This window comes from Mytilus trossulus, chromosome 14, assembly GCF_036588685.1.
Source record: "Mytilus trossulus isolate FHL-02 chromosome 14, PNRI_Mtr1.1.1.hap1, whole genome shotgun sequence".
NCBI lineage: Eukaryota > Metazoa > Mollusca > Bivalvia > Mytilida > Mytilidae > Mytilus > Mytilus trossulus.
This window is the reverse complement of record NC_086386.1, coordinates 57,627,015-57,771,193: the sequence shown is the minus strand read 5'-3', so window position 1 is coordinate 57,771,193 and position 144,179 is coordinate 57,627,015. Positions and strand designations below refer to the sequence as shown.

Here is a 144,179-nt window from a genome sequence, read left to right as displayed (position 1 = left end):
GGATTGGGCGGAAGTGCAAACAACCCTGATCATTGACAAGACACAAAGTGAAAGTAGACTAAAAGCCAATATTGGTTGAAATTAAAAAAAAAAACACACTTCCACTTGGTAAGTTATGAAGTCAGGTATATATGGTTACTAAATTTTTTCTAACAACCCCTTGCGATCATTTATATCAGCTGAAATCAGGTATATGATCTCTTGATCACGAGTCGGTTTCGTTTTGAAAATAAACTTTTTATGGTATTTATTTTTTTATTTCATCTGTAGAGTTGTACCCTTGTCACTGAAATAAAGTGAAAAATTTCAATATTTTTAATAAAGAAATGGTTTTATTATTGAATTTCTGGTGTTTACACACCTACAATTATATGGACACCTGTTCATGCTATCACTATCAGCAATATACAAATATATTTCCCTATCATCTCAAAACTTACTATAACCAATGGCAAAGAAGAAGAAACAACTAAGCAGGTTTGGATTGCCTTCTGGCAGACATAGTTCCACAAGAAAGAGTGTAAGCTTGTTTAGTGGACGTCAGAAAAGTGAGTTTGAGTGCCACCTAAATGTACAAGAGGATTTTAAGATAAAACTTATTAGAAAGTTGAGGTCAATAAAGCGAAATAAAGCAAAAAGAATAAATCTGTGGCACAAGTGTTCTAAGAAGAACTACTATATTTACCGTAGTAAAGAAGGAAAGTTTCAGAAGCATAAAATTACAAATATTACTGCATCTGGATACAGATTAATAAACTTAAAATCAATGCAAGAGCATTTCACAGAAATTACTACCCACACCATATTTTGCGAAGCAGCCAGAACAATTGCCTGTAATGGAGGGAGCGCTATAAATTTGGAATCACAAATTTCAAGCTACGGCTTAGCCTGTATTCTGTCAGCACGTTGTACAGGTTGTCAGAAACAGTTTGTGTTGGAAACTAGTCCAAAATTAAAAACAGAGGGAAGCAACCATTATGACATTAATGTAAGAGCGACATGGGGTTCCCTAACAAGTGGTAATGGACTTGCGCAACTTAATGAGTTAATGTCAACACTGGATTCACCATCTATGACTCAAATTTTTTTTTCAACAATTGAGAATGAAATCAATCATTGGTGGGAGAACATGCTAGAGGAAGATCTCAAATGTGCAATTGAAGAAGAAAAACGCATAGCGATAGAAAATAATAGATTTCATGAAGGTTGGTATATATTGTTTTCTTTTCAATTTAAAAAAAAACATTCCAGTGTGCATGATATAAGAAAAAAATTCTGCATCATGCTTGTACACACCTCTAAATTTTCAGTGGCGGATCCAGGAATTTTCATTAGAGGGGGCCCACTGACTGACCTACGAGGGGGCCCGCTCCAGTCACGCTTCAGTGATTCCCTATATAAGCAACCAAAATTTTTCCCAAAAAGGGCCCCCCCCCCTAAATCCGCCTCTGATTTTTACTATCAAAACATGAAGATTAAAAACATAACATTAAATTATAATGAAATAAGCTAAAATACTGATCACTGGACATTAATCATTCAAAACATTAATGGTCAACAAATTCACTAATAAAATCATCAACTTACATTATGTAGCCAACATATTTGTTATATAACATCCTGTACAAGAGAAGCCTTTTAATAATAAGTTAGTATTCACATACATGTAACCAGCACCTACATGTAATTTTAGGGGCCATTTGCAGACATGGCAGATTGGCCCCCAAAACCTTTGTGATTTTTAACGCTGAATATACATCAAAACATGCTTTGGCAACTAATACATGTATAACTATAGGGAATTGTATGGCCTTATTGAAAGACATTCTTTATTACAAAGCATTTTAACAGGAATGGATTTATTAGGGGATGCAGGGGGGGGGAGGGGGTAGCCCTAGTGCCTTGGACCGCCTTTTCTTTAAAAATAGAAATTTTTAACAACCTTGACTGTAGGTTATGCTCATGTTATTCCTTGCTAACAACTTAACATAGTCAACTATGATTAGTACATTGAAGTCACATGTAATAAATAATCGTAAGCTGGCCATATCCGTTGCAATGTATGATTTTAAGATAAACAATGATATAAATACAACAGGAGAACAATAGAATAACAAAATATCAATATAAAGATACACATGCTCTACACTTCCTAATAGATTTAAAGCTATTGCTACAAGTCAAGAAATTGACAATGAAGGTCACTTGAAAAAAAATGAATGAATGACAAAAGAGATAATTTCAGGTTTGAACCCCCTTTTTTTGGACGATCAATGCATTTGAATGGGGACATGTAATTGGACCGCCCCACCCCCCTTTGTCCTGGGTTAGGAACACTCCCTTTTTATAATGTCTGGATCCGCCCCTGATTCGTGCATTCAGAATAAATATCTCCACCTAAAAAGATATTGAAGGGCTTGTATCCTATCATAATTTTCTTCATATACGGTTCCTGCTCACAAAGAAGCCTTTTTTCAATGTTTATATAATAAACCAAGAGTTCAAAGTCCTTATTTTTTTCAATTTAACAATCGCAAGTTGGTTGCCAGTTATCATGGTTATTGGATATCCATTTCACAGTTCATAGTGGATATCTTTCAAGTGTCGTGAATACAATACTGTTATCTTTTCCATGAATTTGACCTTTAAATTACTGGGTTTGTACTAACAGGACGGGTGCCACATGTGTAGCATTATCACCTTCTATAACACACGGTTTTTGGTTGTATTCATGTTCAATCTTTTGATTAGCTTTTTATGTCTTATTTTGTTTTGTTGTTTTTCTATGGTCTTTGTCTTTTTATTCATGGCTTTGTCACATGCTGTCCCTTCTTTTGATAGTATTCATTGTCAATTTTTCATACTTGTAAATGGCCCAAAAAAAGATTCTATTTATACATGTATACATGATATATATAAAAACTAAAAACATCTCCATACCAATAAAACATGAATATTTTAAAAGCACAAGACAAAGAGGCTGGGTCAAAAATTACTCAAGTCAAAAGAAATAAATATAATGAATATGGCGTGTTCAGAAATTTGTGGTTTAAAAAATTAAAAATAGATCTTATTTTATATTGGTCTTTTAAACAACATGATCATTAAAATTCCTAAATGCAGAAAGCCATTCATTACTTTTATGTTATTATTTTCTGATAATTAATTCTTATCTTCATATAACATACATCTATATGATATAAGGTTTATAAATCTTCTATTTTTAATGTAGTTTTTGAAGGTGTTATATAAATATAAATAGAATTTCAAAATGTAAAATCTTCAATAATGAGCAAAGTTCATTCATCATATTGAAAGTTTTATGATATGTCACGCTACATTGATGGAACTTTATATTAGTAATCAATATTTACAGTCATTATGGATTCTACAAACGATATCTCTTGCCAGTTATCTTAAGAGCCATTTTAAAAACTTCTCTTGTTTAACTGTATTATGTCAACAAATTTAATATGCCATCATGGCAATATATATGCTTTTGATCAAACTGTTTATTTGACCTTTGGTAATTTGTAGGAATTAATGGTGGACATATTTATAGTTGAAATAACTAGTAATTGCATAAGTTTAAGTCTGGTATTTTTTTAATTTTTTTTAGGTGTACCATCAATTAGTGTCATTTGTGATGGGGGGTGGTCTAAACGATCACATAAGCATACCTACAATGCATTAGGGGGAGTTGCAATTATTATTGGAGCGGAAACCAAAAAAAATCTTCATGTGGGAGTCCGGAATAAGTTTTGCTATATATGTAATAGGGCAAAAACTTTGAAACTTGATGTTGAAGAACATGAATGTTTTAAAAACTGGGATAAATCTAGTCAGGCAATGGAGGCAGATATAATTGTGGAAGGCTTTCTTAAAGCAGACAAACATGGAGTAAGATATATGCACTTAATTGGTGATGGTGACTCCTCTGTGTATTCCCAAATACAGCAGAAGGTTCCAGTATGGGGAAAGCATGTTAAAAAAATAGAGTGTGCGAATCACACCTGTAAATGTCTCAGATCAAATTTGGAGAAGCTGGTCGTGGAGACTCCAACTTATAAAGGCAAAGGAAAACTTTGTAAGCGAACAAGAATTAGAATAACAAGTGCTGTTAGATGTGCAATTCGCATGAGATCGAAAGAGAAAGATAAATTAAAGGCTGCAAAACAACTAGAATTTGATATAAGAAACACATTATCACATGTATACGGTGACCATACTAGGTGTAGTGAATTCTGCAAAGCTGGGAAAGCAAGTAAGACAAATGCTGGTCAGCATATAGATTTAGACAATGAAGACACTGATGATAATGTTTTTACTGATCAGGCATCTATGTGGTCAGATGGAACCTCATTAGAGGCACAAGAAGAATCACGGTTTGATTATGATTTATTCCCATCAGACTTGGATAGTGCAATGCGTCAGGACATAGCATTGATATTAAACAACGTGGCTAAGAAAAGCATCAGTTTGATAGGTAACTTTACAACAAACCTTGCCGAATGCTGGATGCATATGAGATCCAAGTTTGATGGGGGTAAAATGTTTAACCATTGCAACCGTGGATCGTGGCATACCAGATGCTATGGTGCAGCACTACGTTTTAACAGGGGTCCGAAATGGTCAACATCTACGTGGCAAGACATCACAAACACAATACCAGGCTACCATTTTGATAAGCTTTTTACTGAACGACAATTAGCTTTAGAAAATAACAACATCATAAAATCAAAACCTGAAATTAAAAGTAGTAGATGGAAGAGAAAAATGGCATCAGTTAAGGAAGGTAACACAAAAAAGGCAAGAATGCATTACGGAAACCAAAGTATACAAGTTGAGGAAGACATAACCAAATCTGAGTTGGAGGAAAAAAAGTCAATATTTATGAAAAACAATTACAATTTAGAATTATTTCATATTAAAGAAATTGAAAAACACACTAAATTACAGCTAACATCTGCTTCATGGATGGATGAGAGGAAGAAACGATTAACTGCATCAAATTTTGGCCTTGTTTACAAAAGAAATCCTAAAATACCTGTAACACCTTTGGTTAACTCATTATTATACAGTACCTTTAAAGGAAACAAAGCCACTAGATTTGGACTTAAAGAGGAAAGGGTGACAATTCAAGAATATGTTCAACAAAAAGCCAAAGAAAAAGTTAAATTAAAAGTAGAAAGCATGGGTCTAGTTGTAGATGATGAGGTTCAATTTTTAGGTGCAAGCCCAGATGGCAAAGTAATTGATCAACATAACAACGAAGGGTTAATTGAAATAAAAAATGTTCTCCACAACAAGGAAATGACCCTATTACAGGCAACATCTTCAATCAAAACATTCTGTCTGGAGAAAAAAAATAATGAGCTGACACTTAAAAAAAATCACAACTATTTTTATCAATGTCAGGGACTGATGAACATTTGTAAATTACCCTGGATTGATTTTATTGTTCGGACCACCAATCCATATGACATTAATATTGAAAGAATATATAGAGACTCAGTTTTGTGGGAGCAGAATTTATTACCAAAATTAAAGGCCTTTTTCTTAAATTCAATGCTACCAGAACTGACTCACCCAAGGAATAAGAAATATCCTGGTATTAGAGAACCTGGTATATGGGTATGCATTTTATAAAATGATGCTTTGCTGTTATCTTTTAAAAAAATAATAACAATTCACACTTCTAAGGTTGCTCAACACTTAATTCAGTTTTGGTTGATTATATTGGCCAATTTGAGAGGATTAATCAGGTTTGTGTAAATTGTTGACATTTTCTAAATTTTATAAAACTCTGGGTCAGACCCAAATGTTTCCCTATAGAATCACCGGTACCCATGCAAACATTGAATTGGTATATTTTCATATATATTGTATATAAGATACATTTAAAAATGTTCACAAGAATATTAAAAAAAACAACAGCTGATATAAATGGTCACAAGTAAAAAAAATCTTTTTTCTGTAGTCAAACAAATGTCAATTATATAATAAAAGGGCAATTCAATATTTGTTCAATTAGAATTATTAAAAAACTATTACATTTAGATAATCAATTTCTTTTAATATTATTTTCATAATTTATTGAACAATAGTATGGACTTTTTTTGACAACACATTATTACATTTAAACACCATTTGTGATGTTTAAGCAATATTTTAAGTCAAGTCTTAATTAATAAATACCTAATTTTGATAAGTTATAATTTACAGATATTTGTATATCTTTACAGTTTCTATTTATAAAGAACTGTGCGTTGCATTTTAATTCTTTATTGTCAGTAGGTTTGTTGTTAGTAGCAGTGTATGCTTTAACTTAAACTGAATGAAATATTTATTGGAGATTTTTTTTTACCTATAGTTATTTTCTTGCAGTATAATGTCAGCATAAAAGGAAGTACACCTGGTCCATCCAGAAAAAAAACCACTTCATGACCATGGTGACACTGATGATGAAAGTACAAAGACAGATTTTAACCCATTGCCACCATTAAAAAGGTACATGTAATTCTGTACATCAAATGAACAGATGATTTAAAGCATTAATATAAAATAAGAAGATGTGGTATGATTTCTAATGAAACCACTATTCCCCATGTTCAATCGAAGGTATAGGTAACCACTGCAACATTGTCCTATACTGTTTAAGTGCTTATTAAAGTGTGGACATAGAAATATGAACGAAATCAATAGAGAAAAATATTTGCCTAAATTATATAAGAAGAGAATTCATAAAAAAAAACATGCATGATAGACATTATAACGGAACCAGTATATATATTTATTCAAGGACGACCCCGATGTGGGAGTAACTAGCTGCATTGAAGACATATTGGTTATCTGTTGTCTGTTCTATGGTTGGGTTGTCTCTTTGACTCATTCCCCATTTACATTCTCAATTTTATTATCCAAGAACAAGCACTATACTACAGGGTTAGGAGTTCGGACAGAGGCATAAAAATGTGGTGTGTGAAAAAAGTTCAAAAGTACTAAACCCTTAACATGCTTACTAAGGGTTTTGAATTAAGTTTTTTATCCTTCATTGATCTTTTGATGTCGTCCCTTACCCCCTCTAAGTCTTGGACAGGGGTGTAACAGCACAACTTAAGGATTAACTATAAAAATCAGTTGAAAAAGACTTATCCAATTGAAAGAAAGGCAGAAAACATTAAACAAAAACAAAGACAGTCTGGGGAGGGTATATATGCATCATATGCAGATCGGAGAGTATTTTCAGTTATAAAAAGCAACTTCAAAACATATATAACAATTAAAAAGTGAATCATGTACCTTCCACTAAAACCCTGTTATGTATTTTGAGATAATTAACAAATTCTATATGTAGCTGTCCCAAGTCAGGAGCCTGTAACTCAGTGATGGTCCTTTGTTGATGTGCTATATATTTCTTTTTTACCAAGTGATAGTGGAGTGATATCTGGTGTTCTTGAAGGGTTAGCAGATCTTGCTATACATGTAAATGTAATGAACAAGTATGCAGGCGCTGCTGAAATGTTTCTAAATAGAAATGGAAAGTTCACAATTGGGAAGCTGAAATCACCTCATTTGTGGTAAAGTTTTGTTATCAAGCGACCTTCATTGTCAACTTACTTGACTGTACATTAAATGCATTAATTTAAAGTAAATATGGTATATATTATATTTTTTTTAGGAACAGAAGAAAGTGCAGTACCATTAAATTTGTAGGAAGAAGAATTGCACATGAATGGATTTTGGAAGACGGGTGTAAAAAATGGTTTAAAGGATTGGTCTTATCAGTTTTAAAGAAGTCAGATGGTGATGTAAATGCAGTGTATGAGATAAAATATGATGGAGAGGATGAAGCTAATGAAGTTGAACACAAGGAGTTGTTAGAAGACTATAGAAACTCATCCTTAAAATTCATAGATATTTAACAGTAAGATGTTTACAGTATTTTTTTTGTAATTGCCTATATTGGATTCATGTGGTACTGATTAGTGTATGAAATATTTTAGTCTACTCAGTAATGCTTTGATTTCATTGTAAAATATTAGGACAGTTACCTGAGGAGATGCAACCTTACTGCAAATGTTGATATAAACACAAAATAATACCCAAACAAAGTTTTCCTGTTATCTGATTATATCTGTGAAAATGTATATAAAATAATTTCAAGAATTAAAAAGTAACTGTTATATTTTTTTTAGATTATACCAATAAAGTATTATAAACTGTTTTATTTTATGTTTATCTGTTTTTTATATCAATTGACTTTTATTCTTACCTTGAAATTTTAAAGAAAAAATTATAAATTAAAGAGAAGATAAGTAACTTCAAATTTGGATATTATTACCTCCCTTTATATATATTTTGTTTTTAAATAGAATACACAAGAACAATGAAAATGATAATTTATGTAGAAAAGAATGTTTTAAATACTAAGATAATAAATGATTTTACTAGAAAGCTTGATTTTTTAGATATTGTGTACTTATTTAATGTGTTTTTAGCTAATTATGATATGTCGATTGGTACATTTATATTTACATGGCACACCATACTTTTTTTTTAAAAAGTAGTTCAAACAAGTTTTTGACCAATTTTTTTTTTGGCAAGCCTTGATTGTTTTGACCAAGTAGTCTCTTATGTTGTAAACCATGTACAATTAAGGTATAGCATGCCCTAGATACAACATTAAGGAACATTTTTATTATTTTTTTACAGGTATTAATGACTCCAGGAATCCAGTGTACTTTTTGTGCTGATGAACATTTGAGTGGTAAAGGAATACAATATATGATATAATACAACTAAAAGGAGAATTCTGTGATAAAGTAGGATATATGACAATTATTTTGATATACAATATGACCATATTTGTTGCTAAGAAGTATTTTTAATATATTTATTTCCATTTGTTAAAATAAGGGTCCACATGAACCTTAATCATGTTCTGCACTCTAATCGTGAATTGTTAAATGTGATGTTTTGAAAATAATTGAAACAAACATATAAAACGCCGTAACTGCCTTATGGTATTTCCTTTTTTTCGTATCATAATGAGGTTTTTCTTAATCATGGTGAAGTTTTTCTTCATCAGGATGAGGTTATTCTTTATTATGATGACGTTTTTCTCTATTATGATGAAGTTTTAATTATTATGATGAGGTGTTTCTTTATTATGATGAGTTTTTTCTCTATTATAATGAGGTTTTTTCTCTATTATGATACGGGTTTTCCCTATTATGATGAGGTTTTTCTCTATAATGATACAATTTTTCTCTATTATGATGAAGTTTTTCTCTATAATGATGAGGTTTTTCTCTTTTATGATGAGGTTTTTCTCTTTTATGATGAGGTTTTTCTCTATTATTATGAGGTATTCTCTATTATGATACGGGTTTTCTCTATAATTATGATGAGGTTTTTCTTTATAATGACGGTTTTCTCTATTAGGATGTTTTTTTTTCTCTAATATGATGAAGATTTTCTCTATTATGACAAGGGTTTTCTCTATTATGTTGAGGGTTTTCTCTATCATGATAAGGGTTTTCTCTATTATATCATTATATCGAGGGTTTTCTGTATTATCATGATGCTTTTCTTTATTACGACGATAGTTTCTTTATTATGATGCGCTTAATACCCAGACAGTTCCCTTATCGTTGAAATCCCCGATTCCATAAAACTCTCCTCCTTGCTGCTACCGAAGTGGTGAAACCTTTCTTTGTTTGATTTTCCCATTAAGCAATATTATAATGATAAATTACATTTGTAGATTAATCAAAAAGCAACGTTCTATATTTGAATAGAATGGGTTCAAGGAAGCAAGCAGTCTTAATGGTCTTAAATGAAACTTTGTATACCAAATTATTGTTATCGATGCAAAGATGCAGTTATTTGTTACAAAAAAGTCCTAACTTAGTATTGTGTTCAAACACCCTTTTAATGTTCGTTATTTCAACATGCTGTGGTTGTATGACCCTGTTTTACTAGCCCCAGAGATTGTGGAGGAACGTTTCCGAGTGTGTTTTGTGCTATTTCTAAAACTTATTATATCATATGGAAGACCTTGGAATTCTCGATCCACTAAGTGAACTGCATTTATTAGCCCTGCACTATATTTACATGGATGACTTTAACAGAAGACTTAATATTTTGACTCAAGCTTGGGCAAGCCATAGAATGAGTACAACAAACTCATCTCCCGTCAATATTTGGATCGCCGGTTAAATAAAAAATCCAATTGGTACACAACTCAGTGAAACAGATTTAGTTGAATTTGGATTAGAGAGAAACATTAATGCAGCTAATCTTATGTTCATGGAAGGCCAATTGTTAAGCCAATGAACATTGCAATTAATGACTAATAAGAGCAGATTACAATAAAATAGGTACCAACTTTGGCATTGATGAATTAGTGAATTGTGTCAAAATCTTTTCTGCACAAACCTGATTGAACTTTCAGTGACTTTTTGTGTACGTGATTATCCATGTTAAAATGTTCATTGTCTATATCTTGACCTGTTTTGTGTTTCAAGTTTTAGTCCTGTTTTTGCTATTCGTAATATAACTCATCTAGTACGCCTGTGTATAGTCGCGCGGAGCATAGTGGGCGACAGAAGTAAGAGGCAGGAGCTGCTTACATTCTGGAGTACCCAAAGCCGTCCAAGTTTTACGGGGTTCGTTTTTTATCCCCACAACAACGTATAGTAACACCTCCATTTGTAAATAACAACTCTCAAATGATATCGGATATGTTCCTAACGTCGTAACTACAAACCCCGTCCCTTTCACGCATTTTACCTACCGAGTAAGACTATTTACCGGATTTGTTATCACATAAGGTAGCACTCCACAGTTAGGTGTGTAGTTTCGCATTTTGGCCCCTGTAGATTTTTCAAATATGAGAGCTAGTGTGCAATAAAATTCATTTTTGGATAGCTGAGTATTAAAATAGCCTTTGTATTGGGTTTATATGAACATTAAGGTTATGTAATGTATGTAATATAGGCTGTTTTCTGTATGACAGTCTGTATTTGCATGTCCCTACCATACATTGGTCCGGCAATTATAGTAATGTTTTTATTCCAACTTTTTATCGCACGAACTTTGTGATTGGATTTTACGAAAAAATGAGGCAAAAGACACCCATTTTTTATTTGATCATTAGAAAGATTTAGGAAAACAGTTTTTAAAAAGGTATCACTCCAAGGCATTGAAAATCTAGTTTGATCCAAATTTTTTGGGGAAATGTGACATGTTCATCCCCCTTTTTGCAATATTTTATGGGAAATAAATGCAGAATGTTGCCATGGATACACATAAAAGGAATTAATTTTCACCATTATAACTTTGAAAATCAAATCTATGGAAGATACTGATTACATACATATGCACATGTACAACACAAACAGTTAGGTTAATGTATTAGAAATCCAGGAATAGGAGATGATAAAACATTTTGCGGCTCATTTTTAATTTTATTTTCTAACTGTGGAGTGCTACCTTATGGCACATCAGAAAGCACAGAAATGCACTTTTTACGATACAAATTACCACAAATCTTTATTCTGTTATGTTCTTGTTTTAGTTCTAAAGGTAAAAAATTTGCTAGAAATGCAATGTATGTTTATTTTATTGTTTACTGTCCTTACCAACCAAATATACACATTTTGACACTTAGACATGTTGCGGTCTTAAATTTGTACTCGATTAGCTTTGCCCTTGTAACCAAAGATTGCGCTTTATATGATATCCTCAGAATGTATCGCGTTATATTTTTGAATGAGAATAAGTCAAATAAACATTTTTAGCAGGATTTTATATCATAACTTGGCATTAATTATATTTAATGATGCCAGTATGGCTAGAAGTTTATATCCTGCTTGAGAGCTTCTAAACCAAGGTTAGGTATGCTATTTACAGCAGAATTGACCTATAAGTACTTTCAAATACCTAAAAATTGTACAATTTGTCCTCTTTGAAGGTAATTTTATGATTTTAAATAAGATAAAGGGAAATTTTTAAGAAATTTACCTCAAAAATGAGACATACTTGAAGTTTTTCACTATGATCCAGCATTTATTTTTAAATCACTTTTTGTCGCGTTTCAACACCAACTGCTAACCTTCATAAAATCTTTATTACTGAACCAATTTTAAAAACTAAGGTACCATTTTCATCGTAACAGTTAGTAGAACACAGAAAATGTAATAAAAATTGAGGCTGGAGGGGAAAAATTATTTTATGGGAAATAAATGCAGAATGTTGCCATGGATACACATAAAAGGAATTGATTTTCACCATTATAACTTTTGAAAATCAAATCTATGGAAGATACTGATTACATACATATGCACATGTACAACACAAACAGTTAGGTTAATGTTTTAGAAATCCAGGAAAAGGAGATGATAAAACATTGTGTGGCTCATTTCTAACTGTTGAGTGCTACCTAAACAACACGACGGGTGCCAAATTAGGAGCAGGATCTGCTTACCTTTCCGTAGCACTTGCAATCACCCCTACTTTTTGGTGGGGTTCGTGTTCTTTATTCGTTGTTTTTCTATGTTTATATGTTATGTGTACTATTGTTTGTCTGGTTTTTTTTTTCATTTTTAGCCATTGTGTTTATTTTTGATTTATGAGTTTGACTGTCCCTCTGGTATCTTTCGTCCCTCTTTTGTAAACACACTAGAAGAACATCCTTTATTGGATTTCAAACAAACTTGATGCAATGAATTTTAATACCAAGATCTTGATGAATGTATAAATGTAATGAAAAAAACCCCACTTACAGTACAACTCTGAATATGACTGTAAATGATTTAAAATAGTATTGTCTTAAGCTTGTCGCATGCACGACTAACATGTTTCAAGCACATTCAAAATCATATAATACCCCTGATTTGTCATGCAAAATATAAATAGTCGATTATTAAAGATAGTATGGTCACTGTGTTTGAGAAGCTGTCCCATTGACAAAAACCAAGATTATCTCTCTCTGTTGATATTTGTATTATTATTACTTTTAAGTCTCTAATAGTTCATATAGATCCATTTTGTTACATCTTATGATCAATTTTATTTGGCCATCGCCAATGGCAGTCAGCAGGGTTAAAGAACAGCAGTTGTTCGACCTGTTAGTCAAATGCGTTTTGTTTAAATATAGTTTTTCACTTTTTTTAGTCTTTTGGAAAATGTTGTTTGTGCTGTATTTAGACCCTTCTACAACGAAATTTGTTTTACATGCACACGCATAATAATTGTGGGTTTTATCCAACGCAATCATAGGTTTGAATTGAACGTAGTTTTCAATTTAGACACTATATATATTGGAGAATGTATCAGTTATAGAATGTGAGGATTGAATTTAAATTAAAAAAATGCTCATATGTTTTTGGAAGAAACATAACGATATATTTGGTATATAAAATAATATCTCAAATATGACTCATTTAGATCATCGCACTTGAAAATGGCAATATTACACATAAACAGCCTTGTTTAGTTTTCCTTAAAGACATTTGGGATTTTGATGACTCAGAACAGCACTGTCGCATTTCGAAATGTGAGACCAAATGCTGCAAAACTTGGGTGAAATTTTAATAACAAATACTGAAATCACTAGCAATTGAACTAAGAAGTCATATTTTACCAGAAGTTACGATGATCTGAACTGTAAATCGATTAATGTCGTCTACGGATTAGAGTGCAACTTTTGCGGATTGATATACTTTGGTGAAACGACAGGAAGGCTAAACAAACGTATTTTCGGTCATAGATCAGAGATTAACCTCAATGCTAACCACATTCTTTACCAGCATTTCAATCAGACCGATCATTTCACCATTTATATGACAGTAAGGCATTATCAAGAAAATATACCATAGTTCTAACAATCCTAATCTTGCAACGCCTCTCCGTAGACAAAAAGAGGACTACTGGATTAGACAATTGGGAACTGCTATACCATATGGTTGCAATGGCAAAATTGATGGTATAGGTACATTGTATCTATCTAGTCCTTCGTTTAGCTCGGTGAATGTGATGAATATTTTCTACTCTACTCCTCGACGTAGACGCAGTCAGGGTCATCGTCATTATAAATCACCTACTCTGTATGATGTCTCAATTAATGTCTCTCTGCCATTTATACAAAAAAAGCCGTTAGGTATTCATCACATTCGCACGAAACTTTATTCATTACCCCTTTCAAAACCTGATTTTCTGTTCATTTTATGTTTGGAAACCAATGTTTATAACCCTCATTCAAACCAATACAGACTTACAGCTATAATGTTGGATATTGCTACTCACAGACTTTTCAAGCCAGTCCGCATTGGAAAAGATGAAAAAGAAAAAAAAAAGATCTTTTCTTAATCTTTCCTTTGCTAACAAAGGTCGCGATGGCGTCAATAACCTTCATCATATATTAGTTCAATCAGAAATACCTCCTTTTTCAAACACTAGTCTGTACAAATCATTTCTTATTCCTATACCAAACCTATTGCAACTAAAATTCACAATTACAAACACGTTTTGCAGGATCTCAGTATTGACGACTTCAAGTCTAAATCTCCGGATTGCACTTGTACTAGTTCCCAAATCACAAATAATCCTGCTGGCCACGCTATTTCCTATGACCTCAACATTGTTAATATCTCTTCCCTACGAAATGTGTTTTCGAAAGGTCTCAAATATCGTCAGCCGACATCCAACAATTAGAAATACAAATTTGGATGGATTCAGTTTAGGATTATGCAAGGCAATGAGCTAAGCGGGATAAGGAAGACGTAGATACTCTTTCCGAATGGATTAATGCAGTGAGGTCATTAATACAAATCAGAATTATGAAACTGAATGGGTCTATTCATGCCCATGCTACGTCAATCTTTAAAGACCGTAATGTTACAAAACACTTATCGTTTTTGTGTGTAAATCTCATTACATTAACTGCTTGACAAACGTATTATGTATTGACAATTCAATTGGAAACCAAACATATACCCTCACGACACTTACCAAAGAGGAAATCCTGGATAATCACAGGTATGTTACATGTAACTTTTAAATTTCAACCAAAGATGACGAACTTGATCTTCCATCATTGTATTGGATACCTTAACTGCATACGTTCTAACAAACAACGGTTTATTGCTTCTTAATTATTAACATATATTTTATCAGCTATCAAAGACGGGATTCAAAGTTATTTTGAAACTTCCTATTTAAGAGGTGGCGTGAATAAGATGTGGATACTTAAAAATTCCAAAGTTCTTTTAAAGTCCATACAATCTAACTCTCTGTCATCTTGTTATAGTATTAAAACATTTGACTTTTCTACATTTTATACAAGTATTCCACATTTAAAACTAAAAGAAATATTGAAAGAGTTGATATTGCTTTGTTTCATAAAAAAGAATGGCCAACGAAGATACAAGTATCTTGTCGTTGAAAGGGATAAATCCTTCTTTGTAAAGGATCACTTTGATTCAAGCACAAAATTCTCTGAAACAGACATTATCGAGAGGCTTGATTTCTTGATTGACAACATATTTGTTACTTTCGGAGGACGTGCTTTTCAACGGACTATCGGCATTCTAATTGGAACCCATTGTGTCACTCTTCTTGCCGACTTGTTTTTTTTTATTGCTATGAGGCTGACTTCATACAGGAACTTCTGAGGAAGAAAGATAAGAAGTTAACAATATCCTTTAACTCTACTTTCCGCCATACAGATGATGTTCTTTCACTAAATAATACAAAATGCGGTGGCTATGTCGAATGCATTTATCCCATTTAACTAGAGATAAAGGATACAATATATACAGTTAAGTCGGCCTCAAATCTTGACTTACATGTAGAAATTTACAATGAAAAGAAAACTTTACGATAAAAGAGATTATTTCAGCTTTCCAATTGTGAACTTTCCATTTCTAAGTAGCAACATTCCAGCAGCACCTGCATACGGTGTTTATATCTCCCAATTGATACGATATTCCCGTGCTTGCATTTCCTATCATCAATTTCTTGATAGAGGGTTGTTGCTCACAAGGACATTTTTAAATGAAGAGTTCCAAGTGGTGATGGTGAAATCATCCCTTCGTAAGTATTACGGACGCCATCATTAGTTGGTTGACCGTTACGGAATAGCCGTTTCCCAAAAAATATCGGATATGTTCCTTACGTCGTAACTTAAATCCATTTCCCTTTCATGAATGTGACCTACCGAATTAGACTATTTACCGAATTTGTTACCTCATAAACAACACGACGGGCGGCACATGTGGAGTAGAATCTGCTAACCCTTCCGGAGCACCTGTGATCACCCCTAGTTTCAAGTTGCTTATTCTTTGGTTTTCTATGTTGTGTCATGTGTACTATTGTTTGTCTGTTTGTAATTTTCATTTTTAGCCATGGCTTTGTCAGTTTATTTTCAATTTATGAGTTTGACTGTCCCTCTTGTATATTTCGTCTCTCTTTTAGTCATAATCACAATATTTTTTTTCAATTTAAAAACATCTAAAATCTGATTGAATGATAAAAAGTATCTTGTAGTCTATAAAACAAACTACTATTTCTCCTAACCAATATAGATATTTCTAAATATTCCACAATCGAAAGCAAACAAAATGGTTACCACAATATACGTACTTGGGTAAGATCATAGGTTCTTTATAAAAACAAGAATATGTGGTAAGAGTGACAATGAACGCATATCCATTTAAATGCGAGAAGAAGTTATATGTATGTATGCTTTTTTTTAAAGTCTCCCGAAACGAATATTTTTAAACGCTTTTGAAAAAGAAAACAAATCACAATCATGTATCCGTAGTACGCGAATGCCCTACTCTTACTTTCATTGTCTATGTTTAGTTGACCGTTAAATTGTGATAAAAAATCATATTATATGGAACATGTTTACGAAGTTTCAAATTGATTGGAAATCAACTTCATCAAAAACTACCTTGACAAAAAAATTTAACCTAAATCCGGGCGGACGGACAAACGAACGAATGGACGGACAGACCAGAAAACATAATGCTTTCTTCTATCGTAGGTGGGGCATACAAAATATTGGTCACTTTGTTAATTCTAAAATTGGAGTTCGTGCAAACATTTTGAATTTTTGAAGATTATTCATGATATATTTTTGTGAATATTAAGAAAGGTAAAGAATATTAAAATAATCTACAAGATATGTTTTGCAGTTTGCTTTTAAGAAAACTAGAAATAGTGTATAAATACAAGTAAAACGAAATATTTCACTGGCATTCCTAAAGACAAATTTAATATTAAGAGTTATACTGATACATTTTTGTACATGGTTATGTTAAAAAATTATTCGAACAAACATTTTATATTTTTTTAAACAATATATCATTAAATACATTGCTTGACTTTCTTTATTAACCATGAGCACTTCAACATAATGGTTACCAATCTGTCTCAGAATTTATTAGGCAAAGAATCAGACCGATTGTATGCTGTCATTATGATTCGATCTGTGTTGCGGGGCCATGAACACTAAATTAAGACATGCTATGCATTTCTGACTGCAAGCGTCCCAAGACTAAAGTGCGTTGCTAAATTTTAAGTCTCCTATTCTTATTGTAACATGCATATTGCAACCTTGGCCAATGTATGTTTAGTTAATAGTAAGCCTATTATTTTTAATAAGTTAGAACATTACCGTTCGTACTTATCGTATATATATATATATAATAAGGTACAATTGTACAGAATATTTTTGATATTTTGACTGACATTCACTTTTTGGAAACATGAATAAGTAACCTTAAGTACATGTAGACAATGGTGTTGTGAAGGGGGATAATCAATTTGAACGGACTAAACATGAAACCATTTTGTGTCTTTACAAAGTATGGCTACTAATATTCCATACATGTCTTATTCGTTGATAATCTGTTTGTGTGTATGTCTAATATTTTTTGGAGTTGTCAGGTGCTGGTGGTTAACTCTTTTTTTTATGTTAAATTTGTCAATTCTTGTAATAATCCTTTCCATGTATCAAAAATCAAAGTAAAGAATATAGTGGTTTTTATTTTTGTGGACACTACGTTCTGTGGTTTGATTATCCTCACGAGATTCATGGAACTGACAATACTTGCAAATAATCCCATTCAGTCATAGAACATCAAATGCATGTTTCTGTAGATACGTGTTACAAAGAAGGCATACTATTATATTTAAAGGCTGTATGTCAATTACCTACTGAGTCAAACAATTTTTGCAACAAACCACGTGCATCGATGACAAATTGATACGCACGTCAGTAATTGTTCGTAGTCAATACATTACTCGCGTGGCTCGAATAATTTTTTTACGCGCTCCTACCATAGGGTCAGTTTTTTAAGTCTACCAGATCTCGGCATACCTTGTCGATATATTTTCGAAAGTCTCAAAACTGTTGGTCTACCACAGTAAAAAAAAATTGTGACGTCGTCAACACTCATTCTTGTATCAATCATTCCAATAGCTCTCTGGCGGTCTTTTTCGGTAAGGCTTGGTCGATGTCTCAAGTTATTTTTCTTAAACCTTTACGTGTTTTTATTACCAATGGTGTGTCTCTGAACGTCAAGGAAATATGATGTTCAAGTTTCGTTTAAAAGTACAAATAAAGGTGGTGAAACGTCAATTACACGTTCAAAACTTAAATTGTGCAAAATCAATCGTTCGAAGTACATGTACGGCTGTTTAGATTTGATGCTAGACCTAACTATTTAATATCGATGATGTTTCAAGATATTTTTTTTCAAAGAAACGAGAGACAAAAATGAAAAAAACTGAACTAAGCTAAACATTTTTTGGCTCAGTATATATGGTGTAAGGAATTAGTGTAAAGGGATTCAGAAATTGACAAGTAATGGTCACCGTATCGTACCGCCTTCAACAATACTTTAAATCCAAACAACACTGTCAGATTTAAAATGACAATTTTAAAACAATTCAAACAAGAAAACTAAAGGCCTGATTAATGCACAAAATGATTAATGGATACAACGACTCAAACTTATTTCTTTTTTTATTTTAAAGAAAAATAACATATTTCACTTGTTAATATTTTCGGTTTGCAAAATGTAAATCATTATGTTTTATGCTTTGTGCTGATATTTTAGTTAGTTCTCAAACAAATTCGATCACCATCGATTGGGGTTTCCACAGGTAATGTACATTTTATTGTGTTGTATATGTCTCCGCCATTTATGATATATTTTATAAAAGGGGTCAGTTTACCAATATTTGATTTTAAAAAAATGCTTCGCATTTCCACCTTTCTAAGCCTTATCCTTATACCGTTGATATGTCAAGTCAATGCACTATTATTGTCTATCCTTTTGTTTCGGAATAAGAACTGGTTTCTATTTATCCATATGGATCGAATACCATATTGTGTACATAGTTTGAATTTTCAAAAAAAATTATATCAATCAGTTTGTAATAAAGCAATACCAAGGTATGTAATCAAGATATAGAAATTCGCTTGTTTTGACGTTTTTTTTTAAAAGAAAGGTTTCTGAAATGCTATTTAATGTATTAACACATGTAACAATTGTACATAAAAATAAAAACACAAACAAAGACTGAGACTTAAAGCATTGCATTATTATATGTTGGCTATTTTTTCTGATCTCTTTTAAAGCTATCAACTATTTTGGATATATCCATGTTGTAGTTTTCCAATCGTTCATCATTTTTCTTAATCGTTATATCTTTGTCAAAGACTTGATACGTTTTAGGTAGAAGTTGTGAAAAAGGACATCCACAATGTAAAGATAGCACTCCTAGTGAGCAAAAATCGTGCACATCAATAATGTATTTCTCTCTAATGTCATCAAATACAGGGCATTTTTTCGACGTATCAAAATCATTCTCATAAAATTTGTAAAAATCTTCCACAATATGTTCAAGTTTATCCCTTATGGCTTCAAACGCTGAGACTGGACTTTCTTTCAAGATTTTTACTCTGTTAAAAACAAGCAGATGTAACTGCGGAGGATGATTCAAACGTCCAAGCCAATCTTGATGCGATTTTTTTAGAATATTTCGTTGCGGATACCTATGGGACCGATATCCATATACATAGTTTAGCATAGTTTCTGTAGCAGACAAAGAGAAATTGTCAGCCGTGAAAGGAACGATAAGACGTTTGGCAGCACTAATTCCCATTTCTGTGAAAATTGAAAAGGAGGTATTCGTGTCGATGAAAACAGCACAGTTAGATGCAGTTTCTGAAATAACATCATCGATCAAATCTTTGATGAAAAATGTAACTCGCTTCCATTCAGTGTTAGACTTTTGTCTTTCGTCTTCCAAACGTTTTGAAAGATCCTCCAGATGGGGAACACCCCGCAAAAGAAAAATATTGTCTTTTACTGGAATTAGAAAGTTTGTAAAACTACTTTTCCTCCCAACAGATTTATTTGGCTGTATTAAAAGCTTCGCCAACAGATAGCCATAAACTGTTTGCTCAAACGCCTCTTCCATAAAAGTCATTTCCGAAATTTTACATCCTTCCTTTATAGACACCTGTATATATGTTGGTTCATTCATTAACATTTCTTTTGTTGACGCCAGTAAAGTTTCCGAAACATTTGCTTGTGGACACAAATCTATCACCACTACCTTATGGTTCTCGTTTTTCTTTGCAAACTCAGCTGATACTTGAAATACCATAGTCGTTTTACCTGTTCCTCCTTTGTTATTCCAAACTAAATCAAAAAACAAACAAAAAAACAACTGTTATTACATTTCGAAATACAAAATACGTTTTAAATTTAGGGTCCGATAATCTGCCTAAATTTCATATATAGAAGTAAAACGACAAAATGACAGTGGTCAAATGGAAAAGGAAATAAATAAGGGTACTGAAGTTTTGTCCATGTCCTGATCTCGTTAGACAAATAAGATAGACAAATCAATGTTACAAACAAAAACGTCAAAATAAGAGAGACTGGTTGATTCGACAAGGAAAGAGTTCATGCTATGCATCGATCATTCGCCCTGTAAATTCACAATCTTTCAAATTTCACATGCATCTGGAATAGGACATATTTGGTAACTTTTCATTCTAATGAATATAAATGGAAAATGTCATAACCATTAAAAAAAGAATACAAAGAGTAAGATTATGAACTGTTAAACGCAGACAAGTAAGACATGGAACATATCAGAAAATTATAGTCTCAAGAGAACATATTTTAATTTTTTGCATCAGATTTGGATCAAACAAACGCTCATTGAATCTAGCAAATATTTAAGACACTGGAATAAACCAAAATATAAGTACAAAATATACCAGTCATAATCAATGCAAACGATTAAACATTAGTTATAACATGACATCAAACCAAACATTGTATCTCTTAGCGAAATGTCGGTAAAAGATGCATGTTTCGGTCATTAAAATATTTTTAAATCATAAGCTTGATTACGAGTACATGGACGCCTCTTCTTTATATTTGTATTATTTTTTTTTCATTTTTTTTAGATACATATTCTGTGAAAAATATCGTGTCTTTTTCTAAAATGATGAAAACTCGATTTAAACGATTGCTCACTAATTACTTGTAATTAGGAATCTTATTAGTAAATAAGAAGTTCCAATTCTGTTTACAAAAATCAGCATGCGCCTTTCTTATGTCTTTTTTTAATCATTTTTTTTTTGGATTTCGAATAGAAATGTACAATAATCCGAAATTTCAATCAAATCGCCGCCCTATTATGTCTAATGTTCCTCTATTTGTTTTTTGTGATCATTGTCATACTCACTCGACTCGCTTGCGGAAGAAAAATATAGTGTCTAATGTTCCTAGCAGCAGCTTATCATTACATATACAGGCGCTCTAGTACAATGTACGTGTCGACAAATTAATTAACTTGTAGTTAATAAAAGTAATTCACTTATTGTTGTGGCCTGTTATGTATGTCTTGTTTTGGTAGATATTTCGTGTAACACGGACACTTTCCATGCACCTGAAAATTTCCGTATTGTCAAATTCTATAACATTTGCTTAGAAGGGTATCAGTGCTTACAACCATCAAATAACATCGTGATATATTATAGAACGGATATTTTGACCCCTTTTAAGACAAACACGTATATATCCTTGGCGTTCAAGTATTTGGCTTTCCTGTGGACGATTTCTAAGAAAAACGCTTCGTAATCATATCATTTTAAAAGAAAAATTATTTTCAATTTTTATATAGGAACATATTTTGAGACTCAACCATGCATTGTTACAGTACGTGTCAACAATTAAGACATTTCTTTACCTTAATGCTAAGGATATATACGAAACCGCTATAAAAGCAACATTTATAAATTAGTCATCAATTCATTTGATGTGTTTGAGGTTTTGATTCTGCCATTTGCTTATGGACATTCCGTTTAGAATTTTCCTCGGAGTTCGATTTTTTTTTTTCTTAAGTTTCTTCAATTCGCAATCATGATGATAATTAATGAGTTTTCATAAAACTTGAAATTAAAGGAAATGTATGGCGCTTTTTGTGCTAATTTTTTTCAAAAACCCTGTTGAAAAGGGCATTAATGTGCCACAGATATATGCAAACTTTAGATAAACGATAATGAGAACAAATCAATTTAAAAGTAGTAAAATGCTACAACTTAAAAACATGTATAACGAACCCACGCTCGTAATATGTGTAAATGCACTGTCCATACAATTACAATCGCTAAAAAAGGGTATTGATTACACTAAATGATTAAATAAGGTGGTGACTATAAATTTACAAAAGACACCATTACATGGAGTCAGATGTTGAGTTAAACTTAACTTTATATAATACATGTAATACTCTTGCCAAATTTCTGAATACTCTTAGATAATGTTCAGATGTTTGTGGGGTTCGTGATGCTTATCTGGTATAGTTTACCCAGTTTCTCTTTGCCTTTTCATTTTGAACATAAATTAAGTATCGTCAGCCTCTATTTTATTAGTTAGCTTATATTACTTGTAAGTTAAAGACGTTACTTGACGTGATTAAATATTTTATTTTGCAGTATTTGAGGAACAAAAGTTCGGTACCTATCTGGAAACACATGTTTTATCAAATAATCAGTATTCTTGGTAAATATGTCAACTTGATACAGTGACCCAAATACAATTACTCGAGAAATTCGTGCACTAGACAAACTTGTTGACAGAATCAACAATTTTCCATTCATAGAACTTAATTAAAATATTGAAAGAACTTTTCTTGTAACAACAAATAATGCGTCTTTCAACAGGACTGCTGTACGAAAAAGAAAAACTTAAAGACTTTTAAATGTCTATGTTAACATCCGACAACGAGGTACATACTCCTGGCTTTTGTATCTAGTTTAACAGAATATACATTATAAGAGCCTTTGAACAAATTATTGGGGTGTTAGTCAAGAATAAAATAGTATCAATGTTGCTTATTCACCGACAGCATATCTAGCTTTCATGGAAATACTTGAAATTTTAACACCGCTGATAACGGAAAAAGAGATAGTTTTATAGAAATTACCAAATATGATCTTGTAAAATGAGAAATAAAATTTACTAACCAACATAGCTGTGCACGTGATCCTCCATTCTTGTTTATAGCTGAAAAATAAGATTAAATCTAGGAGTTTAAAGATAGATACAGGTAACTTAGAAATTTTAGAAATGATATCAATAAGACATGTTCAGGTTCATTTTTATTGACTTGATATTTAAAAATAAAGAGACAAATCAAGAAGGATTTTGTTGTATGTGTCATGAATATTTGTTGAACACATGATTACCATGACATTATGCTATCATGAACTATTTTTATTGACATATGACAAATACAGTAGTTTTGTCAACCTTGAAAGCCCTACGCATACGATAATGTGTTTTGCTCTTCCGTTTTATATCCCAAATATAAAAACAATTCTTGTATTATTTCGGGCCTGAATATAATACGTGAAACAAGATAGAATTATTATTCATGAAAGATATGAGAAGATGTCACCTTGTTGTTGATAAGGACAATAACATAATTTCGCAAGATTTTCATTTTATGAAATTTAATACTGAAATAATAATTAAAATGAACTGATTCTTTTTGAATTATATTACCTTATTTGGACGCTTAGCCAACATGCACTTGTGCTTTACTGTCCTAAATCAAGTTTGCCGGGTAGTATTGATAAGGTTGGCGTAACATGGAATTTAAATACATCTTCGACAAGATACGATATATGTAATGCCATTTTTTAAATCCTATAGGGTCTGCGACAAAGTATAATCTTACCTCCTACATATACATTTCTATACATATACAGGCATATGCTTGGTTAAAAGTACGTTTAAGAAGTTTAAAATTGTCCCTTTATATTCCCATCGTAACATTCGCACTTGTATATATTTAATAAGGTGAGCCAATTACAGAGATACTGGTATGTATAGCTTGTTGTTCGGTGTGAGCCAAGGCTCCGTGTTGAAGGCCGTACATTGACCAATAATGTTTTGGTTTTTTTTAAATTGTTATTTGGATGGAGATTTGTCTCATTGGTACTAACAACACATCTTCCTATATCTATATGTGAATTAGTAATATGTTTAAAAATACTTACTTAAATGCAACAAACGTATGTATTTATCTGATCCGCATTCGCAAGTTTGTATTGTTGAATTTCAGACAAACTACTGTTTATATTTATAAATGTTATCTTGTGAGAGTCAGTCTCCTATGTAATCAGTATCTATTACATATATCACGCGACTATCAAACTTGCTCTTTCAGGTTCATTTTATATGACATAATATTTTAAAATAAACACACAAATTGAGAAGGTTTTTGTTGTCTCTGATTTTAATAATAAAAAAAACAACTATAAGTCACCGTACGATTTTAAGCAAATATCATCTGTGAAATGCTTTCCTTGCGAGGTTGTTATAGACCATATATTTGACAGATATTTGATATGATGATTGATTCATGTTCATAATATATGTATGAAAACGGGAGGCCAACGATATCAGAGGAATATTCAATTTATAAGCTGTAAATAAACTGACAACGCCATGGCTCAAATAGAAAAAAAACAAACAGACAAAAAAGTACAAAACACACAACATAGAAAACTCTAGACTGAGCAACACGTACTTCACCAAAAACTCATACATTTTGTAACCTCGCAGTGATCCAAGTCGAAACGGTGGTTTCCATGTAATGCCACATGGTATTTCTTCTTATGCATTTGTGTACGTTTTTTTCCCTTAAACAACAGATTCAAGCTTCCTTCTGATAGTTCTATATTAACTATCCGCAAAATACAATCGCTACTCTTTCAAACATTAATCAATTAATTATTACCAATCTGAAGGAGCATATATTGGCGACATAATATGGCTGTAAAACAAATAATGCATCCTCACAACCTAGTAGGCAATACGTTTATCACTTTTAATTTTCAAATCATGTTTATCTATTTTAGTTTTTGAACCGGATTTGTTTTCTCTCAATCGATTTATGACTTTCGAATAGCGGTATACTATTGTTGCCTTTATATAACAAAGACAGTAATAAAGATTAAAGTCATTTGAAACGAGTGACTGGTGAAAAATAATGTTTATTCAATTATTTAACCAATGCTTGTGTATATCATAAACTTAGTTTTCTGTGCACGATTTTATAAAAAAAATTCGCATCCGTCAAAAAACAATTATCTCGGTCTGTTATGGTGTAAAATATGGCAGCTAATTAATTTTCGTGTTTTAAAGCAGTAGTTTACCGATTGTCATATTTATGGTAAACAATCAACAAAGGAGCGGGTATATTGAACACATGTATTACACGAACAATAAGATAATAGTTTATTTAAATGAAGGACCCAAACGTATTGTGATCATGAATGCGTACGAGAAAGGTCACACTGAGTTCACTGTGTACGGAAAACATATCGGAGGAGTTGTTTACTGAAAACAAAAAAATAAAAAAGGAAATGTCTTAATAATTTGAAAAAAATATAGAATGTTACTGAGAAAAAAGAATTTGTATATAAGGTTTATAAAAAAAAAACTATCCATTTAGTATCAAAAAAATATGCATAATTCTTTTTTTAACTTTATGTTTCATAACACTTTAATAAACACTTGCAATTTTTATCTTTATATATGTACATAAGGTTTATAATAAAAACTGCCCATTTAGTATCAAAAACATATGCATAATTCTTTTTTTAAACTTTTTTTTTAAGTTTCATATGACTTTAAGACTTTAATAAACACTTGCAATTTTTATCTTTATATATGATTCGAATACATATCCATCGCAAGTAAGTATATTTATTTCTCAGTCTAGCCCCGGGTTGAAACTCAACGTACTTATCATATTAGTGTCAGTGCACGTGGTAATCAGTATTTATCATATATCACGCGACTAATCTATCTAATGTTGTTTATAAAGGTCAAATATTGTATTGCCTTGCACTTTTCAGATTATAAGTTCTGATATAATATCGTAAAATAAACATAGAAAGTTCATGTCATTACGTGTTATCCTACAATGGGGTGTTTAATTATACATAACAGTACAACAGATATCGGTAGCCTGTATTTGTTTTTATACAGATATCGTAGTCGCATTTCAATGACATTATTCGTAAACAACTTTATGCTTAAAAAGAAACATGAGCATGGTTTAACATAAGAAATTTTTAGTGCCTTTTATAGCGTTCTTTCGGTATTAGACAAGGCTCTTTGCTGCAGGCCGTGCTTAGGTTTTATTTTTAAAAAGTAAGCCATCGTTTGAGAGTTGTCTCGTTTGAACTCATTCCAAACCTTATTACATCTATGAACAGCAGAATTAACTTCTTTTTCTACGGCGCAAATCTTCCAATCAAACACTTGACTGTGTACATGATGTGTAAAGTATAATAGAAACTCTTGGTTTTTGACCTCAAATCAATCATGCAAAAATGTCAATAGTAAAAAGTGATTTTGTCTTTACTCTGACTCTTGATTTTTTTAATGTCAGAATTAGTTGTTATGTTATAATATATAACTATCAACCTTCAGCGATGTATTAGTGTTGACCATGCAAGATTCCTTTTGGCTTACATGTCATTGGCAGATTGTGTGATTTTTTTTTAAATAAGATTAAGCTTCAAGGGTAGAAAAATAAAAGCTTAGATGTCTTAATATCGACAGTAAACGCAATGAATTTCAGTTGCTCTAACTTACAAAGCAAACACAATATGCAGACTAAATTGAAGGGTCAAAACTGATTATTGACTATGATGATGCATGAAACTCGCATTACACCTGTATCTGAGCCTCTTGTACATACAGATAATATCTAAACACATAGGCTGTTATTGTCTTTCGTGCATTTGATTGAAGTACTATATATGAAGGATTCTCATTTTGGATTAGGGAGAGTACTTGTTTCTAATTTATTTATAAAATGATAACGTATTATTGTAATCCACTGCTTCTTATTAACAAATGTAAAACCAACATTTTTTTTTAAATTTTAAATAAGAGTTATAACTGTTAATAACAAATTCCGCAATCAGATGACTTTTGTGTAAATGTTGGTTTTACATGTAATAAATTATCTGTTTCAACTCCTAAAATTTTGTACATCAATATTTAAGGAATATAAATTAGAGTTTGATGTTGACTAATGTATTTTGAACAATTATTGAAACATTATTGATAATAAACGTTTTCTTAAATCTTAAAAATTACAGATAGTTGTCCTATAGAGATGTATGGCATAACGATTTACAATTCTTTCTCTTTTTTATGTTCATCAATTTAAATGTAGAGTCGAAATTGGGAATGTGTTAAGGAGACAACAACCCGACTAAAGAGCGGAAACAGCCGAGGGTCACCAATGAGTCTTCAATACAACAAGAATATCACGCACCCGGAGGCGTGCTCCAGCTGGCCCCTAAATAAACATATATACTAGGAATATGATGTACAGTAGTTGTCGTTTGATTATGTAGCTTAAACGTGTTACTCGTTTCTCGTTTTTTATATAGATAAGACCGTTGGTTTTCTCGTTTGAATGGTTTTACACTAGTAATTTTGGGGCCCTTTATTGCTTGTTGTTTGGTATGAGCCAAGGCTCCGTGTTGAAGGCCGTACATTGACCTATAATTATATTCTTTTGTATAATTGTTATTTGGATGGAGAAATATTTCATTGGCACTCACATCACATCTTCCTATATCTAGTTCAGTGACAATGGACGCCATACTAAACCCCGAAATTCATATAAGAAATCCTACAAGACTAATTAAGCCGGTCTCCTGACTTGGAGCCAATAGCTTGTGTAGTTCACATTAATGTATTCATGCATACAGGTATTTTAATATTATATGTGTCAAACTTTTTTGTAGTTAAACTCTTAAAGGTAAAATAATATATCGATTTCAAAGCCCTGACAGTTTCAATACCTAGCTCAAAGAAGAACAGAAGAACGATTTCGAGAGGAGTATACACGACAACTTGTTCCAATCTTTTTGGATGTAAAATGCTAATGATGAAACACAAATCAAATTCGATAAAGGTTTCTATTAAAGAGCAATGCTTAAAGTTATTTTTAAAATTGTAATATATTTCATGTTTTTATCACTGTTTATGTTATACTTAGGTACTGCTTGACCAATTTTTTTTTCAGATTTGAAGAGTTAGACAATAACTGTAAACGAAACGCGCGTCTAGCGTACTACATAATAATCCTGGCACCTTTGATAACTATTTACACCACTGGGTCGATGCCACTGCTGCTTGACGTTTCGTCCCTGAGGGTATCACCAGCCTAGTAGTCAACATTTCGGTGTTGATATGACTATCAATAATGTGGTAATTTTTATAAATTTCCTATTTACAAAACTTTAAATTTCTCGAAAAACTAAGGATTTTCTTATCCCAGGTATTGATTACCTTAGTCGTATTTGGCACAGCTTTTTGGAATTATGGATCCTCAATGCTCTTCAACTTTGTACTTGTTTTGCTTGATAAATATTTTGATTTGAGCGTCACTGATGAGTCTTATGTAGACGAAACGCGCGTCTGGCGCACTTAATTATAATTCTGGTACCTTTGATAATTATTGGACTATATGATACAGGTTAAGTTCTGTTTTGATTTTAACCGTTCCAGAGTTGTGCCCTTCGCCAACTTTTAAAATGTATTTCTTTGTTTTAAAGATGATTCATATACCTTTTTAATATATGTTTTCAAATTTGAAGCAATGTCTTTGGCTATTAAACAGTTGGTTACGTTCGGTGGTTCTTACTTTGAAGCGTTCCATGGATGGTCTTGACTTTCAAAATTGGGAACGGACATCAAGACGGGGTTTAAAAACGTCTCCCATTCATATATTGATATATGCAAAAAGCCCCAACCCCTTATATATGTCATTAAAAATCGCACGCATTAATGTTTTTATTTCCAAGCTATCATGACACCTTTCTTTAATGAGATTCAATCATTATTATGTGATACATATTATGAGATAGAAGTATTCAGCTTCTACAGACCTCTGAATAGAAGAATAAAGTGTATGACCCATTGAAATATAAGTGTTTATTCATTGATATATTTTCGTTATGACGTTGTAACACATATATTCTTTGAAATTGATTGATATTGTATATTTCTTAACTACTTAAGGTACTAACAGTCTACATATATATTTATACATTTGTGCCAGTGAATTATCGGATTGATCCAATCTTGATAATTAAATTATCGAACTTTTACGTCCAAGTCTTGGTGTCTAATTCTTTTTTAATAACCTTTAACATGTTTTATCATATACTTATAGAAAATAAGGGTAAAATCGACCCCATGATAAAAAGAAGTTTTTCATATATTTATTCATCTAATTCGAAGAATTGCTTTAGCAGTGTGATATGTCTTTTTGTTATCAACTGCTTTCGGTTTATAAATATCAACTGCTTCCGTTTTATATCAACTGCTTTCGGTTATTATCGCATGAGTTTCTGTATGCCAATGTAATGAACGCCAGTAACATAATATGTACTAGTATTTATTTATTTATCCTGCAATCAGTCTTCTATTGTACACATAACAGGTTTACAAATAAATGTTTTGCTTTATTTGTAAATGTACAAATAAAGTCTCCTGTTATCCCGCTTCAATGTTGAGCACGGGGTAATGGGGATTTTTCTTTTTGTGAACCAGTTCATTTTGTGTGTCCTCATCGCAGTCCGCGTTTAAATTGTCGATTTCTTTTAAACATTAGAGATATGATTTACATTCGACAACGAAAGTTTCGAGTGTTGGGTGTAAATTTCAAGATAAAAACAATATATGTACATTGTCGGAAAATATAAAATTTATTTGTACTCGCTACAAAACAGGAGAAAAGCCCGGCGGAGCCTTGCTTTTCGTCCTGTTGCTAAAGCTCATACAAATCAATTTTATATTTTCCGACAAGGTACATATATTGTTTATAGTTTAATTAATTTTTCTCAATTCATATCAACACCTGTTTTGTTGAACTGAATGATGCAATTTAGATTTATTTTTATTTATCCTTATCTTTGGGGCAAAATCGTACTCCATTTTAGGATTGACAATGTTACCGGCTTGTTGTATAAATTTGTAGTATTTCATTTAGCTCTCATTTCAGATAATTATATTGGTAATAGAAAGAAGAAAGATACCAGAGGGACAACATCATGGTTAAAAAGGACAAAGAAAGGCAATGGTACTCAAAACACCACATAACAAACTAAAGACTAAGCGACATGAACCCCACCAAACAATAGGGATATCAGGTGCTCCAGTCGTAACTTTTTTGCCAATTCTTTCAATTGGTGGATTTATAAAGGAGATAAACGACAGTATCTGATTAATATTTTTAAATTTAAACATTAAAGCATGTACAAATATTATAACACTTAAAACATATCTAATCATAACAACTTGACTTTATGGTTATAATCTTTCGTTATATTTGCAAACAAACATCACAATATCTAACTACAAATGAACAATAACTAATTTTTAGCATCTATATTGGTGTAACATGTTTATCCAGATATTTCCTTAATATGAGCTATACAACTATATAGGAACGAAAATACAAAATTTGACAAATACCAAAACCGTGTTTAGATTGTCATAGGTTGCACACTTTGTAAATACAGCTGTTTCTCAAACCACGCTAATGAGGGTAGGTTGAAAATACGCTTTAAAAATAACGAAATTATCCATTTAATGATATTGGCGACTCTATCACAAGCTGACCGTTGTGAAATATCTGCGTTAAGGAATACGAAAAATATGTTCCAACCATCGCACTCCGTTTCCCTAAATGTGACCTACTGATTAAGACTTACACTGGATGCGTACTATCATGAACACCATCACGGTTGTCACATGTAGATTAAGATCTGCTTATATAGAAAAGAAGATGTGGTATGAATGCCAAGAAGATAACTGTCCACAAGAGACCAAAATGACACAGACATTAACAACTATATGTCATCCTACGGTTTTTAGCAATTAGCAAAGCCCATACCGCATAGTGAGCTATAAAAGGCCCCGATATGACAATGTAAAACAGTTCAAACGCGAAAACCAACGGCCTTATTTATATTTATAAAAAAAAACCACAAATAACCAAAAAAAATGATCGAAAAACAAAAATGAAACACAGTAACACGTGGTTAAACACGTTAGTGGGATTCCAACCCTCCCCTACCCTGGGACAGTGGTATAACACTACAACATCAGAACGAACTATAAAAATCAGTTGAAAGAGGATGATCAGATTGACAATTCTTTTGTGGATAGTTGTCTCATTGGCAATCATACCACATCTTCTTTTTTATAAATATGCAAAAAGTGGGTGTGGCTTTTACACTTCTACTTGTACTTGTACATCCCAACAACAAAAAGACACAATGAACGGATCTGCCTTTATTATATTCTGTTATTTGTGCCTTGATCTTTGTTGTTTTTTATTGCCATGACGTTGTTAGATTATTTTCGACTTTAGAGGTTGAGTGTCCCTTTGTTATCTTTCGCATCTAATTAACGACAAAAAATATTAGTTTCTGATTGTGAAATTTCAATTTCTATGTATCAACATTCAATCAATAGTGTCTACTTATGTATATCACAGAATGTAGTCTCTAGTATTTCAGAGATTGAAATTCCTATCATAGTTTATTTTGACATTTTTCAGACGCAATCACAAGTTGGTTGACTTTTATATAATATCTGTTTGTCAGATGACAAAGACTATGGTGTTATCATTGTAACCACAATAATGTCATCTTTTCCTCGAATGTGATTTACCGAGGTAGAATTATCACCGAAAGGTACAGATATGGGCAAAACGAGTTGTGTTTAACTAACTACTAGTTATATTTGGCTTTTTGTATCTCTTCAATGAAATGAGAAATATGTAAATATTTGTTTAAGATATGTTGGTACAAATGATCTCTTTTATAAAGTTACCTCGTATACAAGTGGGCTGAAAGACACCGCTTTGGTACAGTACAGTGCAATGTTCATATTTTCATCATTTAAGCTTAAACCCGTCTTTATATGCGTGTAATATTTTTCACTTGACGACACACACCCGCTTATCAACATTATTGTTGTTGTTTATATGTATTTAACGTTATTGTTATCAGTATTATCAAATAAAAAAGTCTATATTTCTTTTCAATACTTGCAAATAATGCCGGCAAATATTGCTTATTTAGAGTATTGAATCAGTCCATTATTAAACAAGTCGAGTATGCAAAAGATATGCTACAAGTCTTTCTTAAATGTTTTCTCAAGCATATTCCAAGAAAAACCTCAAAAAAGATGAATAGGAAGCTTGTCTTCGGCCATGTCTTTGGTTATCTCTTCATTCAATGTATCGCTGGAGTTAGTGTACGTCGATTAAACTTGTCTCTGAAATTCTTTTTTTTAGGGGGTTCAGCCCTATTTTAGCCGAATATCTTTAGTTACATAACATTTTTCGATTCTTCACTGCTGTCTTTTAAGTTTCTTACTCCTTTTTGTCTAATCTCCGGGGTTGACCACAAGAAATATTTTTAACTGTAAAATCAAAAGTAATATAAAATGAAGTTAAAATGAATATGAGTTCCTGCACTATATTCTAACCGTTTTGTAAAGCATCAAGAAGTTTCTTAATCAAAATTAAATAACAACTATGATTTTTAGTTAAAATCAAATCTGCATTGTAGAATGCTTGTTACTTACAGATCCGAAATTATGCATGTTGTTTTAGTACAAGAATAATAGACCTACGTTCCCTGGATGATGTCAACATTAATCAGATAGACTTGAACAAAATCACTATTCTAATTTAAATTGTATTTGTGTTGCATCAACCACTTTCTATTTTCAATAATTGACTATGTTCCCTAAATTGTAGGTTACCAAAAAAAACAGAACCAGTTCCGGTACAATCCCTATTCTGATTGTGATTCATTATTCTACTTTTCATAGCAATATATTGGTCTACGCTCCCTTAATGGAGCGGTATGAAATTATTAAATATAGGAAAGTTCCCTATTCCTATTGGTATTTATTCCACTAAATAGGTATTAAGTGACAATAATGGTCTACGCTCCCAAATACGACATTATCAACATTACAATAATCTGATCTGGTCAAAATACCTATTCTGATTAAAATATAGTTGATTGTTTTCTCCGTCTCGTGAAAACAATCAACCATTTCAAACTTTCAACTTGACTCTTTTAGTAGATTGCTCTAAACAGCTAAAACCAGTCTGCGTAGAAGAAGAATTTTAACATCCGTTTCTCTTTCAAAACGGAGTAATCATGTAACATGTCCGATTTTGACAGAAAAGGACTACCTTTCCTCGCACCATACAAACTGTTTGGAAATGGCGTTTACACAAAAGTTGACTTATAGGTTGCCGTTGTAACAGACTTGAAACGCGCATATCTCAAACTTTTGCGTTGGGTTATGACGGTATTAATTCTACATGTTCTATCGTTAATTATTTCTTAATACCGAAAAAAGTGTAATTCTAAGACAAACAATCCCTAGCTAGAATTATTTATAAGCTACTGAGCAACTAGAATAACGCTGATTTGAATCAAAGTTTATATGAAGTGGTAGATGTTTTAATTTAAACAACTCAATTTTCCAACCAGTGAATATATGTGTTATCAGTAAGCAAAAGGGTGTACAGATCCGAAATATGCGATTGGATCCGCATTTCGAGGAACAATAAATAAAATATGTGTAACAGTTCAGTTGGTAGGTAAAAATCTGATTCCGTTACCACATAAATCAATGTAACCGGTAAATGTTGATTCTATAAACAACAAATTAACATGTGAGGTTGTATAGCGAACATAATTCGTTTAAATAAAAAACACAAAGACATACTTATTAGTAGTTACTGTAGCTAACAGATATTCAAATATAATAGATCGACAAAGAAGAAAAATTAAGCTATAAAAAAAGTAAAACAGATATAATACTGAACTCCAAGTAAAACTTTTCACGGAAAGTCCTTTGTTAATTGGCAAAATCAAAAGCGGAAACACATCAAAAGAATGGACAACAACTGTCATATTCCTGACTCTGGATCAAACAAAAAACTGGGGAATCACACGAAAACCTAAAGAAGACAGGCCTTGTATTCCAATAGACCACTTTCAAGTTACGTCCTTTACCGGACAAGTATGCAGGCGTTTATTCCATATGTACTTTGTCAGTATTCCCTAATGACAGCAGTGAGAATTGTCAATTATAAGAATTTAATTTTCCGACTAATTCGTGTAACATAGCAATCATATTTTTTCAACCACTGGCTCAACATTTGAACGGAATTGACGATGCCTCTCAACGCACGACTGATATTAACCCAAACCAAAGATTTTGACGGAAATGCATAGATCTCGAAAGTTGTCTATAGTTTCGGGTACGACAATCATACTCCGACTTAGAACTGTAAGTACTAATATTGGTATTTCTAGCTAATTGTGTACCCCGAGTATTTTGTAAAGTTGAATGACTGACAGGTCATATGCATGAACAGATTACGCTTCTCCTGCTAAGTATGCATTATTAGTTACACATAGTGTGTTAGTGACCTAATACGATATATACGGGTCAGTAAATTTCATATGGGGCGAGAGCGAAATTTATTTTACCGACTATCTTTATTTGTTGAATTTAGACGAGTTGTCTCATTTGCAATCCTACCACATCTTCTTATATTTATATTAAAGCGCTCAATTTTAAGAACCTACTTCCATTGGTTTGCACAAAAAACTAAATATCAACAATAACAATTTAATATTAAAAAACCTTTATATTACAATGTAAAACAGAACTTTCAATACATTTAAATAATCAAATAGTGCCAAAGTCTTTAATCCACTACTAATCGTGTAATGAAATAAGCCCCGCCTCCATACTAACCTAATATGGATTGTAAACGGTCTTCAAGCTGTTGCTTTCAACAAATCATATTCCTAGAAATGTATTGGAGGTAAAATAATGACCAATATGCAAATCCAGACTCAAAATTGTAGAATCGGGTGTAAAATAAGCTTGAAATCAGTTGAAAAGAGTGTCTTTCATCATATATGTTAGTTTGTGAAAAAATTTGTAAGGGTTCCGCGGAACCCAGTGTCTCGCCTACTTTTGCTGTTAATCGCAGGCTCAACAAAAATGAGGAAAAAAATAAATAAAAGTATTCCTCTTGATACTATCTTATGATTGTAAGAAGCTTCTGTCCAAGTTTGGTAAAAATCTAGGATAGCTAATGAATCTAATAAATGTTTTGAAAACTTTAACTGCAGACTGTATGCAATGTTAACTAGAAGAAAATCCATTTTAAAGTAAAATACAGAAAAAATGGAGTTATCTTTTTACAAAATTTACTTCTGGATACTATCTTATGATCATAAACAAGCTTCTGTCCAAGTTTGGTACAAACCAAGGATAGTTTAAGAAAGTAATTAAAATTCTAAAAACTTTAACCACACTTAGTTTTTTTCTGCGGGGAAACATTACATTAACTCTGTCACTCTGTCACAGAGTTAATGTTATGTTTCCCCGCAGAAAAAAACTAAGTCCATTTAAAAGTAAAATACGGAAAAAATGGATTAATTTTTTTACAAAACTTACTTCTTGATACTATCTTATGATCATAAACAAGCTTCTGTTCAAGTTTGGTACAAACCAAGGATAGTTTAAGAAAGTTATTAAAATTTTAAAAACTTTAACCACAGAGTGAATGTAATGTTTCCCCGCAGAAAAAAACTAAGTCCATTTATAAGTAAAATACAGAAAAAATGGAATTCTATTTTTACAAAATTTACTTCTTGATACTATCTTATGATCATAAACAAGCTTCTGTCCAAGTTTGGTAGAAATCCAGTAAAGTTTAAGAAAGTTATTAAACTTTCAAAAACTTTAACCACAGAGTGAATATTTGTGGACGCCGCCGACGACGACGACGGAAAGTAGGATCGCTTAGTCTCGCTTTTTCGACTAAGGTCGAAGGCTCGACAAAAATCATTCGTAAACCAGACACACATTTCCAATCTTAAAGTAACCACAGTAACCAGTCGATGATGTAAAAAGCGATAGATTAAATGTCATTTTTTAAAACAATTTTGTATTAATTATAAGTTCGTGGAAAATACAGTATCTTATATTGACTTGTGAAAATTGGGAAATCGATTTGATGGCATGTAATTTCAATCTACAAACACAGTTTACATTAGAAAAGGCGGTTCGATTCAATCGAAAAACTCAACCGTTATTGTACACTAGGTAGTGTTCATCTCCCCCTACAAAATATCTGAATTAATAAGGGACAACGAATAAAAAATCGTAGCGAACATTTAATCATTTCATACTACCACACCAGGCTCTGAGATCTTCACGTCCTTCTTATTTCACAGTCTTTTAATGTAACTTAAGCATCAATTTATCTTTGAAATTATACTATTAAAGACAATAGGATAATAACCGAATGTTTTTTTTAGTTTTTTCGAGTAAATTTGCCATGTGTTTTTCGAGTGTTACCTTGTGTTTTAGGGTAAATATGATGAAAATGTAAACAAAAACTAACAAAGACGAGAGGTTCCTGACTTGGGAAAGGGCCAATTATGCGACAGGGTTATATATGTTTTGTGAGACCTCGATCATTACCCAATTACTCTAGCCAATTTGAAATAAACAAACACACAGAAATACGCAATGTGGAACTCAATTTGAAACAAGTCCTAGTCGGATATAATAAGTGTAAACAGAAGAAACAAAGCTACAATGAAAATGATAATCATAATTAATCAAATGACTACTTACAGTAACTAACATGGCAGTTACAGGCCTCAATTAAATTGATCGAAAGATTATGTCTTCGTCTTATGAAAATCGAGCACAATCCCTCTAAATATGGGTTTAGTATCATGCCGTTATAAACTATAAGAGAAGAAAATGACCGATTGCATGGCAATAATTGGTTTTAGAGTATTAGAGAAAACATATCTTCCTACATAGGGTTCTGATACTAATGACTGCTTTGTTCATATACAATCATAATAATTTATTCCCAAACATATTTAAAAACTTGTATATTAACATTTTGTTTTCATATACTATCGTTACTTTAAAAGCTACCTGGAAAAACATCTTTAAAAAACATCGTTAAAAAAAATACCTTAGGTCAAACAAAATTTTCTAATCAAAATGTAAAAAGCAAAAATCCAACGTGCACCAAGGAATAACAAGTTGCTATTTTCATTTATAGGGAAATCATCATGTGTGTACGAATACTACCGTTGAAAGTTCTCAATACTTATACAGCTAACAAACATTAAGATAATCATGACAAATATTATAACATTTATTTATTTATTCATTCATATTTAACATGACTTGTGTAAAATACAGTAATAATAATAATTGATAACGCATATGGTTTGGTTTTACAAAACTAAAAAAACATCTTTTCCAGTATTTTGAAAATGTCTATGTAATATTTAGATATTTTACCACTAGAAATGTTTACTTTACTTCCATAGACGAGGTGATCACCGCTTTTTACTTTTGACATGGGACATCCAGAATGTAAAGAAACTATTCCCGTTGAGTGGAAATCGTGTAGATCAACAATATATTTCTTTTTGATTATATCAGCATTCAATGATTCAGACACAGACCAAAAAACCTGTCTTGCTTTTTGGTCATCAGAATAGTATTTTAATACTTGTATTAAAATATATACAAGCTTATCTCTGATTGCATCAAATGCAGAAGCAGGTCCGGACTCATAAAAAGTAACTCTGTTGAAAACAAAGCAAAGTAACTTTGAACGTTCTACCTTATTTTTTTGTGTTAACCAGAAGTACTGAGATTCTTTGAAGCTCTCTAATCGTTTATCATCATCGGACTTATATCCATATACCATGCAAAGCACATTTTCTATGGCAGACAACGAAAAGTCGTCAGCTGTGAACGGAACTATAAGTTGTTTTGCGGCACTAATCGCCATTTCTGTGTAAATAGAAAAGTTAGGATTCGTATCAATGACAAAAGTATACTCCAAACTAGGATCAACATTTATACCGTCGACATTTATACCGTCGATGAAATCTTTGATGAAAAGGGTAACTCTTTTCCATGGATTATCGCCGTTGCGAGTTGGAGATAATTGCCTTTCTTGTTCAAGCCTTTTTAAAAGAACATCAAGATAGCGATCACCACACAAAAGATAAACATTTTCAGGAATCTTCTCGTTAAAATCGTGTACCTTCATCAAAAACTTCATGCAATCGAAGTTCCTCACGTCTTTTCTATCAAGCATCGCCAAAAGGTAACCAGCAACTGTCTGCTCGTATTCATTTCCTGAAGATAATTGTACCATCCTCTTGGAGGCTTTCGAAACAGCGACTGTTCCTGGTTCTGACCTTGATGCATTTTCGTCGGTCTTTGTGAGCAAAGCTTGAGAAACATTTGCATTTGGACACAAATCAATTACCACTACACGCAAGGCAAGCGTCTTCGTTAGACGTAAATGTGCATACTCAGTTGCCATTTGGAATGCTAAAGTGGTTTTGCCTGTTCCTCCTTTGCTGCTATAAACTACAAAAAAAATACAATTAAATATACATAAAGAGCTCATTAAAAGGCCTGTTTTAGCCCATGACAATTACATTTTTCGACGAAATATACAAACCATAGACGATTGCTGACTATTTAATGTAACAAACACTTACTTCATTACTAACGACATATATATATTGTGTTAAAGTTGTAAATTTGTACAGGATTTTTGTAAAAATTATCAGTATTTTGACACACACCTTCTTTTACCAGGTGTCACAAGTTTATCTTCCAGAATTATCCAGTTCAAAGTTTTACTCACAAATTTAGAAACTTCAACTTAACATCAATAACTGTCCTCTAAGTCATTAAACTACAAATAAAAACACACGAATGGTTTAGAATATATTTTTATTTTTTATTTATACCAAATTTTATGTCCACAAAATATATTTTAGTGTTTTTATATAAACTGTGTGTCAACTATGTGCAAGAATGTAGCATTTAGTTGTGGAAAAAAAACCAGTAACAAGCTTAACCAAAGACACTGTGCTTATTTTATATAATTATGTAAAGAAATTCACAAAATACTGATAACTTAAACAAAAATATTGTACAAATTATAATGTGTACAAGATTACAATTCGTAACACAAAATATATAACTGTTGACATAGACACTTGGTCTTTCTTTTAACACAAAATTGGAGCTTAATATTGTTTTAAAAGATAGAACAACATGCACAAGTTGAACTGTTTCTACATCGCTAAAACGTAATTTATTATGTTTTTTTCTCTTTCACAATAATGTAAATATCGGTTATGGTGCACATATTTCAAACTGTTGGTTGTGCGAAATAGTCCTATTTTGTAAGGATCCTACAAAACAAAATTAGCACATTTTTGTATTTTAACACATGGCATTTGTATACTCTCTTTGTTCTTACTGTGTTCTGAATTATGCACAGCTAATGTGTGCATTAACTACCTCAGATATACAGCACAGTTCAAATGTATTCTAACCTTTAGGGGCGGTTCCTGGATTTTGAAAGGGGTGTTATTCTAAAATAAATTAAAAGAAAATATCATCAAGTGTAACGAGACCAAAACATTTTTACTTGACGATTATATGCTTAAACATGATGCGTGGTCAAATCTACGAGTGGACGACCTATTCACCCCCACCCCGAATCCGCAATCTGTCTTGAAGCTACGAAAAAGTTGATTAAAATATATCCGAGTGTAGCGAGACTAAAAACAATTTTGACGATTGTATACTATGGTGTGCATTAACTACCTCAGATATACTGCACAGTCCAAATGTATTCTTACCTTTAGGGGCGGTTCCTGGATTTTGAAAGGAGTGCTATTTAAAAAAAAAATATATATATATCCGAGTGTAGCGAGACTAAAAACAATTTTAACAATTGTATGCTAAAACCTGATATGTTGTTCAATCCAAGGGTGGATGACCTATTCGCCCCCCCCCCCCCCCATCCCATCCCCCCCCCCCCCCCCAATCCGCCATCTGTCTTGCAGTTACGACAAAGTTGATTAACATCGTAGTTTTAAAATAGGAAAAAAGAAAGGTTTCAGATACATTGTATTTCTCATTTCTTTATTCGTCTAAACTTGGACATAAAATATTTTATTTTATTTTGTGTATACAATGTAAATCTTAAATCAGTGTTTTAGAGTTTGAACAGATAAATACGATTTTTTTGTCATTTCTGCCAAAATAGAAATGAATTTAAGAATATCAAAATGAATGAAATCTGATTTGGATTAATTAGTTAACTCAATGGAATTTATTTCGACTTTGTGAATATTTATTCCTTTAAAACTACTATTTTGGGCTCGAATTTAATGAGAATCATGTTTAAATTGTGTCATACAGGGGGGGGGGGGGGGGTTAGCTACAGATCATGCATTCTTCGGTTAGATGGGCATGTCTTCAAAAATTAATACATAAGAAAGAAGAACTATAGGGAGTTAGGGGAGTAAAAGATTGGAAAGAGAAACGTTTTTTTCTGTTTCTGTTCTATTTAACATTCTAAATTAAGGTACTAACATCTTCCTCGGTTCGTCTTTTCTAAGCATGAGGAAATTAGACAATTAATATATATCCAATAACCCATCCAGTTATGATTTTTCAAACACCGATTTGAAAGTACACAGTATGTCTAAGTCTGAATCGTCACTAATTAAATAAAAATTGTGAGTAAATTTCAAAGAAACGATAAAAAAATATATACCATTATCATGATCATATCGCAATTCTTCAAATAATGTAACAATTTAAGAAGAAGCAAATGAAAAGTTAATTATTTAAAACTAACCATCCTTTTTCTACATAAATACGTTTTTCCCCAATTTCTGTATCCTATATGAAACTTTCCTAGGAGCCGTGGGTTGCGGAATATCGTCCGCATATTTCTAAAACCTTCACGTAAATATTGATGGCGTCATGTGTCAAAACAGTAACGGTTATTGACCAATCAAATTGGTATACACACAATGGTTATGATTTAATCTGCACGGATCGAGTGACCCTTTAACCCGAACTGAGTTACTCCTTCGTCGTTCGGATTTATTTGGGTCATCCGAGTCGTGCAGATTAAATTATATAGACCGACTTGCTCGGTCAATAACTATAACCAAAAAAAAACTTCATATTGAAATTTGAAGATAAAATACTAGAATATAGCTTTTATAAAAAAAACAAAAAAAAAACTTAAAAATCAGGACCATGTGACTCTGTTTTCCTGCTACAATACGCAATAAATAAAATCCTATTTTTTTGGGCCGAAAATATGGAGGTTTTTGGTGTAAAAAAAAGTGAAAAATATTATATAAACAATCTATAACATTTCAGGGACTGAACTTTCGGCTTTCCCTTAACGCCATTTGCGAGTGTGGTCTTAAGAAATGTCGATAGTCCGTCGGAATGGGACGATAAACGACTGACCGATGTTAAGAGAGAGACATATTTCTTGCACGTAAAAGACAGCCTTGTAGATTTCATAAAAGAGAAGTATTCTGGATCACATTCGCAATTATATTTACTATAAAGTCTATTGAATTTTCCGACATTCATATTTTCCGGAAATAATCTGGACTTATCCGTATTTTCACTACCGTTTACTTTCTCTTCCGCGCCTGTCTATTGCAAATGGATGCCACGACAAAACTGCTCCTGTGGATATTGTGACAAATCACCGTCAAGTATGTTTCAAATCGATTTTAAACTGTTAAATAACCTACAAGAACTCGTTAATATATATAAACCAATGCGAACACTCAGATCAGAAAATGCCATGATATTAACCACACCACGTGTGAGAACAAAAACATATGGGGAGAGAAAACTCATTTATTTAGACATGCTTTTTCATAGTTCTTAAAATATTTTATATCACTGTAATTTTTGTAGTTTTAAGCAAATATTTTTTGAATCTTTTAAGCAAATATATTATTTTTTTTGAATTTTTAAGCAAATATTTATTTATTTTTATTTTTAAGAAATTTTGTTTTTCTTTTTTTAATTTTTAAGCAAATATTTTTAACTTATTTTTATTTATACGGGTTCAATGTCTCCTTTATTTTAAATTTGATTGTTGATCAGTAAACTTAATAGTATAGTTTTATCTGCCATTTATTTTAGATTTGTTTGTTTTTTAGGATCTCATAAAATGGGCTTTCACATTTTATTGTTAATACTTGTATAAAAAATAACGCAAACTATAAATCATTTCCCATGTTCCGACGACGAGTTATTGTAAGAACATGGTACCTTGTTTACATTTCTAAAAATAAACTGGTTTGGGAAATCCCCAAATGCGGGTAACGCATTCTGTGCACATTTATTTTTATAAATATTTGGCATCTTCTTCTTATACAAAAATTAATAAAACAAAATGTATTTATTTCAATTACCCAATTTAAAAATCTTAAAGTTTTCATATACCGCAGAAAATAATAATGTAGATCCGCAGGACGCTTGTACCAATATCAAACCCATATCATTCAATGAACCGGCTTAGTGCCGGCTCATAATAAAGGTACATTGTCTGAGATATCTCTTAGCAAAGTTGAACCAGATAAAAAAATCAAAAAATGCTACTTAACTGGGTCAATATTCCAAATGTACTTCAAACTGAGGAGCACAACTGTAAATATAAACTTAAACATGTATGCAAGATATTGGCCGTTGTTCTATTTGAAGTAACTGACTTAGTTTTACCATTTGTGTTTGAAAGTGCAAAAGACTATACATTAATGTCTGCAACGAACTAATTTTCCAAAGAATTTATCTGTATGGGATATAGAACATAAATTTAACTTTCTGAAGACACATCACATGGGGCCTCTCAAAGGTTCTGAATTTGTGACAAAAAATTAAAAAAAAAATAATTTTCTACCCTGAACATTTGACCACATCTATGACAATGTTTTAGCTTGGAAAGGGTTCTCCTACATAATATCCAAATCTAAAGCTAGTAATGTCCCAAACCTTAAATGAGTCGCACATATTTACCCAATTTGTACAAATAAACATAAAAAGATGATAAAATGCATATTTTTCATAATTTAAAATTGCCATCGAACAAAATTGCATTCTTCCCTAAAAAAAAATTGTACATTTAATTACAGATCGGAACCAATTATTTTCTGAGTTGTTTTAACAATCCATGATGTCGGAGGTCTGTCCTAAATCGATATTATCATGTAAATGTGCCTTGGTTATAATCGCCGGCCAATTATTAACTTTACACACTGTGTAAAATAACTGATATACAATTACACACTTTTTGTATGGGTAAGGTATATTTGAAACGTGGATGTCTTTTGAGTGTTTGATGTTAAATTTAAATGAATCAGATATGTCAAACAATAAAATATACGAAATCAATTTTACTGAAAAGAAGTTAAAAACATGTCAAGTAAAACCCTGAGAAGGAATCAGAGATAATCCATAAAAAAATATATTTCTTTATTAAAAGATTTCAATTAATATTTTATTGTGTGTCTATGTTGTAATGTGTTTCTACTGTTTAAGGTTAGGGTGAATGTTGGCACCTGTTGAACGTTTAAACTCACTGCATTTGTTTGCACCTGTCCTTAGTTGTTCAATGGTTGTCATTTGTTGATGCGGTTCATACATGATTCTCTTTTCTTGTTTTTGTATAGATTGGATAATTGGTTTTGCTGATTGAATGTTTTTTACACGTCTAGTGATTGTTTGGGCCCTTTACTAGGGTCCGTGTTGAAGGCCGTACGTTGACCTATATCGATTTACTTTTTACAAATTGTGACTTGGATGGAGAGTCGTCTCATTGACACTCATACCACATATTCTTATATCTATGATTACAAAATTTCCTAAAAGCAGATTCAAATAAATAATTCGTTTTCTTTATCGAAGTACTGACTACTAGGCTTGTGATACCTTCGGTTCTTCACAAGGTATATAAACGTTGATGGAGTAAAAACGTTGACAGTTGACAGATAATAAAAATGATAAAGATTGGATGGAAAATATCTTGGTCAAGTATATTCCATTTAATAAATTAATGACTGTTGAGGTTAGACTGTCAAGTGCGAATTGACTATAGAGACCTGGTGGATAACTTTATCATTTATCAACAAAAAGCTTGGAAAAAAAAGAGAGAGAAGAGTATTTATGACAATTAGAAAACTATGGAGTTATAATTCGGCTACAATGTGTAAAAATTTGAACTTTTTAAAGTGTTATAGAACTCAACTGGACCCAAATAGTAAAAATCAAATTAGAACAGAACATTACCTAAATAAAGAGAATGAACCAAGGCGAATTTTCAAACTCAAAAGTTGGACGGATCTGGACAACAGCACGGCTAAAAACGAAAAACAACGGAAAGAAAAACCAAGATTAAATCATTTTAAAGATATTAAAAAAAAAATTAAAAATTGTTTCCCCCGCGAATTAAATATATGAAACATTTTAGATTCGTTTTCTGCAACCACTCAAGTGTATTTTCAAAAACGAACCATTCGAACGTTATTGTTCATAGGACATTGGTACGAAAGTGAGTTGTGTATTATATGATATGCATTCAATATCTTAAAAGATTAAGGAACTTGTTACACGTTTGCCAACGTTACATTGGTTACATGCGAGAATAATTTAGCGGAAACTGATAAAGGAAAAGTTGTATTGAAAACAAATATATCTTTAAGGTTACAAGAAGAAAAAAGAATGAGAGTTTTAATATTAAACATTTAAATTATGATAATGTTCTCTCATGGTCATTTATTTATATATACCGCTTTTTTAGATTCAAACCTACATTTATCGTTCCGATATATGCAAAAAAACACGTAAAAAATGAGATTAATTTTCTGATTCCATCTTATACAATGTAGACGGAGTGTAAACTCAAAAACGACTAATGTAAAAGGTAGGCTTAACTTAACTTTTAAATTTAGGCTTGCCTTCTTTGCTTCAAGGCTTTTTGTCACATTAGAGCTATCCCTTCTTGTTTAATCAATACATTAATTAAGTCATTGAAGGCAGCAACATTGATAATTCTTTAAATTTAATCACACGTATCTAGTAAATACTTTAGTTCTGCAACAACTCTAAAAGTCGTCCTGCTTATGTGTTATACCTTTAAATCAAGCGTACTTTTTGTGAGTTCACATACGAATATTTCGCCAAACAAAAAGGAATAACCACAATAACGGAAAAGTTTCGATGTTAAAATTAGTTCACAAGTGCATACTAAACTGGCGATCTTATAGATTTTTGAAAGAAGTGATTGTTACTTACTCACGTAACTGTCTTTCTCCATATTCGTTTTTTTACTGGAATCTTACAATCGTAAACAAAATGTATAAAGACTGCCTGAAATATACAAGAACAACGGAATTTACAGTTATTCAGTATAAATTATCAGATTTCTAATTCAGTTTTTTTTCTATTTTTTTTATCTCATTACAAGCTATAAGACTTTATTGCTGCATTTCAGTTGAATAAAACTTATAAAGCTGTAAATTAAAAACTGATCAGGGGGAAGACCTGGCATTTCGGTCATAAAAATATATTCAAAATATTCAAAACTCCGAGAAAATTAAAAACAGAAAGTCCCTACTCAAATGGCCTATTCCTAACTTGGTACAGGCATTCTCCTCTGTAGAAAATGGTTCATTAAATCTGGTGTTATATTTAGATAAACCTCTTACTTTTATGACAGTCAAATTACATTATATCGACAACTACGTGTGAACAAAACAGACATAATACTAGGTTAATATGTCAAAAATTGGGGTAAAGCAGTTACTTTACTCAGTATTTCGAGTACAAAATATGTGTCGAAACACCAAGTATTTTCATTGGTTGATTTCTGAATCTAAGTACGGTAAATCGGAGATAACTCTTACCAGGAAAATTTTGGTAAAAGGATTTTAGTCAATTCTGATGTCAGATAGTAGTTTAATTATCTGATCCTAAAAATATGTGTTTTTCATATAATTTTTGCTGAAAAAAGGGATGGAAGAAAGGTTAAAATGTAACCATAAGTACATACTTGTCTCCTTTTTAGCTCACCTGGCCCGAAGGGCCAAGTGAGCTTTTCCCATCACTTTGCGTCCGTCGTCCGTCGTCCGTCGTCTGTCGTCGTCCGTCGTCGTCCGTCGTCTGTCGTCGTCCGTCGTCGTCCGTCGTCGTTAACTTTTACAAAAATCTTCTCCTCTGAAACTACTGGACCAAATTTAACCAAACTTGGCCACAATCATCATTTGGGTATCTAGTTTAAAAATTGTGTCCGGTGACCGGCCAAATCAACCAAGATGGCCGCCGTGGCTAAAAATAGAACATAGGGGTAAAATGCAGTTTTTGGCTTATAACTCAAAAACCAAAGCATTAAGAGCAAATCTGACTGGTATTAAATTGTTCATCAGGTAAAGATCTATCTGCCCTGAAATTTTCAGATAAAGTGGACAACCCATTGTTGGGTTGCTGCCCCTGAATTAGTAATTTTGAGGAAATTTTGCTGTTTTTGGTTATTATCTTGAATATTATTATAGATAGAGATAAACTATAAACAGCAATAATGTTCAGCAAAGTAAGATTTACAAATAAGTCAACATGACCGAAATGGTCAGTTGACCCATTTAGGAGTTATTGCCCTTTATAGTCAATTTTTTACCATTTTTCGTAAATCTTAGTTATGTTTTACAAAAATCTTCTCCTCTGAAACTGCTGGGCCAAATTTAACCAAACTTGGCCAAAATCATCATTGGGGTATCTTGTTTGAAAATTGTGTCCGGTGACCCGCCCTACCAACCAAGATGGCCGCCATGGCTAAAAATAGAACATAGGGGGGAAATGCAGTTTTTGGCTTATAACTCAAAAACCAAAGCATTTAGAGCAAATCTGACATGTGTCAAATTGTTGATCAGGTCATGATCTATCTTCCCTGAAATTTTCAGACGAATCGGACAACCTGTTGTTGAGTTGCTGCCCCTGAATTGGTTATTTTAAGGAAATTTTGCAGATTTTGGTTATTATCTTGAATATTATTATAGATAGAGATAAACTGTAGACAGCATTAATGTTCAGCAAAGTAAGATTTACAAATAAGTCAAAATGACCGAAATGGTCAGTTGACCCGTTTAGGAGTTATTGCCCTTTATAGTCAATGTTTAACCATTTTTCATAAATCTTAGTAATCTTTTACAAAAATCTTCTCTGAAACAACTGGGCCAAATTTAACCAATCTTGGCCACAACTATCATTGAGGTATTTAGGTTAAAAAATGTTTTGCGTGACTGCTAACCAACCAAGATGGCTGCCACAGCTAAAAAAAAGAACATAGGGGTAAATGCAGTTTTTGGCTTATAACTCATAAACCAAAGCATTTAGAGCAAATCTGACTCTGTATTAAATTGTTCATCAGGTAAAGATCTATCTGCCCTGAAATTTTCAGATGAATTGGACAACCCATTGTTGGGTTGCTGCCCCTGAATTAGTAATTTTGAGGAAATTTTGCTGTTTTTGGTTATTATCTTGAATATTATTATAGATAGAGATAAACTGTAAACAGCAATAATGTTCAGCAAAGTAAGATTTACAAATAAGTCAACATGACCGAAATGGTCAGTTGACCCGTTTAGGAGTTATTGCCCTTTATAGTCAATTTTTAACCATTTTTCGTAAATCTAAGTAATGTTTTACAAAAATCTTCTCCTCTGAAATTACTGGGCCAAGTTAATTATAGGTAGAGATAATTGTAAGCAGCCAGAATGTTCAGTAAATTAAGATGTACAAACACATCACCATCACCAAAACACAATTTTGTCATGAATCAATCTGCGTCCTTTGTTTAATATTCTCATAGACCAAGGTGAGCGACACAGCTAGGCTCTTTAGAGCCTCTAGTTTAAAGTTCTAGTAATTTGTAAAAGAAAATAATACAAACATGGCTACTTATATTAGGCTTGCGGTTTATAATAAGTCATTTCTGGTTTACCTTTATGCTAGGTCATATATATGTATCCAATGTAAAAGGCAAATCAAAACCTAGGTCTTCATCACTATATATGGTAAATGAGCTATACCGCCATACCGCTTATCTAAAAAGAAAAAGGAGAAAAAAATCCTTTCATCCAAAATGTTTGTAGTGTGGCATGACGAAACTGAAAATTATGTTGAATTATTTTTTTGAGATATTTTGCGATTTCTGAAATTAAGTGATTACAAACTAAAATAAAAATTTTGAACATTACCTTGACCTTTGAACAAGACCTCATTCTCTTTTAACTGATCAAAGGAAATCAAATCAAAAGTCTTTTAAATTCGTTTTCAAACTACAAATACATTTCACTTATGTCACATACAGGGGGTGAAATAACTCTCATAAAGAATTTATAGAGCACGTCGGTCTAGGTTGAAAAAACAACATCCTGATGATAAAACAAGCAATTTGGAAAAAAATAAATGTGTGGGTTACTTCTACGGTGCGAAGTATTATAAATAACAAAAACCACAGGGTTTAGGGAGATAACTCTAACAAGGAAAAGTATGTCATATATCCAATGACGTCATTGTTGGACATCTAACGTCAGAGACGTCGAGTTGTTGTATTTTCTGGCACACAAAATGCAACCTTGAAAAACAACTGGCAGCAAGAGGGTTAAGCGGTATGAGTTTCAAAAGCGTGTAAGCTGTTGATATCTTATACTAATACTAAATATATATGCGATATCTTGATAAACAACCAAACAGCGAAAAAAATGTTAAGGCTGAAGAAAGAAGCAGCAAAAACCTAATATTCTCTGAATGTCTATCCAACGTAAATAAACATATCGGCAAGAAATAATTTACTTCAAATACAATTCGTGTGTAATGATAATTTTCATTGAATGTTGACAAATAGTTTGGTGGCATTCGTGTTGCTAAGTCTTTAGTTTTCTATGTTGTGTCTTCTGTATTAATGTTTGTCTTTTTTTATTTTTAGCCATGGCGTTGTTTATATATTTTTAATCTATGAGTTTCACTATTCGTCTAGTAAATTTCGTACCACTTTTGTATTTATTTCTTAAATTCCTTCTGTTAGTTGAACTAAATGTACATAATAATAGGGTATCAAACAATGTCATTTATTATAAAAGCAAACTAGATTGTATCTTTTGTCCTTTTTATGAATACTATGCCGACTCTAAACCACTTGCTCTAAACGAAGCGTACTTATTATTTATTATCCCGCAAAGTGCCTCAAATAGTTTTACGTGAAAAGGGAATTAACCCATATTTATATTACAATAACACCAGAAATTCTATCGATAAAAAGACGACATTATCATGATTATTAAATCCATGCAATATGTAGAGTAATACTATAGTGTTCTCCACTCCGTATTTGACGACGAAATTGAAATAAAATATTAAATGAAATTTATTTTAAACAGCGGTATTAAACTGGTGAAGACAAGTAAGAAGACATTTCTACGAAGCGCTGATTTCATATTTGTTTATGATGATCTGAATCTACGGAGAAAAACATTTCATTTAGTGCTTGTGTGTTACGTCGTGAACTTTCACGGCTTTGTTTCTTCTCCTTTTCTTAGACGAAACATTCTATCTTTACCATGATCGCGCCTTGCACATGTAGAACAGATCAACATATAAATCCTACATGATTTTACATGTTTACGAAGAAAATATTCTAGATTTTGGAAAAGTATGAATTCCCCAATTATTTTTAGAAATAACATTTATCTTTGCAAATAAACCTTAAAAAATGTGGTTAATATCAATAATTTCCTACCCCTTTTTCTACACTTTTACACGAGATCCTTACAAAATTAGATTCCTGGTTAATTTCTGCATTTGAGTCTGAATTTTTGTCGTCTTTTTACCTTTCTATTAATAGCGCGAGGAACCTAAAGGGTTTGCATTTGTCTGTTTTCGATAGCTGAAAATTGACGTTTACGGCAACTCTTATCATAGTTCAAGCTTAAATATCCACTTTAAAATATAAGATTATTGCTGAAATTAAGCGCAGATAACGTAGTTGTCTCAAGCTTTTTTTTTAAACAGCGAGCTTAAATTGTTTTGTTTGCAGTTACAAAAACGTTGCAAATGCAAAAATGCTTTGCGACACATAATAGTTTTTTAACATGACGTTCCAACAGAGTTCCTAACTAAATGTATATAATAGCAAATTATTCTCTTCGTAACAACTGACAAATCCTTTACTTAAATTTTTATTTTAATTTGCTTGGTTGCACATGTTGCAGTAAAATGGCAAAGTATTTAAAACACACACCAAGTGGATATTTGATAGATTTGAAAATCACTTTCAGCTACTTAAACATGTTAGGATTGTGCCTGATATTCATATGATGAAGACATAATTTTTCAATCAGTTTAATTAAATTCTGGAGCTGGCATGCCAGTTAACTGCTAGTAGTCTGATGTTATTTATGTATTATTGTCATTTTGTTTATTTTCTTTGATTACATCTTCTGACATCTTCTTGAACTGAATTTTAATGTGCTATTGTTTTGCGTTTACTTTTCTGCATTGGCTAGAGGGATAGGGGGAGGGTTGAGATCTCACAAACATGTTTAACCCCGCCGCATTTTGCGCCTGTCCCAAGTCAGTAGCCTCTGGCCTTTGTTAGTCTTGTATTATTTTAACTTTAAGTTTTTTGTGTACAATCTGGAGTTTCCTTATCACTGAACTAGTATATATTTGTTTAGGGGCCAGCTGAAGGGCGCCTCCGGGTTCGGGAATTTCTCATTGCATTGAAGACCTGTTGGTGACCTTCTGCTGTTGTCTGCTCTGTGGTCGGGTTGTTGTCTTTTTGGCACATTCCCCATTTCCATTCTGAATTTCACCTATAAAAACTCCTGAGATCGTTTACGTTGAAAGTAAATTTATCTTTATTATGATTTTTTTTCTAAATGATGAAAACTTTAAATATAATAATCAAAATAAAGTAAAAAAATACAAATAATTGTTTAAAAACAATTGTTATCTGTCTTTCCCCTCCAAAACATGATTGATTAATTGATAGATGGACGGACGGCCGGATGGATGGATGGATGGATGGATGGATGGATGGATGGATGGACGGACGGATGGATGGATGGAGAGAGGAACGGATGAATGGATGGAAGGATGAATGGATAGATAGATGGATGGATGGACGGACGGACGGACGGACAGACGGACGGATGGATGGATGGACGAACGGACGGATGGATGGATGGATGCTTGGATGGATGGATGTACGGACGGCCGGATGGATGGATGGATGGATGGATTGATTTAGTGGGGGATATTATGGACATAATTGTGCAAATCGTGATACAAGCATGAAATTTGGTATAAAGGTTAACTAAATGATACTTATAAAAAAATCCGCTGCTGGCCAGAAAAAATAATCATTTTTTCAAGATGGCCACCACACATTTGAAAATGGCGTCATAACAAATTAGCCAATATTTGTTAATCCTTTGAAAGGTGTGTTATATGTAAAATCCATTGTTAGATTTGATAAAAAGAAAATGACAGTTCATAAATAACGACTAGACAATACATTAATGTAACTTAAGGTGACTTCCGGTTTTAAAATGTCGGCTAACGAGTAAAAAATTTCGTTTTTTTTACTTTCAAGCAATTTTACAAGGGATTTTAATCCTTAAAAGATGTGTTATGTATAATTCAATGTAAGATATTATAAAACGTTTAAAACAGCTCCTTAGTACGACAAAACAACACATAACTGAAGAAAAATAGTGGTTTCCGGTTCCAAATTAGATGCAAATACGTAAAAAAAAAATTAATAATTTTCATCAACTTTACAAGTAATAACACAAGCATGAAATACAAGCATGAAATTTGGTATACAGGTGGACTTAACGATAATTCAAAGAAATCAGGTCCTGGCCATCAAAAATTTCCAATTTTCAAGATGGCCACCTTTCATTTTGCAAATGGCGTCATATCCAGTTGTAAATCTTTGAAAGTTGTGTTATAGGTATAATCCAATGTAAGGTTTTATTAAGCGTAAATTATAGTTCCTCAAGTACGGAAAAACAACACATAAATGACAAAAAAGAGTGATTTTCGGTTTCAAAATAGCGGCAAAATTTTTGAAAATGTATTTTTTTTATAGTTTACATCAACTTAACAAGTGATATCACATTCTTTGTTAAGATTAAATGCCTAGTTTTGTTAGAAAGACAGGTTCGTTATCTTAAAATTATCGGACAGTAGCCAATAACAAAACTCGTACAAGGAAGGACAGAACGGTAGCATTTACAGTCACCAACACAACTGGATTTTTCGCCTCCTCATTTCAATAGTTCCCGACAGGAAGATGCAACTTTAACGGTAGCCGAAGAAGTCCTCGATTTTTTTCTTTCATCCAACCCCAGTGTTCATGAATTGGTACATAAATCAGGCTGAGCCCAAACTTATCCTCCTTGATACGCTGCTCTTTGGATGTGTTCCGAAAAAAACCCTCTTGTAGGCGGAACTACATAACAATGCCGCTGCTTACTGGGTAAAAATTGACATCGTGCCTCGTTAACAGCAAATAGTGATGTTGTTCTGTCATACATGATGCAAACAAATGCTTTTTTTATGTATGTGTTTTTATACTTCAGCAAAAAAATAAGTACGTCCCTTACTTGTTGAAATACTTCCTATTTCATCCAAACTGACCTATTCCCTTAGTGTCACATGCACTGAATGTATGAATGAAAAGAAGAGTACACGAGGACCAAACGCATTTGAGATATCACGTACAGGAAGCCATCAAAAGTCTTCATTCCTGTCAAAACCTATTCACAGTTTGTTCCACCATATTTTTGGAGTGCTGCAATCCTTAATACTACTATATAAATAAAGGCAACAGTAGTATACCGCTGTTCAAAATCTGTGTCGGTGCTACCTTAAATTACCGTCCTACAACAATTTTCATAATCAGGCCGAACATGGACAAGCATTCGTATATCTGCTTCTCCATGCTTACAAGGAGTAGCTGGAAAATATCTTTATCAGTCTCTACAGAAGCATTTCTGTTGGCAAGACACTTGAAAAATTTCGTTTCGTTGTCATCTTCATAGAAAAAACTACTCCAGAACCCAACTTTTGTCTTCTCACATCTAGCCTTTCAATGCTTCATTTAGTAAATCTAACACAGTATCTACTCTTGAATACTTATCGATGCAATATTTTATTGAAGGCCGTATAACACAATTGCAAACTCATCCAATATTGATGCCCTACAAGGTGGCCTGGATTTAACCATTGCTGCTCTATCAACGATAAATGCGTCAGAATTTGGATCTGCAAATTACAAAATGTTTCAAGTTTATCCATTTGCACCGATTTAATACCACTGTTTAAAATGACATCCGAAGACAAAAACGGAGGAGCAGTTTGTCTTTATGGATTAAGAAATATTCCAAATCAATTTGTCCACTGCGAAAAAAAAAGTCTAGAAACGATATCTAAGAGCTCTAACTTTCTTTTTAAAAAAACGTTTACAGTTTTATTTTAAAGACATAATAGGAGTTGTTCTTTTTAATCTGGTTATAATAAACCGGTTCTCCTACGTTTTGTATTTGCTTCAAACGATCTTCAAATTATTTGCCTTTGATCTTTTTAAAGAAACCCTTGTGTGTTCATTAAGTCGTTCATCTATTATAGAATGCTTCAAACCACTAGATCTTGCAAATTTATCTGATAGTCTACTGACTTCTGGTCTAGCTACCATCAATACGTTTAAATGAGGTCTTCGGTTAAACCTATGTCAACAAATCGCACTTTACAATTGCATTATTCTGTTTTTGTCTGATCAATTGTGTTATAAGAAAATATTTTCTGGTCTTACGTACAGTAAAATTATCATTTTCAAAATCAATTGCCACCTGTGGGTGACTTACGAGAAGGGAAGTCATATCTCGGAGAAGGTCGGTCGCGATCGAGAATATGTTACACGACCAAGACCTAAATGAATACAGTATCATGCTTTATATGGACTGTTTGTACAAAGTCTGACTCATGAAATAAGCATACTACTAAATTCACAAGAAGTTCTTATTTTATAATTGAACGCCAGGAATTGAACTGTGGTAGAGATGACTATATTTTCTTACGCCAATCTATCAAATCATTGAACGTCACAGAGTCATGACATGATTATAATTTCTGTGTTAAGCTTTCTTGAGCCGATATGTACCTTTCAAGCTAAAACACATAGAGTTATCTGATGCGCGTGTCTAGTCCTTGGTACATTTGAACATAGATACAAGAATATACCGTTCTAGGTATTACAATAATGGTTTTAGTGAGAACACATGATACATGTTTCCATCTACCTTCACGTAATATATCACCCAGAATTTTATAACTAGTCATTTCAATGTGAAATCCACCTTACATGACGATAAACTTATCTTCTCTGTACAAATCAGGCAATTCCACTGAATATCCATTACCAAAAGGGGCTGATCTGCCGTTACTATTGATGTTTTTCTCGTTTTAACCACATTTTCCGTCTTATCAATCAAATACCTGATCATTGCAAATGAATTGGCTTGTTTTTAAACAGTGGCATCATAGATTTTACACTTACTTGCTTTTTAGAGTAATGAGATGAACTACGATTTATACCACATGTACCAGTTTGCCCTGGTAGTGCAAACAAAAAACTCATTATGTCTATAAATAGTTTGCGCATGCGCAAAGTTGTTAAATCATGTGTGTCACAACCTTGAAAAATGTTATCAAACCAAATCATAATATCATTGAAAATCCCAAATCACATATTTTATAGTAAATAGTTAAAATATTTTTAATGAATTTTGTTACATTTTCGCGCATGCGCAAACCCTGTATGTGTCAAATACTCATGTCTAGTGAATTATTCACAGGTAAAGAAGGTAGCTACCAAACATGACAGCTGTTTTTTCACTAAAAGATGGTGAACGAAAAGTTTTCCAGAAAAGATCAGTAACTTCAAACTGAAAAAGGAGCCATTTTAGAAAACGGCGGTGGCCATCTTGCAAAAATGATTTTTATTAATGGCCAGCAGTTGTTTCTTTAAAAGTATATAATAATGATGCTTTGTGGTAATTTTCATGCTTGTATCATCATTTGCACAATTCCCTCGATTTTGCCTGCTAATAACTTCCACTAATTGATTTATTGATTGATTGGCTAATTACACACGTGAGATACGGTCGCTTGAAACAAGCGAATACGAATCAAATGAGATCTAGGTTCCGTATTTAACACAAGGAACCGAAACATGCATGTACTGATTGGTTGGTTGGTTGGGAGGTAGGTAGGTAGATAGGTAGGTAGGTTGGTTGGTTGGTTGGTTGGTTGGTTAAACACATGGGGCCGAGTCACTAGGACTACGCGAAAAAGGAATTGAGAGTTAAGTACCCGTGTTTAAACACTTGATACCTAGGCTCTAGCTTTAGGAATACGCGAAAAGGGAATTGAGAGCCTAAATATAGACTCAAACATGTTTGCAAGATATTGGGCATGGTTCTATTTCAAGTAACTGACTAGGTTTAACCATTCATGTTTGAAAGTGCAAAAGACTGTACAATAAAAATGTCAAAATGTTTGAGGTATTTAATGTCTGCAACGAGCTAAATTTCTAAAGAATTTATCTGTATGGAATATAGCATAAATTATTTACTTTCTGAAGACACATCACATGGGGCCTCTCACAAAGGTTCTGAATTTGAGAGATAAAAAATAAACTGATTTTCTACTTTGAACATTTGACCACATCTATGACAATGTTTAAGCTTGGAAAAGAGTTTTCTTACATATCAAAATCTACGATAGGACAAAGGAGGAGGACAATAGGGGCTCCGTTAACAACACCTCGATTTTCGTAAAAACAGTTAACAAAAATGCAAAAATGCTGATAACAGTTAACAAATTGGGTTGAAAACAGTTAAAAGCTTTAATTTTGTTAACACAAAAAGGTATTGCCCCCCCATTCCTCACAAAGGAACGGAAAAAAGGCTAGTTAATATGTCCTTAACCTAAAATGAGTCACACATCTTTACCAAATTTGTACAATTAGACATAAAAAGATCAAATGCATATTTTTCATAATTTAAAATTGCCATCGTAATAAATTGCATTCCTCCCTAAGAAGAGATTCAAATAAATAATTCCTATTTTTTGTCGAAGTACTGACTACTTGCTAGTATAGACTTATGATACGATAAATTCATAAAGCTGAAAATTTAAAACTGATCAGTAGGGAGACCTGGTATTTTGATCATACAGATATATAAAAAAAAATCCGAGAAAAATAAAATCAGAAAGTCCCTTCTCAAATGGCATATTCCTGACTTAGTACAGGCATTCTCCTCAGTTAAAAATGTTTGGTTAAATCTGGTTTTATAGCTAGCTAAACATCTCACTTTTATAACAGTCAAATAAAAGTTTATTATGTTGACAACTATGTGTTAACAAAACAAAACAGACATAATTCTAGATAAAAATATAAAACAATTTGGGTTCAGTAGTTAACATTATTGTGTTACTATACACCGTATTTCGAGTACAAAATATGTGTCAAAACAACAAAACAAGTAGTTTGATTGGTTGATATCTGAATCTGAGTATTGTAATTATACTCGAAAGAATTCTGACCTGTAGGCCTTAACCTAGCACTCATAACAGTTGAGTACGATAAGCACGAGATTCTGAAGCAATAACAAGGTAATTCGGAGATAATTCTTACTTGAAAAAGTATTTAGACAGCAAAATATTCAAAATGTCGATTCTAATGTCAGCTAGTACAATATAGTTTATGCTGATCCTAAAATATGTGTTTTTATTTACTTTAAAAAATTGTTGAAAAGAAGGGATGGAAGTAAGGTTAAAATGTAACCGGAAGTGCATACTTGTCTCCCATTTTATAAAGTTATAATAATTTGTCCATGAAAATAATTCAAAAATGACTAACAAATCAAAAGAACCTAGGTCTGCACTATATATGGTTAGTGAGCTATATCGCCGTGCAGCTTATCTTAAATGTAAGACGAAATTTCGACGTACCCTTTCAGCCAAAATGTTTTTTGGTGTGACATGTCGCAACTAACAATTCTGTTGAATTATAAAACTTATTGTTTGCAAACTACAAAAACTTATAGATCGTTATAGATATTTCATATCTTTTGGATAGTTTAACGGTGTTTCGTGACTTATACCACATCTTTTGCCTTAACTTCACGAGACCGAAGGCCGAGTGTTGTTGCCGAGAGGTTTCAACAAAAACTATGCTATAATTTACCAAACATCGCAAAACAATCCAAAAATATGAAATATCTTTTTTAACCTACTGCAACATTAAGTAAAAATATTTTCTTGGTTTTGGGTCATTCAAACCCCGCCCACTTTTTACAAATCACGTGCACGGACTTCATAAAAGGCACGAATATCAGACAAGATTATTCGACAGTAATGGAGCGTCAAATATCGTGTTCAATGAAATACGAGAATACAGAAAGAATACTATGATCGTTATATGCGTGCGATGAAGAATAAGACATTACCCTGACACAAATATGTGAAGATTTGAATATATTTTCAGGATGGATTAGAGAGAAGTGGTAATTTTTTCTGGAGAAGTTGACTTTAATTCACCGTATCGGTTGCGCTTTTTTGTGTGTCTGTTTTCAATGGCACATATATACATATATCATATTACAGACTTTCACAGATTAAAGCAAACGGGAAAATTATTTCACAAGGACAGATTATACCCCATTAAATTTATATCAAAAGCGTCAACCATAATTGGTATTTTTATTTTTTACTAGATTAAGAAAATGCTTCGTAAATTGGCCGAAAATTTACGCTTCGTTTGGGGTAACTCGACCCTACCTTATTATGAGGGTCTTCCGTGACATTTTTTTAAGTAAGAAAACTCATGTCGAGTTGTCAGCTGCAGTCTAATCTTATTCATTTCCAACCTACATTCACATTTTTAACATGTCGCCCTAAACATACTTTTTATTGAGCTAATAGTAAATGTGATTAATTTAACCTTCAGAATAAAATCTATTTTTGTTTTCCAGGCTTGAAGTTTCGTGTATAGAGGGAAGAAAAGACATAAAAGATGTCAAAAGTTGACAATTGACAAGAAACTTGTAAAGCAGTAAGGACGCATGTCGGGAGAAGAAATTGAATATTGCCAACAAAGCCGATGTTGAGTTAGAAAACAGCTTTTACTGAAAAGGCTCTATTTAGGGCCAAACAGATATTTCAAAAAGAATTGTTCTGACATCATAAAACTATGGTATATATGTGGTCAAGGTCAATTTTGAATAGCAATGTTGCTAAAATTAAACCGTTTCGGTCTAGATAAAAACAAAAAATCGGTTACTTCTACGGTGGCGAAGTATTATAGATAACAAGAACCACCGGCTTTGGGGACAAGGAAAAGTATTCGATAAAGCGTTGTGAGTTTCAAAAGCGTATAAACTGTTGATGTTATATACATATTGTCTAAGCTACATCTTGCGAAACAACCTAACATCAAACGAAGAAAATTAGGCAGAAAAAAAGTAAGTAAAAATCAATTGTTCTCTGAATGTCTTTCCACCTATCAGTCAAACTATATCATATATTCATCACTATAAAGCAAACAAAAAATACATCAGGAGAAATAACTTTTATATATGGAACTCTCTATCGCCGCGGCCAAAATTGAACAAATCACCCTTAGGATGTAACGAGCAATAGATTAACAATGTATACGGAGGAGATACACACTCAAAGAAACTAGTGTGCTGGTACATAACTCTTACGAAGAAAGGTATTCGGTTAAGCAGGATTATTTTCAAAGGCCCATAAATTGTGCGATATCATAAACAAACATATACTAGTAAGCGACTTCTTGCGAATCAAAATATAAAAGAAATTTAAGTGGTGGAAGAAGAAAAAATATCATTATCATGTCTTTCCACAGAAATTTGGAAAAACCTAATATTCAGAACACAATCAAAAGGTCTTTCCACGGAACAAAAGACCTAATTATATTAAAGTGTTAATATGTTTCAATGATATTAACCCATGCTATTGTGATATCGTGACACCAAATGGAAAGTGGAAAGGTAACACATGGCCAGCGAAAGCTCTTTTTTGAGAGCCCAGGTGGTCGTGTGGTCTAGCGGGACGGCTGCAGTGCAGGCGATTTGGTGTCACGATATCACAGTAGCATGGGTTCGAATCCCGGCGAGGGAAGAACAAAAAATTTGCGAAAGCAAATTTACAGATCTAACATTGTTGGGTTGATGTTTAGACGAGTTGTATATACATTATGTACACAGCCATGTATCACCATCATTGATGGCGATCCGATGGATACATCTGTTGTAGGGTTGTCACTGACTCAGACGTACTTATATATATATATATATATATATATATATACGAGTCTAAATTGAAAACTACGTTCAAACCTATGATTGGGTTGGATAAAAACCCAATTTTTATACGTGTGCATGTAAAACAAGTTTCGTTGTAGAAGGGTCTAAAAACAGCACAAACAACAATTTCCAAAAGACCAAAAAAGTGAAAATGTATATTTAAACAAAACGCATTTGACTAACAGGTCGAACAACTGATGTTCTTTAACCCTGCTGACTGCCATTGGCGATTGTCAAATAAAATTGATCACAAGATGTAACAAAATGGATCTTAATATAAATTTAATACTAAACAGAAAAAAGTTTAACTTGTGGCCACGATGTTATGCCACAAACATACGGTGTCAATATTTTTTTAGTACACCAGATCCGGATTTCGACAATAAATGTCTCTTCAGTGATGTTAGGGATCGAAACGGTATTTGGAAGGCCATATAAAAAGTACCCTCATTTTTAGGAAAAGTATCCTCATTTTTAGATAAACTCTTGAATTTTAAGAGTCAATATAGGATGAACGGATCATATAAACCGGAGGGAAAATATGATACAAGCCCAAACGAAAAAATATAAACGAGTCTAAATTAAAAACTACGTTCAAACCTATGATTGCGTTGGATAAAACCCGCAATTTTTATACGTGTGCATGTAAAACAAGTTTCGTTGTAGAAGGGTCTAAAAACAGCACAAACAACAATTTCCAAAAGACCAAAAAAGTGAAAATGTATATTTAAACAAAACGCATTTGACTAACAGGTCGAACAACTGATGTTCTTTAACCCTGCTGACTGCCATTGGCGATTGCCAAATAAAATTGATCACAAGATGTAACAAAATGGATCTTAATATAAATTTAATACTAAACAGAAAAAAGTTTAACGTGTGGCCACGATGTTATGCCACAAACATACGGTGTCAATATTTTTTTAGTACACCAGATCCGGATTTCGACAATAAATGTCTCTTCAGTGATGTTAGTGATATATATATACAATTCGTCTAAACATCAACCCAGCAATGTTAGATCTGTACATTTGCTTTCGCAATTTTTTTGTTATTCCCTCGCCGGGATTCGAACCCATGCTACTGTGATATCGTGACACCAAATCGCCTGCACTGCAACCGTCCCGCTAGATATATATACAAGGTAGTAGTTGAAAGCGAATCTCATGATCACATTTTAAATCGCTTTCAAATATCCGTAAATATCAGTAGAATCCTGCAACCAAATGTCAAACTAGGAACAAGTCTTCTCGATTATCCCACTTTGAAATACTGAAATATCTCGAAATAATCGTTTTACACAGAATAGCATGCAAAAGCTCCGATCAAAAATCAAGTTTTCCCTATAATCAATTAAATCAATTATGCATATTTTCTATAGAACGACATTCTGGTCGATAGCTTAATTTAATTGTATTTGAATCAATATTATCGCCATTGTTTAATTTGTCAACAATATATTCATGTTACAGTGGCAAAAGGTTCATCTAATAATGTTTATATTTTAACACATTGTATATATATGAAATCATGGGAGTCATTAAATTAGTTTATCAGAGTATCTAGATAAATTCATAGCTATCTTTGTAGCACATTTCAGTTTTCCCGATGACGATAAAAGCCGTCAGGAAGCTTAAAAGAGGGATATTTAACTTTCATGGTTGAGGCCAGACACAATTTTAATACAAAGGCAGAAGATACCAAAGAGATATTTAAACTTGTCAGTCGAAAAATGACATCAGATATATATACATTCAATATTGAAGTTTGTTACTTACCATATCAAAAGTATATTTATTTTGAGGATCATTCCAATCAGCTAGCGCTATGAGGTAGTTTTGAAATAAATACTTTTGTGTTGTCATTTTGTTTGTTTTCTGTGTTTGTTTTAATGTAATATATTGTACATAATTGTGAGTGTGTTTGTTTTTGTGTATGTTTTGTCTTAATGAAATATAGTGTACATGTTTGTGGGTGTGGGTGTGGGTGTGAGAGGCAAAAATGCGGCGGGGTTAAACATGTTTCTTTTTATTTCTCTCCCTTTACCTCTAGTCAATGTAGAATAAACAAACGCACAACAATACGAATAGTAAAACTCAGTTACAGAAGTCCGAGTCCGATGTCAGAATAAGTAACAAAAGAAACTAAACAAAATGACAATGATATATAAATTAATAAAGGAGTACTCTCCGTTACTTACATGCCAGCTCCAGACCTCAATTAAACTGGTTGAAAGATTATGTCTTCATCGTATCAATATCAAGCACAATCCCTCCCGTTATGAGTTTAGTATACCATCATACAATATATGAGGAGAACATAACCCTAGTCATACCAACGACTGGTTTTAGAAGAAATATGTTTAATTCTGATGCAAAGACTCTATAAGTGAATCAATATTAAAGCCAACATATGCAATCTTTAATGACCTGACAATGAACAGTTAGCTGATATAATATAGATACAAATGTCCTCAAGAGGAATTGAGGGAATTGTTTGTCTTTCATGTGTACGGAACGCTCAAAGAGCCAGTTTGATATTCAAAATACTACCGGAGACTGCATGATGACAGCAAGATCGCATGTGCCTTCCATGTCAATAAGGTAAGGCTTACACTCACATTAGGAATAGATACAGATCAAATCAAAAAAGATTTCATCTTTGATTTGTAAGGAGTTCTAAAACTGTCACTTTTAAATTTAAAAAAATAGGTATAAACACCCCGTTTGCTTGGGTTAACTATGAATAGATTAAGCTAACATATAATACACATTATGTAGATGCAATTCTTATATCGAAAGATACCTGCATAAAAACATCATTTAATGTTCTTCAATACGATTTTGAAATATATTGACTTGAAGGTAAAATCTCTAACTCGGGATCATTCTACCTCATAAAGTTGAAACATTTTTACTAAACAGTTGCTGGTGCTTATTGACATATGTTGATACCCCACTGTCAGGGTCGGGTCCAGGCAAGGGCGTAATGGGCGTACTATCGTATTCTGCTAATATTGTATTGAATATGGCAATTTATCATTATTTAATGTTTTTTAGCAAAAAATGTCCAAAAAATTTTTCGCCTCGCATCACTCGGCGAAAAATTTGGTTCTATGCCCCCTCTTTCAAATATCCTGGAAACGCCACTGACTTGACAGGTTAAGGGTAGATTGAGCGTTCACAAACATGTGCAACCCCCGCCACTCTCTGTATGTGCCTGTCCAATGTCATGAGTCTGTAATTCCATGGTTATCGTTGGTTTCGATCTGTCATACTATTTTTTTCTTTTTATAAGCACAAATCAGCCCATAACCTTTTTAATTGTTTAACATGTTTTCATTGCGGAGCCTTTTATGGATTTAAGTTATTGGTTTTGCTCATTGTCGAACTCCGTACAGCGACTTACAGTGAGTTGCTTGCATTTTCGTCATTAGGACTCCGATTGATAGTTTTACATGTTTTATTAATGGTAGTAATGCCACATCTCCTTATGTTAAGATCAAGCTACCTGAAGTGTTTGAATTAATTAAATCATTAAGAAATCAATAGAAAAAATGATGGAGTATACATGATTTCTATTAAAATAAAATATTTTATATCATCAATGTATGGTGCTCCTCCCTAATGAGGTTTTCTGAAGGTGAATGTATCGACCTTTACCAAATATTGGTAGACGAGAATTTATTTCATTTTTTTCTCTCTCGTGTGGATGTTAATTGTTTATCAGTCTATTTACTCTTGTGTACATCGTAAAATATTTCAGACATCATCGTAAAGCAAAACAGAAGACACGGTCTGCATTCTTTGTCCGAAAACGTCCCCAACTTCAATTTAAACATGTTGCACACACTTATTAGTCTCCTATTCTTTTTGTCTACTACCTCAATATTGCAACATGCTTATGGTTAGCTAAATAAATCCCGTTTGGCAAGGTTTTTTTTTTTCTTTCCTAGAATTTTAACTAAACAGTTGTACAAATGTACTAATCGTAATTTTCGATTGCTAGGTCTACTGACGTCAGTAACCTCCTGATCCGAAATCAGCATGTAAATATACAATACTAGAACACACCCGTGATATCGCGGGTCTGTGAATGAATTAATGTATATAACTATGCGCAAGCCTTATTTTAGTATTAGTATTGTCATCTGATAAAGTCATGCCGATTATAAGATACACAGTTTCCTCTGCTTTCAGACGGTTTGAACCCGTCGAACTGGAACTTATCAATTATTGGTAATATTAATTATTTGTAAAACAAAAGGTCCTGGAATGGAGTATTTTTTAATCAACAGCATTGTAATATATTAGTTATGAATAAAGTTGAATTCTGTGATTCGCTGTTTTATGTCATGCATGCCCACAAACAAATTGAAAAGTGTACCGATACGCCTTATTTTTAGCCCAAATTTGTTATCTTAGAAAGTCTTACTGATTAAAATACTTCAATAGGTAACAATTTGACAATTTAGTAGTGTCAACCCTGTGATTATGACCCGTGTATATGGCATATTATAATTAATCCCGAATACACCGTTTGGTGGTGCGCCTGTCAGATGCAGAACGTACAGATAAGGTAATAGGTAACAGGTGAATATACTATTGGTATCGGTATCGGACTCGACCCTGAACGTCTTAATTATTGGAAATATTAATTACGTGGAAAACAAAAAGGCCTGGAGTGGTGTAATTTTTAATCTACACCTTGGTACTATATTAGTTAAATATAAAGTTGAATTCTTTGATTCGTAGTTTTTACGTGATGACGGCTGACAAATTGGACCTCGTAATTTTAGTATTATAGACTAGAACACACCCGTGATATCGCGGGTCCGTGACAGAACTAAAGTATATATATAACTATGCGCAAGCCTTATTTTGTCATCTGATAAAGTCATGCCGATTATAAGATTCAAATCTAGCTTTCTGTTTGAACCCGTCGAACTGGAACTTATCAATTATTGATAATATTAATTATTTGGAAAGAAAAGGTCCTGAAATGGAGTATTTTTTATACAACGGCATTGTACTATATTACTTATAAATAAAGTTGAATTATTTGATTCGCTGTTTTACGTCATGCCCGCTATCAAATTGAAAACTGTATCTATACGCCTTATTTTACGTCCAGATTTTTAGTATTCTTCGTATTGTTATCTTAGAAAGTCTTACTGATTAAAATACTACAAAAGGTAACAATTTGATTATTTAGTACTTCAGCCTTGTGATTATGACCCGTGTATATAGCATATTAATCCTAAATACACCGTTTGGTGGTGCGCCCGTCAGATGCGGAACGTACAGATACTAAGGTAATAGGTAACAGGTGAATATATTACTATTGGTATCGGTATCGGAATCGACCCGGAACTTCTTAATTATGGCAATATTAATTACGTGGAAAACAAAAGGGCCTGGAGTAGTGTAATTTTTAATCTACACCTCTGTTCTATATTAGTTATCTATAAAGTTGAATTCTCTGATTCGTCGTTTTTACGTGATGACGGCTGACAAATTGGACCTCGTAATTTTAGTATTATAGATTTGTACGTTGTCGGAAAATATATAACTTATTTGTAAGAGCTTTAGAAACAGGACGAGCAAGTACAAATAAATATGATGTTTTCCGACAATCTACATGTATTGTTTTTATCCTGCAATTTACACCCGACACCTGAAACTTTAGTTGTTAAAATCTATATCATTGTCTAATTTTTCAAAATGGTATAAACGCGGACCGCGAGAAGGACCCCTAAATGAACTGTCACGCATAACGAAATATCCACATTACCGCTTGCTCAACATGGAAGAGGGATATCATGAGACTTTATTTGTACAAATAAAGCAAACATGTATTTGTGTACTTATTATTGGTAAATTAGTTTGCTGAATGCAAGATAATTAACAACAGTGTATTCTACCATATATATGTACAAGACTTTAGAATACTTTTGTTATTGTGGCCTTCACCTTTTGGAATTTTTTTATATTTGATAACATACACACCGTGTATCATCATTACAGCGGATATAGGTACTAACCAAGCGGGCGTGATCGATCTTGACCTCACACGGTAACGAAAATCTTTGTTTTGTTCACATAATATCAATGTGTACTGTAATCTTAACATAATTGTTGTTTTAAGAAATGATTTGGTCGTAGGTTGATGATTAGAGATGTCTCATTATTTTCCCAAAACAAGAACGATTTCTAAATGTGAAAATACTTGTCAAAGAAGTTGGCACTCGTCTCATCCAATATAATTCTATTCTCATTTCAACTCTTTTTCTGATAGAAGGCCACTGTGTGTGTGTAATAAGTATAGCTGTTTCAATAATTGGCATTGAAATCTTTCGTGCAAATTTTTTTTTTCGATATTTTACTCCGAAAAGAAGCGTTGTGTACGGTGTTTAGCTGACCCCATAAATCCTTCTGTACGTTGCATAGTTAAGTTGCTGTACACCGTACAGAAAAACTAAATTTTCATACTCGTTTATTACCCAAAAAGTTTCAAGAAATGAGTAATCACAGGTAGGTTTATGATTGGTAACTATTACTTTTGCCCTGCATTAGCTTTCTTTCAGATACAACATTGTACAACATGTAACTGTCTCGACAATTGTATCGAAATTGAAAGTTGGTGTTGACATTCACAATTATTTGCGCATTTACAAATTAATTGTTCTTATGAGAATATCAAAGCTGAAAGTGTCTTATAAATAGGAAAAAATCAATGCAAAAATTATTTTGGAGCAGGAATTTCAGATGTTGATGTTGATAAAACAAAACTAAGATCTTCGTAACCGTGTCAGTTCAAAATCAATCATGCCCGTTTGGTTAGTACCTATATCCGCTGTACGATGATACACGGTGATACATGTACATGTAGGTAAATAGGACACGTAAGACTGGTTTAACCTGAAAACATTTTGTGTCTATACAAAGTCAGGTTACATATTTTGTGACCTTGTGATGTTCATGGTTGCTTAACGTTTTGTTTGTACGTCTCTTTGTTGGAGTAGGCAATTGTTGGCGGGTTGGTGTTGATGTGGAGTAATAAAAAATGTGTAATTCCTGTAATCCTGTCAATGAATTTGAGACAAAAATTGAGCGCCGTTTCTATTTTTGAGGAAACTGCAACCTGTGATTTGGTAATCCTAACAAGATTCATGGAAATCAACCATAGCTTACAAATAAGCGCATTTGTAGTTCATAGAACATTAAATGCATGCACATTTATGATCTATAAATACGTGTTAAAACAGAACAAAGAAGTCATAATTTACCTACTCAGTAGTATTCATGTTGAAAATAATTAATATAATACAAAGGGGGATCTCTGTGTAATCTATACACCGGGGCGTCGGAATATCGGGGCGACCACCTAGACATGTAGATCTGATCAGGATTTTATATATATTTGACACTGTGTGTTCAAACAACAATCAATTCATCAATTCGATTGACGCTTTGTAGTATATTACATTATGTTATCGGTTAAACAAATTACGTGATTGGATTGATTTAGCATGTCGTTTTTAATATCTGTTTTGTCATCTGATAAAGTAACACATTCAATTAGGTAAATAAAAAAATCTGCCTGCATCAGCTTTTTTAACCCTCGATCGTAAAAAAATTAGACTATAGAACTTTTACTGTGAGTAGCTGAACAGGTGTCCGAGTGGAGCAGATATCGCATATCCTTCTAGGGGAGCTACCATTTGATTTTATGGGGGGGCTAGGATGAAATTTGAAAAAAATAGGCAGGACAGGAGTTTTGAGTTAAAATAAAGGCAGGATGAGACACTTGCAAAAAAAAAGTCAGGACGACAATTTAGGTAAAAAAAAGTCAGGATAAACAAAAACAAGAGGCTCTCAAGAGCCTGAATCGCTCACTTGAATTTTTTTGGTTTAATCTCTCATCAATGATTATTTTGGCTTTTCAATTTATTTAAATGTTCTTTAAATCAACCTATTCTCTTCAAAAGGCAAAAAAAAAAATCATTTTCTCCTATGTTCTATTTTAGCCATAGGAGCTATGTTTCTTGACATACAAGGAAATGAAATATAAAATTTATACTAGATACTCTGAAACTCTGAAACTCATTTAGCCTAAGTTTGGCTGAAATTGATACAGCAGTTTCAAAGGAGAAGATTTTTTAAAGTAAGTCAACATGTACATGATGAACAAATTGTGAAAAAAGTCTTTAAAGGGCAATAACTCCTTAAGAGGTCAATTGACAATTTTGGTCACTCGACTTATTTGTAGATCTTACTTTGCTGATCATTTTTGCTGTTTACAGTTTATCTTTATCTATAATAATATTCAAGATAATGACCAAAAACTGCAAAATTTCCTTAAAATTACCAATTAAGTGGCAGCAACCCAACAATGGTTTGTTTGATTCATCTGAAAATTTCAGGGCTGATAGATCTTGACCTAATGAACATTTTTACCCCATGTCAGATTTGCTCTAAATGCTTTCGTTTTTGAGATATAAGCCAAAAACTGCATTTGACCCCTATGTTCTATTTTAAGTAACGGCGGCCATGTTTTTTGGCGGATCAAAAATCTAAGCACACACATTGAGCAGGATAATCTAACAAACAATCATGCTAAGTTTCATCCAAATCCATTCAGTAGTTTCAGAGAAGAAGATTTTTTAAAGTTAGCAAAAATGATGAACAAATTGTGAAAAATTGTCATTAAAGGACAATAACCCCTTAAGGGGTCAATTGACAATTATGGTCATATTAACTTATTTGTAGATCTTACTTTGCTGATCATTTTTGCTGTTTACAGTTTATCTTTATCTATAATAATATTCAAGATAATGACCAAAAACTGCAAAATTTCCTTAAAATTACCAATTAAGTGGCAGCAACCCAACAATGGTTTGTTTGATTCATCTGAAAATTTCAGGGCTGATAGATCTTGACCTAATGAACATTTTAACCTCATGTCAGATTTGCTCTAAATGCTTTCGTTTTTGAGATATAAGCCAAAAACTGCATTTGACCCCTATGTTCTATTTTAAGTAACGGCGGCCATGTTTTTTGGCGGATCAAAAATCTAAGCACACACATTGAGCAGGATAATCTAACAAACAATCATGCTAAGTTTCATCCAAATCCATTCAGTAGTTTCAGAGAAGAAGATTTTTTAAAGTTAGCAAAAATGATGAACAAATTGTGAAAAATTGTCATTAAAGGACAATAACCCCTTAAGGGGTCAATTGACAATTATGGTCATATTAACTTATTTGTAGATCTTACTTTGCTGATCATTTTTGCTGTTTACAGTTTATCTTTATCTATAATAATATTCAAGATAATGACCAAAAACTGCAAAATTTCCTTAAAATTACCAATTAAGTGGCAGCAACCCAACAATGGTTTGTTTGATTCATCTGAAAATTTCAGGGCTGATAGATCTTGACCTAATGAACATTTTAACCTCATGTCAGATTTGCTCTAAATGCTTTCGTTTTTGAGATATAAGCCCAAAACTGCATTTGACCCCTATGTTCTATTTTAAGTAACGGCGGCCATGTTTTTTAACGGATCAAAAATCAAAGCGCACACTTTGTGCAGGATACTCTAAGGAACAATCATGCTAAGTTTCATTCAAATCCATTCAGTAGTTTCAGCGGAGAAGATGTTTGAAAAATTGTTAACGACGACAGACGACGACGGACGCCAAGTGATAAGAAAAGCTCACATGGCCTTTTAGGCCAGGTGAGCAAAAAAAAGGCAGGACCGAACAGAGTGAAAAATAAAAAGGCAGGACAGAGATTACAGCTAAAAAAAAATGCAGGACAATTTTTTTCATTCTAGCCCCCGCCCCCCATGTCGTGGACACAAATCTATCACCACTACATGTGTATTGTCCTTCTGGTGTTTGACTGCATACGCAGCTGATAGTTGGAATGTCAAAGTTGTTTTGCCTGTTCCTCCTGTCCTGATCCAAACTGATAAAAAGAAGTAAATGTTTTAGCTTATGAAAAAAAACCCATAACGAACGACACATTACAGTGAGTTAATCAATCGAAAACGTATCTTGTATTTCATGATTTCTCAATAAGAATACTTTTAATGTTAAAATAATTATAACATCCTTATGTTTGTTACATACTCCATTTGTTGACATTTACAACTAAAGAGTTACTTATAAAACTAGGTTATTAAAATAATCAATGTGTATAAGATTTATTAATCTTAGACTTTGTTTACTAAAAACTTTAAGAAACATTTTTATTTTATTTTATAAAGGTGTCAAATTCATGTTCACCGATTTGACTCAAATTCTCGTACTTAATTTATAACATACTAAAACGGATCTCTGAATAATAAAATTTCTAAAACAAACAATTCATGATGCATGGACTCGATAACATGTATCAGCATTTCGTGTGTATTTTAAACTTGATGCCATCTTAGTAACTATCGAGGTGAGTAATACCTCCGAAGAGCTACTTAATATCATTGTGTAGCTATATGATTGTATTTATGGATGTCTGCTTGTTATGTTATGGAATTTTTGTCAGATTTTCGGAATCCTCTGATTTTATCCATGAAAATGCCTTAAAAGAAATTCCCATGAACCCCCATGTATACTTATAAGTCATTTGTAAAAGTCTTATAAAATTTTATTTGTTTTTAATAGTATTTGAGAACTTTAACTTGTCAATGATAAAGCTATGCAAAATCAAGAGAGAACATTTTCCCGTCAAAATTCCAAGGGCCTATATTTCAAAAACTTGCATGCACATTGACCCCTATATTTTTTTTACTTTTTTTATTCTTCAATTTATTACCTATCAATACATACTAGTTTTATGAAAAGTTATTTATTTTGAAACTGAGCAGCGAACATCCTTAATGAACAACTTGATGGATGAAATAGGTGGTACAAGAACTAGTTACTACGTACATGTACATGTACATGATATACGCAAGGGTACATGTATAAGAGCCATACAAACTTTTTTCTTATTTCTTCCCATATTTGCATTCCTTTTGCGTAAAAGCGGAAACATTTGCGTTAACTGTTTATCGCAAACATTTGCTAAATATTGTTTACTTTTGCGTCATAACACATACATGTGCGTTATAACACACACATTAATTCTAATAATTTATGAAATTTCGCAAACTTTTCGGAAATAACGCAAATCTAAGCGTTATAACATAAATATTTGTTTATCTTATTTCTTTTCTAAGTCACAAGAGAATTAGCTGCTATAAATTGAGAAGGCTGCACGTATTAAAAAATATACCAATCGTTGAACTCAATATTTCAAAGAAAAATGCATTTCAAAGACGAAAGATCGTTTTGTTTATTTGACTTTATATTTTTTTCTCTCTTCTCTACCTAGCCACTTTCCGTAAATCAAATTGTCCTTATCCATAAAAATAAAATTGAGAATGGAAATGGGGAATGTGTCAAGGAGACAACAACCCGACCATAGAAAAATCAGCAGAAGGTCACCAACAGGTCTTCAATATAGCGAGAAATTCCCGCACCCGGAGGCGTCCTTCGGCTGGCCCCTAATGATAATGAACGCCATACTTATTTCCAAATTGTACACAAGAAACTAAAATTAAAATAATACAAGACTAACAAAGGCCAGAGGCTCCTGACTTGGGACAGGCGCAAAATTGCGACGGGGTTAAACATGTTTATGAGATCTCAACCCTCCCCCTTTATCTATTTTTATGTTAAAATTAGATGATTGACTGATACATTTTTTTCCTTAATTTGCTAAATACGTATAACTGCAATTAAAAGTGTTCCTGACCATTATTCTATCATGTATATCTATTAAAATAATGACAGGAGTGTACTTACCAACATAACTTTGAGAAGGCATCTTGTGCTAATTACTGAAAAATAGAATACTATTCAAGTATAAATGTATATAAAAGAAAAACGAAAATCAAGTAACAATAGCTTGGTCGGTTACTTTCAGAGTGTTTGACAATTTTTTAACAGTTTGTAATAACGGCAGGCGCGGATCCAGAAGGGGGAGGGGGTCAGAACCCCCTTTTTTTTGGAAGATTAATGCATTTGAATGGGGACATGTAATTGGACCCCCCTTTTTTTGTCCTGGGTTATGACCCCACCCCTTTTTAAAATGGCTGGATCCGCCCCTGGACGGGGATGTTTAACCTTCACGAAATAACACGTTAATGCTGAAAGGAAATTGTTTTCATGTAAGACTTTTGATTTGACCCTTAAAATAGCTGTGTAGTCAACCAATTAAATAACAAAACCCTGTTGATTTCATGGAGGTCCAGATTTAAGAAAATGGGGAGCGCAAAGTCGACTTCTCGTTAAACGAAGCGAGGCGAAAATATTTTTGAAGTAAAGTTATCGAAAAATTGTTTATGAAGCTGATGAGAACCATTTAGAACGGAGCATAACCACCACGACCCCTCCTCAGACGGCCACTGGAATCGATATAATATTTTACATTTAAGACAATAAATGAAGAATAGAATACTTACAGATACACCATTCATATAAAATAATTAATAATGCGTATCAATATCAAAAGTATTTTTATAGTTAGGCCACACCAATTTGATTCCTTGTTCGACGGACCCGCCCGCACCTATTTTTTTCAAAACAGATTTTTTTTATTTTTATTATATTCCCGCTTCCCGCATCCGGAAATGAAATCATGTCCATTTCCCGCACCGTTTTTTTGTAAATATTATATAAAGATCTCAACATTTGTTTTTTTAAATCATAGTCTAGCCTTTATATAACGATTTTAAACCTATCAGCACCCCACAACACTGTAAATATCTGCGAGAATATTTGTTTCAGCATGAAACCAATTTATTCCAAGCGGGAGTGCTCCGATATAAATAGAAATACCAGTACAAAACAAAACGTTGGTTTCTTTCCCCCTAACTTATATTCCCAATAAAAAAATGTTCGTTGTTAAAATAAAGTACAAAGAACTTCTGAAGGATTTGCCTTCAACTGCAATTATAAAGTATGGTGACGGTCATACCCGCTGCAGGTTTGTGCACCTGTCCTGGTTGATTCAGGGACCTGTCGTTCAGCAGTTATCGTTTGCTGATGTGGTTCATTGGTATTTTCCCGTTTGGAAATATAATTTAGATCGTTGGTTTTCCTGTTCGAATTGTGTACAATACTAAGTTGTGGTCCCTTATAGCTTGCTTGTTGGTCTTGATCAATGCCCTGTGTAAATGCCGTACTTTGACCTATGTTTTTTAGTATCAGATTGGGACCAACCCTCCCTCAGACAAGGGCCTTGAAGGGGACATTTTACCATGTTTACTGTTGTAGAAAAGAAAATAGAAATACTAAGGATTTGTACAGTGCTACTTTACAAAACCTTTGACAACTTAGAATTTTTTACTCAAAAAGAGGAGAAATACATTATATTTTTAACAATTTTTCTGAAAGAGGGATGGGTCCACTTATTTTAAATAATATTAAACTGTTAAAGTAAATGTGTTAACATGGTTAAAGTCCAGGAATATAACAAAATTTTTGGACATGTTTTGACAATTTAATACCAAATATTATAGTTCTTTGGGAAAATATAAGCCCTTTTGAACTTAAACTGTTTTTACAAAAAAAGTATATTATAACTTATTTTACCCCTCATAAAAGGGATATTCATAACATTAAGGGGTTGTTCTGAACCTGATTATGACTTGGATGGAGAATTGTCTCATTGTCAGTCACACATACATATACCAGATTTAATTATTCAATTATTTCTTGTTGAACAGGGAAAAAATACTTCATAAATTAAAGAAATGTCAAGGTACTAGTGATAAATCAAGTTTTAATATAGTCAAAACCTACTATTTTATGTTTACAAAAAAAAATTATAATCGCTCGCCTCTACTTTTTAAGCTTCGCCTCAAAAATTTGCAAATTAAATATTTTTTTATTAAAATTTTCAAATCGCTCGCTCGCCCCAATTTTTGGAGTCCAAAAATCCGTAGAACAAGAAATTAAATTGGTGTGGCCTTAATAATCATAGATAACTTAATTATCAGTGTCAGAGTCCGTTGTTTTCGTGTCTATCACATATATAACGACCGAACAATTATTATCGCGTTAAACACAATTATCTATTGTTTTAACTAACTTTCATTTAATCATAAAAGTACATTCGTATCAATGCAGTATTCTAAATATATTTTATTCACTCAGATTGCGAATGTTCATTTTATTACGTAATCTCTGACTCATATTTCCCGCCAAAAAAAGGGATGTCGTATGAAGAAGTACTGGAAAAAGAAGAGACAACAATCATGTTACTCTGTTCTGACTAGTCATGTTCATTTAAACTCGTGCGGGAAACAATAAATAAAATTTATATCACAATGGTCGCTAAAACCGACACATTCAAAAGGCTTAAGAATATATCAAACCCGAACACATTAAAAACTCTATAGCATTGGCACGTAAACTAGACATGCAACAACTGATAGGGGAAAATACCGAGAGATAATAAATATTCTGGATCATATTTAATTTGTCTTGCGTCCGGTAACAGAACATAGACAATGCTTTGATAACACTGTCGTAGAAAGTGAGAGGCTTAGCGCTATAAAACCAGGTTTAATCCACCATTTTCTACATTAGAGAGAGCCGTGGTGTAGTGGTTAGTGCATCGGACTACTAACACAAAGGTTCCTGGTTCGATTCCCGTTTGGGATGACAATTTCAGGAAATCAATTTTATGCTCTCCAAGGCAGCACTCGCACCCGCAAAGTGGAAAGGGATTAATATAAGTTGCAAAACTTTTTTCCCAATCCACTATAAATAAATATTTTTAAACTAAACTACATTTGAAAATGCCTGTACCACGTCAGGAATATGACAGTTGTTGTCCATTCGTTTTTTATGTGTTTTGTCATTTGATGTTGCCATGATTAGGGACTTTCCGATTTGATTTTCCTCTGAGTTCAGTATTTTTTTAGATTTTACTTTTTTCTGGAAGGTAAGATTGTATTCCAATTAACACAGGCACTAGAAAAGTAAAATAATTAGTGCAAGAGGAAAACGAAATTGGATAGAAAGATAAAATCTTTGACATTTCTGATACAAAATATGGAAGACAAAAACAAGAAAACTCCATAAAAAGAATAGTCGTAAAGTATTTTTAGTTTTCTCACGGACGCATAAAGGAAATATACATGTAGCAAATATATTGCTAAACACAGCTTCAATTTCCGCATATAAAAAACATAAATATATGAAAAACACAAAGTGGGAATGTTGATTTGAACAGCTTATTTTGTGTGTAGATCTTTTAATGAAAAGCTTATCATGTCATTGAACTTTAATGACTTAAAACATAAGAAAGTACACAAAGAAGATCTTCCATAAACCGAATTCCCCTCAAATGGACGAGTCTAAATTGATTTCAATGTATTGGCGTTTTTCAATAAAAACGTATTTTTTTGTCCCAGCCACTTTAAAAAAAAATGTGTTTGATCTTTGTAAGTATTTTTTTGTGCAGTCAGTATATTGAATTATATTTAACATTTTTAGGCAAAGAAAAGTTTATTTCAAGAGGGATTGATAAGACTCTTTGAATGGTCCAAAACAACCAAAATGGTATGTCCTTAGACCGCCTGTTCAACATTCATACTCTAAAATATCGTAAAAAAAATCAGAAATAAATGTTATTTTTGCTTTACATAAGTTCTTTAATAATTCAAAAGTATGTTCAGAGCCAACATATTTTAATAAACAGCTTTCACTATAGGATTTTTAATTTCAGAAGGTATGTCCCTAACAAAATGTCCACTACGAAACGAAGTCATTAAAATTTGCCAATACACAGTTTTATAAAATCAGTGTAATTTTTGTTTGCAAGAGATAAAGACATTTGGGTCTTACAAAAGAAGTGATGTTTTTATAACGGCAATAAAATTGTTGGTAAGAAAATTTGAGCACATTAAATGGACCAGAGTGATACCGTATTTTTTTTAATGTCCACTACGAAACGGGTCAAATCTCCTTCAGTATCTGGTTTTAAAATTATGAAAAAAATATCAGTGTACAGCTTAATAAATGCTTTGATGAATACAATGAGTCTTGTTACTATTGCAATATAGGGATTGTGGGTAAAAAATAAAACATGCGAATACGTCCCCTACGAAACTGTCCCCTACGACAAAGTATGGGAGAAAAACGTTTCGTAGTGGACACTACCACTACCATGCAGTGTTTTTAAAATCTTTTTTCAATTATATTCGAGCAAAACAAATAACAAGGGTTAGTTTCATGTAATTTTTATTATGTTTTTATTAACATATAATAGGGTTGATGTCAACTACGAAACTTTTTGTCCACTACGAAACGCATCAAAATGTTCAGTACGTAACATGAGTTGTACCTTCATATGTGAAGTACTGTTTAATCTTTATCGATAAAAATGGTTTTCCAATTCAGAAAAAAATGAGATTTTTCTAGTATTTAAAGTAAACAAACTGGAATGTCTATAGGAAACATTTCAAATTGCAAAAAATATGTGTGTTTAGAAGAAGTTTCGTAGGGGACAAAAGTCCCCTACGAAACAGTACACAAATTATGAAAATAGTATCATTTTAAAGAATATTTAAGATTGCACTTTTTGTTAACAAACAGGTCTATAATAGAGGTATTCAAAATAAGTCTTGAAATTAAATTTTGAGTTGATTTTCCATTTTTTTTTTAGGTCTGAAAGTTACGCTTTTATTGAAAAACGCCCGTATATGATAGTTAAACAGGTCGAGAACTCTGGATTTCCTGACGTCATAATATATTTGCATAGTAATTTCACAAACTCAAGACCTTGAAAAACTGACCAATCGACTCAATGGGCTACAATGCATTGTGGGCTACTACGAGTTTACTATCACTTGAAAACACGTGGAAGTAGTAAAAAAAAAGTGAAAACTAATATAGTGTCTGGGATTCTCAAAAGAAATGTTTTGGTTCTACGAATATATTTATTGAAATATATTTAACATATTATAATCTTCAATTTGCATGCTCAGATTAAAAATGTATTGTTAACGGCTTTACAATTCGACTTTCTTTTGCGCCTTGAAAAAGTAGTTGAACATGTTTGTTCCATAGTGTACCTGTGCACTAATTTCACGGCGTGAAACAGTGAGAACTCAGATGGAGTTACCACTCTCCAGAACGTAAATGCTTTGAGCTCTTTAAACATGTATAATGTCATTTAAAAACATGTTTGCCTCGAAAACATAAACACTGGCACATGAACACGTATATCTGCACTGGATGTGTAAAATTTTTTATCAGGACCTGAACTATAAATAAGAACATCATTATATTCAATATGTTAAAATATTTCCTATACAAGTTGGTAGGAATTGCGCTTAATATATTCGGGTGATGAAGACATAATTTTTCAATTAGTTTACATCCGATTGCAGGTTAGGTAAACATCTATCTTTTAAGAGAAGACAAGTCCGATAATAGACAATTTACATGTCTGTAAGTCTAGACTAATTTGAAAGGATGGTTGTACACCTTACATAATAACGACTTTAAGGTTCAGCTTACAAGCAAGCTAACCAAGGATTATACCTTTCATTGCGCACTCAATGAAAGTTGTTGTAATTAAGGTCTGGAGCTGGCATGTAAGTAACTGCGTAGTCCTTTGTTAACTTAGAATCATATTCAAAACAGTGTGGTCCTGGCCATTGATTGACGACCTAAATTATCCCATTGACTGGGACAGATTAGGTGAACGTTTATCGGTAACAATCACTGCTCACTATGTACGTGTTAAAGACACTGAATCTGTGGGGTCACCAAAGGTTCTCAACACCTAAATAAAGCAATTCGAAAAACGAATCCGGAATAATACGATATTTTATATCAATAATATAAATCAAAACATAAAGGTTATTCCTGATTAATTTTTGGAATAATTTTATTATAAAAGGCGTTAAGAACCTTTGGTGACCCCACAGTTTAAATTCTATAAGAAGTAAGAAGTGAGCAATGGTCGTTACGGACAAACGTTCACCTAATCTGTCCCAGTCAATGGGATAATTTAGGTCGTCAATCAATGGCCAGGACCACACTGTTTTGAATATGATTCTATGTATTATTGTCATTTTGAAAACTAGTAGTTTCTTTTGTTACCATTTCCGACTCGAACTTCTCTTTAACTGAGTTTTACTGGTCATATGGTTGTGTGTTTGTTTTTACTACATTGGATAGATGTATATGGGGAGATTTGAGATCTCAAAAACATGTTCAACCTCGCTGCATGTTTTCGCCTGTCCAAAGTCAAGAGCCTCTGGCCTTTGATAGGCTTGGTTAGTCGGAGGATTGGGATCCCGATAACATGTTTAATCCCGCCACATTATTTATGTATATGCCTGTCCCAAGTCCGGAGCCTGTAATTCAGTGGTTGTCGTTTGTTTATGTGTTACATATTTGTTTTTTCTTCATTTTTTTTATATAAATAAGGCCGTTAATTTTCTTATCGGGGCCTTTTATAGCTGACTATATGCGGTATGGGCTTTGCTCGTTGTTGAAGGCCGTACGGTGACCTATAATTGTTAATGTTTGTGTCATTTTGGGCTTTTGTGGATAGCTGTCTCATTGGCAATCATACCACATCTTTTTTTATATTGACTGATTTTAATCTTAGTTTCTTGTGTATAATTGAGAGTTTGGTATGACGTCAATTTTCACTGAACTAGCATACATATTTTTGCCAGGTAAAAGACTCCTCTGGGTGCGGAGATTCTCGCTGTATTAAAGACCTATTGGTGGCCTTCGGCTGTTGTCTGCTCTATGGTTGGGTTGTTGTTTCTGACTCATTTCCCATTTCCATTCTTAATTTTGTACGGTATATAGCTAAAACATATTTTGTTTAGATTCATTCATTGATAAAGTCCGTCGGTTGCGTATTTTATCCCAAATTATACCTCAGAAGTATTTTATCGTTCGGCTGCTGTCCTATTGACGTATGTGCAATATCTCAAATTATCTAAACCCTGTGGATCAAATAAGATGTTATATTACCTTTTCAAAGTTTTCTGAAAACCTTCTTTTTATATAGAAAGAAGAAGATATGACTGCCAAATGAGATCTCTTTACATCCAAGATGTAATCTACTAAACTAAGTTGTCTTATGGGTAATTGTGTTTACCACTGTTGTTTTGTTGTGTCTGGTTGACGAATACATAAAATCTCAGTGTCATCACCAAACATATTTATGGCTATATATCGGGTAATTCAAACACTTGTTTCTTCGCATAGAAACAACTCTTCATTAATTTGAGCATGGCACGAATACTTTATATCACGAACTATAAATGTGGATACAAAAAATAAAAAACTAAGCAAAATTGTTAATCCCTCTTTGCACGAAAAAATGTGTTGTATTTCAGTATTTCAGTAAATAACACGTGTTCTTGTTTGATTGTAATGATGTAGTAATCCATCATGTACTGTTACATGTACTCAATCGCGCCAATTACTGTTTTTCAAGGGTATCATTTGCGCCAAATTTTGTTTTCCAAATGTATCAATTGCGCCAATATTCGAAGTTCATTTGCGCCAATTTACCTGTACACATCATGCACATATCTATCATAAATATATATTTATTCTTATTTTTGGCTTAAAAAGTAACATATGTTTGAAGATATTTCACCATGTAGATGAGCATCTGGAGAGAAACGACTTAAAATGCATTTGACAGTCCATGTTCACAGGGAGAAGAAAACTTATTGCTTTGCTGAATATTTAATACAAGATATGCCAAAAGAGAAGAACATAGAAGCATTTGCTGATTATGTTTTAGTCACATATGTTGACGACACCATGCGTATGGGCTGAAACTATCTACAACAAGATGTATCAGTAATGGAGCAGCAGCATTCCACTAGAACTACATTGAACTGTTTAATGCATTTCATCCTTCTATTTTTGTGTTTTTGGACAATAAAGTGAAGTTTAATACAAGCTATATACTACATACAATAACTTTGGAAGTATACCCAAGCAGCAGCAGTAAGAAGAAGATATGTTTCAGAAAAGGAAACATTTGCCGTGTAAACTGCCACTTCCAAGTCTGAATAAAGGTGGAGGGAAGTAATTTTTCTTCTAATTAACAATCGTATGTTTTATTTTTGGCGCAAATGATACCATGTAATTTTAAAACATGTGGCGCAAACGTAGCATTGGAGAAAAAAAGTTGCGGCGCAAAAGGACGCATTTTTGGCGCAAACGGATTTTTCCCCTCATTTAGTGGATTGGTAAAAAAAAACAGGTAAAAATAAATTGTGTCACACGTAAATAAACAATTACATGTGCGAGAACATAAATATGCTAATTTATGCATTGCCATATAATACAGTGTTCCCGACCTGTTAAACTGTTAAACAATACTCAGAGTGAATGATATATATATATATATTCCCAATTTGAATTACATCGAAAACCTACCAATTAAATGACTTCTTCTTCTTCTTTTGTTACAGAAAACCATCAACGTACTGATGTTTACTTTCCGGCGCATGCCTGGTTAATGTTTTCAAAATAAATTTATGTAAACAATTTTTGTCAAAACATAAATTAACAAATATTTCTTGTTCAAAGTTGTTGTTTTTGGTCACATATTTTCGTATTTTTCAATTTTTACAATTTTTCTTTGTTTTTAATTTATACAGTTTTTATTTAGTTTTAGATATTACATTTTTTTTTGTTGGTATAAGACAAAAACAAGAGAATCTGTTTATTTCAGATGAGGGTAAGTATCAAGGAGCACATCGTGCGTGAGTGCATCCTTGAAGTTTTCTGTAGTAGTGTTTTGACTAATTTCAGCAGATAGTTTGTTCCAGTCTCTAATGGTTTGTCAGAAAAAAGAAAATTTATAGCTGTCTTTATTGCATTGAATTTGTCTGTAGGATTCTTTATTGGTGGATCTTGTATTTGACTGACTCTGTTGTAATACATTATGCGATGGAATGGCTATATTTTCATTTACAATTTTGTGGAACATTATTAGCCTTGTTCGTAGTCGGCGTTCTTGTAAGGTTTGCCATTTCATGGTGTCTAGCATCTCAGACACACTGCTGGTGTTGTGATGTCTGTTGCACACGTACCTTGCTGCCCGTCTCTGAACTTTTTCAAGTGATCTTATATTTTCATTAGTAAATGGGTCCCATACAGTACAGCAGTATTCTAACTTTGGTCTTATAAGTGTTTGATACGCTCTTTCTTTAATTGTTTGTGATTGGACTTTAAGGTTTCTTATGATGAAACCTAATGATTTATTTGCTTTTGCAGCAGTTTTTTGGATGTGGGTGTTCCATTTTAGGTCTGCTGAGATGGTGATACCTAAGTATTTTGCATGTTTTACAGTTTCTAAGATGACAGTACATTATTAAAAAATATTATACATTTTGTATCTTTAAATTAACACCATATGATAATTTTATAAATTAAGGGCCGGGGTAAATTTATATTTTTGAATTTCAAATTTTAAAAATGATTTTTTATTTTATCAAAAAGAGTCATTTTGGAACTGACCAATGAGTGTTCTGAAAATATCTTGTTGATGTTTTTAAAGTCTGTTCGTAATCATGAAATATATTTGTAAGGACTAAGCATTTATACGAAAACTGTAAGTATTTTTCGTTAACAATGCGTTATCTATACAGCTTGATACACAACTTGTAATCGAGCAGATGCATAAGGTCCTTCTGAAATTCAGATAAATGTTCATTTTTGTTGAAGTACATTGCAGTGGCGGATTCAAAGGCTGAATACATGGCGAACTAATACCCCCCCCCCCCCCCCCCCCCCAAACTTATCAAGCAAGCATTTACTTGTTTACTTTTTCATAATGATCGAGTGCTATAAATAAAAATTATACTTATAAGCATTGTACAATATCTTGTCTTTGTGTACTGTTTAGATAGAATAATTTATGGAGTTGGTTGATTATTGTTTGCTTATCGTTCAGTGGCAAATATTTCATGCATTTTTATGACCAGAACGCAATAGGAGGTCGACTGTGAGGTTGGAGGACGGTAACTTGGAATGCCAATGGAAAATGAAGAAATGTTGTATGCGGACATAAATTCTGCCTCGGCCAAGCTGGACAAAATAGGGACCGCTAATAATTGTTGCTAACGTTTTTAAAGCGCAGAGAGTGTTGATATCAAACGTCTATTCTGACGTCCGTCGTCGATATGGCAATGTTGTTTCCAATTATAAAATTAGTTTAGATACTTTTAGATCGCTTTAGAAGCTGTAAGAATTATATGCCAAGCGAAAGTGTTTATTGCACTAAACTTGGGATCTTTTGGTATGATATACAGCTATTGATATATACTACCGACCGTCTCGGTGCGAGAGGTCGTGGGTTTGAACCGCAACCGGGTCAAATAAAGACGTTACAATTATTATTTTCTGTTTGAATGCAATGACATTTTTTTCTTGCAGACTGTTACTGTGAAATAAAAAAAAAATGACTGTATGTTGATTCTAAATTAATGTTTTGATTTGTCTGTGTTGTTGGGTTGGTTTCCCATTAATGCAATTTAAAACCTTTATCTCCTTTTATTGAGTTCCAAAGGTTTGACTTGATTATATATTGTAATCTCCTAACTTATTCCGACCGATTGTAAACCCTTGCTTAAGTTGTGCTTCCATTTGTCTGTTCGGTTCGTATGTATAAACACTCAGCTACGTCCGGTCGAAATGGTCCAAAATGTTGTAAATCTGATGACTCAAATTTATATATATAACGAAAGTTCCACGCCCTCGACAAATTAAAGATCTATTTAGATATCACTTTGAGGTGAAACTCAGACATATGCCCAAGTTAAGGGCATATCGATTAGTCACATTTTGTGCATCTTTAGCATAGACAATTTTAGAGAGAGAAAGACTATATGTAACAAAATCTACATGTATCTGTCGGACAATATCTACAAATACGTGAACCCTTATAGAAACCTTTGCCATCGAAGAGCGAAAAATTAAGAACACATGCAAAATTTGAAAATTTCTTCAAACTTGATCCTTATTTTAATTCAATATCGGGACTCAGGAACGGAGACACTATGCGGTATGGAAATTTCTCTTTTTTGAAGGTCGTACAGTTGTCTATAATTGCTTACATACACTTCATTTAAACTTGGAATTCGTGGATATTGGTCAAATTAGCAATTCTACCACATCGCCTCACTTGAATACGCTCGTTTACGGAATGTTTTATATTGTGAATATCGTTGTCCGTCCATCCGTCGTCAACATTTTAAACAATAACTCAAAAATGATGAACCAATTTTAATGAAATGTTTTAAATCTATTGACGTAAGCTCTCTTTCGACCTTTTGAAATGAAGATTTTACGTTTCCGAGTTATATGCTTGAATTCATAAAGGGGGGGGGGCTCCGGTTTTCGAGCAATAACCCTAAAATTGTTTCAGCAGATTTTATGAATCTTTTGTGACTGGTTTATATCTTCTTTAAATAAGCTCTCTATAATAATTTTTTTTATAAAAAAAGATTTATTGTACCTTGGAGTTTTGAAACGGGTCTCAACATTGAAAAAAGTACGTGTGTTGAGTTAGATGTTTGAGATAGACTACGGTGTCTAATCCAGGGTATTCCACAAATTATTTTTGAAAATCAACGTTTCTCAAACGATGTTCAATTTGTATATATCAAGTTTTAGTATAAATTTACCTGCATTTCTTAGCACTGTCTATCAAATATCGGGAATTATATATCCGCGTTTAAAAACCATGGAGGAGTACTAGGATGAAAAAAGGCATTTCTTTTTTTTTGTATTTAATTTACTGATTATTTTATTTTTAAATCATTTTTAAAAAGCTTTTTACAGTTAAAAAGTAGGTACAGTCTGGGGTTAAAGATTATTACAAATCTATCAATTCCTTTGTCAAACCTTCATAGATTTTTTTTTAACTTTTTGTAGAAAATTTCAATCGCGAAGACCAAGATTTAAAACATTTGATTTACGGAAAATGGTAAAGAAAGCGAATAAAAAAAAAACTCCTAGCAAGTCAAATAGACAAAATGATCAGTCGGCGTAAAAAAAACCTAAGAAGATGATAAAGATTCCGGCTTTGTTAAAAAAAAATGGAATTTAAAATTTTCAGTTAGGATTTGTGGATTCATTTTTTTCTAACATTCTTTGATATATGGGTTAATCTACTATAATATGTTTTTATAATTTAAATTAATTTTGTATTGTTCAAATTAAGTTTTGTTTCATTAAAATCTTATTTTACATGACCTGATCCGATCGATTACGCCATTAAGCTTAATCCTTTATACAAATAGTAATACTTTAAGTTGATTTTAGCTATATACAGAAGCGAATGTCTAATTGACCTTACTTCTTCAACTTTCATTCGAACAAAAAAAAATCGCCAGGTCGGCATGTCAACACTACAAGATCAATGTGTATTGCAATAAATATTTTAATTTCACTATTGGCAACCTTAAAGACATGTTACAAAATGGAATATACTCGTCCTTGGGTTAATAAGTAGGACTTTAAAGTATTAGGTATCGTATCAAAACGTAAAAGTGATTTGAAAATTTAAAAATCCTTTGTAATTCATTCTATTATGTTTTAAGTCCATAGAATTTTTTTTTTTTATAAATTTTGTTCCTTTTCTCAATTTATATTTTAGCACCCTGTTATTATTTGTTTTTAATTTAGTTACCCTTTTTTCTATATTCCTTTTTTGGGGAGGGGGGCTAATTTTTCATTTTAAAAATATACGCAGTCAATGCTTTTACATACGGGGTATATATCTCCCAATTGGTACGATATTCCCAGGCTTGCATTTCCTAGCAAGATTTTCTTGATAGAGATTGGTTGCTGCTCACAAGGAAGCTATTGAACCAAGAGTACCAAATGGTGAAGTTGAAATTGCCCCTTTGTAAATTTTACGGACGCCATCACGAGTTGGTTGACCGTTATGCAATAACCGTTTCACAAATGATATCGGATACGTTCCTTACGTCGTAACTACAATCCCATTCCCTTTCATGAATGTGACCTACCGAATAAGACTTTTTACCGGGTTTTTTTTTTATCCCATAAGCAACACGACGGGTGCTACATGTGGAGCAGGATCTGCTTACCCTTCCAGAGCACCTGAAAATCACCCCTAGTTTTTTGTGGGGTTCGTGTAGCTTATTCTTCAGTTTTCTATGTTGTGTCATGTGTACTATTGTTTGTTTGTCTTTTTCATTTTTAGCAATGCCGTTGTCAGTTTAATTTCGATATATGAGTTTGACTGTCCCTATGGTATATGTATCTTTCTATCCCGCTTTTAGTTAAGCTTTTTACAGAAACACTAAAAATGTTGGCATCCCAGACCTCCCCCCCCCCCTACACACACACACTAATTTTGAGCGCCAGATTCACTATAGTATCACTCCCATTTTTTACCCGTGGAAACGTAATTCACACATTGTAAGTACTATAATGAAGAGCAATTCAAACATTTTGTTTTAATAAATAACTAAATCGATTTATATGATATGAGAGATCTGTGTATGATTAATATCAAAAATATGATTTAAATTTATTGGTTTAATTTGAGAATCAGTGTTTTGACACTTTCCCCGCTTTTAAACTCAAATACGTAAATCACAGCATTGAGTATAATTTTTCACCTTAACACGCCCACTATAATAAGCCACAGTCTATGGTCAAATGATTGCGACATTATACCGATCTTTTAAATCATAATGTTGTAGCGGATAAAACGTGGAAAATTATCTACAAGTAAGTTCACCAAATACTGTGTTTTTGTATTAAAAAAAATGTTTATTAGGGTTTAATTTCTCTGTTCTTTACATTTTATGGTATTTTCTTCTTATGTTAAAATAACGAACATTCTGTAAAAATTCTATTGAAAATGATTCTACTATAATTTAAAAAAAAAATGAAAGGTTCCTTAAGTATCGTTTGTTTCTGTTAGCTTTTTTTTTTAACCGATTTATTTTTTGTTTTTTCACAGTTATTCTTTTAATCTTACAACTCATTATTGTCATTTCTTTATTTTTTTTGTCAGCACGTATGCTCTTTTAAAAAAAGACCCGCACCCTCTTTAATTCTTTCATATGAAAACATATTTAAAACAAGTTCACCGGTTTTGTTATCTAATTTTAAAATAAGAGGGCGACTATTTGATATACCGTAAAAGGGGGGGGGGGGGGGGGGGCTTTGACGACGGGTGCTTTTTTACTTGTTACTATGTCGGCGTATTTATTCCATGGAACAAATACATTTCATTGGGCTGATTTCTCGTGCTCGTCTTGTCTTTCGTAAGGTTTTTATTGTCAGCTGCTAGTATTACCAGGTTATGATAATCAGTGTGTTTGCCAAATTGGGCCGCCATAAATAGCTGCAAAATTGATTATAACTGTTCTGTTAGGTATTGTGTTATGGAGTTTCATGTTCCATCTTATCAGTTACATTGTAGTTGCGGGTTTTAGACGAGAAAAATTAATACTCTTTTTAACATCATATACAGGCACTAATCCATTTAGTTTTTTATAAAAAAAAAAGAGGGGGTGCAAGTCATTTAATGTGGTTAAAAAAGGAGGAGGTCCTAACCCCTTATACCGTGAATCCGCCACTTATTTATAAGAAAGAACGAACAGAGGGTAATGTGTTTCTCTTCTTTATATATTATAGCACCCATTACTCTTTTTTCTTCATGTATTGTCCTATTTTTGTCTATTTTTGTTGTTGTTTATTTGCTATACATTTCTAATATTGTTTTGCCCATTTTTCGGAAGAATTGTCCCATTATCCTCTATTCTGTAAATACCATCCAGAACCTCTTTGTTTTTGTTCAGATCATGCTTAAACTTTTGAACCATTTGTATTGAATCAATATTTATTGGTTTTTGAACTTTCGAATATTTTGGATGCGAGCATCACTGAAAAGCGAGTAATTGTCAATAGCGCATTTGGTGCAGTGAAATTGATATTGTTAATGTTGCAAAATCCAGAAAACAAACCAACAATTTAGCATATGATGTTCGGAGTGTTTTTAGTCATTGACGTGTAATTGTCTCTCGGCCTCGGTGACCGAGTACTCTAAGTAGTCGAAGCAATGCATCACTGGAATGGCAACCCTGAAGTTGTGAGTTCGAATACACCAGATGCCACTCTTATCTTAATTGACTAGGATTTTCTTCCCGAAAATCAGCGGTTTATTTTCTCCAGGCAATCCGGTTTTCTTCACCAATATAAACTGACTTCCACGAAATATCACAACAATGCTGGAAATTGCGTTAAACGCCAACCAATCAAACTCGGACCGGTCACTAGTTGAATGTGAGAAACCAAAGTGGTAATATACCGTTGCTAAGTGTTACTAAGAAGAAATTTTGACGTTATTTCTAGACAATATCAATAATAAGAATATATTTATTATTTTTCCAGGACCAAATACACAAGTGTGATTACAGCATGGGCTCCCTAATGAAACGGAACCTTCTCCGTCTGGTGACTGGTTCCCGATCAAGGTATCAATCAACTGCTACTGTTATGAAAGGTAATAACGTTAAAAATATGTACCGATTATCAGGTTATCTGCATGTTGATATCGTAAAATATCAGCTGCGAGACATAATATGAAGCTTTTTGTCGAGTGAGCGTAGCGAACGAGATCAAAAAGCCTTCATATTATGTCAAGCAGCTGATATTTTACAATATCAATATTCAGATAATCTGATAATCGATTTATCGGGCTATATTTGTGTGTTTCGGAAGTGTTTTCTTTGTTTCACCAGCACTCAAAAGATGACTTGATAAGTTCGGGTCAAAGTTATTAACGTCGGTTCAAACATTATGACGTCGCTGATAAGTCCGGGTCAAAGTTATTAAGGCCGGGTCAACGTATTTGACGTCACAAAGACATGATACGGAATAATATTAAGAGCTGAACAGAGTGATATAGACAGTGGGACGACCGATAAATCTTAATATTATCCCCTTATCTTCAAAAACAAGGAGACGCGATATGATTGCCGATGAGACAAATATTTACCAAAGTTCGAATGAAGTAGATGTTAGCAATAATAGGCAACCATACGCCTTCAACAATGAGAAAATCATACCGTATAGTTGGCTTTATAAGAACTCCAATATGACATACGTGAAATAATTAAATTGACAAAAAAACGGCCTGATTTAATATAACAAAACAATTTACAAAAAAACAAATATAACAGATACGAACAAATGGCAATCACTGAATTACAGGCTCCTGACGCGGGACATATTCCTAAAGAATTTATCGGGACGTTTACCCATCAAATTGAGAAACGAAATGGGGAATGTGCCAAAGCGACAACAACCCGACCACAGAGCAGACAACACCATCTTTATTTATTTTTGTCTAGTTCATAAAATAAACCAGTAGACTGTTAATCTCCAATCTTAAGACCCCGTTTACACTGGCAACGAAATTGAATCGATCTTTATTTGACTCGATCTTAAAAAGACCAGTTCGCGTTTACATTACACAAGCAAGATCGATCGAGATCGATCTTATTTAATCCAGTGCGTTTACACTGCAACATAAAAAGAACCGGTTTGACCTTTATTTTCCTATCTAAATATAACAAACACCTGAACAAAGATCGATCGCGATCGATATAAGCGTTTACACCAAAAAAAAGATCGATTCAAATAAGATCGATCTTTTAAAACCACCTCTAGAGGTAGACTTTTTAAGTCTGATTAAAGATCGATCTTACCCGTTTACACTGGACCAAAGATCGATATTTTTTACAGTGACTTTTTTGTTACTGTAAACGGGGTCTTATTAGTCTCTAACGGTTCTGTGAATTATTTTTCACAAATGCGATAACCGAAAATAAGGATAGAGACGGAGATTAAAATGTTAACAAGAATATCGAAAAATGGACAAAAAAAACCAAATAGATAATAAAGGGGGGGGGGGGGCGCTAAACTATAAAGAATAACTACAAAAATTAAACAATGGGGTAAACATAACATGTTGATTACAGAAAATAACAATATCCAGAATACATCTATCAAGTATATAGTATTACAGAATAGCTATTACTTTTAAAGATAAAGAATAATGAGCGAAACAAATAAAGAAATGAAAGACCCGCCTTACATACCCGATCTCGACTTGATTCGATACGTTATTACGTATCTGTTTAGAAAAGAATTCGGGACCCGTTACTTTCTATTCAGTATTATGTTTCATTTTTTCTCAATTCTCTATTTAACCTAGTCAAGACGCTCTTTAATATGTGTATTCATTGTAAAGGGTAAGTTTGCACTAAGGATTAAATACACCTCGGACTTTTAAAGTGGCCAGGGTAATCTTTGGGGATAAACAAGTAAAATGTGTATACTGCTAACAGATGATCGGACTGACTATCGGACAAATCGATAACTTTATGCATGGTCCCAAGATTTGTTTTTCGGGGAGCATAATTATAAGCATTTTACATATGAGCTGCGTCGGATAGTAATCGACCTTATAATGCAAATGAATGTCAATACATCAGTAAACTTTTTCGGGTTGAAAAAATCTCTACGGACCGTCATTTCGGGGCCTTTTTTAGCTGACTATGCGGTATGGGTGTTGCTCATTGTTGAAGGCCGTACGGTGACCTACAGATGTTAATTTCTGTGTCATTTTGGTCTCTTGTGGACGGTTGTCTCATTAGCAATCATACCACATCTTCTTTTTTATATTTAACTATTTTTTTGTAGAAAATTGATTGTCTTGATATTACGTGTATCTCTGATTTATGAATATATTTTAGAATGGAATGAAGAGTATCAACGCCAAGTGTTAACACAAGAGGAAGTGACGTCATTTAACAATGACGGATACTTAGTGCTGAGAAATTTCTTGACCGAAGAAGAAAAGCAAAACGTCAAAAAGTGGGGAGACGAAATTCAAGCATGGCCGGAAACTGCCAACAAGTGGTTTTCTTATTTCGAAACTGTAAATGGAAAGAAAACATTATGTCGAACAGAAAATTTTATTCCATACCATGAAGGTATGAGAAACCTTATTGAAAATAAAATCACATCCTGTATATCGGACTGTTTTGATGAACACTCATGCTTGTTTAAAGAAAAAGTAAATTACAAACTGCCGAATGGAGGAGCGTTTCCGCCGCACCAAGACGCGCCTGCGTATGTCACATTTGACCAAAAACTACACATTACCGCCATGGTTGCCATTGATGAAATGACGGTAGAAAATGGTTGTCTAGAACTAGTTTCCGGTCGTCATAAAGAAGGCGTGCTACGTCAGGAGGAAAGTGGTAATATACACCCTGACGTCGTTGAAACGATGGACTGGAAGTCAGCTCCTTGCGAAGCAGGCTCTATAATGATTTTTAATGCGTTTGTTCCTCATAGGTCTGCAAAAAATATGACGAATAAAGCCCGCCGGGTATTTTATTTAACTTTTAATGCCGTCAGTGATGGAGGCTATCTTAGAAATGCTTATTATGGTCACAAAAGACAAATGTTTCCACCGGAAGCGGAAAGAATAAGTGGTGTTGACTATAGTGAAGGTGCTAAAATTTATAATCTTGCAACGCCAATAACAAACAAGAAAGATTAAGCTTGCAACCCAAATAACAACTAAGAAAGACTAAGCTTGCAATGCAAAAATTGAGTTGTGAGGAATTCGGACGACTAACATTCTTGATGATTTTATTTATATTTGAAAGAAGTCTTTAATGAAAAATGAAAGACAAAGATGATGTTGTCACCCTGACGTGGCTCCCGACAAAATCGGGAAACGGATGGACTCACTGCATATCTGCTTTGTGTGGAATAGCTGTTTCTAGCAGGGAGCTGTTGACAAATGTTTGGTGCAATCTGGTCGGATACTGCTGATACCTGTTTAAAGCAATTGGGCCGGAAGCTGTTGTCCTTCAAACTGATCAATGTCTATACTGTTATGCTCTTATCAGTGATCGAATGACGTTAGTTGTTCACCAAAATTACATGCTGTAATAAAAAATTGAATACTATTTAACACGTCTTTCCACAGTTTCTTATGTAGCTCAGTTTTGGTTATACATATAAAATAAATGCATTTAGAGCAACACTGATGGAAGAAATATGTTCATCAGGGTATTTTTGCTTTGAAATTTCCAGACAAATCAGACAACACATTGTTGTGTTACTACAACACATTGTTGTGTTACTGTCTCTGAATTTTTTAATTTAAGAAAAAATATGAGTTCTTTGTTATTATCGTGATTGTTGTCATAGAAAGAAGTTACTTGTTACCAGGAAAAAGTGCCCAGCAAGTAGGGGTCCTCAAATAATTCAAACGTAATATTTTTTTAAAACTTTTTGTAACATATTTTTTTGTAAACTTTTACAAAAATCTTCTTCTCTGAAACTACACGGCCAAACGGAATTAAACTTGACCATAATCATCATTAGGGTATCTTGCTTTAAAAAAATGTTTATGTGATGACCGCTCACTCAACCAACATTGTCGCTATTGCTAAATAGTTATTAAGGGTACCAGAATATCTTAACCGGATTGACTCTATCGCGCGACGTATTGTTACAAAAACACGTGACTGATGTTAAAAACAGCATATTGCTCTCTAGACATGTAATATATATACCATGGTTTTTACGAGTTAACATTTTTAAACAAACGAATCCGAAGAAATAATTATGTTCATGAGTAAGACACATGGTATATAAAATTTGTAATATAAATAAATTGATTGACAGCTTCAAGACCTTCAACTAATATTGGAAATTGATCACGTTGCAGTTTTATCCAATGAAATAAAAGCTCGCGCAAGTCACTATGGGCTATGGTTTTTTTTCTGGAAAACCTTTTTTTTTTCGCCTTCGGCGAAAGACAATCTATAAATGAACATTACATCAAACTCTGTAACATATAAATAAACCAAATTTGAAAACAAAAATACAAGACTAACAATGGCAGGACACCCCTGACTCCGGACAGGTAGATAACATTCTGAATATAATTTCTGTTGGGCCTGCGACTTTTGTCGCAGAAATCTCAACATAGTGATAGTGATCTGGCGGAGGCGTTAGCTATATTAAAAAAATATTAATCAGGAAGGTGGAAGATTTGGATGCTTTATACTTTGTATATAGATGCCTTCACTTGACAATTGTCCTTGACCTCATTTTTATGGTTCAGTGACTACTAAAAAAAGATTTTTGTTATGTTAATTTCTCTCTTATAATGAGTAATATGATAACTATATTTAGTATGTAGGTACCTTGCAAGATCCTCTTGTCCGTCAAACAGTTTTCACTTGACCTCGATCTTATTTCATGGATCAATGAACAAAGTTAAGTTTTGGTGGTCAAGTCCATATCTCAGATATTACAAGCAATAGGCCTAGTATATTTGGTGTATGGAAGGATTATGAGGTGTTACAGTACATGTTCAACTGGCAGGTGTCATTTGATCTTTAATGTTAAGTGTTTGAGTTTTGGTCTTTTTTTTCTTTTACAATATGCAATAGGTCTACTTAATTTGGTGTATGGAAATATTTTATGATGTACATGTCAGTATCACATATTTGACCTCCATGACCTCATTATTGCTCAGTGTTAAGTTTTTGTGTTTTGGTCTGTTTTCCTTCACTATAAGCAATAGGTCATCTGTATTTTTTGTTTGGAATGCTTGTGAGCTGTAAATGTCTGCCTGTATGGTTCATCTGACCTTGACCTAATTTTCTTGGTTCATTGGTCAATGTTAAGTTTTTCTTGGTTAAGTCTGTTTCTAAACTTTTAGTAATAGGTCAACTTTATTTAATATATTGAATGAGTGTAGGTGTACATGTATTTCTCCTTCGGTTTATATGACCTTGACCTCATTTTCTTTGAATAAGTTAACTTTATGTGATAGTTTAAGTAAAGGATTATATCTAGGACTATCAAGTTGAACATAATATCAATGATAGGAAAGAAGGCGAGGCATTTCGGCGTGTGCACTCTTGTTTTAATATACTGTTCAGCCATCTAAGACTTGTGCAGATGTCCGATTGCTGTATACTCCAAATTAAATATAAGCAAGATAGAATAACAACAAGAATAATTCACACACAACGTAAACAAAATTTAAGTTTTTCTTCGATACCATCATCCTCAATTATATCATAAAGTTAACTATTTCACAGCAACATTGCATAGGAGTTTTAGTTAAGGAACACTATTAGTTAACTTTCATCAAAATAGGCAAAATCAAATTAAAAAGAAGCAGTCAAAGTGCAATTTCATTACTTTTCTGCCATTGTTATATTTTACAGTTCCATGTACAGCAACATATATTCAATTTCCCTTTTGAATGAGTAAAAAGTTTAATTTGCCTCTTAGAAATATGAACAAACCATTCACATCATTATAACGAAAGTTTTTGAAAAAATAAAAATATTACACTAATCTCAAGAACAAGATCTCCTTACAGTTGAATTGAGAAGTGGCTCTGGGAGAAAATTAACAGATTGTAAGAATGCTTGTCGTGCGGATTTACTGTCGCGTAATAACGTAAAAATGATACCAAGAAGATTATAAGCTTGAGCTTTGTTGATACGATCTGCAATTAAATAACTTTCTTTTATAACCAGCTGTAGATCTTGAAGTGAATCGTAACATTGTCTGGTATTATTTAGATGATAATGACAAAGAAAATTAAGGAAGTTAGCATACGCTGTCGACGGTGCTCGATATATTTCAGATCCGACTTCCATTTGTAGTTCATCAGGTATTAGTTCAGAGTTCTTTTGAAATATCAACACATCTACAAACATTATTTTCAAAAGATAAACAAAACTCTTTTTATGGAATAATATAAAATCGATCAATTTGACATGCAAATCCGGAATACACATGTGGGCGCACACTTTTTTCATATCACATTTCGATAACGCATAACTGATGATGTGTAGAGCTTTATGGTACTGTTTTGTCTTATAGAAAAACGAAGCTATCATCAACCATCCGGACACAGCGTCGTGATAAATATTCTGTAACAAAATACTGACACAGGATGTGAATTGTTTGTATTGGTACTTATTACTGTTGTTTGAACAGTTCAGTTGTATAGACTGGGCTTGTACGGAGCACATCATAGATATGTAGTATGTATACAAGTATTTTATTAAAGGTTTTTTAAATAAAATTGCCTGGTGTATTTTTCTCTTAAAAACACTCTTTTCCAATTTTTCAGAACCTAGTCTCAAAATTGTATTCGAGATACCCACTAAATTTGAAAAAAGCACTTTTTCAACTTCAAATAAATTCAATGTTTTTGTTTCCGATGGACTACTCCAAATTGATACATCAAAGTTAGATATTTGATCTGAGAATAAGATGCATCGCCAACCGTAACTGCTCAATGTAAATAATTTCTCTAAGAGTAACTCACGAGTACGTCCCTCTATTCTATTTTCAAACATATTGTTCTCGGGAATAAAATAATGCACGCATAATGAATAATTAACACAATATATCAGCCTTCTAAAACATTGCGTAAAACAAGATATAAGATTTTCAGGTTTCCATATAGATTGTGGCTGTTCTTCCGATATCCAAAACATTATTGTTTTCAGGAAATAGGAGCAGAGAAGATCCTTACATTCGGAGTAAATAGATATTAAATCCTTCAAAATAATCTTTAAGAGAGCGTAACATAATAATTGAATATAGGTGAAGGTATTTATTAGAAGTTTTTCACCAACTGAAAAAGATATTCGCCATTCTAAATCCTCATTTGGTGATCCTTTTACTCCGATTGGTACAAAAAGTACTCCGTGTTCTATTATACTTTGTTTCGTTTTTAAAGTCGGCCATGAGTTATTTGATCTTGTTATCCACTGCACTGCAGGTGAAATCCATGTTTTACAATGTAAGCTACTAACAGAGTCACACATTCCATATTCGTCAGATATACACGGTCCATGGATTATATTAGTTTTATCCATGACCAATAACTCTTGTTTATATAATGTACTCGATAAATGATATTTACCAGAACGTTTTTCACAGTATTTTAACCAGGGCTGGCTACTTCTATGTTCTATACGTAGTTGTAACTGAGTAAACCCAGGATTAACAGCATCTCTGTCCATCGAAAAATATGTTACGTTCTGATTAAAACAAGGTTTGATATCTCCATAAACTTCGACTTTTTTAAAAAGATACATCATATCTAAATCACTACCTCTCATATCAAGCCCTTCTCCGAAGCTTCCACTAGTTACTACTGTCATATCCCCGTTACACGTCAAATTATCTCTGACTGTGGTCATCATTCTCATTTGCTTAACATAATCTTCTCTTCCAACGATATTGAGACAAAGATAACGATATAGTGCTATTGATATCTCTCTTGTCATGTCGTCTGTAAAAAATGAATAAAAAAAAAGACTATAATTATTTAAATAAAAAATATCTTTAACTATAAAACTTATCACATCTAACATAAGAAAGGGGCGAAAGATACCAAAGAGACATTCAAATTCACAGATCGAAAATAATCGACAACGTCATGGCGAAAAAAGAAAAAAGACAAACAGACAAAAAACAACACAGAAAACCAAAGACTAAGCAACACGAACCCCACTAAAACTGTGGATGATGGCATGTGCTCCGGAAGGGTTAGCAGATCCTGTTCCACATGTGACACCCGTACTATTAACATCAGAACTGTTGCTACATGTGGAGCAGGATCTGCTTACCCTTCCGGAGCACCTGAGATAACCACAAGTTTATAACAGTATTGGCATTCCCTAGTCTTTAGTCTTGTATGTTATGTTTTGTTTACTGTTTTTTTGTCGTTTGATGAGTTTTATCCAAAACATTTAAACCAATGGGAACGAGTCTCTGAATATCAGACAAGTGCATTACTTAAACAAATATTTTTTAAAAATTGAATGTTCAAGTTATGTTGACATCGAAGCTGTTTTAGATATACTTTAATATATAAGTTACTGTCAAACCATTTGTAAATAATATTTGAAAAGGTATCCATTTAGACAGATTTTACTAGCTACTTCTTCACATAAAAATCAACATGGTAGCTCCCTCAATAAACAGAACAAGTGAAAAACATCTGCAATAATCTTACTAGATACAGAAATTTCCCAACGAAAATGGTGGGTTTACAAGTCTAGCCAACATAGGGTAGGAAACATCATTAAAATCGAACCAGATATGACAGATCAGTTAATGTAAGACAACTATCAATTGACCTCACTGAATCTTTTATTCTTTAAATACGAGTTCTGTCAAAACTTTGAACACAATTAGCAAGTGCTGTGTTGGTTCGATTTGTAAACCCACCATTTTCGTCGGTAAATGTCTGTATCTAGTAAGATTATTGATTTTTTTTAGGATTGGGGGATGAGGCGAGGATGAAAATTGTGTCCTGCATTTTTTTTCAGTTTTAATCTCTGTCCTGCCATTTAATTTTTAACTCTATTCGGCCATGCCTTTTTTATTAGTTCATCCTGACTATTTGTACATAAATTGTCATCTTGCCTTTTTTTTTGGCGAAATTGCTAAACCCTTTTTTACTCAAGACTCCTTTCTTGCTTTTTTCCAAATTTCATCCTAGACTCCCACATAATAATGAAATGATAACTCCCTTGTAGCGTTTTATTTTGACAGTTTTTATGGCCTTTCCTTTTTTATTATCCTCAAGGTTTGTTGTGTTTTATGATTATTTTTAGAATCAGAATATATGAAACACAGATTGGAGATATAAGTTGCAAACAATTTTACAATTGCGTTTTAAGGTGGTACCCAACACTTTCACTAGAATTAAATCGTTTAATTTTCATAAAATTTTGACAATGTATTTACTTTGACCCTTTAACAAAAATATGAAAATTTTAAAAAATTTGAACCAACTGTTTTGTCAGAAAAATTACCCTGGTTATATAGCAGGGGCCTGTTTATCGAAAATATCCTAAGTTCCGTCCTAAGAATTTCTTAGGACAGGATTTAGGATAAAGTTAGGACCGACTTAGGACACATCTCAGCATGCACATCGAAGCTATCTTAGGAATATCTTAGCTAGGACGTCCTAATCGATGTCCTAAGTATTGGCGGAAAAGAAAATACAAATGAAAAATGAAAAAATAAAATACGATATCATATTTAATCATTTTATATTAAATATGGTTAATTAGAAACTTATTATTAGTTTTAAATTAAAGGTAATAAATATTTTTTGTATAATAATTGTAGATTTAACCTGTATAAAACAAAACATAAGACACACATAATAACTACGTATTATATAAAAATTAAAAAAAATAATTGTAATCTAGATATATATAATCGGTAAAAATCATTCCCTTTTTTGAGTGAGTTGAATTCGAAGTGTCACGGATTCATTATTTCAAAGGCAAATCTCGCATGTCTCATGCATTTTTCATATAAATACGGAGAATTTCAACTATATTACTACTGCTTAAAGAAACGTGTTAAAATGAACAAAATACGAAATTCATATATCCTAAAGTTAGGACCATCCTAAGACCATCTTAAGACACCTTATTTGGTATCCTAAAGTTAGGACAATTCCTAGGATTTTCCACAATTGTGACATGTTTGATAAACCCACTTAGGGCTAAGATGTGTCCTAAGTTGGTCTTAGGACACGTCTTAATCCTAAGAGAGCTTCGATAAACAGGCCCCAGTTTGACAAACACCAATTTTGAGCATTGAGAAGCTTAATATTCCCTTTACAACACAACGTAATTAAAACGTTTAGATGACTTTACAGAGTTATCTCCCTGTAGTGTTAGGTACCACCTTAAAGAAAATCCGAGAAATGCTTCAATGTCTATTCACCTGTTACAAAACTGTGGATATCTACGTTGAATATCTCAATACACAACCCACTAACTTTCGTTTTCAATGTAGACGTGTCTACTTTTAATTATTAAATGTGCTGTTGTTTCGATTGCATTCTTCCATCTGAAAACACATACATGTAGTAACGTTGAGAGGACAAAATGATCATCATACATTTACGGATTTGGAAAATATATCAATTAAATTTATGCTCTACCTGCCATCTTGTTCAGTCTGCAGAGGTTTAGGTGAAAAATAGATTCATCCGTAATATATATTTTCGTTTTTCTATTCACATTCAACATATACTACAATAATATAGACTGTAATAACACACACACAATTCTTTGTATTTTATTCCTTTCATATTTATTGATATATCCAAAGAATTTAAAAATGTATTGAATATAAATATTAAAACGTTTATCAAATACTATATAATTTTGTATACGCAGAGTGAATAAAGTTTGTTACGGTAATATTTCTGTTTATAAAGTGTGAACGGTAAACAAAATAATAAGATAAAAAAGCAGAATATCTACAATTTTCCACATAAAAAATGCCTTATTCAAGTCAAGAATATTACATTTTTTACACATTCGTTTGATGTATTTGAGGTTTTGATTTTGCCATACATTGTTTGATTAAGAACTTTTCATTTTAAATTTTCCTCGGAGTTCAGTATTTTTGTAATTTTACTTTTCACTATTAAGGTGGTACCCAACACTTTTTATTAAAAAATTAATTTGGCTCGTTTAATTTGCATAAAATTTTTAACAAAGTATTTACTTTGACCCTTTGACAAAAATATAAAAAATTTAAAAAATTTGAACCAACCGTTTTATCAGAAAAATTACAAAGGTTATATAGCAGTTTGACAAATAAACACTTATTTTGATCATTGAGAAGCTCAATATTCCCTTAACAACACAACGTAATCAAAACATTTAGCTGATTTTACAGAGTTATCTCCCTGTAGTGTTAGGTACCACCTTAAACTGCCATACATGTATAATTGATAGGAATTTAGAAATGGAATCAGGTAAACTGCGCACGCAGTGAATTTATTAAACCAAGAGTTCCAAATGGTGAAGTTGAAATCATCTCTTCGTCTATTTACGGACGCCATCACGAGTTGGTTGACCGTTATATAATATTCCTTTCATAGATGATATCGGATATTTACCTTATGTTGTAACAACAAATAATCCCGTTCCCTTTTCACAAATCTGACGACCAAATTCAACTGTTTACCGGGTTTTTTAATTACACAAGCAACACGACCAGCGCATCACGTGGAGCAGGATCTGTTTATTCTTCCGGAGCACCCGGTGTACCCCCAGTTGTTGGTGGAATTCGTGTTGCTTAGACTTTTAAATTAGTTTTCTATTTTGTGTCTTGTGTACTATTATTTGTCTGTTTGTCTTTTTCTTTTTTAGCCATAGCGTTGTGAGTTTATTTTCGATCTATGAGTTTGAATGTCCCTTTGGTATCTTTCGTCCCTCTATTTACAAGTACATATTGATTAATGAGTATGAAAAATTCGTCTGCTTTTAAAACATAAACTGCACCCTTTCCTTCATAACAGAAGAGTGGAAAAATACAAATGAAACAATGCAATTGATTTTCAAACTCATCAGTAGTAAGATACATGGCAAAAAACAATAAATGATTAAAATACAAACAGTACACAAATACATAATCTGATCAGTAGCACAAACCCCAATAAAAACCGGTGTTTTCGTGTGCGCCGGAAGAGTTGGCATATCCTGTTAGCTCTGTTTCACATCAGCAATCATTGAAAGGTTAAAGACCACAAAAATTTTGGACAATAGGTAGTACATGTTTATGTACATGTATATACCACACTATATGGTTTATATAAGCATTGATAAACAACACACGACTTGACATGTGCTTCTGTCTTATAAAGGATTCCGAAATTAGGAAACGTGACATTTGAACAAATATTACTCGCCATAATGAAGTTGTTAATCTCACTGGTAAGTATTTCTCACTATTCTGTATCTATATATTCAATATTCAAACGACAAAATGGATTCTTAGTGTTTGGTAAAAGGTTAGTCAAACAAAATGTATGAAAAGGGGGTTAAGAAGGTTAGTCAAACAAAATGTAAGAAAAAGAAGTAAAGGTTAATCAAACAAAATATATGAAAAAAGGGTAAAGGTTAGTCAAACGAAATGTATGAAAAAGAAGTAAAAGTTCGACAAACGAAATGTATGAAAAAGAAGTAAAAGTTCGACAAACGAAATGTATGAAAAAGAAGTAATAATTAGTCAAAGAAAATATATGAAAAAGAAGTAAAGGTTAGTCAAACGAAATGTATGAAAAAGAAGTAATAGTTAGTCAAACGAAATGTATGAAAAAGAAGTAATAATTAGTCAAAGAAAATATATGAAAAAGAAGTAAAGGTTAGTCAAACGAAATGTATGAAAAAGAAGTAATAGTTAGTCAAACGAAATGTATGAAAAAGAAGTAATAATTAGTCAAAGAAAATATATGAAAAAGAAGTAAAGGTTAGTCAAACAAAATGTATGAAAAGGGGTAATAGTTAGTGAAACAAAATGTATGAAAAAGGCGTAATAGTTAGTCACACAAAGGGGTACTAGTTAGTCAAAAAAAATGTATGAAAAGGCTGATTACGGTTACATATGGACACTTACGAGGGTGCTGACCGTTTCTAATTACCAATGAAGTGCGCATAGTCGATGCGCAAAACATAAAATACATGTACTATCGCACCATGGACCACCTTTTGTGACAGAAAACGTTAAAAAAATTACCTGTAATCGTTATTTTAATACTTATCATAATAATCATAAAAATAAACCTGACCTTGTCCGTAAATGCGTGATATGTCTATATTTAATCTGTTCACAATCTGCAAGTATTTAGAATAAAGAATTCAAAATGTTTCAATAACACCTGGCGTGCTTCCCATTTGTTCTATATAGGTTTGAATAGTCTACCTTCGATTTTGTCGGATTTTGTGAACTTTTTAGATTTGGCTCAAAAAATAATATATGGGCATTATATCTACCCGTCTGCCCGTCCGTCTGTTCCGCTTCAGCTTAAAGTTTTTGGTCAAGGTAGTTTTTGATGAAGTTGTAGTCCAATCAACTTGAAACTTAATACATATGTTACTATGATATGATCTCTTTTGTACCCCATTTTTACAGTGCACTAAACATAGAAAAGGATAGTGCGAGTGGGGCATCCGTGAACTATGGACACATTCTTGTTGTTAATTCTTTTCTATTGATGATAACGAAAATCATTAAATTAATGCCATTTTATATGACTGCACAGATTAGCTTTTGGCTCATATAGTACCGTGGAAGGTTATTTCAGAATAAGTGTGCGCAAATTCATAGATTACATATATCTGTTTTAATTTATTGTACACACACATCACTTTATTTTTTATTCACAGTGTCTCTTTTGTGTAAACGCCAACGCATTCTTTATAGATCAGTTATTTAGCAATGGCTGCAAAGCACCATCACCCGCACAAAACTTTACTAACCAGCAATACAATGGACTATGGTATGAAGTTGGTAAGATGCAGACAGCTGGCGGGGCTGCGTTCGAAAAAGACTGTGTGTGTACTACAATTGATATAAAACCAAAGTCGGGAACAAGTGATTATACTGCTATTAATAGCTGTAGAAAATTATCTCCAACAGGGAATTTCTTAAATGCAACAGGTATGTTTTTGTTCTAACATTCCTCTATATTTTGCTTAAACATAGCTGATCAAAGATGTTTTAAAAAAAAATATACGGTCTAGATGAAAATGAAAATACAAGTAACAAATTAAGTAAGTAAGTAAGTAAGTAAGTAAGTAATTCTATTGAAATAAATTTCAGACCTTGAAATATCATCAAATGAACATATACTTACATGTGTTTAAACAATTGAACAAAATTATCAAACAACAATATATTGAACAGAACAATTAAAATAAAAAAGATTTCACAGCCGAGTTCCTCATACATACAAAGCAACAACAAACATGAACAATCAAATTTTTTAAACTGAATCTCACCGCTTGGTTTTCAATGATGGGAGTACACTCTAAGTGATTATTAAATGAAATATCGTCTCTGTTTGTTTAGTTCCGTATGGATAATTTGTTCGATAAAATTCGGCCTCTTTTCTCTTTGCTAACATCGGCATACCAGATATTTAAAAAGCTTTTCTCTCTATCTATTGTATTGTCAAATACAAACATGTTCAGTAGTTGTCGTTTGGTGATGTGGTCCATAGTGATCTCTCGTTTCTCGCTTTTTTATATATATAGATTGGATCGTTAATTTCCCCGTTTGAATGGTTGTACATGTATACTAGTCATTGTGGGGCTTTTATAGATTGCAGTTCGGTGTGGGCGAAGGCTCTGTGTTGAAGACCGTACTTTGACCTATAATTGTTTACTTTTTAAAAAGTGTTACTTGGTTGGAGAGTTGTCTTATTGACACACATTTCACATCTTCTTATATCTATAGACATCAACGAAGACATTATATAAGGAAACTTCACATAAAAAGCTAAAGACCTAGCAACACAAACCGCACTTACAAATCGGTGTTGTAAGCTTTTTTTTTATGTCATCCTCATGTGTGCGAGTTTGAAGATGCGACATGAACTTTGAAGCCTAACAAGAGAACATCAGTTAAAATAATGGCATGAAACGAAAATAAAAAAAGAATGAATTGAAACACTGTTTTGCGTAATATCTTTCCAATGCTTATACAATTGTCCTTTATTGTTTTAAGATTGATATTTTTGTAATTTGCAGTTACTTTATCGGGAGAGGGACCATCTGGTCACTGGAAAGAGGGATGTTTCCCCCTTGCCCCAAACGAAAATAAAAAAAAGAATGAATTGAAACACTGTATTGCGTAATATCTTTCCAATGCTTATACAATTGTCCTTTATTGTTTTAACATTGATATTTATGTAATTTGCAGGTACTTTATCGGGAGAGGGTCCATCTGGTCACTGGAAAGAGGGATTTTTTCCCCTTGCCCCAAAAGTAAGTTAAACGACAATTATGTATTGTTTAATAGATTTTTGAGACATCATATTTTTTAATAACAACTATATATTATAATATTTCATAGTAAACAAACTTAATTGCCAAGTCACAAGGTAAAATCATAGAAATTCTTTAAGAAATTGAGTCAACAGCAAAAACATTTACAATTTTTAATCAATTTTACACATTTATATACCGTCAAATTTTGAGCTCTATATGTTAACTTTAATATGATTTTGTACAATTCTGCATTTAAGACAGCCGCTTACAAAAATGAAATAATGTTATGTCCGATTGATTGATTGATTCTTGGTTGCGTAACGTCCACTTGGCAAATGTTATGGCCGAAACATTCAACACTATTGTCCTTTTTAATGACAGTCAGTTTTTATTCGTGGACAAAGCCGGAGCGATAGGAGTAAACCACCTAACTTTGCGTTTGAAACTGATAATCTTTTTCAATTAATAGTGAAGTCGAATGCACCTGCCACGTGCCGTTATTAATAAAAGACTTGTTTTTAATTTGTAGGCTGACTACACCATAATTTACCTTGACAACAACTATGCAATTGAGTATGACTGCACATCAGTATTTGGAATAACAAACTACTGTATACACATTCTGTCCAGAACTCCAACGGCACAAGCTGACATGGTCCAAAAGCTAAAGACATTCGCTATAGGACTAGGTCTAAATACTGAGAATTTGGACTACCAAGAAACATTACAAAAGGGATGTTGGTAGAGTTTAAGACGTTTTCGTATTTTTTCCTATGAATAAATGTTTCATTGTTATCATTGTCTGATTTTCTAGTTTTTACACAATAAAAATAATCATTATACAAAGCGTACATGTCTTTCTTTTTCTGCTTAGATAGTGTATATATATAGTGATAACGAACAATAAAGGGTACGTAATCTTCAAAAAACATGCCCTAAGGAGGCTCGCGGGTATAAGATTTTCAGAAAAAAAATCAAACAATAACAAGTTTTATTAAGTTACTTTATAATATGGTACAAAAATCATTCCAAAAAATCAATTCGTGTTGGACCCAGGTGACTTTTAAAATGGAGATATCATTGAAAAAGCTCCAAATTATCTCCCTTTGGTGCAACAATGCCATTTTTTTGGCATTAAAATTGAAATATCTTTTTTAACACATCGGTGACCTATATTTTTTTTTGTTATTTTCGAATAAGCTGTACGTTAACGAAATACTTGTAAAATTTAAGCGATTTCTGTAATATCGTTCTGTTCTTTTTTTAAATCGATATTACTGCGTTTTCTCCTATTAGTTCAACAGAAGAAAAAAAGACATTAACAAAAATGTATGCTTCCTTTCGAAGACAGATAATGAGCGTAAATTAACGGTGACCCCATTTTTTTATTTCATTTTTCTATTAAGTATAAGATAAAGTTCATTTAAAGAAAAATATAACGAAATCCTATATTAAATTAAATTTTTTTATTTAGACCCGAAAAGAATGTCGACAGGTAGTCAATAATGCTTTTTTTTTAACCTGTTGCAAACATTGGTGCAAATGACAGAAATCGAAGGAAAGAATACAAAATCATTTCATTCGTATTTTTAAGGTGGTACCCAAAACTTTCACTAAAATTAATTTGGCTCGTTTAATTTTCATAAAATATTAACAAAGTATTTACTTTGGCCCTTTAACAAAAATATAAAAATTTCAAAAATTTTGAACCAACCGTTTTGTCAGAAAAATTACACTGGTTATATTATAGCAGTTTGACAAACACCAATTTTGATCGCTGAGAAGCTTAATATTCCCTTTACAACACAACGTAACTAAAACGTTTAGCTGACTTTACAGAGTTAACTCCTTGTAGTGTTAGGTACCACCTTAAAAACATATTAGACGATCACATATTACATTTATTTTAGAAACTTAAAATTCATTTTCATATCGATCACGTACTTTCAGTATAGCTTTCCATTCTGTTGACATTTATGACTTTTCTTAAAATTGAAATAATAAATATATGCTGCAACTGAAACACAGTGGGTTTTTTTAAACGACGAATGCTGCAACTCAAGTAAAATACTTTTTCATGTAATGAAGTATGTTGGAACACACAGAAAGTCTTGTTTTCTGTTATGAAGACGATTAACATGCTAGATTTATTTATCTCTTTGAGAACTTGTTACCTAGCCATGATGGCTTTCAAATATTCATCTTTGAGAGTTTATGATGACGGTCTTTAGACGCATATAACTGATAGAGGGTTGGTTTTTTTTATTTGAGGCAATGCGGTATACATATTATCAAAACTTGTCTTTAGGGCCAATTGCGCCCCTTTAAATATGCACTAGTTCCTGTATTGTGATGAATCGATGTGTACGGCCAAACTCAGTTAGGGTGTGTTTAAACTGGAATTATAACACACCATTTGCACGTAAAGATACCAGGCAGTATTATTTTGGAGGTATTGTATCATAAAAAAAAGTTTTGCATGTACTAGCACATATCTTGAAATCTTTATTACGATTTGATAAATTATTAATATAGTGGAAAACAACTAGATCTTGTCATTATATTTATGATTATGGAAAAATAGTTCCTCTTTTTATTAAAAAAAACCAAGATATATTTGTGTATGCAATACATGATCATCATTTGTTTGAAGAGAACAATTGCATCAGTTGTTTGATTTTATAAAATATGTTCATTATCACTGAACTAGTATATATATTTGTTCAGGGGCCAGCTGAAGGACGCTTCCGGGTGCGGGAATTTCTCGCTACATTGAAGACCCATTGGTGGCCTTCTGCTGTTATCTGCTCTATGGTCTGGCCTTGAAGGCATAAAACTTTGCTCAGTGCTCTGAGCACAAATATCATGCTCGGAACATGAAATCCAGCAATTTTATTGGTTGATTTTCGAGTCTGAGTACAAAATTCATGCTCGAAAGTTTTATGACCGTGAGGCCAGGTTGTTGTCTCTTTGACACATTCCCCATTTCCATTCTCAATTTTATGTGATCTGTTGAAAGTCCTGTATTGATCGGAAATAACATCCCGTCCACAGTGATTGCAACGCATGGCCTTATTTGCATTCTATTATTTTTGTATATCCAAACAGTAAACAAAGTGTTTCTTACATTTGATACTTTTGAATTAGAAATTCGGAGGTCCATAATTGTGTATTTTTGTTTTTGGTAATATGTGCGTTTTTGTAATTTTGTGTGTTTGTTATTTTTTGTAGCAAACTATCAAGTCTTAGTGTGGTATCTTCAAATGAAAAAAAATAAACAGACTTTCACATGTTATTTTTGAAAATATTTCAAGGTCAAGAGTGGTAGGCTGGGGTGTTAGAACAACCATATCTCATGTTCGGGATATGGTATGTTCAAATGCATTAACAACAACCAAATATAGTACTAACACCATTTAATTATTGGTTCCTCTCAAACTTACCTAATAACAAACTATCGCCGGCACCGCCGCTGCAAACGGAAAAGCCGTTTTATTGTTGCCTCTGCGATTTCGTCGAACCGAGGCCAGACAAAAAATTTCCTTACGACTATTGGAATTTTTAAATCATTTGTTTTAATTGTATGTCTTTGATCCTCAAACTCTGGTCAGTATCCTGCTTTACATATTGCAAAGGTTCCGATTGTTTTCTTGAAAATTGAACATTGACATCTAATAGAGCAAGCATTAAGCTTTTAAAAAAAAGGCCGGGGGAGTTAGGGGTAAGAATTGTGTCTGTGCTTTTGGGTTTATTTTTAGTTTTTGATGCAACATATAGAGGACCATTTCAAATTATTGATCAACCTGTAAAAAGAATGTGTGTTCAGCAAATTGGTACACAATATAAACCTTCATTTATTTTCCAGCAGAAGCTGTGAAGTGAAAGTTGCAAAAACACGTGTCTGTATATTATAACTATATCTCAGAGCATTCATGTAAATAATATGTGGTTCAATTGCTAATATAACAACTCTCCACCAGAGAACAAATGACACAGAAACAGGGATTGATAACCATAGTCTTTAACAACGAACATAACACATGGTCAGCCACAAATATTTGTTTGCTTTTTTTTGTGAAAATGTTGAAATGTGAACATTAATCATACGTTTTTTGATTGAGTTAAGTCTGCCAATTGATATTTTATCGTGTGTTTTTCTATGTTGTGATGTAATGCTATTGTTTCAGAAAAAGGGAGAAGGTTTGGATCCATTAAAACGTTTAATCCCGCTGCAAATGTTTGCACCTGTCCTAAGTCAGGAATCTGATGTACAGTAGTTGTCGTTTGTTTATGTAATATAGACGTGTTTCTCGTTTCTCGTTTTGTTTATATTGATCAGACCGTTGGTTTTCCCGTTTGAATGGTTTTACACTAGTAATTTTTGGGCCCTTTATAGCTTGTTGTTCGGTGTCAGCCAAGGCTCCGTGTTGAAGGCCGTACTTTAACCTATAATGGTTTACTTTTTAAATTGTTATTTGGATGGAGAGTTGTCTCATTGGCACTCACACCACATCTTCCTATATCTATTAATCAGATTTTTATTGTAAAAAAAGAATGTGATATTTTTGACAATGAGACAACTATTCAGGTGTAGTTTGAAGTAAGCAGCTATAGTCCCCTTATGGCATTTATCATTAACAAAATGGCTGCCACTATAAACTCTGTAACATGATAAAAACGGTTAGTTGGTTACTAGTACTCAAAATATTGATAATCGAGTGTTGGTACTGTTTTGGTCAATTGTTCAAAAAGAGATGCTAATCCTCAAAATCAACATATTGTACATCAAAATCAACATATTGCACTTCAAAGTCAACATTTTCCCCAAAAATACATTTATAACAATAACTGACATGAAAACAAGGTAAGAAGATGACAAGTAGAAACCCACTTGCACATATTTATGAGACACAAAGAGATTGATGCACACAGGATAAAGGGGTGGTGATGGTGCTGGTGGGGGAGGGTTATTATGTACGGAATCCACGAAGCATGACCAGTACAGACCCCTACTTCTACATTATTCCACTGAATGGGGTAAAAAAGTCAGTTTTTACAACATTTTAAAACTTTTTGAAATTTATCTGGATATGATTTGGAACGCCTAACAGTCCTAACACTACCTTTACACAGTAATATTTCAAAATTTGTGATTTTTTTTTTAAAACGAGAAGAATCTACAAGATCGAATTAGTTTTAGGTGTATAAAATCAAGTTTTAATAACATTTTCTAAATTGTATATAAATTTGGTTGAAATTCAAGTACAAAAATTAGTTTCTCAAAATTTGTGATTTTTAAAAAAAAAAATCGATTTTACCCAAATTTTGGTCTAGATATCTCAAAATTACGTATGAGACTTTCCTTCAATATAACACAAAAGTGTTTCAAATAATAACTAGGACTTAGAATTGACCTAATTTAGTTCCTTTAGTAATGATTATTTACATTAAAATTTTCCCGGGAAATCTGGGTACAGTTATTTCCCCTTTCTGAAAATCCGAAATTATTCAAGCAAATGGTGAAATATTTCTTTAAAATGCACGGTGACCCTATGTTTTTTTATTATTCTTTTTTTATATCTATATCTTTGCTACAATTTTAGAGAAAATAAGAAAAATCTGTCTCATGGAATTTTTTTCTCAACTAGTGAAAGATTACAAATCCGATTTCCCTGTAATATCTATGTAAAAAAAACTCGAAAAAACACAAAACTTTGGATGAGGGTACTGACCAAACAAGCACGGTGACCCCCATTTTTTATTGTTTTTTCGAAAGAGTATTTTATCAACTGCATTTACCTAAAATATAAAAAAAATCTGTCTAAAGAAATATTTAGTATTGATCCACCTTAAGCATTTTTTTTCAAAATTGAACACTCTAAAAGGTAAGGGTATAATCCTGATTCAGAATTAAAATATGTTCATCAGCTTGGGGATCATAATTTACCCCCCTCCCCCCCCTGTTTTTGAAGTTAAAGGGAAATCACACTGGTGTTGATACGCATATAACATTCTTGTAAACACATAATATTTAGTACTGTATAATGCCATAAAAGAACAATCAGTCACTATTAAAGTGTTGACATTTGAATTAAACAAAACCTAATAATCTCTGTGTAGTGTACTGATCTGTATCTTCGGCAATCATCGTATTTTTAATTCGAAAATGCCTCTATCAGATTTTTTGAAACATTTCAAATAATGACAGACAGTTTGACTAAAGTAAAGTTCTACGAAACCAAAGAATAGAAACAATAATAAAAATGTACCAAGACATGATTTTTTTTTCAACCGTTATCTTAGTTTGAAATCCGTGAATGTTTAATAAAGCAGGCTGAGGTACACGAGTTATGACTTTCTAATGAAGCAGCAGTTTAAAAATAAATACAAATTATATTATGTGTACTTTCATTTACGTAGTAGCTACAATTGATGAAATAATTACACGTTTTTTTTACTAAGGGGACGACTACCTTGATATTCTATGAGGGAAGTGTGAATATTAACCGTTTATTTTGCTGGCTTTTTTTTTAACTTTGCAGACAATTATTTCTTACGAAAGCCTATTAGGGTCACAAAAAAATATTTACGAGATAAAAATCGTTTGGCAAAGTAGATTAAGAGGAAATTTTGTAAAAAAGTTACAAAAATTTACGAGGAAAAGTGAAAACATACTTAAGTTCAGAAATCACTTTAAAGGGCAATTACTCCTTACGGGCTTAATTGTCAATTTTGGTCATTTGACTTATTTGTATACTTTACTTGGCTGAACATTTTTGCTGCTACAGTTTATATCTATCTACATGTATTACAATATTCATGAAAATAACCAAAAACTGAAAATAATCATTAAAATTACCAATTCCGGGGCAGCATCTTAACAACGGGAAGACTGATTCGTCTAAAAAAAAATACCGTCATATTTGCTCTAAATGCTTTAGTTTCAGAGATATAAACAACAAACTTCATTTTACCCCCCCCCCCCCCCCCCCCCCCCCCCCCCCCCGTTCTAATTTTAGCCATGATGGCCATCTTGGTTGGTGGGCGGAGTTTATTTGGCCCAGTGGTCTAAGAGGAGAAGATTTTGTAAAAGTTGACGGACGACGGCGGACAACGGACGCCAAGTGATGGAAAAAGATCATTTGACCCTGTAGGTTAGGTGATTTAAAAAAAAACCGGGCGTTTCATCAAGTGCTGGAAAGGGTAATCATGATCTGTATATCTATATATATATATGTTATTTTATCTCGTAATTACGAGATAGTTTTCTCGTAATTACTCGATAGTTATCTCGTGATTACGCGATAATTATCTCGTAATTACGAGATGAAAAATCTAGACTTTAATAACCCGATAGTTTTCTCGTAATTGTTCGATAGTTTTCTCGTAATTACGCGATAACTATCCAGTAATTACGAGACGAGATAAAAAATGATTATCTCGTAATTACGTGATAGTTTTCTCGTAATTACGCGATAATTGTCTTGTAATTACGCGTTAGTTTTCTGATAATTATGAGACGTAATTACGAGATAAATAAAAAAAATTATGACCCTAATAGGCTTTCGTAGTTTCTTGCTTATTGTTTGGAAGAAAATACATTTTCATTTTGTTAAAGACATTTTGAGTTCTTAACAGCATAGGAATTTCATTTAATATATCCTCCATTTGCTCGAAAATTAAATGGTCCACCGCCCCCTTTTTTATATTATTTCACCAAATCGCGAAAATTTTGAATACTTTTTCATTGCCAAGACATGGTCTTCCAACGTGATAGATCGCGTTCTAGAAAATTCGAAATAAAATTTGTCAACATTGACCCCGGAACTATTTCTTATCTGTCTATAAAGTTTATGCAATCTATAGTAAGAAGAATAAGCCACGTTTGAACAACTAAGTAGATACCAAAATGGAGATCTTTAGATCCTTCCTAATTATATTTGGTAAGTACATTTCTGTACTATACTTTTTCTAAAAAGGTTGCTTTTCTTGCAAAATCGATCGCCAGAAAACACTTTCTTATTTTTTTACACAAAGACAAAATATACGGCGGGTTCTTTGGTATTTGTGATTCACTGACTTCTTTGGTATTTGTGATTCACTGACTACCATGTACGGCAGTTGACGCCATACTAAAGACTGGATATCGTATTGTTGCGTGTGATGCATAAGTTCGCAGTCAGTAGAAAGATAGAAGAAGATGTGGTATGAATGCAAACGAGTAAGTTATCCATCCAAAAAGTAAACCATTGTTGGTCAAAGTATTGTATTTGATACGGAGCCTTAGATCACACCGAACATAAAGCTATAAAAGGTCCCAAAAAATTACTAGTGTAAAATCATTTAAACAGGAAAACAAACCAACGGTCACCAACCTTCACCCGTACCTGAAACAATCGTGTAACATCACAACATAGAAAGACACACTATAAAATATAAATCAAAATGGCTTAACTCAATCAAAAGACATATAAATTGATAAAAACAAGTGAACGTACACTGAAAGAATAAATTTGATCTATGACACATTGTAAAGAAAAAAATAATAAAATAAGGGGTGAGATGACTAATACATGAATGGTGGTACTTGTGTTATATTAAAATTTTGTCTTTGGCAAAAGTGACACGCTCTTTGCACTTCAACCCATAGCCATTAAGGGTTTCGTACGTGGAAAGCTGAAGAAAGACAAAATGTCTGCCACTACCCATTATACCTATATTTTCAATGGCAGTCGAAATTTTAGCACTTCATCTCGGTCGAAACGCATTGTACAACCTATATTTAATTCCATTCTTTTGTATATTTAATGCATATCATATTTGTCACTGGACGGTATATGCTTTTTAATCAAACAATCATGGGTCAAATGTTTTAAAAAAACACTTAAACCGAAAGAGTCATTCTGAACCAACATACCACAAATCAGTTTAGGGTCAATGATCGGTGTATCTTATCCGAGTGTAGAAACTTTATTTGACTAAATTAGTAATACCAGATTTTGTTTTTAACAATATGTTGAAATGTCGGACGTTTTAGTTTAGAAAAAAAATAATATGAAATGTTGATTGTTTTATTTTCTCCAATGTATAATTGATAAATCGGAATGATAGTAAAATGATATTTTAGTCAGTATGCCGAAATTGACATTGTATTTAACAACAAAAAATGCAATTTAACACAATTACTTTAGTGTGTTTGTAGCAAAATAAATAAGTGCCAATGGTGTGTGTAACCTCCTAAAAGATACTTTACACACTCTTGCATCTTTGTAACATAAATTTTGAAGTACCATACCTTTTCCTTTTAAGCCTTAGCTCATACATTTTGTGGCAAGATCTCATAATGAAGCTTTTTTAATGCTTTTACATTTTTAGCAATATTTCACAAATGCAAAAGGGCTAAAGTCCTTGTGTATGAAAAAATTTGAAAAGGCAAAGACTTATGATTAAATTCAAACGTCTAATGAATATTTGGCAGGTTGATAATTAGTCTTGATTTCGGATTTCTGTGTTGGCGAAAAAAATATTTGATGATAGATGACAGAAAAGAAAAGAAAATAGACAAATACAGTCCTCTTTTATTTCAAATTAAGTTTAACTTGAAGATTATTTGAGCAAATCTTTTACAAAATTTGAAATCATTTGATTACAAGTTAGACATAAAATGTAGGACTTAGTCTAGCAGTTTTACCAGATGTCAGCTATACATGTATACACTAAAGACAATGTTAAAATATAGGACTAGCATTTTTATCAGATGTCTATACATATATATAGTTAAATGCAGGACTAGCAGTTTTACTTGCAAATGTTTATACATAGTATTACACTTAAGAAAATGTTAAAATGTAGGACTACATGTAGCAGTATTACCAATTGTTATTATGTGGCCTTCCAAATACCGTTTCGATCCCTAACATCACTGAAGAGACATTTATTGTCGAAATCCGGATCTGGTGTACAAAAAAATAAACTAGCACCTCATGTTTGTGGTATAGCATCTTTGGTGAAAGTTTCTTATTTTTTCTGTTAATTATAAAATTAATATTAAGATCCATTTTGTGATTTTTGTGATCCAATCTTGTGATTAAGTTATTTGGCAATCGCCATTGGCAGTCAGCAGGGTATAAGAACATCACTTGTTCGACCTGTTAGTCAAATGCGTTTTGTTAAAATATACTTTTTCACTTTTTTAGTCTTTTGGAAAATGTTGTTTGTGTTGTATTTAGACTCTTCTACAACGAAATTGGTTTTACATTCACAAGTATAAAAATTGCGGTTTTTATCCAACGCAATCATAGGTTTGAACGTAGTTTTCAATATGGACTTGTTTATATATAGACACACTTAAAACGATCTAGACCCTGTCTTTTCTTTAAGACGACAATATCTTATAAAACGCAGTCTTATCTATATGGTACATACGTGTATTAAAATTTTGAATTTGATAAAAGAGACAATTGTCTGGTTTTCATTGATAGTAAATTTTATGGAACAAATACAGGTCATAAATTGGAACATCTTTATCCATTTCTATTAAAATAAAATGAAAATGATTTTAATTGTAAACTGACTCATAAAATATCGCCAAATATTTCTTTGATGCAATATTCCGTGCTTTGCTAGAATCTTTTTATTAAATTAACACGCAGAAATGTGACTTTGGTTTCACAATTGTGAGACGTCTGAGGCTTATTAATATTACTTATTGTTTAACTGCATCTGCCTGGCATACAGATATCACAGACTTCCTTTTTATTCTATACTGTCCTTGTCCTATATATATGTATATTTTTGATTATTGGACAGATTGAAAAAAAGTTATGGAACGGTAGATACTAATAAAATGAAACTATATATACTCCCCTTCTTTTCCCTTTACATATGCATGTCACAATACATGAACCTTTTATTTTAGTGTTAATATTGAGGCTCTTGTTTGATTGAAGTTCGATCTTTTTTTATTCGCCATTAAAGGCTATTCCAAAATTTGAAATGTGATATGGACACTAAATATGGTGGATGACCGTATACTGCCTTGACAATTTTCTTTCGTGCATTGTCGGATTGCTGTCTCAATGACATATATGTATATATAAAAACAAATGGAAGAAGAAAGCAATATTGAAAAATGAAATATGACCAATGCACAAACTCACAAGCTTTACATAATCAAATATTTGAAAAATGAAGACTGACAAAATGTAACGTAGTATTTACATAGACGGTTGGTTTACATTACATCTGATATAGAAAGCAGAAAATATAAAACTTAGAAGATTTTGTAGGATTGCCAAGAGACAACTCCCCACACGAGACCAATTGACACAAACACAGTAAATTAAATAGAACAAGAAGACAGACATTTTTTTGTTCAGTCACTTTCGTTGAGTAACATATTGCAATATTGAAACATGTTATGTTTCCCTTCACAATACAAAGCAATTTATTATCAAATACTAGTAATAAAAAATATAAATAGATTAGATAGCAATTACTGAATATCGCACTATAAAGCATGCCTAAGTACTATAAAAATAATAATTTATTTGTTATGTTATGTTATGTTTGTTTCTAAACAGGTTTGACATGTGTTCTGGCGGTTATACCAGAACCAGAAAATTACACAAAGGAGAAGGTCAAAGAGAGAGCAGAAAGGGCAGCAAGTATGTATGAGCTTAATATTTGTAAAAAGAAATACTTAAAATTAAAATATGAAATGTGAAAATGAAAGCGTAAATATATAACTGTATAATTGATTTTGTTTAAATATCTACCGAAAAAACATGTAGAAAGACATTAACATTATAAGTTGCTTACACAAACCCTCTTCTTTGGTTGAATCCAGTTAAACCTTGTAAATATTAACAACGTAGATTATTTTGATACAGCCAAACAAAATACGGTATTGCGTGTAATATACCAACACCTCTCTGCTGCGGATTCAGGGGGAATCCCAGTAGCATGGCCCGCACCCCTTCTGTGGGAAAAAAATGATTATGTAGGGAATCACTGAAGTATGGCTGGAGTGGGACCGATTTAGGCAGTACCCTCCCCCTCCCCTTTATAAAAATTTCTAAAAATCAAAGTTATATACACACATATATATATATTATATATTTCCTGTGTGTATTTGCATAATGTCGATTTCTTTCTCTGTGCAGTGAGATATGGCTAACATGATAAAGAAGCATAATATCAAAAATTGTACTTGAAAATTAATTTTATTTTTAGCGATTGGTCCAACATGTTACAACTGTCAGAGTATTTCTGATCCTATGCAATGCTCATCAACAAAACAATGTGCAATAGACGAGGTAAGTGAAGTAATGTAAACTTCATAGTGAAGAACATCAATAACAGAGCTGTTCCTTTTTTGTTTTTGTTTTTTATCTTGTCCATGTACTGATTTTGTGTCAAGGATGGATACCCCGTATCTTTTTTTTTCTAGCATATTCAACTTCTGCTACGTAACGTAGAAAAAAGTAAAATTTCATTATCTAGGTTTACCATTCTTCGTGTTGAAGACCTTTGACCTATTATGGTCTACTTTTATAAATTGTGACTTGGATGGAGAGTTGTCTAATTGGCATTCATACCACATATTCTTATATCTATATTAATATGTTTGAAATGTATCGAGAAAAATAGCAACTACTTCAAATAACGTAATTAACTTTAACTTATTTTTTTTATATTGTTATGACTGTGTTACACTAAAGAAAGCATTGAGGAAGTTATTATTGTTTGTATTGATTATCATTTTTAAGCCCAATATATTTTTATAATAAATTTGTCCAAGAATTATTCCCGAACAGGAGCACATTCAGTCTTTCTGAAATAGAAAACATAATCTAATTAAAATGTAACTGCACATACATTAATAATTGATAATCCAAATGATACATTTTAATGCTTTAAATTTAATAGTTCGTTTTATGAATCACCAGTATTTGCAATAAACAACGCCTCGACCAATTAGCATGGTTCTTGAAATTTGCAAAAGTCGATCGACTGATTATCTGTCTGTTTAATGTGTCTTGGTTTTCTTGCTATAGGCAAAACATCGGTATAAGAATAGAAAGAATTAAATAATACTTGATGAAATACTTATATGTAAACTATCTATGTACGACATTTTACTACACTTTAACACTGTTGAAAATTAGAAAAAGATGAGAAAAAAAAAATAGCAGATAAACAAACAAATCTCAAAAATGAAAACTTACGATTTGAGTCTTTTGCAAACGAAGAGAATAAGCACACACATCAGAATGAATGCAAGGACAATGCCAACAGCGATGCAAATAATCCTCAATGGTGACTCTGTAAAGACAATATGAAAACAAACTATATTTTTGGGAGTATATATATTCAGCATCCACTAAAGATAAAAATAAAACTAAAATTTCAAAGTGCGTCAAAAGAAATTACTTTTCCAACTGTCGTTAATCAGCATTTGTTATGTTTTTGTACAAATCATGTTGAGATTAATTAAAAGGAGGGTTAATAATAATCGTGCATTAAAAGATCACTTTTCCAATTTACGAAAAAAATAATCAGACGAGAGATGTTATTTATCAATTACTGTGAATGGTTGTTTTCTATCTGAAAAACAATAATGTATGCATATTGGCTATTTTGTTGCTTACCTCTCTTCCGATGGACATGCAGGAGTCTCTTTGGCAATCTTACAAAATTTAAATCCTATGCTTATCACATTGGCCTATCACATATCGTAATGTGATATTTTGAAACGTATTTAAACGCAGTTTTAAATCGCACATAACAATTAAAGGGTTCTTTTTTTCAAATTGCTCTTCTTATCAAATGATTTTTTTTTTTGTACCCCCAACTAAATAACAAAAAAATCCATGAAGATTGAATATTATTCACTTGTTTTTTTTTGTTTTTTTTTACTAAAGACATACTATTTTATCGTCATGAATATATAAGTGCCATGAAATGAAAATCTTGCATAGGAAGCCTAAACGCAATGCTGATGCTAAAATTTTATTTACCGATACCAAGAGATAAAATTGAGAAAGGAAATAGGGAATGTGTCAAAGAGACAACAACCCGACCATCGAAAAGACAACAGCAGATGGTCACCAACAGGTCTCCAATGTAGCGATAAATTCCCACACCCGGCGGCGTCCTTTAGCTGGCTCCTAAACAAATATATACTAGTTCAGTGTTAATAAACGCCATACTAAACTCCAAATTGTACACATGAAACTAAAATAAATTAAAAATAATACAAAAATACTAACAAAGGCCAGAGGCTCCTGACTCCTGATTTTTGCGCCTGTCAGGAGACTCTGGCCTTTGTTAGTTTTGTATCTTTTTTTTAATGTTTTGGAGTGTGACGTTCATTTTCACTGATTTAGTACACAATTATTTAGAGGCCATCTGAGGCCCACCTACGGGAACGTGATTTAATCGCTGCGTTGACCAATTAGTGGTCTTCGTCTCTTGTCTTCTCTCTAGTCGGATTGCTGTGTATTTGACACATTCCCCATTTCCATTCTAAATTGTATTTATCAATAAAAAAAAGATCTTACTTGTTTGAGCAGTTCTCAAGAATCCTGGTCGAATTTGTGTAGTATTTGTTGTAGTTATAGTGTTTAGAAACATAATGGTCGGTTTTGTATTTGGAGTGTGTCGTCTTGTAGAGGAACCGGCTGCACTCCTTGAACCAAGTATTGTCGTTCCCAGGTTTGCTGTTTTAGTCATGGGCGTTGTATATGTCATAAATGTTGTCGCTTTTGTTTGTTTTATGGTAAACAAAGATTTTGTTGTAATCACGGTGGTTGCTTTCGTTGATGCTTTTAAAAACATTATCATTTATTAATCATTGAATAAATTGGACTGAACGAAATTAAAATTAAACTACTGTACACTAACAATTTCTCCTATACAAGAGATTCTGGAAAATAGTGTGTACACAAACAACACAGATGTAAATCAGATTAAAGATTTGTTTTTTAAACTTCATCCTTTTTAGTTTTACCCGAAAAGGGATGTCATGGTCGCCCATCTTCAGAATAAATCAAAATGGAGGTTTAAAAAGTATAGTTTAAAACACTATACATGTAGAAAGTTTTATGTTAAACTTATATGCGCAACATATATTATATATATATATATGCATTTAAACAAATAAGGCTGCAAAATGATTCAATAGTGTATTTCAAAGTCTGAATATATGATATAAAATTGCAGATGATATATTAATGCCTGATAGAACTTAAGATAATAATACATACGACCTTTATATTGACATCTGTCGCCATGATACCGCGTTGTACAGTAACAAGTTTTGTTAGATCCAACCATGCTGCAAGTTCCTCCATTCTCACAGTATTTAGCTGATGGACATGCATCTACAAATTATACAGTACTTAAGAGCGACGCAGTGTTTTCCCCTTATTTTATAGATTGTTTTTTAAATAATAATAATCTGTCAATGAAAAGCAGATTATCATTTCAAAAACAAAGTTTGAAATTTAAGCTCTAAATATATGAATTTGAAGCAAAATAGATGTTTGATATATGCCATCTTACTGGTTTCTATGCTCTTAATCATAATCTCAATTGAAAAAGAATATCACCATTGATTTAATTTCATTTGATTTAAGGAGCGCTCAAAATTTTCTTCCATACTGGACTGTTCAGCTAATTTTTTAAATTATAGTACAGTGTAACCTGCCTAATCCGATACCTGAGTTTTAACCGACTCATTATCATGATTCAAAAATACGCATATCCTTGCAGAAAAAAAATGAGTATTCCGAAAACCTGGTTAATCCAACTTGTTTTCTGGTTCTCTAGTGCGTCGCCCTACACTGTACCTTTAAGTTGTGATGTGCTAATCAAAATCAGTCAATAATGTTCTATTATATGTCATTATGATATATTTCTATGGATTAGAAAATCATTGGACCAGAAACGTCAAAATTATTCAATCGCGTAGTGGAATGAATCATTTGTGGATTCTTATAAATTCTATGCAACTTTAGGACCATTTTAAATCTCGGTCTATTTCTGAAATTCTTTCATACTTTGATTTTAACCCTGTATGCTAACATTGCCCATATGAAATTTTAAACTGTCTGTATATACATTGAACGACAAATTTATGTGACGTATACAATTTTCTGACGTCAGACATGCGAATCAATGAATGTGTTTGTAGATAGATGTGTTTTGTGTTTTGTTAAATTGTTCCTTTTAAAATTGTTACACGATGATGACTACTAGACCCATATTTTGACTTTTTTTATTATGTCTGTTTAGTTCATGCATCATTGTAAATATAACGGAATTTGATGAGACTGTCATCAAAGTGAGATGTTTAGCGCTTTAAAAACAGGTTCAATCCACCATTTTCAACATTTGAAAAGGCCTGTACCAAGTTAAGAATATGAGGTTTTTGTCCATTCGTTTTTTATGTGTTTTGTGTTTTGATTTTGCCATGTGATTATGGACTTTACAATGGGATTTTCCCCTGAGTTCAGTATTGTGGGGATTTTACTTTTCACAATGAAAGCAAGATAACATTTTCTGATGTCCCAAAAGGGAAATTGACGTCAAGACAAAGCGATAACGTTCTAATGATTGGTCAAAATCTTACCACTTCTTAGCTTGATTTACAAAGATTGATTCTACTTCAACATGTATTTTATTCAAAGTAGAAGAAACATTGATAAAACCTGTACCAATTAATAGTACATGTATTCCTAAAAAAAAGAAATAGATATAGGAAGATGTGGAGTGAGTGCCAATGAGACAACTCTCCCTCCAAATAACAATTTAAAAAGTAAACCATTATAGGTTTAAGTACGGCCTTCAACATACATTTTTCATACCATTGATATCGAATACCAAGTACCTTACATTATATAATAATACAGTTTTGATATTTTTTCCTAACAACCCTTAATAACTGAGGGTCGATGTATGTTTTTATTTGAGTAGAACAAGAGATAAAAAGTACTTTTTGTTTCTTTATATATGTTTATTCTTGTAATTTATCATGGATATAAGAAGATGACGTAATTACACAGTATCCACAACCACAGGTTCCCGTCTGGCCAAAACCCATACCTCTTAGTCAAGTATAAAAGGCTTCGAAATGACAAGTGTAAATCAACTCAAACGAAAACTAACGGCCTAATTAATATACAAAATAAGGAAAAAATACGTTACACTTCAACAAACGACTACTACTGAATAATAGGCTTCTTCCTTTGGAATGCACATTCAAAAATAATGCTTTCTATTGATTCATAATGATGATAAACTTTAGAAACTTAAGTTTTAACGATTATTTCTTGCAATCTTACCACAACAGTTGCCAAAATATCCTTTGTAGCATTTACATTTCCCAGATTCAAGAAACCCATTCACACAACGTGGTGCGCAAGGTTTACTTGTTATAACGTCTTCCTCAGTTTTATTACAAAATTTAAGGCATTCCATTTTGTGCATATCACCACAACACAGCAATGTGTATCGGTTTTTTGAAGATTCACAATCATGTTCAAAACATTTCATCCAGGGTGTTTTAATTGTTATCTCACAAAGATTGAACATGTTGATTCCGCTTCTACATTCATTCGAAGCATACGAAACATGAATTGAAATTGATAAAAATAATAATACATGCATTTTGAAAAAGGGTAATACAATTTTTCTCTAACCATTGATAACATATATCTTGATATACATTTCTGATACTTCTTATCATATTGATCCTTAAAACTAAGGGTTGCTTTGTGTTAGCATTCGGACAGAGCGAGAGATTAAAAGCTTTTTCTGTTTCACAAGTTATGTGCACTATCTTAATTTCTTATGTTTACTTTCTATCATTAGATAACGAAGTTGATAATAAATAGTTCTGATATTGACATATTGTTTACATAATATGAAGAGGATATTTTACTTGCTCTTATTTGAAATTATCTTGAGAAAACCCGTAGATATATTGAGCTGTAAAATGTAAGTAACTGGAGACTTACTGAAAGATTGACCGGTACCTAACATAGATAACTCTGAATAAGTCATACCGTGATTAAAAACTGCGAACTTTTGTTTTCTTTCCTGGTATCTGTGATGAATTAATTTACTACGAAATACCCCATTTATATACATGTTTTTTTTTCCATTATTTTTGTACTGTTGTCTGTTGTAGTTTTTAACCATGTTTATTGCATATTAAGCAAATACCTTTTGCAAGAAAATCAAAGACGTTTTTATACACACTACATAACATTATATATTTAGACAGTAGATAGTAATCAAAATATATATTCTTTATATTACTTTATGTAAAAGAAATCACAGAAATAATTACTAATAAATGTTTAAGAAGTCAGTGTCTGTATAAATTTATTTACTACGAAATACCCCGGTTATATACATGTTTTTTTTAATTATTTTTGTACTGTTGTCTGTTGTTGTTTTTAAACCGTGTTTATGGCATAAGCTCATACCTTTTGCAAGAAAATCAAAGACGTTTTTATACACAAAACATAACATTAGATATTTAGACGGTAGATAGTAATCAAAATATATATTCTTTATATTACTTTATGAAAACAAATCACAGAAATAATTACTAATAAATGTTTAAGGAGTCAGTGTCTGTATACCAGTTATATGCCATGATTTGCATATTGTTCAGACACAATGATTTTCAAAATACTTTTTTTTATTCATAATGTAATCAACTTGAGGAACATGTTCCCTTGACAAAACATGTATTTTCTTACCACAACAGGTACCAAAATATCCCTTGTCGCATTTTCATTTCCACGATTCAAGGACATCATTCACACAACGGGGTGCACTACAAGGTTCTCTTATTATCAAGTCTTCGTCTGTTATATTACACAATTTGAAGCATTCTGCTTTATGCATATTTCCACAACACCTCAGAGTGTAACTCTTTCTAATCAAATTACAATCATATTGCCAACATTTCGTCCATTGCAATGTCAGTGTGGTTTCACAAATATAGATTCCACTCCCATATTCATTCAAAGATTCCGAACCATTGATAAAAAATATAAAAATAAATAATAAATATATTTTTAAAGGGGGTGAAACCATGTCTCCTTAAAAGGGTACTAGATACGAGATATATAAAAAATCTAAAGTAAGATTTTTTTTTTGTTAAATCAATAATGAAAGTGAAATAGTGAAATACTAATTCGCTTTTAGCAGCCAAAATAGATCAATTTTGTCAAATTAAACAAAGAAACATTGATAATTGCGAATTCACTTGTTATTTTTAAAGAAAAAAAATGTCAACAATGAAAGTGAAACTACAGTAAACAATTTGATCACTTATTCGATCCATATGAAATCATTCTTATACGGTTGAAAACAATGAGAAACATATATGTTGAATCTATAAAATAAAATTAAACAGACCTATAAAAATCCAACTGCACGTGTTGGTTTAATCTATTCATATCTTTATTTATGTTAACATCGCTTATATGGTCATTTGAGGTCAAATCTATAGTTAATTATATAGCGTCTGTACTAAAATTCACACGAAACGAACCTACATATTATCTACCCCACGCGCTATAAACTGTTTCTTTTGGACTTTTGGTAGTTTGGATAAATGTTTTACATTGTTATAAATCAAATATGAGAATTTGAGTCAAAACGATGACCATGCATTTGACAGCTAGTGCCCCTTTAATAACATATATAGAATATTACATATATAATATATAGTTATTCATATATAATTCTGGTCTTTGTTTTCTTATCAACGCTTAAAACTAAGAATCGATGTGGTTTTGGACAGAGCGAAAGATTAAAACTTTTTTTTTATAATTTATGTGCATTCTTTTATGTTTGCATATTTACCTTTTTCAACTTAGATTAATAAGTTCGGAATGAATAGTTCTTACATTGACACATTGTTAGGATAATGTCAAGAGGATATTTTATTTATTTTCACTTTAATTTGCTCTCATGTGACACTATCTTACGGAAACCAATCTAAGACTTTAGCTGAAACACATAACCGTATACTTGTTAAAAGATTAGCTGTTACATTAAAAAGATTACACTTTGAATATATTGTACTGTGATAGTAGATATTGCAAAACTTAATGTTTGTTTTTTTTACCACAATTGTATAGATATCGCTATATTAAGTGAAAATGAGGTAGAGTTTAAGTGAAAATAAAAGAGAGATAAAAAGAAAAGAAGAAAAAAGAGAGAAATAAAAAGAGAAAAAAATACAGTCCTAACATATTTGTACAGTGATTGAATTACGAGGATATTTTCGATCGTGTTTTTCCCAGGGTGCCTTGTAGTAATTGACAGAGCGATATTGTGAATGAGAGAGAGCTTCGTTTGTTATAAAAAAAGTTTGCTAATGTCATAAATTTTTCTCTATGTGTAAACTTAGAACTAATAAACACTTCCTTATTTGAAAAAAATAGCCCAGTACTTCCGTTTATATAAAATGTCTCTTCCCTTTAATATTAACTTAATTTTCCTATTGTGATTGAAAGTATCCAGCGTTTAGTTGTTCTTATTGTCTCCGCAATTTGCATTTGTAAGAACAGAAAAGGATTTTTTTTATATACTATACAATTTCAGATATGTCATCTGTACATGAATCAAACTTATCATTAAATATATGTGTGCTAGTTTTAGTACGGCATTGCATTTTAACGCAGTTTGAATATTATTTTACAGTTATCGCTTTTGGCTAATACAGATTCTGACATTTTAATGTTTTGATCATCCCTGGCTTTCAAATGCGTAGACTTTGATGTTACATTAACGTAATTTTAGACTTTCATTAGAGCAGACATTTTGACACATGTAAACTTTACTAGCATCTGTTTATTCTCTCAATCATGATGAAGTTTTAAAAACAAATTATGTCAGAAATCAATAGTACCCAGCCTCTTGTCAACAAACAAGTAATACCAAAATTACACACAATTTACTTTTTTTTGCTTTAAGTCTTAGATAAATTATTTATACTTTATATTACTCTATATGAGCGTTTTTACAGAAGTTATCATCAATTGATGTTTACAAAATGTCAGTGCCTTTTTATGCCACATTTATGGGCATGATGTTTCTGGTGTGTGCATGCGTCCGTCTGTTCGTTCGTCCTTCGGTTCGTCCGTTTGTCCGTCCATCCGTCTGTTCCGCTTCAGGTTAAAGTTTTTGGTCGAGGCAGGTTTTGATGAAGTTGGAGTCCAATCAACTTGAAACTTTGTACACATGTTACTTATGATATGATCTTTCTCAATATTATGCCAAATTGTAGATTTTCCCCCATTTGCACGGTCCATTGAACATAGAAAATGATAGTGAATTAGGGAAACATTCTTTTCATGATATTATATGCATATACGGTAGACACTATGATTTCAAAATTGTTTTATTTTTTTTTGGGGGGGGGGGTCTATAATGGTAATAGATTTAAGAAACGTGTTCCTTATACAAGACAATTATTTTCTTACCACAACAGTTACCAAAATATCCTGCGTGGTATTTACAATTTCCTGAATCGAGGACACCATTCACACAACGAGGTGCACAGGGTTCTCTCACAATCAAGTCTTCATCTGTTATATTACAGAATTTGTAGCATATGGGCTTATGCATATTTCCACAGCAACGCAAAGTATATCTTCTTCTTGACATGTCACAATCATTTTCAAAACAATGTGTCCATGGCAATTTAAGTGTTATATCACAAAGACTGATTCCACTTCCACATTCATTTAAACTGTATGAAGTATGAACAAAACTTATAAGAATAATTGATAATTTGAATATGGAGGAAATCATTTTTTTCTCTCAACATTGATATTTGAAATCAAGTTGTAAATTACAATTCCGAATCTTTTCTTACCAGAAAAAAAGAAAGGGTAATATATGTTTGCATTGGATAACATCGGTGAGAGATTAAATGTCTAAAGAATTTGATAATTTATTGCGGAAAGTGTAACCCTTGCGCATGTTCCGTCTTTCATTAAATTATAAAGTGACCAATAAATAGTTCTAACATTGACACTTTTGGTTATATAATGTCAAGAGAATATTTTATCTATTTTAACTTTTGCTCTCAATTTCGACACGATCTTGAGGAAATCAATATATATGTTAAGCTGCAATATGTAACACAAGACTTGTTAAACATGTTAAAAGATTAACCAAAACAAGTAAAGATTACCTTCTGAATATATTACACAGTTATGGAAAATTGGAAACTTTTTTAGCCTGAAACTTCCTTGTTATTTAATGGGGATTCGTCATCATCGATCGATCGAGAGAGAGAGAGAGAGAGAGTTGCCATCAAATAAATATAACATTGACATATTGTTAATATAATGTGAACAGAGTATTTTATTTTATTTTTGCAATCATAAGATAATATTTTAAGGAAACCAATCTCTGACGTATTTAAATTTGAGTATATGTTTAAGGAGGCTAGCGGGTATAAGATTTTCAGAAAAAAAATTAAACATTAATTTTTCAATACAAATTTTATTTATAACCTTTAATAGTTGTAACTTTATCTTTTGGTAAAAAAATCGTTCCAAAAAATCAATTTGTGTTGACCCCAGGTGACTTTTAAAATGTAGATATCATGTAAAAAGCTCCAAATTATCTCCTTTTGGTGCAAAAATGCCATTTTTTGGCATTAAAATTGAAATATCTTTTTTAACTTATCGGTGACCTATATTTTTTATTGTTGTTTTAAAATAAGCTGTACATAAACTAAATAATTGTAAAATTTGAGCGATTTCTGTAATTTAGTTCTTTTTTTATTTCGATATTACCGTTTTTTCTCCTATTAGTTCAACAGAAAAAAAGGACATCAACAAAAATGTATGCTTCTTTCGAAGGCAGATTGTGAGCGTAAATGAACGGTGACCCCATTTTTTTATTTCATTTTTCTATTAAGTATAAGATAAAGTTCATTTATAGAAAAATAAAGAGAAATCCTATATTAAATAAAAAAAAATCATTTAGACCCGCGAGCCCCCTTAAAACTGTCATTTCGATAACCTTCAGAAGCACAATGACTTAATGATGCAAGACCTCTTTAATAAAATCTCCATCTGAATGTAAATACAAAAAATTATTTACTAAGTCTGGTTATATTAAGGCAATATAGATATATAAGAATAGTGTGATGACACCTCAAAATTTTATTGGTAAAAAATTCCAGTGCAAATAACAAGAAACAAATATCCATTTACTACTGTTTACATTAAACTTAATTCATGGTTAACAAAGCTAGAAACTATTGGTAGTATAAGTAGTATCTTTCTGTTTACATTCACCAAAAACCCGCGGAAATCTCACATGCGTGGGAGCGTTCTAAAAGTCATGTACGTGCGTACAACACAGTTTACATTAACAATTATATAATTGTCCCGAATAAACAGCTGTCATCGATGCAAAAAGCTATTGGAGAAACAATTATTTAATAAAAATATAAATCTTTGTAAGATCTTGTTCAAATATTTATAGTTTTTCACTTGCTTTCCATCACGATATAATTTTCGAGACGTTTTTTCGAACACAACCAAATTACCCACCATGACAGCATTTTGTCCAATCACAGAAAGGATTTTCGAGCATGCGAATTCTGTTGCCATAGTTAAGCGTCCTTAAGTTCAAAGGGCACAAACCGAAACTATACCGAGTACGTCGGAAAAAAAGATTACATTTTGAATATAGTTTACCCTTATAGCAAATGGAGGATTTGTTTATCTTTAAACTTCCTTATCTAATTTCCTTCAAACTGGCAATTATTCTCCTATCTAAAATAAACTAACGGGGAACATATTTTGAATACAAAGATCCCCACCATTTTTCTTAGTTTTAGTTTGTGTTTGAAAGTACCGTTGGTATAATATCAATCTTTTATCTGGCCAATATCTTACCACAACAGGTACCAGTATATCCCATGCCGCATTTACATTTTCCAGATTCGAGGGCACCATTGACACATCGGGGTGCGCAAGGTTTTCTCATTATAAGGTCTTCCTCTGTCATATAACATGCTTAAATATAAATATAAAATAAAAAAAAAAAATAAATAAATATAATTTGCTCATGAAAGAAATCATGTTTTTCTCTCAGCATTACTTTCGAAATTATAATTCAGATTTTTTTCATACCAGAGCAAATCTAAAAACAATATATATTTGCATAAGAACAAAAAGAGAGATTAAATGTTTGCTGACTTTGAAATTTATGTACAGTATTGTTAACCTTTGGTGTGTACCTTTTTTCATTAGATACAAAGTTGATAATAAATAGTTCTAACATTGACACATGGTTAAGATAATGTCGAGAGGATATTTTATTTATTTTCAATGTTGCTCTCATTTGACACGAACAAGGGAGAAACTTGTTAAAAGATTAATCGTAACATTAAAAAGATTATTTTATCAATATTATTCAGTGATCGAAGATTGGGGACTTTTTTCTATTATGAAACTTCCTGATGTTCTTATGGTTTCGGTATTCATTGGCTTGGATACCGATAGAGGAAGCTTTGAATATTATAATACGTTATGGGCGACACAATTATTATCATAGTTCGTTTATAATGACGTACTAAAATTTAAAACGTTTTATAACTGATGTTAAAATATACACAATCCAATTCTTCTAGAACACAAAAAGTAAAATCACAAAAATACTGAACTCAGAGGAAAATCAATTTGGAAAGTCCATAATCACATGGCAAAATCAAAAAACAAAACGCATCAAACACGAATGGACAAGAACTGTCATATTCCTGACTTGGTACAGGCATTTTCAAAGGGAGAGGGATACAATAATGTCAATAATAGTGGTGTCCTTTTTATGAGGGTTCGGATTAAACATGTTAAAAGTTGCATTAAATAAAACATTTGCCATGTTTACCTACTCATATTTAATAGCAATATTAAAAGTCTAAATAGTGCATAAAGTGTTTTAAATTATAAATTATAAAATTAAAAATAAAAGACGCAAGTTTGCAAATTTCATTAAAAGAGCTAAAACAAAACTGTTTAAGGACTTTTATTTGATGTACTATCATTTGACTCTGTTGACATAATGGTCTTTGACAGTTTGTAAGGCCACCTCATTTGAATAGCTTGTATTCAATCATTTAAACGAAAAATGGTTTTAAATCACCCTGCATCATTTCAACTATTCTGTTTATTTCCTAAAATGCGCAATAATGAAGTCCCTTGAATTTTAATATATGAATTTAACATTTCTACCCGACATAACTAATCGAATGTGCAATAATCAAATAGGCGAGATAGACGGGTTTGCCTGAGTGTTTTTCTTTAGATAATTTTAACTTTATTTGATAGACAAATTGTCAATGATGCCAGTATGAATGTTGCTGTGGAAACCCCTGTATAAAAGTGATATCATGTTTAAATACAGAGAATAAAAATATGAATTTATCGTTTCAGTATTGTTATGCCGAAGTGAATTCTGCAGGAGCTCCAGGACAAACTTCCTATAACTTGGGATGCAAAAAAGTTCTGGTAAGTCTTGAGTGATTAAAAATGCCATGTATGCTAAATTTTTATAATTCTTTTTGTTCAATAATGATATTTGGACCATCAATCAGCTATATCAAACTGTCCTTCCAAATTGTTCTGCATTACTAGGGTCGTATTACTTTTTAAAGGATAAGGTTACCAGATAAGATATTTTTATATATTGTTTGTTTCCCTTCAATAGTATTTTGACTATTAGTCAGCTATATCAAAGAGGGAACTTTCCCTCTCATATTTAGGGTCGTAGAAGTTGTAAATAAGACCGACAAACTGCTTTGATAATAGTGGGTTGTTTATTCTCCTGAATTTATATTTTAAAACAGACATGTGCAGCGCTTTCTGGAGGAACTATCCCAGTGGTAGGAAAGAGACACGATAATGCTAGATCAATAGATTCAAATAGGAAAAGACAAACAATGGCTGAATGCAACCGATGTTGTTCTAGCAACAACTGTAACAACAAGCTCTGTCATATGGATTGTAAGTATTTATCTGGAGTGGGTCCTACAAATTAAGGCAAAATAAGTTTACCGCTGGTCAAAATCAATTCAGGAATATGATAGTTATATTCCAATCGGGTGATGTGGTTAAGCTTTTGATTCTGTCATATGATAACGGAAATTCCCTTTTGAAATTTCTTTGAAGTTCTTTTCTGTTTCCTCATATTAAGTTTTTTTAATACATATATTCACGAATGCATGAATCGCAAATTGCTTGTTTCGACATATATTGCTTCTTAGAAATACAGTTAATTTTATTAAATTAAACATATAAAATAGTTTAAATAAGACTTACTTTGTATATCATAAATAATATTACGATTGACAGTATTCAAATTTCGGTACAGGATGCTGAAAGAATATGCGATTTCGTTTATATTATCATTTTATGATTTCGATTCACTACCTGCATATCATGGGGGCTCGTGTTATTTTTTAAACGAACCAATTATTACTCATTGTATCACATTTTCTTCTTAAAACAGACCACATGCAGTGTTTATTTGTGCAAGAAAGCACATGTGAAATGTAAACACGTAATAGCGGCAATAGTGGACCCTTATTTTGTTATTATGTTCCATTTTATGTTTTCAATTTACTATTATTTTATGTATTATAGATGACATCGAAGTGGTATTGAAATCTATTATATCAAACATCGAGTTTATACTTTTCGTTTTAATGTGCGTTCTTGACCCCTATTTCACAAACAACCAACTTTAAAAGTCTCAGCTATAACTACCACGACGGCACCTGACTTAACACATATTTTCTATCCTGCTGATTCCACCCAAGGGTTGTAATTGAATATTTCAAATTCCGTCCAAGTATCAAACCTACAATCTAAATTGGTTGTTCCTTAGTCAAGATATAAACTAATGATAATTTGTTTCAGTTATCATATATTGCAATGCATAAAGTACCAACATCCATTTTGTTTTATTATAACAGCACCAAATGGACCAAATCCAACCGTTCCAGGAAGTAGCAGCACTTATGTCAGATTAGTTGGTGGAGGTAATCCATATGAAGGAAGAGCAGAAGTATTTCATGGTAATGTATGGGGAACAATTTGTGATGATTACTGGACACCAGAGGATGCTGCTGTTGTCTGTGGAATGTTGGGATACAGCAGGTATGACGAGTATTACAGAATAAAGAATAATTAACAAAAAGGGCAAATTAAAAGGAAAACAAAAGAGAAATATAGAACAATAGACTTTAATAAAGATAAGATTAAAGAATAGTGTGAATCGGATATACGGAATAACGTTGAAAATAAATTTTATTCCACTGTTTAGTCAATATTTGATTGTTTGAGACGTGTCATCGAACAAATTTCCATATTGTTCTCTGAGTATCATATTTCGCTATAAAATATTTGGACAATATCGTGCAACGTTACCATAGTTACACGTGTTTAATGTACATAACGTTTTGAACTTTTTTTAAATACCGATAACAAAAATCATCATCGTGTTCAAATTTATTTCATACGTTAAAACAAAAAGACTATAATTGACTTTCGATCCGTCCTGTTTATTTATGTGTATGTCGCGTTAAGTTGTAAAACAAGAGGATAAGAAAACAATGTATGCACACTTATATTGTATGTTAAGGTAGTAAACAAAGCATATGCAGTGGAAAAAACATTAATTTCTCTTGGCCTCGGGAGATATGAAGATTTGCTTACACACGAAAAATCATATTTCGTTCGAGCAAAGCCCCTGGTGAAATATGAATATTCGGAGGTGAACAAATATTCGTATCTTCCTCAGGCACGGGAAAGAAATTTATAACAGCTCACAAAATATGATTTTCATTAAAAAAAAACACTTTTTTATTGTTTCTAATTCTAGATGAGTTCTCATCATTATTCGTCAGGTTTTTTTGCTCGACATACATTTACCATTACACGCTAATAAACAATTGATTCATGACTTTATTTTAGAGAGGGCTCCGTATCGGTTCCAAATCACGGGTTTGGATCTGCACCTAGTTTTGCCCATATTTGGATGGATAATGTCACATGTTCTGGATTTGAAAACAACATAGACCAATGTCAGTTCGCTGGATGGGGAATACATGACTGCAGACACGGAGAAGATTCTGGAATAGAGTGTTCATCAGGTATACATTATCAAAAGACATGAGAATATACATGGGAGACAACCTAAAACAACCTTTAAGTTGAATAAAGTCAGACGCCACAAAGACCAAAACAAAACAAATATATTAGAACTGACCAACACCAGTATACAAAACAGTTTACACAGCATTCATTAAACAACCCGAACCCTAAAATATAATGTTTATTAAGCTTAAGTTGTAACTGTCCGTTAGTCCAAAAATGTTGAGACGAATTGTGTTTTTCTCTTTAAATCGTTTTGCCCTCTAAAACGTTTAATACTTTTGGCGTTCGAAATGAATATCAATAAGTTTATATGATGAATAGAATTCACGAGACGTCTGTTACCGAAGCATTGTTTCTTCCTTATTGTGCAACATTGTGTGTGTATATGTATAAGATCAGAAAAATAAGTCTTAAAATTGCACATCCAAAAGCTATGGTATCCTCCATTATTCCAAAAATATCAGGTTACTGATAAATATCTGCTAAAAAATATAAAAAAACCTTATTATTACCGTGTTTACATTGAAACTTTTAGCCAGAACACTTTAGATACTAAGTATTTGACACGTCTTGTGTACATATATTCCGATACATTTTATTTACCAAAAAATTAACAAACGTTTGGCTAGAACGCTTTATATACTTAGAATTTTACACGTCTTGTGCACATTTATTTACGAAAAAAAAAATTGCAAATGAGACAAAATTAAGAATTACTTTAAATTTGTATGTGTATGAGTCAGGTAGGAAGTGTAAATAGTAAATTTAAAAAAAAAGATCAATTTGTTTTATTTTGTTGTACTTTTTTGTAGCGAGCAGTGAAGATAATATAATATTCGTACTTGATATAAACAGAGGTGGTGCCATTTACAGGATGAACCTTCATACATTGAGTTATGTGCAAATACCAATCAATAGACTGTATACACCAACGGCCATAGATTATGAGGCCACAGAGGGCAGGATATATTTTGTCGATCCCAGACTACAGCAAATTGTTAGCGTTCATTTCAGTGGGACCGATATTCGAGAACTAAAACAACTCGATAGTAGTAAGTTTTCTCCTCCTTTAAATTTCTTAAAGATATCTATGCCTAAATGTTTTAGAGAGCTATCCTTCTCTAATTTAAGTGAAGAAAAGTATATATAACTTTATTTTTTCTTAAACTCTCAATTTTGATCTGAAATGAGTTGATATTATATTAATATGCATGAACCTAAAAATAAATTGTGCAAAATACTATATACAACTCGTTCGTGTGCAAATTAAACAGAATTAATTTACTTTCAAATACTTTTTAAGATGCTGATCTTGAAAAAATTGAAGTTGACCCTCTAAACCGGATATTGTTTTACGCTGATACCGGAAACAACCAGATTGCATCTCTGCGATTGGATGGAACAAACTTCAAGGTCGTCATTGGTAGTGGTTTGGATGAACCAAGAGATGTTGCTCTTGATCCCAGAAAACAGTAAGTCCTTTATTCACTTATAATTGTAGGACATATACTTTACCATTGTTCCCTTTCAATTTATAGTTGGAAATATATGAAAAGTTGTATGGGATTTTAGTCGTATTACACCTTTTTAATGCGGTGATCATTTCAATATTACTTGATTAAAGTAGTTATGCTAGCTATAAACCCAGGTTTAATCCACCATCTTCTACATAAGAAAATGCCTGTACAAATTAAAGTCAGGATTATGACAGTTGTTATCCATTCGTTTGATTTTGAGCTTTTGATTTTGCCAAGGGACTTTCCATTTGAAATCGGAGTTCAGTATTTTTGTGATTTAAGCAACATATGCATGGTTACCTGTGGCATAGATATTCCATTACGATTATCCAACTTGGGAAATAAGGCAGTCGTAAAACTTTCAATGAGAGTACACCTCAATGCGTTAACGTGTACGATAATTTCTTCCAGACAGGCCAAGTTAGACTTGATGAATTTTACATATACGGTCTATTACTTTATCATTTATTTTTTTCATGAAAGATTTATGATCAATTTCTTCAGCTAAATTATTATTCGATTTAATTACATTGTGGTCAATTCATTTTAAGTTAGGCCTATATTCAGTTGCACATATAGTTTTGCTCATGCAAGTGCACGTCTTGATTTGAATGGAAGTACATAACTTGTTTTGAGTCACGGGGACAAGATCGCGGTTACATTATATTATTTGACCTGTTCAACCCTTTCAGGCAGGTGTTTTGGTCAGATTGGGGATCAACACCAAAGATAGAAAAGGCTAATTACGATGGAACTGGCAGAACAACCCTTGCTAACACTAATTTGAAATGGCCCAATGGAATGGCCATTGACTTTGATGGTACGATTAAGAAAATTTTCATAATATATTAACATTGCTTCTAACAACGGAGGTTATTGTTGTTGATTTTTTTTTACAATTAAATCTATATCCATTGATGGATCGAAATGCCGTAAATAGGTCTTTCTATATAAGTAAAGTTGGAAATGTTTCTTACTCCTAGGTTGAGAATTAAGTGACTTCATTTTTAGACTTTAAGAATTTTTTCATACACTTAAAATATCCTTATTCTACAGTTTACACATTTTTAGATGTGGTTGATAATAAAGTTACCACATGTACTAAACTTTTTTTAAATTTCCACCACACGAGAGCATTTCGTCTAAAAATCAGTGTCGCTCGTGTAAAAACAAAAAACATCTTGTCGCGTAAGAAGAAAACGTTTGCATCTATTGTTTACTATTCATATTTACAGTATTATATATAAAAAGACATACTAGTATTACTCATTATTAATATTTACAATAGTATATATAAAAGGGCATAGTAGTATTAATTATTATTATTATTTACGTAGCAAACAAACTGTATTTTGTCGACGCTGGAACAGACAAGATCGAAGTGATGGGACTCGGTGGAGAGAACAGACAAACTATTTACACAGAAACTGGATCACATTTCTTCGCTCTCTCCCTTTATCAACAATATATATACTATACCGATTGGACAAAACAGTGAGTGATGTATTCGAAAACTATTTAACAATTGATAGAATAACACATTCACTCTGACTCACAAATGCGAGTGGCGCAAGTGTTAGTTGTCATCGTTGGATTGTCACGAGTTGAATATTTTCCAATATTTGTATTCTTTAGATAGTAATTCATCTTAGTACATTGTCGTAATTAAGAAGGGAAATTGTTTTCTTACTTGTTTACTACAACGTAGTGTCTTAAACTTTTAGGTAACAACATATTCATGTCTGAGAATTAGACACAAGATATAAGAGCGGAAAGGAGAAAAGGGAAAAGGTGTAAAATAAAAACAAAGAATACATCAAAAATGGGGTGTAAAATTTTAAGAATAGAAACAAAATGACAAACATTAAGAATAAATAGAAATGAATATCACATGAATTAGACCGACACGTGGTGCAATCTTAATGATGTTTTGTGTTGAAATAGTGAAATGACGTAAATCATAAGTCGAAAAATATTTTGCAGCACTGTGATGAGAATAAACAAAGATGGTACAGGAGCAACTCCTGTCGGTCCCAGAGGATTCAGAGAATTAGCTGACATTAGAATTCATAAATATGGCTATGGACTTCCAGGTCAGTAAAGGTTCATTCATTCACAGCTTATTGAAATTACATTAATATCATACGGAGAAAAACGCTAAATGGTTTTTCTTTAAGATTCAAAATTGGCGTACAGGCATTTTTTTTATCTTAAAACGTAAGTTCTCGAGAAAACATAATAGATTAAGAAGGCTTACATGATTATCATATTTGGTTTTCGTTAATTGTTTTGCAAATGATCAGGACGTTATAATTTTGCTTTGAATTGTTATAGTGTGTAATGTGGTGTGGTTTTGTTTCATTGTTAAAGACTTAAGTAGACCTATAGTTGTTTAATTCTACGTCATTTGGTTTCTGGTGGATAGTTGTCACAATGTCAATCAAACTAGATCATACTTTTCTAATATTACAGACATTGTGTAGACACTAAGTCATTTTTCGGATATTCCTATCAGAAACGGTTCAGTATGTTTAGACATAGGTTTGCAGTCGATTTAGTACTGGCTATTTTTTTCTTCATGAAATGAGTACGTTCTTATTTTTTTACACGCAAAAATAACTACTAGAAAGACCGAAAATTGCCACAATTAACCTATCTTATTTATATTCGACTTTTATACAAGTGAGAGGTTCAGTTAGCTATAAAACCAGGTTTATTCCAACATTTTCTACCTAAGAAAAAACATGTTATTAGTTAGAAATATGACAGTTTTTAACCATTTGTTTGATGTATTTGAGCTTTTGATTTTGTCAATTCATTAGGAACTTTTGGTTTTGATTTTCCTCGAAGTCGGTAATTTTGTTATTTTTTTCTTTTTAATTTGTTGTAAGCTCTAAATGGTTCTAGATTAATAACAGTAATTTTAATTACAGAGTTTTAAATTTGTCGTCAAGAACTGTTCAGATCAAAATTGCCTTTTTCCGTTTAAATTATGTTTACCAGTGATATTCAAGATTTCAAACCATTCACTTTTGTTCTTTTTATGTTAGGCGTTGCAACACATGCACCACTAGTTATTGATGAAAGCCATATGTTTGTTCGATTCATTGGAACTGGACAACACAACGAGGGTCTTGTTGAAGTATACGTCAATGGTGTTTGGGGAACTATTTGTGATGACGGCTGGACAAATACTGACGCAGGAGTTATATGTTCTATGATGGGATTTAGCAGGTATGATTTTATTGCGCCTGTCCCAAGTCGGGAAACTCTGGCCTTAGTTAGTCTTATATGTTTTTTCACATGTAGGTCATTTATATGTTTTGTAGTTTATTGTGACGTCAATTTTTACTAAACTAATACACAATTTCATTAAGGGGCCACCTGAGGAACACCTCCGGCTGTGGGATTTCTCTCTGCGTTAAAGATTCATTGGTTGCCTTTGACTGTTGTTTGCTCTTTTATCGGGTTGTTCTCTCTTGAATATATTCCAAAATGCCTTTCTCAATTTTATGCTATATAGCACTTTTATTCAATAAGTTTTACAAAACGTGAGAAAAATCGCCAATGAGGTTTTGGGTAAACGTTTGCATGTATACATTAAAGATGTTATCTACTTAGGCCACGGTCATGCAAATTGTTTGTTAGTGGGCGAGGGAAGGGGAGCCGTTAGATGTTTCTAAAGGGAGTGAAAATAATTTGGTGATATAAATACTTTATTGTGTATGTTAATGGTAAGCTAGTTTGTCATGTTTGTTGATACATTGCAAAAGTTGAAACGTTTATTCTTAATAGAAAAAAAGGGCGTCGATTTCTGATAGAAATGGATACAATTATATATCTTGTTATGTTATTCTTTAGTCTGAATTATTGAGTATTATCTCTGTTTGGAGCGATTGTAACACGATGTAAATCATAAAATTGTCCAAAGATTGAAATTTTATTTTATAATAACACAAATATGTAAGTATGAGTAACTAAAATGTTCCTTTTTTTTGTGCAGTCAAAATGCCATTGCCTATGGTAATGCAACTTATGGATCTGACACCGATGTGCCTATCTATTTGGATGAAGTTACATGCCACGGAGGTGAAACACATATCGCACAATGTTCGCTTCCACAAGGATGGGCACTTCATGACTGTGATCACAACGAAGACGCTGGTGTCAAGTGTCAATATGGTATGAATAAAGCTAAATAAGTATTACGTGATTTATAAGAGATGACTGGTACCCAGGGGACACAAATTGAGACATAAAAACCAAGAGGCATAAATTTGGACATACATAAATAGGGGACATTCGTAGCAAAAATTGCCAATCAAAAAGGGGTGAAAGATACCAAAATGATATTCGAAAACAAACTGATAATGCTATAGAAAAATGACAAACTATAAAAAGACAAGCAATAGTACAAATAGAATTAAAATATACAAAAATATTAACCGAGTGACCGAACATCACATTAGTTCACGAATGCGCATTAGTTATTTATCAGTGTTGTTTGGTCAGCGTTGAATATTTTTTCGATTAGTAATTCTTTTTATTATATTGACCATGTGATTTTAAATGGAAACACAAGTAAAGTCTAGAATACAAAGAAAGTTATCTTTTACTACGCATCCCCAAATCGTTTAGGTGCAACGTCATCTCAAAATTTGGACAACACCTATTGTTGTATGACGTTAGAGGAATAAAACAATATCATTAATTTCACATTAAAATTATCTGGGGGTTTTTCACTGGTAAATCAAGGTTAATGTTTTTTGTTTACAAGTTCGACTGTACTAATTAAACGTTATAATATGAGATGAGCCATATTTTCATGTGTTTCAACTTCCTATAAGTAATTTTTTCGAATTAAAAGTACTATCATAATTATGTACTCTTTTTTCTTTATAACATACGAGAAAAAAGTCTTTATTCTTTCTAGATCAATATGTTTTTTATGTATACGTCAGTGTGACAAAAATCTGGTGACTAGAAAAGAAAAAAAGAAAAAAAAAGACAATAACTTGTTCGTAGATAAAAAATGTATAACTATTGCATTTTGTAAACATTCAATTTGGTGTTTCCATTACTTATCTTTAGTTTTTTATATATTGAATTTGCTTTTTTGAATTCTAATCTTATATTTATAGATCCAAACACATTGAATAATTTCATTTTATCGGCTGACGGATATATGCAAGAGATATACCGAATGGATATGGAAACCGGAAGTTATTCCGCCATTCCAAATCAAAACGTTTTCAATCCCGTGGCAATTGACTTCGACCCAAAGACACGCAAAGTGTTTTATTCTGATGTCAAACTGTCACAACTAAGAAGCACAAACATGGATGGTACTGGAATGAAGGTTCTTAAACAGTTGGGTTATGGTGAGTGATATTATAAAGTCTCTAATGTTTGTGCTATTTTCACATTTCCTGACCGGTGTGAGAAAAATATTTCTCCTCACTAGTGAAAAATATGTTCACGGCAAATGATAAGTCGAAATTTGATTATGACGTTTAAATGTTTTGTTTTCTTCTGAATTTTCCTATTGTGACGTCATGAGAAAAGGCGACCATGCCTGATGACGTCACTTAAAGAACACAAGTTTCTGAAAATCTTTGAAAAAGAAGGATAAAAATCATTACAGAAACAGATTCCGACACTATAACTCGTGTATTACGATAGTTCTCCACTCTCGACAGTAAAATGTTAGTTGTTTAAAGAGTTCGACAAGCCTCGCGCTTTAAATATAATAAAATTTAACTGTCTCGAGTGGAGAAATATCGTAATACACTTGTTGCAGTGTAGGAATCTATATTTCTTTGCTGTAACTGGTTAGTAAACGTAATTCCCTACTGAATTGCCAAGAATAGTTATCAAAGGTACCAGGCTTTTAATTTGATACGGCAGACGCGCGTTTCTTTATAACTATTTGCGAAACGTCTCTTAACTTTTATTTTACGTGGTTTTGTGGTTAGTTTGATGTGTAATCGCAATATCAATGGTTAGTACTCTTTGCAGTAAGGTCCACACAGCAATACAATTTCATACTTGTTTGTCAATAAATTCGGTTTTAGTACAGTGAATTAACGTGATATATAAGAATAAAAATAGTCAACAATGGGATATGAGTTCGAACTCCGCACATGACAGGTGCGTTCGACTCAAATTTCCGAATTGCACTTTATTAATAAAAAAAAATAATCATCTGTATGACTATTTAATCGTAAAAACAGCTGATAAAAAGATTATTTATTTTCATACTCGAACGAACCAAAACCTACACGAAAAATTAAATCAGAAAACAAGCATTACACAGTGCAATGTGATCTTACCTGCTTAGTACACTTGAATTGCTTAATCTTTGCACAATGTTCTTCCATTATGTTATCTAATAATGTAACGCAGCATATTCTATTTATCTGATTTTCTTAATGTCTGTATCGGAAAACTGATTATTCCTTACTAGTGATATCCTTTTCTTCTAGCTGCCACCCCAGACGGTATTGCTGTTGATTCTACCAGACAACGTTTGTATTATACCGATTATGGTAACGAACTTGTAGCTTACCTTGACCTTGGTAGCCTCACTCTGATGAATGTAACAACGACAGATATTCACAACCCACGTGGTATCACACTTGATACACAAAACCAGTAAGAGTACAATGTTCTTGATCAATTGGTTCAAAATGTTGTCCAGCATCTAACACCTGCAAATATCTTTATGCATTTATTTATTTGTTTAACTTAAAACGTCAAATGTCTACGGTGAATTATCTTCATATATTTGTAATTAAAAATCCAGAATCATTACATTTAAACCAAATAACGTACTTAAATGCAATCCCATGTTTTTTAATACATAGTATTTCAGAATGCTAACATACCATATATGTTTAGCACAATTGGGAAAACAAAAAACGTTTGTTGATTAAGCATTGAATGCAATTCCTCATCTATACAAAACAACTAGCAACATATTTATGACAATGTTCATTTTCAGGGTGATTTACTGGACTGATTGGGGTTCTAGTCCTAAGATTGAAAAAGTGAACTATGATGGTACTGGCAGAATGGTTCTTGCCAATGAAACATTGAAATATCCAAATGGAATCGTGTTGGATACTTCAAGTAAGTTTAAAAGATGTGTTTACTCTTAATACTAATGGACTCCATCTGTAATTCTCCAATGAATGACTAGACTGATTGTACGAAAAAACTCAAATGACACATGAAGGTCATCATTCAGTCCACCATTGAATACAGTGTTAGAGTTTGAAAATTTCTACAACATATAAATCATTTCCGAGTTTAGGTGAATTGTGAATAAAATAGTAATGTCAAAATCAGATTATTTATTTTTAATTTTTAAAACTAACTATTATTGCATATTATATTGAGAATATTAAAAAATATTATAACAATATCAAGAAGCCTAAATTACTTGAAATATTATTCAACAGTATCACATATATTATTTTAATGAAAATGTAATCATGTTAAATATTATTGTTCATGAACTTTTTTTTTATACAATATATAATAAAAATATTTGTTTCATAAAATTTCATCAAAGAACATCATTAACAACGATGATTGAATAAGTTTTTGAAAACAATATTACATAAATTAAGTATATTATGTTAACTTACTTGAAATAATATTATATTCCTATTCCTTTACAAATTTCTGATTTCTATTTTTTATCTTTTAGCGGGAAAACTTATTTTCTGTGATGCTGGAACAAACAAAATAGAATCAATGAACACCGACGGATCACAAAGACAGGTTGTGTTTGAAGATGCTGGTGCACATTTCTATGGTATAGATGTAGATGGTACATACATATATTTCTCAGATTGGAACAAAGAGTAAGTTTTAGATCGATACACTTTTAAGGGTACAGATGACATTCACCTTATCGCTATTTAGTCCACTCCGGGAAAAACAGTCATTTATACAACTTCCTGTTTGGGTCACCGGCCGAAAAATGGAGGCCATCAGTAGTGAGCTGAGGGAGAAAAACTTTAGAAAGTGATCATCAAGAAACTTTGATATAGTATGATCCACTTTTTTCGAAATTAAAATTGAAGTAAAAAAATATTTTGTTTGAAGTGTTTACGGTAGTTTAAACAGGTCTCATTAAAAAGTATCATGCATGGTAAATTGTTTAAACAGGGTCCCAGATAGCTTCAACTGGATGAAAAAGTTGTGTAGTTTTAGAACTTTTCCGGAATGGAATAAATAGCGATTAGGTGTATTAGGGGTCTTCATTTCTTTATTCTTAGATTATTTTTTTCAATTCTTTTTATGCTATAATCCATTTATCCTGTATTATCTGTTTGATTAATATCTATTTTTCTCTTTTCTTTATATTGTTTGCCCTTTATTTTATACGTTTTGCCTACTATCCATTTAAGGGGACATCACAGTCAATGTTTTATGAAAGCCAGTTGAATAATCTAATTAAACATTGATGAACTATGTCATCATCATCTGTTTATCTAAGACAGTTCTTCCGATTTCTCCATTTTATTTATATTTCTTTCATAATTTATCTGATGATTTTTTTCCTCGTGGTCACGACTTTTTTTATCTGTCCGTATGTGTATGACATTCGTTGACTTTATTGAGTACTGTCACGTTGTATCCTCCTATCTTGTTTGCATCTATATTATACAGTTACTGTCTTTTGATGAGGTAAATATGCGGTTTTATTGACTTTTGAAAAACTGATATTCACTGAGGCCGACCGACGGCCGAAGTGAATATCAGTTTCTCAAAAGTGAATTAAACCCCATATTTACCGAAACAAAAGACAGTAATTGTTTTATTCCATATTCCGAGAAAAGAAAATGTATTTAATGACAAAAATATACCAAAACTAATTTTACACGAAACATTTTACAATAACGTTGCACGTAAAAGCGCGTGACGTTTATGTCACGCCGTTTTTATATTTATTCAAATTTGAAGATATCTTATTTATTTAACAAGATATCTTATTAAGTATTAAGATATCTTATTTTTTTTTATAAGATAACTTATTTAATTTGAAAGTAAATAAGATATCTCTATTAGTTTATGAGATATCTCTATTAGTTTATAAGATATCTCTATAAGTTAATAAGATATCTCTATTAATTAATAAGATATCTTATAAAGTAAATAAGAGATCTTATAAAGTATGTAAGATATTTTACTTCTTTATAAAGATATCTTTTAAATACATACTTCATAAGATATCTTATTAATTAATAGAGATATTTTATAAACTAATAGAGATATCTTATTAACTTATGGAGATATCTTATATATAAAATAAGATATCTTTATAACCAATTAAATGAGATATCTCTATAAGTTAATAAGATATCTCTAAAAATGTATAAGATATCTCTATTAGTTTATAAGATATCTCTATAAGTTAATAAGTTAATAAGATATCTCTATAAGTTAATATGATATCTCTCAAAGTTTATAAGATATCTCTATTAGTTTATAAGATATTTCTATAAGTTAATCAGATATCTCTATTAATTAATAAGATATCTTATAAAGTATATAAGATATCTTACTTCTTTATAAAGATATCTTTTAAATACCTACTTTATAATATATCTTATTAATTAATAGAGATATCTTATAAAATAATAGAGATATCTTATTAACTTATGAAGATATCTTATTTTAAAGTAAATAAGATATCTCTATTATTAACTATATAAAAGATATCTTATATAGTTAATAAGATATCTTATAAATTAATAGAGATATCTTATATTTTAAATAAGATATCTTATATATTTAATAAGATATCTTTATAAACATTTTAATAAGATATCTTATTTAATATATAAGATATCTTATTTAATAAATCAGATATCTCAATTAATATATAAGATATCTCATTTTGTTATTAAGATATCTCAATAAGTTTATAAGATATCTTATTTAACTAAATAAGATATCTCGAAATTGAATAAATATAATAACGGCGTGCCATAGACGTTAAGCGCGGTGAATATCACTTTATCAGGTGAATATGCTTTTTTATTCAAAATCCACTCCATATAGAGAAACCTACTAAAAAATACCAATATGGAATAAGATATGATATTGTCCGTTTTTGTAAAGTTCATCCAAGACATCTCCACCCATTCCTCCATTAAATATTCATATTTTTTTTTATAAATATTTATCTGCTTTTCTACAGTGGTGTCATGAAAATTAACAAAGATGGAACACACGAGCTTCCAATAGGACCACCAGTATTTGGGAAAGTAAATGCCATTACAGTTGTAACGGGCTAAAAGGTACAGTATTTGAAATATTGGTACAATTAATTTTATAAAATAAAATTAAATTAAAGAACAGTAACTGCTTTACCAACAACAAAACACACAGAACCGGACTATAGAAAAAGATTATTTAGATCAACATTTTAGAATAGAACATTTATATTGATCAAACAACTGAAAAATATTACTCATAGTACAGATGTGCATCTTGTTCTTCAAAGAAATCATGTTTTACGTCTGCGAAATATTCCGCATTTTATTGTTGTAAAGCTAAAAACAAATTCAGCTTGCATAGTAATGCAAATTTTGAGTTATCGTCTCACTAAGAAACGAATTTTAAGTTGAAGATAAAAAATTAATACTCTACAAAATGCGTGTCTTCGCATCTCTTTTGTTCCTTTACCATCGTCAAGACCTGTAAAACAAAAACATTTGATAGTTAGAAATGTATAAATACTTTGAAGCTAGGTGACCAAAAGGAATCTTGGATTAGTATTCATGATTCAAAATAATACTAAAACAGATATGAAAGTACCCATCTTATTTACATCATGAATTTAGACAATCAAATTAAACCATTGTGGTGACGTCAGCCTATTCATTTACCGTGGGCTCATGGTTTCTTTTTCAAGAATCAACGCTTATCCATTGTATCTATATCACTGAATGCACTAGTATTTACATTTGCTTTAGGAAAAATCAAGAACATAATTATATATAAATGTAGCTTTCTTTTCCAGGTTGATGAATGCGAGAGTCAAATTTAGCAGCTTATGAAAAATAAAATATTATTTCGTTATGTTTATTGTGATTGGTATTCATTTATATTCTGTATTCCTGATTATGTAAGAAATGATGTAAACGATTGGGATTAAACATGGAAATTGGGTATTTGAAGTTTTGTGGTCCCCATTTAATAGTACATTTTATATATTTCTTTGATCATTTTTACCACAAAAAAAATAGTTGGATCAGCATGTTTTGGTTTTCACAGTTTTATCAGCATCTAAACGATAAATTCTCTTCTGCTCGATTCATTTTTAGAGTTAAAACTTTTCTTCTGTCTGTCTTTTTTCAAAACTAGTTGTCAA

The 144,179-nt window shown here is 32.2% G+C and overlaps 4 protein-coding genes and 2 long non-coding RNA genes across 8 annotated transcripts; 4 read left to right on the top strand and 2 right to left on the bottom strand.

Moving 5' to 3' along the window:
• The first annotated feature begins 15 nt into the window (after positions 1 to 15).
• Positions 16 to 7,918, top strand: LOC134696189 (uncharacterized). The gene is made up of 3 exons (XR_010102911.1): positions 16 to 108; positions 6,388 to 6,510; positions 7,682 to 7,918. It is a non-coding gene; the product is annotated as an uncharacterized LOC134696189 (long non-coding RNA).
• A 12,660-nt stretch (positions 7,919 to 20,578) lies between these two features.
• LOC134696635 (uncharacterized) lies at positions 20,579 to 24,675 on the bottom strand. The gene is made up of 3 exons (XR_010102977.1): positions 24,611 to 24,675; positions 23,573 to 23,612; positions 20,579 to 20,729 (listed from the first exon to the last, which is right to left on the bottom strand). It is a non-coding gene; the product is annotated as an uncharacterized LOC134696635 (long non-coding RNA).
• A 12,678-nt stretch (positions 24,676 to 37,353) lies between these two features.
• On the bottom strand, positions 37,354 to 50,501 carry LOC134696405 (uncharacterized). 3 transcript variants are annotated; one of them, XM_063558183.1, is made up of 4 exons: positions 50,404 to 50,501; positions 48,607 to 48,709; positions 45,906 to 45,980; positions 37,354 to 39,134 (listed from the first exon to the last, which is right to left on the bottom strand). In XM_063558183.1, exons 3-4 carry the CDS (start codon positions 45,925 to 45,927, stop codon positions 37,987 to 37,989), a joined length of 1,170 nt encoding a protein of 389 aa, XP_063414253.1. In that variant the 5' UTR covers positions 45,928 to 45,980; positions 48,607 to 48,709; positions 50,404 to 50,501; the 3' UTR covers positions 37,354 to 37,986. The 3 variants fall into 3 exon arrangements, with proteins under 3 accessions (XP_063414253.1, XP_063414255.1, XP_063414254.1); XM_063558185.1 differs by having other exon boundaries at positions 45,910 to 45,980; XM_063558184.1 differs by having other exon boundaries at positions 50,437 to 50,492.
• Positions 50,502 to 85,781: 35,280 nt separating this feature from the next.
• LOC134696220 (2-aminoethylphosphonate dioxygenase-like) lies at positions 85,782 to 91,163 on the top strand. The gene is made up of 3 exons (XM_063557898.1): positions 85,782 to 85,888; positions 87,560 to 87,671; positions 89,929 to 91,163. The coding sequence occupies exons 2-3, from the start codon at positions 87,587 to 87,589 to the stop codon at positions 90,741 to 90,743; spliced, it is 900 nt and encodes a 299-aa protein (XP_063413968.1). The 5' UTR covers positions 85,782 to 85,888; positions 87,560 to 87,586; the 3' UTR covers positions 90,744 to 91,163.
• Positions 91,164 to 99,866: 8,703 nt separating this feature from the next.
• Positions 99,867 to 103,851, top strand: LOC134696512 (apolipoprotein D-like). Its single transcript, XM_063558348.1, has 4 exons — positions 99,867 to 99,999; positions 101,452 to 101,725; positions 102,989 to 103,053; positions 103,586 to 103,851. The coding sequence occupies exons 1-4, from the start codon at positions 99,979 to 99,981 to the stop codon at positions 103,799 to 103,801; spliced, it is 576 nt and encodes a 191-aa protein (XP_063414418.1). The 5' UTR covers positions 99,867 to 99,978; the 3' UTR covers positions 103,802 to 103,851.
• A 7,027-nt stretch (positions 103,852 to 110,878) lies between these two features.
• On the top strand, positions 110,879 to 143,887 carry LOC134697379 (low-density lipoprotein receptor-related protein 4-like). The gene is made up of 20 exons (XM_063559636.1): positions 110,879 to 110,999; positions 114,639 to 114,722; positions 115,291 to 115,373; positions 128,547 to 128,621; positions 128,960 to 129,116; positions 130,088 to 130,271; positions 131,088 to 131,266; positions 132,083 to 132,322; positions 132,574 to 132,742; positions 133,480 to 133,607; positions 134,125 to 134,281; positions 134,771 to 134,880; positions 135,838 to 136,021; positions 136,791 to 136,969; positions 137,929 to 138,168; positions 139,273 to 139,441; positions 139,791 to 139,918; positions 140,502 to 140,658; positions 143,004 to 143,103; positions 143,829 to 143,887. Exons 1-19 carry the CDS (start codon positions 110,966 to 110,968, stop codon positions 143,098 to 143,100), a joined length of 2,754 nt encoding a protein of 917 aa, XP_063415706.1. The 5' UTR covers positions 110,879 to 110,965; the 3' UTR covers positions 143,101 to 143,103; positions 143,829 to 143,887.
• The last annotated feature ends 292 nt before the right edge of the window (positions 143,888 to 144,179 follow it).

Bases quoted from the DNA above. Each gene is read 5' to 3' on its own strand.
- LOC134696405 (XM_063558183.1), bottom strand. From the start codon at position 45,927: ATGGAGAAAGACAGTTACGTGA. The intron at 39,135-45,905 runs GTAAGTAACAAT...TTTTTTTTGTAG, and splicing joins GGAGAAAGACAGTTACGTGA to TTTATAGCAGCAAAGGAGGA.
- LOC134696220 (XM_063557898.1), top strand. From the start codon at position 87,587: ATGGGCTCCCTAATGAAACGGAACCTTCTCCGTCTGGTGACTGGTTCC. The intron at 87,672-89,928 runs GTAATAACGTTA...AATATATTTTAG, and splicing joins AACTGCTACTGTTATGAAAG to AATGGAATGAAGAGTATCAA.
- LOC134696512 (XM_063558348.1), top strand. From the start codon at position 99,979: ATGAAGTTGTTAATCTCACTG. The intron at 100,000-101,451 runs GTAAGTATTTCT...TTTTATTCACAG, and splicing joins TGAAGTTGTTAATCTCACTG to TGTCTCTTTTGTGTAAACGC. The intron at 101,726-102,988 runs GTATGTTTTTGT...TGTAATTTGCAG, and splicing joins GAATTTCTTAAATGCAACAG to GTACTTTATCGGGAGAGGGT.
- LOC134697379 (XM_063559636.1), top strand. From the start codon at position 110,966: ATGGAGATCTTTAGATCCTTCCTAATTATATTTG. The intron at 134,881-135,837 runs GTCAGTAAAGGT...TTTTTATGTTAG, and splicing joins ATATGGCTATGGACTTCCAG to GCGTTGCAACACATGCACCA. The intron at 140,659-143,003 runs GTAAGTTTTAGA...GCTTTTCTACAG, and splicing joins TTCTCAGATTGGAACAAAGA to TGGTGTCATGAAAATTAACA.